General features: G+C 38.2%; 1 protein-coding gene across 2 annotated transcripts; it reads left to right on the top strand.

Moving 5' to 3' along the window:
- The first annotated feature begins 14,425 nt into the window (after positions 1–14,425).
- On the top strand, positions 14,426–88,465 carry SLC27A6 (solute carrier family 27 member 6). 2 transcript variants are annotated; one of them, XM_028514258.1, is made up of 10 exons: positions 14,426–15,817; positions 27,034–27,237; positions 32,168–32,326; positions 43,263–43,387; positions 71,831–72,025; positions 78,246–78,336; positions 81,224–81,422; positions 82,367–82,464; positions 85,294–85,424; positions 87,901–88,459. In XM_028514258.1, exons 1-10 carry the CDS (start codon positions 15,337–15,339, stop codon positions 88,075–88,077), a joined length of 1,860 nt encoding a protein of 619 aa, XP_028370059.1. In that variant the 5' UTR covers positions 14,426–15,336; the 3' UTR covers positions 88,078–88,459. The 2 variants fall into 2 exon arrangements, with proteins under 2 accessions (XP_028370059.1, XP_035876612.1); XM_036020719.1 differs by lacking the exon at positions 32,168–32,326 and having other exon boundaries at positions 14,609–15,817; positions 87,901–88,465.
- Positions 88,466–111,704: the final 23,239 nt, after the last annotated feature.

Consider the following 111,704-nt stretch of genomic DNA (forward strand, 5'->3'; position numbering starts at 1 on the left):
ATAAAACCCAGTTCATAGGGGTTTCTTGATCATTAATTAGTAAAGCACATAAGAGTGAGTGTTGGAGAGAAACATGCTATCATGTTCAAGAATGACTTGTTGAGTGTCAGTTGGGTATTGAGCTCTGTATGTCAACGTGATAGTATATCATGGGATTGTTTTTCCCCCACAAAAAGGAAAAACAGACTGGCTCTCAATATCTTCAAGTTAAAGATAACTCAGTTTTAGGAAGACCTGAAAATGAGTGATGACAAAGTATGACAATATTAAGAATGTCTAATATTAATGAAATTTGCGCAAGTGCCAAATTAAACTATCAGCTTTTAGAAATTTTTTTGTAGTATGAAAAAAATGACAAAGCAATTTCTACACAGCTTCTATTGCCTGTTCATCTGTTTATACTGAAAGATACTTCCTCTATTGTCCACATGACAGCCCCCACCTCTTAGAACTATTGGAGGATATTACCAAATCATTAGAAAGCTGTGTTAGTTCTTTAGCAATTAAACATATTTCTTATAGAAATAATGTTATACATATAGCCTCTCTAACTCATGATGTGCCTAAATATAGCAGTAATAATACTGTTGACTCCAGCACTGTACTCCAAGCTCTCTCATAATCAGAAATTCATAACAGATTCTAACTTAGGGTGTCAGGAACCATGCCACAATGCTGTAACCTTTCCCGACATGCTCTCCTCAATCACTGGTGACAATTACTGGGAACTGGTAAAGAGTTTCAGCCATCTGTGGCTTGGGTAAAGGACAATAAGTAGAAAGCAAGGAAGGAGTCCTTGGAAGTCCTTGATTTTGCATCAGCTACTAATTAACATTTCTTATAAGACCCTGAGAGCAGTCCACAAATTTCCAGTTCTGTTACTTTGACATGTCCCTTCTGTCCACAGTTTGTCTCTTCTTCTAGGCCATTGCCATGAAAGACCAAAGTTATTCTCTAGTTTCTAGCCTTTTGGAGCAGTGATTTTCAAAATTTTTAAAACTGTGACCCACAGTAATTAAAGCATTTTATGTCATAATTAAATAAACACACACCTGCATTTATACATAACTGAAACAAAAGTTTTATGAAAAAACTCATATTATGTGATAATGCACATTGATAATTTTTATTTCATTCTCTTAAAAAATGTTAGACACAGCTTACTAACTTGATTTCACATTTGATTTACAGGTTGTAGTCCACTGTTTGAAGAACTGTTATTAAGAGGTTTAATTTTTTTAATATTGAATATCCTCATGATGTTAAGATAGGCAAAGATTCCTTTTTCAAAAAAATGTTATTTATCTATTTTTAGAGAGAGGAGGAGGGAAAAAGAGAAGGGAGGAAACATTGATATGTGAGAGATATATCAATCGGTTGCCTCTCACACACCCCCAACAGGGGACCTGGCCAACAACCCAGGCATGTGCCCTGGGTGGGAATTGAACCCATGATCTTTCAGTTCACAGTCTGGCACTTAATCCACTGAGCCACACCAGCTGGGGTTTAAATTTTTTTAATAAGTAAAAACAAAAAACAACTTGAAACTAACAAATTAGAGAAAATTCACAAAATTTCAAGTCCTCTCAAAAATGTCACCATACTGAACATTTAGTTTACTTTGGCTATTTAGGTATTGAAGCTCCTTCCTATGTTTGGAAAATTCCCCTCCTCATGATAACTTGGGCAGGCAGGATTCAACTCCTACTACACAGTCTCCACTGTCCAAACACACTCTTTCTCCAGCCCATCTGTACTCCAGATGAGTACAACTTTTCCAGACCTTGGCCTGGAACAAGACTTCATCTGGCAGCATAAATCACTACTGGCTAAAATCACCACAGTGCAACAGTCAGTGTACACTGTTTTGTGCCAAGTGGACAGAGCTGCCAGATGCAGCACCCAATAGCAGTGTCTGCATCCACATGGTGTTTGGTGGTGCAGTTTAGTCTCAGTCATTGCACCCAGCCTCCTTGGATTCTTGGCTTGACTGGGTCTTGTTCTCTAGCCTTTCTGGCAATTCCCTTTTTGTTTCAATCTACATAGTGTAAACTAGTTTCTCTTGTTTGCAGTCAGTTGCAATCAATTTCCCTATGGTTCAATTAAGCATTAGGGATTTTATCTCTGCTTTATGCAAAAGAAGACTATCCTGGCAATTTCTTGCCAAAAAAAAAAAATGCATTAGAATTCCAGTGAAGAGAAAGATGGGGAACTCTGAGAGATGAAAGTTTGGGTGGGAGGTGGAGAATGTGGCTTGCTCATGAGACAGTAAGTAGAGGAAGAACCTATCTTGGAGTTTTCCACTTTCCTTTGTCAATGAACTTCCTCATAATTTCCCTCTGGCAGTCTAAAACTCTGGGATGGGGGTGGGGTGGGGCTACCAAAACCAAGATTCTGTGGGGAGAAGAGGGAGGCAGCCATCAGCAATGAAAAGGAAGGGAGCTCAGGCTACAGCATTGGGAAATAAAAAGCAAGCCATTATTGTCACTCCCGGAGATAGCCTTGTTAACAAAAGAACCTCCAGCCTAAGAAAAAGTCTTATGATAGTGTATTTGAACCAAACTGATGACAAGCCAGGAAGCAAAATCTCAATGGACTGAGAAAATTCTCTGGAGAATGGCATTTTTTGCAGTTTATTTTATATATTAGAATCAAAGGAACAGACATAAGGAGGATTACATTAAACCCATTGGTAGCAAATTAAGGGCGTGGCAGAAAGCAAAGCTAGGAAAAATCTCTGGGATTGGATAAAAAGTAAAATGGAGAGATACATACTTCTTTTACATCAGTGGGTAGAGGATCCTTAATAGTTAACATTCACAGCACTCAGAGAAAACAAGGTAACCTTGAAGGGTTCTGTGCTCTGGAGTGATGGATGTGCCCTTCAAACGTGTGTCATCTTAGATGCAAAGAGACAGTAGATGGGCTTACGTAATGTAGAAATTGACCTTTGTCAAGGAAGCTACAGGTCTAGGACCTGAGTATCCACCATAACTCACTTTTAATTATGAAGTTTTATGTTCAGACCTTCCTTTGTGGTCACTTTTGGTCTCTGAGTTTGCAAGCCCTGCCCTGCAGGCCTCCCCTGACCTTGTCATGTTTAGTGTGTGGCCCCTTTTTTGTCGACACTTTTCACATGCAGGAAACCAGTCCTGGATATAAATGAGTAGAGGACATGAAATTGTACATTTTAAACATGCACTGTTATTATATATTATATTAATTATATTATTCCTTGATAAAGTTGTTCAAAAGTAAGATATTCACAAAAACCCACTTAGTCACATAAAGAACACTTAAATTTGACTAATAATAATCTCTTATTATTAGATACCAGAGAGTGAAAGAACATGCATACACATGTGTGTACATATATACATGAGCTAATTCTGACTTATTTACCTTATTGTTGTTATAGAAGAATGAACTTTCCTCTATCTCACAGTTTTTCTCACTGGTCTAATAATTAGATAGACATGAGACAGATTAACAAGAGAAATAACCAAATTTAATAGATACATATGTATGGGAACCCCATACACATGAGAGAGTCAGAGACCCCGCGTGCAGGAGAGGTTCGGAGATAGAGAGGAAGCATGAGCAGATAAGACATCCCGAGCTAGGGAAGAGGTGAGATGCCTTGGAGGCTTCAGGGTGTCATCACATGATGATAAGAAGAGCAGACTTTAGTAAATAGAAGTTCACCCTGCCCTATAGGTAGGTTAAAAGAAGTTCTCTCTGATAATCTCTTATAGAAAAGGCCTCTAATTTAAATTCTTCTAGGTGGTTCAGGGAGGGAAAGGTGAGGCAGAAGATTTTCTTGAGCCAGTGAATAAAGTTAACTTTAGCTTAAAACTATCAGCATATCTCAGAGGCACATCTTGGGGTGACTCATTCTAGATGCCACATTGTAAAGTTTAAACAAAAAGAGCCCAGATACTACTATGAATGCCTCAGTAGTAAATGTTTCTGTATATGCTGTTGTTTAATCTCTATTTTTTATCCAGTGAACAAATATGCTTTTTTATTTCAAAACCAAGCCATGCATTCCAAAACAGAAGCCAAACGGTTCATGAAAGCACATTAGAAAACAATCTAAAAGCAGAAGAGGAGCTGCTGAAGCAAGTGGTACAGTAAATGAGTGGGCTAGCTTTAGCCTGGGGCTTTAAATAAATCATAATTCCTAGCAATAAATCTAAAGAAGTAGTTTATATGTTCTGATTCTTTTATTCAATCTTCTATAACCCTCAAATTCATTTTCAGATAATTAAGAGGCTTTAAGGAAAAAAAAATCCTCGTTAAGATTTGTCAGTCCCTTTCTCATTCCAGCTCCTAATGAATCTCCAGTAACTTGTAGCTTTACTCTTCCTTTCTCCTCATGCAGTGGGAGGAAATATAGCAAACTTTGTACCTAGTTCAAACTTTGTTGAGCTATTTGGAAAGTTCCCATTTTCCTAAATGAGGTAACCGCCTCCTCCTGAAACCAGAAAAGTTGGTGTTCGTGCTGCCTGTCACTACCAGGACCAGTAAATAGAGACAAGGATTCATTCTTTATGGGAGCTTTATTCAGATGCCAGCGATCTGAGAAGATGACAGGTAATGTACCCTCAAAAACCATCTAACGTTTGATCTCAAGCCGCTATTTTCATAAGGAGAAGAAAGTAGGTAAAGAATTTGGGGAAAAACGGTTAATTGGATAAGAGTCACAGTCAGAGGCAATTTTCCTAGTACTTTGTTATGTGTTGACCAACAGTTCTTTGTCTGCATTCCCTCCCCTGAACACAATGGCTCAGATACCATCTCCATTGCTTGCAGACACCCTAGGGCACAAATGTTGAATTGTTTGTCAGCCTCCTGGAGCATTGTTAGTCATGCATTCCAGTTCACTTTCCGCAAGCATTAATCACTTAAGCCTATCAGCTATAGTTAAAGCTCACATCTTTAACTCTTGAGTTCCCCTATCACTCCCACATCTTCTCTTGCTCTGCCATCTACACTTGACTCTGTGCTGACCTTCCTGTTTTATATTCAAAAGTGAAATGAAAGGATTCTCAGCCCACATGCAAGAGAAATGTCACTGCTGGAATTGAGGCTTTATAGATTGAAACTTCAATTCCCAGCAGCTCAGTGTTGCCCTGCTCCTGCAGTTGGGTCTGTACCTTCCCTGCCTCTAGTGACAACAATGCCAAATTGATTGTTTTATACATATTCCAGTATTTGTCTGATGACCTCTGGAAGGTACAAGGGCAAGCCTGAGGCATTGATACCAATAGAATAAGATGAAGAACAAACAAACAAACAAATAAAATCCCTAAAATGTTAAAGAAATTCTCAAATAGTTCAGCAAATTATCTTTTTGTGAATTAACTTTTGGCGAATTTGTCACTCATCAAATTGATTTTTGGCACGCTGGTGATGTCAGGATCAATCAAGCATGCAAATCAGTGGGGGGTGGCCAGCTGCAAAAGGTGAAAGACCGGGATAAGCCAGCCTGCACCTTTCTAGTAGGGAAACACAAGAGTGGGTCCCAGCAGTGATACTTCTCTCCCTTGTGGCCTGAGAGCCCTTCAAATATCAGGTAACATTGTTCATTCATCTTCTAATAGGTGATTTTTGCTAAAAAGGGGCAAGCTGGGTCCCTTGATGTTCTGCTGACCAAACAGAGCTAAGAAGTATCCTTGAAGTGGGTGAGCCTACAACCCTCCCATTCTGCCTGATTCTGCAACTGACCATTGAGGTGATGTGAGTACATGGTTATTATGCCATATAACCCAATCTTTTACTCATGGTACTCAGGCCGGTGAAGAGAGAGTTGCAACAAGGCAGCATCCTATGGGCTAATAATTGGAGGAAATGGTGGAAGCCAGGGTTTCAATCTTAAAAGAAGGGAAAAGAACCCTCAGGCATTTTCCTGGGGTATTATCTTGGTCCCTGAGCATCAGTCAAGGAAACTGTCTTTTATTGGAAGATCCAAGAAGAATGATTTGGAGAGGTGAGAACTACAGCTTACTTACACTTACCAAGGCTGCCTAGTATGTATGGGCTTGGAGGATCTAGGCTCTATTGGCTACGGTTTTCCATCGGATTTACCTACCTTGAACCCTTTTATTTGCCATGCAGCTTCTCTGAGTTCGGACCTGTTATTGGAATAGCCACAATGACAGTGAGTGAGAGGGATAAAGCTGTTATAGTGAAGAATATGCACTAATTCAATGCCTGGAGAGAACTAAAGTATGCCAATTTTGTCCCAAAGAAATGAGTGCTACACTAGGTGATGCAGCAGTGCAGGGACCCTCAGCTTACAGTTTTCTCTGCATTGGCTATTGGCATGGGAGTGGGTATTGAATAGAAGTATATAAGCACCTGGAATTGTTTAAAAGGGCCCTAGAATTCTAATTCTAGGAATTAGAATTCTTTAGTCTTACATCATGTGATCTTGGAAGCCAGAGGACATGAAGACTGAGTGTAGAGATTTGAGAGTGATTTCTATAAAGGGGTTGAATTGGACAATTTTGGCTAATAGTGCAAAGACCAATATGCAGATCCACTGAGGCCATACCCCAGGGTGCTTGGGCATCAAAAGCAGGTACAGAAATCTCTTTGGCTCATATGATAGATAAATATATTCTTTACACTGTGGATCGTTTGTCAGGTGAGCATCACCAGATGACCCTGAAGCCCAGATTCTGGATGTTTAAGACTGCCGGTGATCCACTAAGCCAAGGCACAGGTAGAGTGAGAGACATGAGCTTCTCCAGTGAGCAACAACTTAATTAATTAACATTCCCTTTAGAGCAGCAGTCCCCAACCTTTTTGGCACCAGGGACTCATTTCGTGAAAGATGATTTTCCCACTATCCAGGGTGGGAGTGAGGGGAGACAGGAGGTACAGCCCAGATGGTAAAGGGAGCTATGTCCTCAGACAGGGAAGAGAGGGGTGGGGGATGCCTGCTTCAGAGCCTAGTTAAGGATAGTCCTGAGGTGCATAGAGTACCCCTTTGCTTAGGCTTCGATCGATTATCGATTATGTGGGCAGTCAGATCTAACTGCTTCTTCCCTACCCTTGGTAAGTCCCTCTAGCCCACAGTTCTTGCAGCATGTTATTGCTCGAAGTTATGCCCCTTCTACTCTGATCTTGAAAGAAGGATATCACATACCATGTGTGTTCTGGTTCTCAATTTGTTGGAACAGAGCCACAGAATCTGGCATTGATCCTGGAAACCCATAGTTGTGACAGAGTAGCAGGTTTTCTCCATTTGTTTTAGGTCTCTTTTGGTGGCAAAAGGATGTATTTTCAAATTTCTAGTCCTAGTAGTGAAATTTCCACACTGAAAATGGTCCATATTAGGCCTTCTGGAATCCCTCCCTGGGTTCAAATGCCAATTGTAAAGAGTTGACAAGTTGTTCCTATTGGCATGTATCAGAAATTCCTTTCCTGTAAACTTTTGGTTTCCATTCTATATTATATTACGCAGTTCACGTGTATCATTAATTAGATGAGCCAGAAATGTATGTGCCTCCCATAGGAAATCAGAGCACACGTTCACGTAATAATTTGGAGAACAATATCTTTTTGAAGTTTGCAGTCTGCATTTTGAGGTCACTTTGCTCCCATATTTCTCATCTCTGAAAAGATCTGTTAATTTAGTTTAGCTTTTGCTTTAAATATGTTTTTCTAATTTACTATATAATACAGGCTGAAATTTAGTACTGCACAATCATAAAGCAGATGTGGATTTTTAATTATATAGTTTCATATAAAATTTTTAAAAATGTGCATTTAATAGGCATAAAACACTTTAATAATGGCATTAAAACAGAACCAAAAGCTTTACAAAATATAACACAAATTAATGTGTACATATCTGTGGGGACATTATATGTAGTCCCTTGTATGTCCAATGTGGTGAAAATACTCTTATTAGAGGCTTCTTTTGCATTTCCCAAATACGGTCATACAGGGAAGGTAGGCATGCCAATGAGCCAATGATACAACTGCTATGGAGGGGAAATTGACAATATCTAGAAGTATCACAATTATATTTACCTTGTAACTCAGCAATCCCATTTCTAGGAAGTTATCCTAAAGTTACACTGGCAAGTGTATATGCCGTGTACACAAACTCACTAATTGTAATACTATTTCTAATGGCAAAAGATTGAAAACAAGCCCATCAGTAGACATGAGTTAAGTTATATCATACAATGAAATATATGCAACCTCTAAAAAATGAGGACCTTTGCATAATGATAGACTGTGATCACTAAGACATATTAGGTAAAAAAAGCAAGGTGCAGATCAGTGTACACAGCAAGCCACATTTCATCACCAATAGTGATGATTAGTGATCAATAGTGAAATTAGTTGTCTAATGCACAACAAACAGATATTATGTTTATCTTGTGTGATATAACCTAAAGTAGGTAAAGTATATAAAGTATTCTTACCAAAAACGTTTAGCCTGAGCCTCACCAAGTCTTCAGGTCTAACTACCCATTTTATATGAAATGCAGGGGGAAAATGAACATGTGCATGGTGTTAAAAAGCAGAATTCAGCCAAGTAAATTTGAAGATCTCATTGGCTTTATTAAGCAGTTCATGAATGGGGCAGCATCCTAGCTAGCAACTAGAAGGACACTTTGGTGAATTGTACAAAATGAAAAGTTTTTATAGACAGAAAGAATGTGGAACTAAGAAGTTAAACGAGCGCAGTATCTCAGGCAAGGACAGCTCCCATTAGGGGAAGGCAGAGAGTCATATCAGGCAGATTACTTGACTAGTGTTGATCAGAAAATTCCAGATTGGTTAGCTTAAAATTCCACTCCTGGGAGAGACTGTAACTGCAATTAGGCTAGTTATTAAATTTTGATTTGGTGAAATAGCTTAGCAAAAGTGACTCCATTTTTGCCTGCTGTTTCTTTTTTAATAAAGGAGAGCATAGGGGAGCAATCAGACCAGTGCAGAAGGTGGGACATTTTGCAAGACTGCTGGCCTGTGATCTTTAACAAGGAAATGTCTTGGGAAAAAATAAAGAGGTTGTAATAAAGATTAGTCTATAGTAAAAGGTAACTTGAACTTTGGAGGTTGAATTGATTCTGGTTTTAGACCAGCCAACTCCACAAGACATTTTGGGAGGAATTAAATATGGACTAAGTATAGCCCTGGCTGGCATAGCTCAGTGGATTGAGCGCGGGCTGCGAACCAAAGTGTCACAGGTTCGATTCCCAGTCAGGGTACATACCTGGGTTGCAGGCCATGACCTCCAGCAACCGCACATTGATGTTTCTCTCTCTCTCTCCCTCCCTTCCCTCTCTAAAAATAAATCAATAAAATCTTAAAAAAAAAATAAATATGGACTAAGTATCAGATGGTGTTAAAGAATTACTGTTAATTTTACCAGATGCTATCATGATGTGGTGATTAGGTAGGAAAATGTCCTTTTTTCAGATATGTAGGTAAAGATATTTAAGATAGAAATGCCATATTGTCTGTAATTAAAATACTTCAGGAAAAAAATAGTTGAAACAAATTGGGCAGAATGTTAGTCATGAAATTTGGGTGATGAGGGGAGGGTGTCACTTTTATTATTTATAACTTTATGTATGTCTGAAACTTTTCAGTTAATGAAAACTAAACCACAAAACTTAAACAAAGAAATACCAATGGTCTTGACCTTCCTGGGTCCTCTTTCCCCCTCCTGTGTGGGGGAAAAGCTAAAGCAGCTGCCTTAACTCTGTGAGAGGAAGCCACAGGTTTCAAGTCACAGGTTCATGTTAGCAGAGTCAGGTCAGCCCTGCACCTACCAGCACTGGACTATCTGCCCACCAAGAGAGACGTAATTATCATAATAAAGCCATTGGGGGGAAAATTTTAAGTGTTGTAAATTTGCACGATGTGTCAAGAAATGAGATATACACTCTGAACCTCAGAAGCCCCACTCTCCCCTCTCAAACCTTTGAGATTAAATGTTAGACCTCGTGGGACACCACAAGCAGGGGCCCATGGAACAATTCACTGTGATATTCGAAATATTGTTAATGCCTAATACAATTTGCCAGTGTCTTTGATTTATGTCACTGATGATCAAATGGCCTATTTCCATGTAGGTGGCTTATAAAATAGAAGTGAAGCTGTCCTGGAAACTCAGAGCCACTGATAAAACTTTACATAAATATCTTTTCCAAATAGTACATTTCACCAACAATAGGGAAGGGAAACTTCCATAAACAGAAGTATCTGAAGATAAGAAAACTGTTTGTAAAACCATGAATAAAATATAGGTGTAAAATGTCTTCTTGTCAGGATCCTGTTTGTCATAAATTTCTGGACATAGTTTGTCGTCTGTGGCAAAAAAAATGATAGTTAAATATTTAATTTGTTTGAGAATTATTCCCAAGACTATTATTATAGGTTCACTTATTTGGTGCTATAAAGTTTTTATATTTCGAGAAGCGTTTGATGTGTATAAGACATGTAGTAATGTTAATGCCCCCCAGCCCTCTAACAGCAGCCTTCAACTTTAATGTTGAGTTTGTTTCATGAGTCCTTGTGAGGAATGATATTCTGGGCAATGATTGTTCATTAATACAGATTATAGGAAGAGTAAGCTTCCCATCAAAATCCAAGCTATAATCAGAGACTAAAATAGTGATTAAAACCTGAACATGACTCTGTTCCTGGATGGAATTGGAAAGTAGATGTGTCTTATATTCAGCATCTGCCCCTCATGTTTAGAGCTACACACTCCCTCACAGAACCACCCACCCCTATCCTCTTCCCCACGTGCCAGCTGCCATCCGGGTACTCGGAGCTTCTTGGCCCATTGCACACACCTGTCATCATGTTTTGGTACCAACATAGCATCATTTGGGTCCTTTCTCAACCAAACTTCCTTCTCACCCAAAGTGTGTTTGTACAAAGTCAGAATTCTCAAGTTACAATGGTAAAACCCTGTGAGCACAAGATGAGTCAGCATCCATCATATGATGCTGTTTGCTCAGTCTCACTTTGATCCGCCCACTAAACAATTCATCTTCAACAGAACTTGGGGTGCAGAAGGCATTGGGAGTCTGTTAGAGAGAAAACTCTACTCACAAATGGAAAAAGCGTAGATGAGAACATATTTAGATAAAAAATAAAAATTTTCTTTTTGCATTGTCACAATATTTATTTTCAAATAGTATTAAAGAAAAACATAAAATTTCTATATTTCTAAAGGGGAAACTAAGAAATACTCTATTGTCCCTGATCAAACATAATGTTAACAAATGTCTAGACCATTTGCATGTCTTTACTTCTCTTTACTTTAAATGATAAATTTACTCATTTGCAACTAGCTTAGTCTTTCCCCCATTTAGCAGTAATTAAAATTATAATTAATAATTGTATCTATTTACTCAGCTGTCTTTGGCACAATTTGAAAATAAAACAAAATTTCTGGAAAAAATAAAAAGAGTCACATGGATCGATAGGAATGCACAAAATCCCAAGATTTTCATTGATTCCTTCTTTCATTGTAAGATTTCAGGCACAAAATTGGTATTGGTCAATATAAATTTTGGCAAAATATTCTTGTAGTTCTCCCAAAAAGTCAAATTGTCTCATGTTTATGGTGTCAAATGTATTCTCACCTCACATCAGTAGTTGCTGAAAATTTAGTTCCAAACTTTAAGGTGGTGTTAGCAAGTCCATGATAAGAAAAGTAAGTGCAACACAATGTGTTTTTCATGCAGTTTATTTTATTTTATTTAAAGATTTTATTTATTTGCTTTTAGAGACAGAAGAAGGGAAGGAGAAAGAGAGGGAGAGAAACATCAGTGTGTGAGAAATACACCAATCAGTTGCATCTCACATTCCCCCAACCAGGGACCTGGCCCACAACCCCACCATGTGCCCTGACTGGGAATCAAACCAGTGACCTTTCAGTTCACAGGCTGGTGCTCAATGCACTGAGCCACACCAGCCAGGGTGAAGTAATTTTATTTATTTTGAAATATATTCCTTTATTATAATGGTATTCCCTTTCTTCTTTTTAATGTTGAAATACATCTGCCCTTTATGAAACAATGGTGACAGTAGATGGTAATTGTTTTAATGTTTGCATAATGTTTTTAACTTAACAAAATTAAAAGATGGAAATCTTGTCTCTTTACTCATTTTATTCAACTAAAGGAGGACAGATTTTTCTTCTATTGTAAAGCCAAAAGTCTAAGAACAGCTGTTCCATATTCTGTCCTCTGCTTCGTATGTGTTCTAGGAGAGGACTGAATCCGACTGTTGGTGGCGAAAACAGCACCAAGGGTCAGATGGGTGGGGTCAAACCAGACCTTGGTTCAGCAACCTTAGTACTTGAGATCTGGTTAGGAAAGAATTCAGAACCAAGACTCAAACGACAGAGCAAGTTTATTCAGAAAGTCACAGAGGTAGAAGAAGTGGGCCACAGAAGAAATGGATTCAGGAATCAAGTTACAAAGGCAAAAGAAGGGTCCCTGGAGCTCAGGAGAGAAGGTAAAGGTAACACTGGGGGTGGGGGGGAAGAAGAGGAAGGGGAAGGCTCAGGCATGCTCCCCGGGAGGGAGAGGCACTAGGTCCTCCATCCCAAGGGCTTTTAAGAATGGGGATTTCAGGGGCAGTCCTAGGGAGGATATCAATAGAATATGCATTAGTTTTACACGTGTGTCATTTCAGGATTTTGGTCTCCACGGATTGGTCAGCACTAAGGGAGGGGGCCGTTAGTCAATACAGCTGGTCCTGAGGTCATCAGGGCTTCATGTGTCTGGTTTTGCTCCTTTTCTGGGTCTGGAGCTGAAGCATAACTGAGGCCTAGGTGTATCTGATGTGGGTCAAAACCTCATTGTCTTGGGACTTAATGCTTAAGGGCTATTAGCTGGCTTCCATGTTCATTCATGGCATAGTCATGATAGACTAGTGATATGCCAGGGGAGGAAAGGTCAGAGGAGGGCCCAAACCCCATGACCAGCAATATGCTAGAGGAGGAAAGGTGACCCTGAGGGTGAGGTCCTTGTTTTCCCGCATTGCTAGGCCCCCAGGGGCTTTCCAACCTGGTGTCTTTCTGTACCTGGTCAATCACGCTTGCTCTGCTCCTGTCTAACTGCCTACCACAAGACTAGAGCTAGGAGTAAGAAGGAGAGAAATTCAAAGATGCTTTTCAAGTTATAAACTGGTTTTCTCAGTTGTGAAATATTTGATACTGATACTTTTATTTTAACTGAAAAGATGTTTCTGAATTGAAAAGACCAGAGCCCCTGAGTAAATTTAGAAAGTGTTTCCTTCATCTACACAAAAGGATTTTAAGAGCCTGTCTTACTTCTGGACTCTTCACTGTGACTACAAGTAATCATTTCAGACGTCTGTCTTCAGAGTTATCAGTTTTTTCTTTAATAGAAAAACTGAGGTTAGCTAGAACCCAGTTGCAAAACATAGAAAAGCAATTCTAACCACAGAAATGGAGGGCACATGGAGGGTTAGCAGCAGGGGGGTGGGAGGAGGAGAGAGGAGGAAAAGGTATAGAGAATAAGTAGCATAGAATGTAGGCTGAAAATAGAGGGAGGGCAAGAATAGTATGGGAAATGTAGAAACTAAAGAACTCATAAGTATGACACATGGACATGAACTAAAGTGGGAAAATGTGGGTGAGAGGGGGGTACAGGGGGGAGGGGAGAGAAGGGGGGAAATGGGACAACTGTAATAGCATAATCAATAAAATATATTTTAAAAAAAGAAAAGCAATTCTTAATCACTTCAATATGTACAATTAATTTTTTATACTCACTTCTTAAAAACAGAGAGCTGAGATGAGTGTCTGCAAGGAAAAGAAAATATGTAATTAAATGCCCTTCAGTTTTTTTATCTTCAGTAAAATTTCATCATTGCATAAAATTTTATTGTTATTCTTTGCAATTACCTCTTCCCTCTCCACTTCCTTCTTTCTCATTTAGAATCGTTAGTTTGATGTGTGAGAATTTTTTATATGACCAAACTGTTAAAAAATTATTTTTAAGGACAAAGAATAGTCAATATTTTATACTTTTAAAAAAATATGGATGTAGATAATGGACTTAAGCTCCCACATTAATCAATTATTTTTGGAAATTTTGTGAAAAGCACTGTTTGGGCACTCTAAGCATTGAATTGCAGTATAAATGTCCACAACAACCTATTAATATATGCTTTCAAAATACTTTTTGCAGAACAAGCCAATTTTATGGTATTTTATGGACAAAGAATTCAAGAATCCAAACATTCTTTGCCTGCCCAATTCATCTCTCTCCCTCCCTCTCTCCGCAGTTTTGTTTGTCCCCCTCTCCTCTCCAGACTCTAGTTTTAATTCCCTTAATTCTCTATTGATTTAATTAAATGAACAACCGCGACCCAATTCCAGCCACCTGGTTCTCTTGGACCCTTTGCCACGTCCTCCGGCTTCCCCACCAGAGGCCCTTCTGAGCCTGAAGGCAGGGCGAGCGCCGAAGGAGGAGCCGGCGAGGGGCAGCCCGAGCCGTTCAGCGACAGTGGGAGCTGGGGGTGGCCGGAACCAGGAGGCGGGAGGTAGGCGGAGGACTACCCCACCGCAGTCGATAAACCAGCCCCAAGGTCACTGGGAGCGGAGCTGCGGCGGGATTGGAGGCTACTCTTTCCAGCAGGGGCTGCGGTCACCAGGGAGTTGGTCGCCTGCACCGGGTGCCTCGGAGAGGGGCGCAGCGAGCGCGTCTCTCCGGCGCCGGCGTCCCTCGGGCTTTGGGGACAACAGCCGGCGGCGGCGTGGCCCCGAAACCCACCTCGGATTCTGGCGCATTAAGGCATTTGAAGGCTCTGGTTTCTCAGCCATTGCCACCGAGTTTCTATCGGTTCCAATTCAGCCTCCAAGTCGCAGCCGCTGCAAAACCTACGCTGACCCTGGACTGACTTTTCCTGAGGCGGTGGGTCTCGCGTAGGGCCGCCGAGGCGCCGGGAACTGACCCGAACTGACCCTACCCGCCCGAGGACGGGGCTGGACAGCGCAGCGGGACCGCCGTCGGGCGAAGGCGCTGCGCCACGGCCCCTGGAGGCTGCCAGTGTGATTTCTCCAGAATCCTGCTCGCTCTTCTCTGCCACCAGGTGTCTCAAGTCTTATTCCTGCCATCCTCTCCTTTGTTGCAAACTTTCTTTGAAAACTCCTAATTCTGTTTCGCAAGTTCTCTCCCCAGCTGCCCTAACTCCACCCCCAAAGGCTGGTATAAACTGCAGGCGCCAGTCCTGAGCCCTGAGAACCGGCCTGGAAGAGAAGGACACTCACTCGGCGGGCTGGGATCAGAGGGGCATTCTGGCCCCGCGGCCCCCATGCCGCTGTTTTGGATATCAGGTCTTGGGGCCGGAATAGTCTTACTGCACTTCGTGCAGAAACTCCTGTTCCCTTACTTCTGGAACGACTTCTGGTACCTGCTGAAGGTGGTTTGCTGTGGAATTCGGCTGCAGCTGTACAGTCGGAAAGGGCAGCTCGTCACTGTCCTGGATAAATTTCTGAGCCAAGCCAAGAAGCAGCCCCAGAAACCTTTCATCATCTACGAAGGGGACATCTACACCTATGAGGATGTGGACAAAAGGAGCAACAAAGTGGCCTGTGTCTTCCTGAACCATTCCACGCTGAAAGGGGGGGACACTGTGGCTCTGCTGATGAGCAATGAGCCCGACTTTGTCCACGTGTGGTTCGGCCTAGCCAAGCTGGGCTGTGTGGTGGCCTTCCTCAACTCCAACATTCGCTCCAACTCCCTCCTGCACTGCATCCGCAGCTGTGAGCCTAGGGCCCTCGTGGTGGGCACAGGTAGAGTATGGGGTGTCCTCTGCTGCAGAATGTCAGCCCTGACCGTTCTCCAACCCCTCCGTTTTTGTTTTTGTTTTTGTTTTTTGTTTTTCTGTTAGAACAAGGCACATCTAATACTTTGGGTGTGTGATGAAATTGGCATGCTACAAAATAATTTTACAATTCTACTACTGGCGGTTTAATACCCCCTCTCCCACTTTGATCACGTACTCTGTTGTGGATTTGTAAATATCAAGACAGTTTCAGAAAACTTATGAAATTCCTGCTTCTAGCTATTTGGGAAGAAGGACCGTTGTACTGCTATTTATTATTGCTTCATTGAATGCAATAACACACAAACTTAGAACTCAGTTCTAGATTTTATCAGATCTGGCAAGATTAATTGATGAGTAGGAAAGTTATCTTGATTTCATTGTAGAATACCACCTACCTGCCTCTAATAGTAACACTATCAAAGCTGACTACATTCTCACAACAAACATGTTTCACCAGAAGTGCCTGAATTCTTATCTTCATATCTATTGTTATTTTGTACTCGCAAGTCAGGATTTGCCTGGCCTGGCTGGGCGCCCACCTTGCAGCCAGTGGTGTTTCTTGGTAGATTCTGGGCCTCTTTCGCACTCTTCCCTGCCCACTTCTGTACATCATTACTTATTTTCTTTTTCTTCTTCTCTTTTTAGACAAATGGCAAGCACAGTTTTTATTGTTTTGATTCATTTTAATGGAATTTATTGAGGTGACATTGGTTAATAAATTACATAGGTTTCCAGTATACAATTCTATAATACATCATCTGCGTATTGTCTTGTATGTTCACCACCCAAAGTCAAGTCTCCTTCCATCACCATTTATCCCCCTTTAGCCTCTTCTACCTCCCTTGCCCTCTGGTAGTCAGCATACTGTTTTCTGTGTCTATGAGGATCGTTTTATTTATTTAATTTTTTTGCTAAATCCCTCACTCTTTTTCACCCAACCCTGCAAAAACCCTCCCTTCTGACAGTTTGTTCTCTGTCTATGAGTTTGTTTCTATTTTGTTTATTAGTTACAGTGTTCATTAGATTAAACATATGAGTGAAATGTTATGTACTTGTCTTTTCTCTGACTGGCTGATTTCACTGAGTATAATGCTCTCCAGGTCCATCCATGCTGTCGCAAAGGGTAAAATTTCCTTCTTTCTTATGACTGAGCATTCCATTGTGTAAATATACCACACACAGCTTCCTGTCATTCAGTAAGTTTTAACCTTCTTTTCCCTCCCCTTGGAGTTAGGCTTTGGATACGCATGTGGAGCCTGAGCTAAGAAGAAAAGTCTTTGGTTTAGTGCCTAATTATTAACAAAGAACCTAGGAAGATGGGTTGCATTACAAAGTATTGTAAACTAGAAATATGAAAAAAATGATACTTATTCTCTGAACTGTGGCAATAAGAAGGATAAATAAGTCACAATTTTAATAACGGTGAAACAATGTTTACCATTTGTGCAGGCTGCAGTTTCTAGAGCAAATCTAAACCTCAATTTGTGTTACAAATTGATAAGCCATAAATTCCCTTTAGAAAAGCAAACTAAAAGGGCCACAGTGTCCTTGAAACTTCAGTTTCTGGAGCCAGGATGTTAAGACCTACCAACCTGAGAAATAGCCAGTCTCCTGACGGCCTCTTAACATGAATAGGCCTGGTTACTCTCAAAATAGAGTATGCAAACTTTGCTGTTGACTGAGTTGTTGCTTGATTAGGACCAATTAACTTTGCAGTTTTACTTGTGCCTGCTTTTCCTTTGATCACAGTAACTAATTTCATTATTTCTTTGTTTTTGTTTTGAATACTAACAGTCATTTTTTTACATATGAAAGCCACTCTGGGATGCCAGAGTTTGTTTTTTAAATCTTCACCTGGGGATATGTTTGCTGATTTGAGAGAGAGAGAGAGAGGGGAACATCAATGTGAGAAACATGGATTGGTTGCCTCCAGTGTGAGCCCCAACTGGAGATGGAACCCACAATGTAGGCATGTGCCCTGACTGGTTATCAAACCCACAACCCTCTCAGTTTATAGGATGATGCTCCAAGCAACTGAGCCACTGCCGGGGGCAGATGCTGGAGTTTTAAGCTAGAACCATTTAGTTGCTCTGCTTAGTAACTAGGTAGCTGAAGAAACCAACCTTAAATCTTAATAGTGGTTCTTTTTTAGCATACCTCCAAAATACATAAATTGTATAGGTTTTAAAAGATGGGACAATTCTATTTTGATTAATTATTAGATTTTTTAAGACATAGCTTAGGTAACTTTTCTGTATTTGAAGCTCTTACCCTGAAATACTGTGTTCTTGGCATTTTGAGTCTAATCAGTGAACAATATATGCATATAGTTTTTAGAATAAATTTCAGAGGCATTAGATTCTCACTGGATATTTCAGAGAGAGATGTACAGTTAAATCATTATATCCCCAGGGAAAGTAAGTATATGGAGATGGAAAGACCAGTCAATTTCTGATTTAGACAGAAATTAGTCAGACAGCCTTGGGTTTCATTTATGGCCTGCCATTTCTTAGCTGTGTGATAGAAGATAAAATCAGCCAAATGCCCTGGGCTCACTTTGCTTAGTTGTAAGATGGTGATAATACCATCTACTTCATAGTGTAATTCTGAAAATTAAATGACATAGCTTTTGGAAAGTGGCTAGCTGAGTGCCTGGTATGCACTGACTACATCCTGAGTGAATTGAAATAATTGCTATTATTATTACAGAGTCACCTGAGGCTTTTGATTGGCATCTCACTAGGATTTTGCCTCTATAACCTTATTGGGTGTTAGCTATGAGAAAAAAATAGCAAAATTTTATTTTTCAGAAGTATTATAGAACCAATTTCAAAAAGGTTTTACAGACAGGCCAGGGAGTGTCCATCCATGGTGACAGGTAAACTTTCAGTCGTGGCAGGTGTCTAATGACTTCTGTCTCCAGGAGCAAGCCGAAGGAAAAGCTAAGCCATGGGGCTAATGTTATTTTTACTGTCACTGTCCTTAACAAAAATATCAGCAGTTGGCATTTACTCAAGGCTGATTGTGCAAAAGACACTCCGAGTGATTCTGAGAGGCAGATGCAGAGCTCTGTTTTGGAGACTGGGAGGGAAAGAAATTCACCTAGGTGACTAAGATGACACAACTCAGTAGGTTCCCGAGCAAAGACTCTGGTCTCTGATGTCAGGCCCTGCTGTGCTGTACAGCCCGGTTGTTTCTGGGGCTGTCAGTCCCCTTAGGATATAACTATGGAAAGTACACGCATTCCAGTTATGCAAAGATAGCAAAGTACAAGTTGCAAATATTAAGACATCGGGTTTTTAATACACAGATAACTAGAAAAAATTAAAATGTTTATAACATTAGTATTCTTTTCTCTCGTGATGCTTGCAAAGAAGTTTTATGTCTGTGTAATTTGGTGCAGAAGATGTGTCAGGTAGTGTTTTAAATTTCCCTGGGCAACTTCAGGGTTTGTTGAAAATTAAATATGCTTAGATTAAACCTATTCCTTTCCCCCCATTTTTCAACTCTGATTATTGTCGCCTTCTGTCAAGGTTGTCATCTACCTCTATAATCTTTTCTCTTTACTGAGAGCAAACAGGAAATGTTGCAGTGACTGTATGTCATTTGAAAAAGTATGTACAATTACACCCTCGACATATTTATAGCAATAATAATATCTTCCATTTTAAAGTACTTTATAACTTTCAGTGTTTTCTGCATATTGTCTTATGTGATCCTCACCACAGCCACAGCCTCGTTTTAAAGGTGAAAGCATAGCGTGGACACGAAGTTTCCTGTAGCTCATGCCTTTAGGAGAGGCAGTGTGGGGATGGAGTCCAGACTTTCTGATGCTAAATCATAAAAGCGTATTGGGTGCATGTTTGTCTTGGTCTGCCCTTCTGCTCCTTTTTATTCCCTTATCTCCATCATTTCCCATCCACTCCTCTTTCCTCACCATCCCCCTCATGCCATTTCTTTTCCTTCCCTCTATCCATCTACTGGCTCTCAGCACCTTTCACACCCCAGGTGTGCTATGATTCACAGTGATGCAATGGAGTGATAAAGTTTTATAGCTAGTTCACAAACCGATATTCGTGTGGCTTTGGGAATAACCAAGAACTCAGATGTAAGCTCCTTGAGGTGAGGAAGTTTGTTTTGTTTACTGAAGCATTCTAAGAATTTAGCACAAAGGAGATGCTCAGTAAATATTCATTGCCCAGATGATTGAATGACCTAACAAAAAACTATGAGGTACACATGGGCATTCAGTAACTTTATTTACTCACAAATTATTGCTAATAAATTGACCCTCTGCTGTCCATTTGGTAACTGGTTTTGAGAGTAGGTATATCAATGGAATTTCTTTGTTGTGTTAGTGTATATCAGTGTTGCCAAGTGCTAGAATCATGATACCCCACAAGTGTAGTGTTTTGGACACACTAAGCATCCACAAAATTTCAGATTCTGTCAGCATACCACATATTAAATCATTATAATTATAAATATATAGCTAAAATTGTGTTCTGGTTACCTTGAAGGCTTTAGATTCAGTAGTATTTTGCGTCTCAACATGTTTAGGAGGGTTTTGGATTTCTGTTCACAAAAAGTAAACATCTGTGTCTGTTCGAGGAGCTTAAAATAATGCATGCAGCCTCACCCTGTCAGTTTTCATGAACTGTTGCATTCAGAACTTGCAGGGCAAACGTTCCAGTTAACAAAGGAGCTGTTATAATTCTCCAAATGACTTTCAACCATAAAGGCATCTGCTTCTTAAAGACCAAAACAAAGAGAGAAAATATAAAGACCCTTTAAGTTTTATAATAAGTAATAGGTATTCAGAGAGATAAAATAGCTTATGTGAACTTTTATTATTTTATCCATGTACTATGATATTCTGACATAAATCTATTTTAATTTTCAGGGCATTTATTTCTTTTACTTGTATTTAGTAGAATGCCTTTTTTCCCCCATTTTAGACTCAGCTAGGTCAAGAATTACCTCTGTTCCAAAAGAACACAACTGATTTTAGTAGAAGTTTAAGCGGCTTCATGTCTAGAGAGCCTTCCTTATACATTTACTTTTCTAACTTTCACTGCTTTGTCGTAGAAAAATAAAAATAGTAAACCAGACGCATCATGCCATTGTGGTCGCATTTGAGTATGATTGTTAATTGGCAATAGATATGCTGGAAATAGTATTGAATGAAGTGGACTTTTTGTTTTCTTGTACACTTTTGACTATCTGTTCCCCAGAAGATGTGAGGACAGCTGAAAGGGAAAAGACATAAACCCACTTGCAAACTTGTGTGCATATATTCAGGGCAGTGAGTAAAAGTGCTTCAGGGAAGAATATGTAATCACAATAGAAAGACGTGCTTCTGCACACTTCCTAGGGTTATGATGATTGTTAATAAACTAATATTTGTAAAAACAGCTGACACATTGTTTATGATGAAATTAATTTCTGGACTGATGAGAAATGTTAGTATCTACATCGTGATACGAATTGCTTTAGGACATGGCTTACCTATGTGCTAGTGTTCTCAGAAACCATAGCCTGCCCGTGCGTGCATTCTGTGAACAGCCTATGGAGTTGCTCTGGGTAGGAGGATGGTAGTTCTAAGCATGTGATGAGATCTGTAATTTCCATTGGATTCTGCCTTGCAATAATGGAAAACTAAAGTTGACCATTTATAGTTGAACATCATATTAGTCCTATTAATGCATAAAAGTTTAAAGTTGAAATGTTTGCCAATGTATTAAGAGCTACAAGAGTTTTTAATAAAGTATGAACAACTCGTTGAATTTATAGCCTCAGAAATTTGAATAAGATACATCATAATGATGTAGAAACAAGAAATTAATTTGTACAAAAAGTGCTAAAGGGTTATAAGGAGAGACCTGTTTTTATGCTTGCAACCCCTCCTAACACAGTGCCTTACAATATAAGAAACAGTTCAGATTTTCTGGAAGACCCTATTGCTTTGAAAAGAGAGATTGAACCTTCTCCTGTAATGTAGACTTTGTTAAAGGTCATAGTATATTCAGCTATCTCATTTTTTATGGTAGTTTACTTTTAAAACCAGCACGCGCGATGGATCCCAAGGGCAGAGCTCAATTCTGTGACCAGGTATCTCTCCATCCCTCACAGTGAGTGTGCCAGGCGTAGTGAGCCAAGGATGACTCAAGGAAGACACACGTCATCCTTTGGAGGCGCTTACATTACGGTTCTACAGATTTCGATGGCAAGACACTTCAGTGAAGAGTAAACCTTCATGAAACACACCCAAGTTTCCTTAAAGTATTTGAACAAATGCCATTTGGGCAGGTGGGTGGGGGGAGGTTAGGACGTAACGTTCAGAATTTACTTTCCAAATAACATTGAAACTTTTCCTCTTGTTACAAAATATTGACAGTGATAAGTAAACAATGATTCTTTATCCCCTATATGATGTTCAGTTTTTTAATTTCAATTTTCATTATTCTTACCCACATTTCCTTCCACTGTTACAGAAATGTTTCGTTAGATAAAATTCTACTTTAAAATTCTATAAGGCTCAGCTAAGTCAATTTACTTTTAATGCATGAAGGAAATTAAGTGGTATCTCCTTTGATTCTTAGTAATCTGCTCATTTCCTTTTTCCTGTAAAATTTTCCCATCACTTTGTAAATGCTGACTGTCTCTTTAGACTCTACAATTCCAACAAAGATTTTGGGCCACAATTGAATCATATTTTAACTCAATTTATGCTAACTTTGACAGTTTAGGTACACATATCATATAAGAGCATATAAAACTATATGGTACTAATTTACAATTCCAGATGAAAGATTTGAAATTAAGGTAATGAAATGAATTGGTTCAGAGACTTGTACTTACACATGCAAAGTACCACAGAGAGCGATTAAACAAAAATTACTGCTAAAAGTCAAAAGAGGAAGTCTAGATTATTTGCTTGTCTTGCTTTGTCATTTGTTTATGACTTGTTCTTCCCCTAACATTCCTCATAATATTTTTCACTTCTCCCTCTTACCAAAGCAATCTATATACACTAGCTGGCTGCGTATGCTCAGCAGAACTGTAGTAGATACTTTCTCTGGACTGGAGCAGTTTGCTGTATTTGGATTTGTTATAGATATAAAAATTAATGTAAAAAATTTCAAGTCCCAATCCACCTACCACCTATGAAATAAAAACTTTATCATTCTCTGTGTTCCCTTTGTTTTCTTGCAGGTTTTATTTGTGAACTGCCTTGTCCCATTTGACATACTTCTCTTGCTGCCTCTTTGTGATCAGTCTGGATTATAGATTTTGAGGAAGGAAATCATGAGTTTTTCTCCAATGTTTTGTATTATAGTAGAATAAGCAGTGGCTGACATATGGCTTTTTATTTTTAATTATATTTTATTTGATTATGCTATCACAGTTGTCCCAATTGTTCCCGCTATGCCCCCTCCACCCAGCACCCCCACTCCCTCAGTCAGTCCTCCCACCATTGTTCATGTCCATGGGTCATGTATATAAGTCCTTCCGCTACTCTATTTCCTGTACTCTACTTTACATCCCCATGGCTATTCTGGAACTACCTGTTTGTACTGCTTAATCCCCTCACTCCTTCACCCATTCCTCCACATCCCTCTCCCATCTGACAACTGTCAAAATGCTCTCTGTATCCATGATTCTGTCTCTGTTCTTGTTTGCTAAGTTTGTTTTCTTAGATTCAGTTGTTGAGAGACTTGTATGCATTGCCATTTTGTTATTCACACTTTTGATCTTTTTCTTTAAAAAGTCCATTTAACATTTCATATAATAATGGTTTGGTGATGATGGACTCCTTTAGATTTTCCTTATCTGGGAAGCTCTTTACCTTCCCTTTGAGTCTAAATGATATCTTGCTGGGTAGAGCAATCTTGGCTGTAGGTCTGTACTTTTCATGACTTTGAATACTTCTTGCCAATCCCTTCTAGCCTACAAAGTTTCTTTTGAGAAATCAGCTGACAGTCTTATGGGAACTCCCCTGCAGGTAATAACTTGTTTTCTCATGCTGCTTTTAAGATGGTCTCTTTATCTTTAACCTTTGGCATTTTAATTATGAAGTGTCTTGGAGTGAGCCTCTTTGCATCCATCTTGTTTGGGATTCTTTTTTTTTTTTTTTTTTTTTAAAGATTTTATTTATTTATTTTTAGAGAGGGAAGGGAGGGAGGGAGAGAGAGAGAGAGGGAGAGAAACATCAATGTGCGGTTGCTGGGGGTTCGGCCTGCAACCCAGGAATGTACCCTGGCTGGGAATCGAACCTGGGACACTTTGGTTCCCAGCCCGTGCTCAATCCACTGAGCTACACCAGCCTGGGTTTGGGATTCTTTATGCTGGACTTGCATGTCTATTTCTTTCACCAAATTAGAGAAATTTTCTTTCATTATTTTTTCAAATAGATGTCCAATTTCTTACTGTTTCTTTTCTCCTTCTTGCATCCCTGTCATGCTGGACCTCTTGAAGCTGTCCCAGAGGCTACTTACACTATCCTCATTTTCTTGGGTTCTTTTTTTCGTCTTGTTCTGATTGGTTGTTTTCATTTCCTTATGTTCCAAATCATTGATTTGATTCTCAGCTTTATCCACTCTACTGTCATTTCCCTGTAAATTGTTCTTTATTTCAATTAGTGTATCCTTCATTTCTGACTAGATCTTTTTTATGTTGCTGAGGTCCTCCCTAAGTTCCTTGAGCATCCTTATAACCAGTGTTTTGAACTCTGTATCTGATAGGTTGCTTATCTCCATCTTGTTTAGTTACTTTTCTGGAGTGTTGATCTGTTCTTTCATTTGAGCCATGTTTCTTTGTCTCCTAATTTTGGCAGCCTCCTTGTGTTTGTTTCTATGTATTAGGTAGAGCTGCTGTGACTCCCTGTCTTGGTAGTGTGGCCTAATGAAGTAGGTGTCCCATAGGGTCCAGTGGCACAGCCTCACCTAAACTGAGTACTTGAGGTGTGCCCTTCCTGTGGGATGAGTACACTCTCCTGTTGTGGTTGAGCCTTGATTACTGTTGGCAGGTCAATGGGAGGGATTTACCCAGACCAGTCAGCTACAAGGACTGGTTGTGTCCATTGACCACCCACCTCCACCCTCCATGGAGGCACAGCTGTGAGGGTGCAGGGTGGTGGTATTCCAAAGTGGCCTGTAGCTTTCTACTGGGTACACAGACTCTGCAGTTTTCCAAGAAAGGTCAACACCCACCTTTGTTTTGCTGAGGGCCACCCTGCCTGAACTGTAAAGCAATGTATGTTGGCTGCTACTTCCTTGTGCTGGGCTTGGAGGTTCCTAGGGAAAGCCAAGCTATGAATCTAGGCTGGTTGTCACTAGTGCTGGGCCTGGGGCCACTTAGCAAGAGGTACAGCTGCTGGGGGCTCACTGAAGCTGGCTGTTGCTTATTTGAGAGGATTTAGAAAATTGTGAAGCAAGACCCAAGATCAGTCATTCATATGGAAAAGCAGCTTGGTTTGGCCTATAAATTGGGTGGGGCAGAGTCTCTAGGGATCTCTAGGGTGGGGCAAACAGTGTTAGCCAGGGTGATAGAGTCTCAGAAATGGCACCAGCATCCAGCTCTGTGGCTCTGTGGTGGGAGGGTTCAGAAAAAGGACCATGGCCTCTGTCAGACAATTCAGTTTCTCCCTGTATGCCACTGGTGCTTTTCAAGCTGCTACCCTGGTGCTGGAGGTCAGAGGGAATGAGTCTGTTGTAATTGGTGTGGGTTCTTTAATAGGAACTGCTTGGGACTCTGAAAGTTTCTTCCAGTGAGTCAATCCCTGTTAGGTCTTGCTGCCAGAAGTTGTAGGAACTTATCTTCCTGGCACTGAAACCCTGGGCTGGGCGGTGTGGTGTGGGGCTGGAACTTTTTACTCCTGACATAACCCTCCTGAGTTGTTACCTACCACACGTGGATGGGGGACCAGCCCGTTCCCTATCTGTGGCCCTCTTATCTGTCTTTATGGACGTGTTTTCTTTAATTCTGTAGTTGTCAGATTCAGCTCAATTTCTGACAATTCTGAGTAATAGTTGTTCTACATTTTTGCTGTAATTTAGATGTGGTTGTGCACAGAGGTGAGCCATGTTTATCTATGCTGCCATCCTGACTGGAAGTCTCCAGATGGCTCTTTGAGATAACTGGATAGTGATTGACATTTCCAGAAAATTTTTTAATGCAGCACCCTGGACTCAGCTTCAAAGCAGAATATATCTTGTGATGATTTTTAAACTTTTGTTAAAAATTGAGAATAAAATAATTGCTTAGATGGAAAGGTCCATATGTACATGTTCTTGAACATTCTGACCAAGGTATATTTTATATTTAATAACATTATTTTTTATCATTGGTTTCTTTTATGAGGTCATGTATAAATTTTAGAGTTACACTTGGGTTATAATAACATCAATTTTACTGTCCACCAACTTGTGACCTTGGTGAGTTAGTTTCCTGGGGCTGCCGTAGTCAAGCGCCACAACTGGGTAGCTTAAAACAACAGAAATGTGTTTCCTCACAGTTCTGGGGTTAGGAGTCCAAAATGAAGGTGTCTGCAAGGCAGTGCTCCCCTCAAGGATCTAAGAAAGAATCTTTCCTTGTCTCTTCCTAGCTGCTGGTGGTTGCTGGTAATTGGGCATTTTTTGAGTAACTCTAAAGGGCCAGTGGCATCTCTAAATCTCATTTACCTCTTGGCTCTGCAGTGGTCTCTAGGTCATAGTGGTCTTGTAATTCCAGAATGGTCAGGGGGTTCTCCCAAGTGTATGACATTATTGTGGAACTAAACAGTGACAGACATGCTTTTTGGCACGATGAGCTACTGAGTTGTATAATATTTCAAGGACAACATTAGTGCAGTGTCCTCAACTTAGATTTAAAGCAGAGTCTAAAAGTTAGTTTTATTTGAGAATTGGAAAAAGAAATAGCCATTCGGATAATGGCTTCTCCAAAATCCAATTTGAATTGGTCTATTTGCATTAATTAAATTAGGTGATGACTAGATTTCCCTTTCAGTTGGTCCTGTTGAAACAGAATCATAACGTGACTTAGATATTTATTACCCAACACGAAAGTTAAATCAGCATTGTGCTTAAGTTTTATATCTGTTCCAACACGCCAGAGAAAGCACGAAGTGAATGGTTTGAGATTTATGTTTTGTTTACTGATTGCCAATCCTTTGGTTTTTAGATTTGCTTGAAGCCATAGAAGAGATCCTCCCCAACCTCCCAGAAGATATCAGTGTTTGGGCAGTGAGAGACTCTGTCCCCCAAGGTGTAAGTTCACTCACAGAAAAACTGACAACAGCATCTGACAAGCCAGTGCCAAGCAGCCACCGTGTTGTCTCAAACCTCAAGTCTCCTTATCTTTATATTTTCACCTCTGGAACAACAGGTATGATTTCTTTTTTCTTAAAATCTAAAAAGAAGGCAACAATCTTGGACAAATGTCTGCCAAGAGTGGTGGCATTAAATTTAACTTGGTCGACCTTTAATTTGGCAAGCCCCCATGTCCACTTACTATTTGGCTATTGTCTTTGAGTTCAGCAGCACCAAGGGCGAGGGACCATCGAAGCCTTGACCAGCTTCTTTGGCAAGATCTTTGCTAGCTTCTCTGTTCCTTAGATTCCTGATATATGAAATGAAGAGATTAGTTTAAATAGTTTCTAATTATCCTGCTGGGTAATCCATTGGTCTACTTTAAAACAGCTTTTTATATTCTTGTGGAAAATGTTAAATCCTAAACAGATTCCAACTATAGCTCTATTTTAAGCTCCTGTGGCTGGCCCTGCTGATTTTCCTCAGGGTGATTGCAACATGTGACAAACAGGAAGTCTTGAAGGCATTTCAGATTTGGGAGAAAATACAAGATAGAATTAAGAAACCACACCTTCCCTTTTTCAGATAAATAATAATAATAATACACACACACACACACACACACACACACAAAATAATGAAACTGCCCAAGAATTCAAAAAAAATGTTAAACTTTATTGATTCTTAAGAAAAACTGAATGGTATTTTGTAGGCTAAAGCTTTTGTGATTAGTTTGGAGATGACTGGAGGTGTGAATTAGACATATTAAAAATATTCTGTCACTAATTTCTTGTGCACAGGTAGTATTACTAGCCAAAGCTACTATTGCATAAGTTAAGTTTCTATTTTTCTTTTCCTTCCCTCCCTCAGTCTCACCCACCCTTCCTTCCTTCCTTCCCCCCTTCCTTCCTTCTTTCCTTCCTTCCTTCCTTTTCTTTTCCTTTCTTTTCTTCTCTTTTCTTTTCTTTTCTTTTCTTTCTTTTCTTTGGAGCCCAATAATGATCTCTTCTAGACTAGAGAGCAGACTATATTTTTGACTATGTTTACAACAGCTTTGATAAACGAAGTGGAAAATGCTATTATAATATGTATCAGGTCAGCATAAATTCAGTCTGATTTTAGACTTTGAAAGAGACAATGAAATTGTAGAAATGATAAACTTTGAAAAATTCCAACAGAAGGTACTTAACTGGTATATCTTTATGACTGTTGTGAAAAGTAGAAAGTGACCCTGGTCTTCAAAACAGTCCCCACCATCCCCCTTCTCTGCAGCCTCCTCCCCAGCCCAGAGAGAATGGGCTGGAGCGTTCCATTACCAGCCTTTGTTCTTCAAGATTAAAACCAAAGTGTTTTATACATGTGCACAACAGACTGCAAACAAAAGCATTACTATTTTTTTCTTGATATTTACTTGTATGGAAGTTATATAGCACAGAGGTAAAAAATTCTAATAATTTTAGAAGTTTAAGGGGAAAGCACCCCGCTTACCCCCTTATGTCTCCTACCCCAAACCAACCACATTTAGTACTTCTGCATCTTTCCTACTATAATTACCTCCGTATGTCTAAATAGAATCAGTATCTAACTGGACACTTAATAGATACATTCTAAAAAGTGTCTACTGATTTTCCAGGAGGATGAGGATTTTGTCTTCGTTTCTCACTACTCTCTCCCTCCACTCATTTCTCTTGTGCAGGCACTTGCTCTCCCCATCATCACATTGATACCGTTTCATCATAAATTTTGACTTGATTGGTATCAGTATTATTGTATCAGTATTATATTGTAACCCGGGAAACACTATCTCTAGCTTAGGTCTATGGTATAATAAAAGTATACTTATTTTCTTTCACATAAAATTCCCTCCAACCTAGAATTAATCACTGTTTTTTTCTTGTTTGCTTGCTTAGTTTCCTATACACCTAAAACTGGTTCCTACTCACCCCTTCCTGAAAAAGGTTTGATATTAGAAAGACAGTCTGTATTGTATCAAGCCCATGTTTTCATACAACTCTTCCCCAGAACCTTCCTCCTCTGTTTCAGCCTCGACCAGTTACTCTCTTACAGCCCTGGGTTCATTCTTCACCAGCTTCCTGGGAATTCCCTTCAACTGTTCTCTTTTTTCTGATCCCCTAATTCCTAGACCCTAAGTTTGTCTCCTGATTTACTTTTTATTTTATCATTGTCCTGCTATCAGATAAAGAGTGTTTAGAAGGTAAGTTTGAGTCCTCATATAAAATTCTAAGTTAGAAAAGATTTTTTTTGCAGAAATTTGAAGACATGCTCTAATACCTTCTGACTTTCAGCATACATATTGAGTATTCTTTTTCTTTCTGATTTCTTATCCTGTATATGCAAACTGGTATTCTTTTTTTTTTCTTTGGGCATTTTTAGAATCTTTTATGCGTTTTTATTAGTCTATAACATCATAATGACTTGTACTAGGACTGCTCTAAATTGTTCTTTTGCTGGGAAATTTGTAGGCCTTTTTAGTCTAGAAACTCAGATCTTACAATTCTAGTTACTTGAAAAAAAATTTTTAATTCTATTGTACGTTCTCTTCTCTTTCCTTTTTTATTTCTGTTCTTTCTCCCCATTGTTTGTTTATTCTTTCTCCCTCAGTTGTTTGTTTATTCGTTTATCTTTGGAACTCTAACTTTTTGAAGATTGGCCCTCCTGGATGGAGTTATTTATTTTGTATTTTTTTTGTATCCCATTTTTCTTTTTGTATCTTTCAATTTACTTTTTGAGAGGTTTATCTTCTAACTCTTGTGCTTCCAGAATATTCCTCTCTTTGTTATCTTTGTATTATTGACATTCTATAGTCTCATCTCTCTTGGAATATTAATTATAATAATTTTTTGATTCTATCTTGTTTTTATTTTCCTCAACATCCTTTTGTTTTGGGTTTGTATTGGTCTCTAACCTTTACCCTAGAGAATTACCTCAAATATCTATTGATTTTGGGCTGACAGCTAATATTTAAAGTACAGACACCAGAACACAAACACACAAACCATGCAATATCCTGACTAGATGAGCTCAGTGTGCCTATGTGGGCCTGGTGGATTGACTGGTGTCATTGTCCAGGACACTTTGTTGGGGGGCTCATGACTGTCAGTGCCTTTTAGTTTTTACTATTCTGAGCTATGTGGAGTCCTCAGATGAGAATCTGGAAGGGTAAACCTAGTCAAGGGTTAAAAAGGAGCTGGAGGAGTGTGCAGACTTTCTCTTATTCCCCATCTGGCCAGTCTTTCTTCTTCCTGCTATTTCCAGAGTCACCTTTTGCAGAGAATAATTCTGAGATCTACCGGGGAGAAGAAGCAATCCTGGGCTGTAGTTTATTTTTATTTTTATTATTTTGCATTTTAAAACAAATATCAAAAGTATATGTTGAGCCCTGGCTGGTATGGCTCAGTGAATTGAGTGCTGGCCTGAGAACCAAAGGGCCACCTGTTCAATTCCCAGTTATGAATGGGAAGCAACATGCCTGGGTTGCAGGCCAGGTCCCCAGCAGGGGATGTGCAAGAAGCAACCACACATTGATGTATCTCTTCTTCTCTTTCTCCCTCCCTTCCCCTCTCTCTAAAAATAAATAAATAAAATCTTTATTTAAAAGTATATATTGATATTCTTGCAAAATTAGTTTGTGAATGATTTTATTATACAGGAAAGAAATACGAATATCTTCTCATAGCCTAAAGTCCTGAGCACTATGAGATCTTGTTCAGAGCAGCACAGAGCAACATACAGAATTAGGCACACAGACAATGTCATGCTTTATGGATGTAAAGCTATCAAAGAGTGTAACAAAATCACATTGAGTTCAGTAAGGATTTAATTGACATTTTAATAAAACACATTTCTCTCTTTCTCTCTCTCTCTCTCTCTAACATAAACTGATATTTTGCAACTCAAAACCCAGAGCTAAATTAAGTGATTATAATGGTAAAAATATGAGAATTTATAATATTATGCCACCTAATATCATAAAATCACTTGATTTTCACCACCAACAACATTGCATTGATAATGAAGGAGGTATTGGTGCAAGTTAGGAAGTGAGGCTTTGAAAAGTTACACAGTGGGAGTAGAGTCTGCTCATAGGCCCCTTCGGCAGGTTGTAAGGGAACTCTTTGGATGATGTTGAATATTACCTAGCAACCCTTACTACTGCCAAGTCCTGTTTGCCCAAGATCACGAAAAGATTATATTCCAGGACCCAGGAACAAATTCAGAGTGTCTCTGAATAAGAAAAGAATTGAGGTCAGTTTTCATACCATTTATATCTTTTTGACTTGGGAGGTTATGTAATAACTTTATGAACAAGGGTTAAGAGTTACATAGACTCCCTTTTCTATGTCCTTGATGTAATTGCTTCATAAACAGAACTTTTGAAACTCCCTGTTTATAGTTCCATAACTATCTTTTACTCTATGAGGTACCTGGTAGACAACTTTCTGAGCCTCTGTGGGATTTTCTGGGGGAAATCACCTTTCTTCAAGGCTTCACCTCAGTTTTCAGCTCCTTGAATGGGTGGTGTCAGTTGTCCATCTGCTTTGCTAAATTTTGTTGCTGTCATCTCTAATTCCATTCTTTTTGTTTTGAGGGTCCATGTGTGTATTCAGCCTGCCAACTTCTAGTTCTGTAATTGCCATTGGCCTTGGTTAGGTGGCCTCAAGCATGTCTAGTAATCCTAACACTTTTATATCTTTATTTTCATATTGCACAGTAATTTTACTTTAAATTATTCAATAGGCTATTTTCTTTATTTCAAATGCATCTGAAATTGCATGTTGGTTGTAATTATTGAACTGTCTGTGCACTGTATGTAACAAGCATTTTTAAGCTATTGTATATAAGTGGAAAGGGTTTTAGAAGTGTAACTGTGCTATTATTTCAATAAAGACCTCTTGATACCTAAAAAAAAAAAAGAGGAATGTCTAGGAAAGGCTAGACTTGATTTCTGTTACATATTACATATGTATTTTTTTCTTTACTTCTAGGTCTACCAAAAGCAGCTGTGATTACTCAGCTACAAGCTTTAAAGGGTTCAGCTGGATTGTGGGCTTTTGGTTGTACTACTGACGATATCATTTATATAACCCTTCCTCTGTATCATAGTTCAGGATCTCTCCTGGGAATTGGTGGATGTATTGAGTTAGGTAAGTTTTTATTTTGTTTATAACAAGTTTTGAAAATGCCTAATAATTAGAACTCATGTTTTTAAAGTTTTAAACTATACCAGTAGAATTCAGAATGATTGTGTGTGTGTTATGTAATCATACCATTTAATTAATTGTACAATTTGTTAAAACTGCATAATTTCATTACATATTCAGGATATTCCTTTTTTCTAATTTTGATAAATTTATTTTATTTTATTTTTATTGTATTTTTCCATTACCATTTAGTCTCCTTACACCTCTCTTCCTTCCACAATCACCACAGTGTCATCCATGTCCATGAGTCCTTTTTGCTCAATCGCTCCACCCCCTCACCTCACCCCTGCCTTAGCTGTCATCCTGTTCTCTATGAGTCTGTCTCTGTTTTGCTTATTAGTTCAGTTTGTTCATTAGATTCCACATATGAATAAAATCATATGGTATTTGTCTTTCTCTGACTGGCCTAGCATAATATTCTCCAGGTCCATCCATGCTATCACAAAAGGTAAAACTTTCTTTTTTTATGGCCAAGTAGTATTCCACTGTGTAAATGCCCCATAGTTGTTTTATCCGCTCATCTACTGATGGACATTTGGGCTGCCTCCATGTCGTGGTGATTGTAAATAATGCTGGAACAAACATAAGAGTGTTTTTGTTCTTTCAAATGAGTGTTTGGATTCCTTCGGATACATTCCCAGAGATGGGAATGCTGGGTCAAAAGGCAGATCCATTTTTAATTTCTTTAGGTATCTCCATACTGCTTTCCCCAGTGGCGGCACCAGTCTGCATTCCCATCAACAGTGCAAAAGAGTTCCCATTTCTCCACATCCTCACCAGAAACTGTTGTTGGTTGATTTACTGATGATAGTCATTCTGACAGGTGTGAGATGATTGGTAATATTGAGCATCTTTTCGTATGTCTATTGGCCATCTGTAAGTCCTCTTCAGAGACATATTTCTTCAGGTCCTTTGCCCATTTTTTGATTGGGTTTTTTTTTGGTGATGAGTTTTGTAAGTTCTTTATAAACTTTGAATATTAACCCCTTATGAGATATATCAGCAAATATGTTCTCAAATTCTGTGGGTTACCTTTTTAGTTTGTTGATGTCTTCCTTTGCTATGCAAAACTTTTTTAGTTTGATGTGGTCCCATTTGTTTAATTTTTCTTTTGTTTCCCTTGCCTGGGGAAATATATCATAAAATATTGCTACAAACAATGTCTGAAGATTTTGCTGCCAATGTTTTCTTCTAGGATCTTTATAGTTTTAGATATAACATTTAAGACTAGTCCATTTTGAATTTATTTTTGTGTGTGGTGTAAGAAGGTGGTCTAGTTTCATTTTCCTGCACATATCTTCCAATTTTCCCAGCACCATTTATTGAATAAACTATCATTAGCTGATTGCATGTGTTTACTTTCTCTGTTGAATGTTAATTGGCTATAAAGTGGTGGGTTTATTTCTGGACTCTCTAGTCTGTTCCATTGATCTGTGTGTCTGTGTTCATGCCAGTACCATGCTATTTTGATTATTTTGACCTTATAGTATAGTTTGATATTAGGTAGCATGATTCCCCCAACTTTGTTCTTCTTTCTCAGGATCACTGTTGCTATGTGGGGCCTTTTGTGGTTCCATATAAATTTTTGAAATATTTGTTCTATTTCTGTGATATGCATCATTGGTATCTTGATAGGAATGTGTTGAATCTATAGATTGCTTTGGGTAGTATGGACATTTTAATAATGTAAATTCTTCCTATCCATGAACACGGTACGTGCTTCCACTTATTTGTATGTTCTTCAGTTTCTTTCTTCAGTGTCTTATAATTTTCCAAGCATAGTCTTTTACATCCTTGGTTAGGTTTATTTCTAGATATTGAATTCTTTTTGAAGCGATTGTAAATGGGATTGTTTTCTTAATTTCTCTTCCTGTTAGTTCATCATTGGTATATAAAAATGCAACTGATTTCTGGATATTAATTTTGTATCCTGCTACTTTGCTGAATTCATTTCTTAGTTTTAGTAGTTTCTTGGTGGGATCTTTGGGATTTTCTTTTTTTATATATATATTTTTTCCAGAGATTTATTGTTCTTATTTTTTTTCTTTTTTTCTATTTTATTGATTATGCTATTACAGTTGTCCCATTTCCCCCCTTCACTCCCCTCCACCCTGTACACCCTCTCCCACCCACTTCCCCCACTTTAGTTCATGTCCATGTGTCATACTTATAAGTTCTTTAGCTTCTACATTTCCCATACTATTCTTACCCTCCCCCTATCTATTTTCAACCTACAATCTATGCTACTTATTCTCTGTACCTCTTCCCCCTCTCTCCTCCTCCCACTCCCCTGTTGATACCCCTCCATGTGACCTCCATTTCTGTGGTTCTGTTCCTATTTTAGTTGTTTGCTTAGTTTGTTTTTGTTTTTGTTTTAGGTGTGGTTGTTCATAATTGTGAGTTTACTGTCATTTTACTGTACATGTTTTTTTATCTTCTTTTTCTTAGATAAGTCCCTTTAATATTTTATATAATAAGGGCTTGGTGATGATGAACTCCTTTAACTTGACCTTATCTGAGAAGCACTTTATCTGCCCTTCCATTCTAAATGAGAGCTTTGCTGGATAGAGTAATCTGGGATATAGGTCCTTGTCTTTCATGACTTGGAATACTTCTTTCCAGCCCCTTCTTGCCTATAAGGTCTCTTTTGAGAAATCAGCTGACAGACTTATGGGAACTACTTTGTAGGTAACTGTCTCCTTATCTCTTGCTGCTTCTAGGATTCTCTCCTTAATTTTAATCTTGGGTAATGTAATTATGATGTGCCTTGGTGTGTTCCTTCTTGGATCCAACTTCTTTGGGACTCTCTGAGCTTCCTGGACTTCCTGGAAGTCTATTTCCTTTGCCAGAATGGGGAAGTTCTCCTTTATTATTTGTTCAAATACATTTTCAATCTGTTGCTCTACTTCCTCCCCTTCTGGTACCCCTATAATTCGGATGTTGGAACGTTTAAAGATGTCCTGGAGGTTCCTAAGCTTCTCCTCATTTTTTTGAATTCTTATTTCTCTATTCTTCCCTGATTGTTTTTTTCTTCCTTCTGGTCCACTCTATTTTTTTGAGTTCCAGTTTCCTTCCCATCACTATTGGTTCTCTGTGCATTTTCCTTCATCTCTTTTATGGTAACCTGCATTTTTTCATCTAATTTGCGCCCAAAATCAATCAATTCTGTGAGCTTCCTGATCACCAGTGTTTTGAACTGTGCATCTGATAGATTAGCTATCTCTTAGTCGCTCAAAAGGATGAGTTCTGGGACACTGATTTGTTCTTCTGTTTGAGCCATCTCTCTCTCTCTCTCTTTTTTTTTTTTTTGGTCTGTTCGCTCCTGTTACGGTGAGGGGCGGAGACTTAGGTGTTTACCAGGGCTGGGCACCCCAGTCTCTAGATTGTGATGTTGTATGTGGGGGCGGGGTCAACAGGGAACAATGGTGGTAGCTCTGTTCTTCACGGGACCTCAGTCCCTTCCCTGGGATCCTGGGTTGCACGCTCTGCCCTGCTCCCCAACTGCCGCCTCACTGGGTCTGCCAGCTGCCGATTGCGTACTCAGGGTCCACCCGCTGCGATCTTGCATGGCCCTGATGCCTTAAATGCCCCAGTTGCTTTATGCGCCCAATTCTCTCTGTTCTCCCTGCCGCAAGCCGCGCCGGGCTGCTCGTCTCTGCCCCTCCTACCGGTCTGGATGAACGGGTCTACTTCAATTTCTTGGCTGTCCAACTTCCATTCAGATAAATTTTCTATCAGTTCTGAGTGTTATTCTGCCTCTAAATTGTTGTTGTTCCAATCTTGGTTGTGCGTGGAGGTACGGTGCATCCACCTATGCCTCCATCTTGGCCAGAAGTCCGGGATTTTCTTTGTACAGTATCATGTAATCTGCAAATATTGATGGTTTAACTTTCTCCCTTCCATTTGGATGTCTTTAATTTCTTCCTCTTGTCTCATTGCTGTCGCTAGGACTTCCAGTACGATGTTGAATAAGAGAGGTGAAAGTGGACATACCTGTCTTCTTCCCAATCCTAAGGGAAACACTTGTAGTTTTTCCCATTGAGTATGATGCTGTCAGTGGGTTTGTCATATACGGCCTTTATTATGTTTAGGTATATTTCCTCTATCCTCACTTTGCTGTGAGTGTTTATTACAAATGGTGCTGGATTTTATCAAAAGCTTTTTCTTCATCCATTGATATGTTCATGTGGTTTTTATATTTTATTTTGTTTATGTGATGAGTCACATTTATTGATTTGTGAATGTACCAACCTTGCATTCCCAGTATAAATCCCAATTGATCATGGTGTATGATGTTTCTGATGCATTGCTGTATTTGCTTTGCTAATATTTTGTTGAGGTTTTTAGCATCTATGTTCATCAAGGATATTGACCTATAATTTTCTTTTTTTTGTAGTGTCTTTATCTGGCATTGGAATTAGGATAATGCTGGCCCTCAGAAAATGAGCTTATAGGCCTTACTTCTTGAATTTTTTAAAATAGAGAAGAAGAGGCATTAGTTCTTTTCAGAATGTTTGGTAAAATTCATGTGTAAAGCCATCTGGTTCAAAGCTTTTGTTTGTTGGGAGTTTTTTTATTACTGTTTCAATTTCACTAGATGTAATCTGTCTATTAAGGTTCTCTGATTCTTCCTGATTTAGTTTTGGAAGACTGTGTGTTTCTAGGAGTTTATTCATTTCATCCAGGTTGTCTAGTGTGTTGGCATACAGTTGTTCATAATACTTTCTTACAATCCTTTCTATTTATTTGGTGTCAATTACTATTTCTCCTCTTTCAGTTCTGATTTTATTTATTTGGGTCGTCTCTCTTTTTTTCATGATGAGTCTGGTTAAAGGTTTGTCAATTTTGTTTATCTTTGCAAAGAACCAGCTCTTGGATACATTGATCTTTTTTATCTTTTTTTAGACTCTATTTCATTTATATCAGCTCTGATATTTATTACTTCCTTCCTTCTACTCACTTTGGGCTTTGTTTATTGTTCTTTTTCAGGCTCCTTTAAGTGCTAAGTTAGATTGTTTATTTGAGCTTTTTCTTATTTTGAGATAGGCTTGTAATGCTATGAATTTCCCTCTTAGTATTGCTGTCCCAGTGTCCCACAGATTTTGAATTGTTGAGCCATTGTTTTCACTGGTTTCAAGGTATCTTTTGTTTTCTTTCTTGATCTTGTTGACTCACTCATTTTTTAACACTATCTAGCCCTGGCTGGCGTAGCTCAGTGGATTGAGCATGGGCTGCGAACCAAAGTGTCACAGGTTTGATTCCCAGTCAGGGTACGTGTCTGGGTTGCAGGCCATGACCCCCAGCAACCGCACATTGATGTTTCTCTCTCTCTCTTTCTCCATTCCCTCTCTAAAAATAAATAAATAAATAAAATATTTTTTTAAAAAAACAATATCTTATTTAGCTTCCATGTATTTGGGTGTTTTTCAGTTATCTGCTTGTGATTGATTTCTAGTGTTATAGCATTATGGTCAGAGAAGATGCTTGGTATGATTTCTATCTTTTAAAATTTATTAAGACTTCCTTTGTATCCTAACTGTGGTCTATCTTAGAAAATGTTCCATGTGCACTTAAAAAGTACATATATTCTGCTGCTTTAGGGTGAAATGCCCTGAAGATAACAATTAAATCCATTTAATCTAGTGTGTTGTTCAAGGCTGCTATCTCCATGTTGATTTTCTTCTTGAAAATCTACCCATTTAAGTCAACGGGGTGTTAAAATCCCGCACTATGACTGTGTTTCTGTCAATCTCTCCCTTTATGTCCATCAAAATTTGCTTCACGTATTCAGGTGCTCCTATGTTGGGTGTGTAAATGTTTATTAGGGTTATAGCCTCTTGTTGAATTGTTCCCTTCGTCATTATATAGTGTCTTTCTTTGTCTCTTACTATAGTCATGCTTTTAAAGTCTGTTTTGTCAGAAATAAGTATTGCTACCCCAGCCATTTTTTTCCTTTCTATTTTCATAAAATATCTTTTTATATCCTTTTACTTTTGGTCTGTGTGTATCTTTTGATCTGAGGTGGGGTCTTAGAGGCAGCATATACATGAGTGTTATTTTGTTAATCCATTCAGCTACCCTCTGACTTTTGGTTGGAGCATTTAAGCCATTTACATTTAAGGTGATGATTGATAGATACATATTTAGTGCCATTAATTGTTAGAGTATTTTCTTGGGTTTTTTCCTTTCTCCTTTTTTCTTCTTCTTGTTAGAGCAAGCCCTGTAACATTTGTTCATTCTGGTTTTGTGTTAACAAACTCCTTTACTTTTTCTTGTCTGGGAAGCTCCTTTTTCTCCTTCAGTTTTAAATGATAGCGTTGTTTGTAGGTCCCTGCTTTTCATCTCCATGAATATTTCATGCCATTCCTGTCCAGCCTGAAATGTTTCTATTGAGAAATTAGAGGACAGTCTAATTGTTGACCTGCTTTTCTCTTGTAGCTTTTAAGGATTCTCTCCTTGTCTTTAAGCCTTGTCATTTTAAGTATGCTATGTCTCGGTATGGGCTTCTTTGGGTCCAACTTGTTTGGGACTCTCTGAGCTTTCTGGACTTGTATGTCTTTACTTCACCAGATTAGGGACGTTTTCAGTCATTATTTCTTCAGATAAGTTCTCGATCTCTTGCTCACTCTTTTCTCTTTCTGGTATTCCCATGATGTGGGTGTTGTTACACTTCATGTTGTCTGAAATGTTTCTTAAGCTTTCCTTATTTTTTAAAATTCTTTTTTCATTTCTTTTTTTAAAATTTTCTTGCAAGAAGTAAATTTCTTATCTTTTTAATAATATATTTTATTGATTATGCTATTCCAGTTGTCCCAATTTTTCCCCCTTGGACCCATCACCCAGTACCTCCATTCTCTCCATCATCCCCTCCCTTAGTTTATGTTCATGAATCATGCATATAAGTTCTTTGACCACTATATTTCCTACACTGTTCTTACCATCCCCCTATTTTGTACCTACCAATTTGTACTTTTTAATCCCTGCACCTCTTCCCTTATTTTTTCTTTCCCCCTCCTAGCTGATAACCCTCCAAATGATCTCCATATCTATGGTTCTATTTCCATTCTGTTTGTCTGCTTAGTTTGTGTTTTAGATTTAGTTGTTGATAGTTGTTAATTTGTTGCCATTTTATCATTCATAGTTTTGATCTTCTTTTTCTTAAATAAGTCTCTTTAACATTTCATGTAATAATGGCTCGGTGATAATAAACTCCTTTAACTTTACCTTATCTGGGAAGCACTTTATCTGCCCTTCAATTCTAAATTATAGCTTTGCTGGATAGAGTAATGGAGGTTGTAGATCCTGGCTTTTCATCACTTTGAATACTTCTTGCCAGTCCCTTCTTGCCTGTAAGATTTCTTTTGAGACATCAGCTTACAGTCTTATGGCAGCTCCTTTGTAGGTAATAGTCTGCCTTTTTTTCTTGCTGCATTTAACATTCTCTATTCATCTTTAGCCTTCCCATTTTAATTATGATGTGTCTCAGTGTGTTCATCTTTGGGTCCAACTTGTTTGGGTCTCTCTGTGCTTCCCGGAGTTGTATGCCTATTTCCTTCACCAATTTAGGGAAGTTTTCTTTCATTATTTGTTTAAATAAGTTTTCAATTTTTTTGCTCTTTCTCTTATTCTTCTAGCACCCCTATGATTTGGATATTGGTACATTTGGAGATGTCCCAGAGGCCCCTTATTCTCTCCTTGTTTTTTTGAAATCTTTTTTTGCTGTTCTAATTGAATGCATTTTTCTTCTTTATGTTCCCTGGTTTGATTCTTGACTTCATTCCCTCCACTTTTGGTTCCCTGTAGGTTTTTCTTAATTTCACTTAATGCCAACTTCATTTCTACATGATTCTTTCTTGGCTATTGCAGTACCCAGTGATTTATTTCAGCATCCTGATAACCAGTGTTTTGAACTCTGCATCAAATAGGTTGCATATCTCCATTTCATTTAGTTCTTTCTTTGGAGTTTTATTCTGTTCTTTCATGTAATAATTTGGGCCATATTTCTTTGTCTCCTGATTTTTGCAGCCTCCCTGTGTTGTGTGTGTGTGTGTGTGTGTGTGTGTGTGTGTATTAGACCAAGGTGCTTTGACTGTCTGCTTTAGTAGTGTGACCTATTGTAGCAAAGGCACATGTAAATTGTTTTGTGGCCTTAGGTAATCACCAAGGTGAGACAACCCATTTCACTACTTTGTGGCTCTCTATGGGGGAGGGCTGAGAGAGGGGACAAGGATGATGCCTGGCCTGTAGTGATTACCTGGGAGAAAGCTGTCTTCTCGAATTTGCCCTGTTGCCAGTCAATTTACTTTCTCCCCTTCTCTCCATCTGCCACTTGTGCCCTTCCAGCTGTTTCCCTGGCGCTGAATCCTAGAGGGGTAGGTTCTACATAAATCCTGAGACCTTTGTGGGTTCTTTAAGAGGACTCTCCTGAGAAACCTTCTGTTTCTGCCACCACCCCAAACCCCAGAGGTTTTACAGCCAGAAGTTATGGGGACTTTTCTTCCTGGCACTGGAACCCTGGGCTTGATGGTCCATTCTTGGACTGGGATCACTTGCTCCCAATGTATCCCTCCCCATTTTTATCCACCGTACAAGAATGTGGGACCGCTTGTCCCACCATCTCTCTGTGACACTCTGCATCTCCACCTCTCTGCGTTCCCACCTCTTCTACCCGTTTGGATGGATGTAGCTTCTTTAAATCCTTGGTCGTCAGACTTCTATATAGCTTGATTTTCTGACAATTCTGGGTGATATTTGTTTTGTCATCTAGCTGTAGTGTTGGCAGTAGTTGTGCTCAGAGGCTAAGTGTGTTTACCTACCCCTGTATCTTGACCAGAAGTCTTTAATTCTTTTTTTCCTTTTTTGCTGTGCTTGGGTGTTGTTTTCTACATTGTCTTCCAAGACACTGATTAGATCCTCTGCTTCTTCTAACCTACTGTTTATTCCTTCCAGTTTATTTCAGATATTGCACTCTTTACTTTTGACTGATCCTTTTTTATGGTTTCTATGGGTTTTTTCATGCTGTTGAGTATAATCCTTACTCTAAACTCTCTGTATGAATAAATTGCGTGCCTCCATTTCATCTAATTCTTCTTCTGAAGAATTATCTTATTTTTTCATTTGGGGCCAGTTTCTTTGTTTTCCCATTTTGGCTGTTTCTTTATATTTGTTTCTATGTATTGGGTTGATCTGTAAAGATTCTGGTGCAGACCTTGTCAGATGCTGCTTGTTACTGGCCCTGTGCAATCTGTTTGGGGCTGTCAGTGATCTGCAGAGTGTGGCTCCCTCTGCTGGGCCTAATAGTCTGAGCCAGAGGTTTTTCAGCAGTTAGGGCAGTGGCTGAAAGGATGCCACTGCCCGAATTCTATGGCCTGAAAATTTAGCTTTGTATTACACTGGTTTTGTTTTGACTTTTTTGGAATTTTCTCTTGGTTGCTCAGCGGTGGAACATTGCGCATACACTCAGTGTATTCCTGAAGTTGAAAGAGTACTGCCCCAGTAATTTGGCCATGCAGATGGTGCTGGCTGTTAACTGGGCTTTCCTCCCCATGGGGTCACTCCACCTTTGATAATCTACCCCCACCTCTTTAAACAGTAAGGAACCTTCCAAGAGAGTGAATGTGGAAACTACATAGCTCTTAAGGCTTATCTGTGGAAGTGACTTAAATCACTTTGTCTACATTCTGTTGATCAAAGCAAGTGACAAGCCAATCCAGTTTCAGTATTTGAAGGGTTGGGAAGTAAACATCATTTCTTGAAGGGAGGAGAAGCAAATTCACATTGCAAAGGTAAATGCATAATAAGCATTGCTGAGGCTATCTTCACAAGCAGTATACCCCAAATACCCAATAAGTCAGTTGGTAGTGCTTGTAACATAGTGAATTCCATTTATAAACATGCTAAGATTATGGGTCCATTACCAGCTGGTCCCAAAATAATATATGAAGAGAGATCATTTACTGTGTTTGGTAGGGGAGGTGGGGGTCAAAAAACTGAATTTATTTATAAAAATTTGTGTGTTTACTTACATGTTTGAACTTCAGTCACCTTCAAAGTACTCTCTATTTGATACAATAGAGCCATTTTTCCACTGTTCAAAACAGTTTTCAACTCACTGATTTTGATGCCTTTTAGTGCTTCTGCTGTTTTTTGTTTCACCTCTTCCACATCAGCAAAACATTTTCCTTTGAGGACTTTTTCCCTGGGGACAAAAAGAATGTCGCTTGGAGTGAGATTTGGGTGAATAGTGAGAGTTGGGGACAGGGGTCATGCTGATTTTGACCAAAAACTGCTGAACACTCAGTGCAATGTGGACAGGTGCCCTCATAAATCACCCATCATGAAATGAGCAAATGCACTGAATGAGTTTTCAAAAAAAATCACCAAAACCAAATGCAACCTCTCATAACAACACCAGCTGGCACACTGATACAGATGGGTTCCTAAAATACTCACCTCATGGAGGAATCCTGTACTACAAGGGGTCCACCCTCCAGAAAATAATTCTGGTTTTTTTGAGCTCCCCTTCATATGTCTAAAATACTATCGAGTATTTTATAGAATAGCATATTTAGAATGTGATTAACTTTCACAATAAGTAAAGGTAAAAGTCAGTATGTTTTTTTCTTTCAGTCATATTCATATGACTTACATTGTTGCTAAAGTTAGGTTCTACAGTCATCAGTGAACTAACTGCCTTACTCTCAACCTCAAGATATGAACTGTAACATTAAAGTTTTCAAATGAACTTGATATAAGTGGCCACTGATGGATTATAAAAGCCTTGAAGGTGATAAAGTGACAGAGCAACATCATGTGTGTTTTATCTTAATTCTGCCCTTGAATTTTCTTACCTAGTGTTTCTTTTTGCCTTTCCTCATAGGAGCTACTTGTGTGTTAAAGAAGAAATTCTCAGCAAGCCAATTTTGGAATGACTGCAAAAAGTATAATGTGACTGTGTTTCAATATATTGGAGAAATCTGTCGCTACCTTTGCAAACAACCTAAGGTAAGAGTAATCATTCTCACAGAGAAAAAGTCATTCCAGAAAGAAAAAGTATTGAGAGAAAAAGTGATTTTGTTTCCTTATCCTCCATCTTCTTCCACAACATAGTTTACCTGACTTACACAGATAAAATGACTTACCCCAAGATAAAATGAGTATAAAACAAGTCAGAGAAAATAGGAGAGCTATCCAGGAATGTACTAATACTGTGCTTTATAATGTGGCAGGAAGACAGACCCACAATCCAGCTCACTTCGTGTTTGGACTAATTAAACTTTCTGCATACACAGCATACATCTGATGATGAAGTTAGATACATGCTCTGTTTACAGAAACCAATTATTCCAAGGTTGAATTAAATAATATTTTAAATGAAAACTAACACTGGTTGTGCTTGTTTTTCTATTTTTTCTTTGAATAAGTGATTATATTAGAATATCTTTTTGTTTGGGTTTGCTTTGATTTACACTTGTCTTCCCCCCTAAAGCACTCATTTCCACATAGTTTTATAAATTACCCTCTTTCAAAAGTAAACAGACAAAGAGAGGTGCCTGAAGTTTGTCTTTATTAGTCTGTTTGCTTTTTGCCCTCAGATGTTACTTTTCTTTCCCTGGTATCATTTGTATTTTCCAGATGCCTATTTTTTAAATGTCTGATTTCTAAATGTTTTTGAGGCTACAAAGAAGTGATTCAGTAATCAGATTAACACCAGCCCCTTGAAGAATGGTAATAGAAAATGCTTCCCTGTGTGGGCCTTGGCAGCAGAATCTGCTGGCCTACCGTTGGCCTCTGAGAAACACCTTTCCTAGACTAGGACATCTCTCCCTCATCACCTCTGCCATCATCACACCAGCTTAAGGCATGAGAGGGGCCTGGGATATCTTCTCTGGTTGGCTACAATAAGGAATCCTTTTACCCACAGTGCAGCTGAGACAAGAGTAGAGGCATTTAAATAAAACTTTATTAAAGATATAGGGTTACACAGAGGAAATAAACACAGAAAAGAATGTGAAGCTGGATCATCCTACTTAGAAATGCTTTTATTCATTTTAAGCCTGGAATTTAGCAGGGAGACGCCTCTTGTCTTGCTCCTGACTGACTTTGTGGCAGAAGCAACCCTTCTTCTTCCCATTTGGTCAGGAGTGCTTCAGATGGTGACGGATTTCCTAGACCCACACCCAAGACAGAGAGTCCCAGAGAAATGTTTTAGGTTATTTTTACCTTTATTCTCTTCAGAAAGACTTTACCAATATCAGGGTTGTGATCTCACCTGAAAAGTCCCAATGGAAGAGTTTTCTCTTCTAGTTTTCATTGTATTTTTTGGTGATATGATATCTGGACTAAATTAATTTAAAGAATTAATGTCCTCCAGTAAGATGAAAGCCACCTTCAGTAAAGGACACAGTGGGCACTATCTAATGAACTTCTTCATGACCTTTCTAAACTGTGCCCCAGCCATTCCTACTTCCTCTCATCCTTTAATAGAAACATTAGCTTTTGCAAGGTTATTTACTCAGTAACTATTTATTGAATGGTTGAATACATGCATTTATTTTCTTCCTAAACTTTCACCATCTTAAATAATGCTGCAATTACTATCTTCATGCGCTATGGCCAGTATGTGGGTCACAGAAGTGAAGGTCGTCAATGGACATGGGTATCTGGGTGGTTTCTATGGAATATTTCTAGATTGCTTTTCAAAGTGGTTGACGTGATTTAGTGTGTCAACAAAGTGGAAATAGGCCTAGTGTACCATCTTTCATTAGTACTGGCTGGCATTAAAAATAGGTCTTCCAATTGTGCTAGAGAACTAGATGCTCCCTCAAGCTCCCTCAAAGTCCTTGAGGGAAGAACAGGGAAAATAGGCCAGTCATCGTGGCTCACCCTTTCAAATAGGGTGGATGAAACCCAGTTTCCCTGGGCTTCTTAATAGTATTTTGTTTTAACAAGGACTGCCATGGGTTTTTTTGTAAAGAATGGGGAAAAGATTATTTAACTTTATTTTTAATTTTATAGAATGCAATAAGCATATTTTAAATTTCTTTATTGAGATTACTGGCTAGGTGGGATAGTGTTCTAGTTATATTTGCCATTTAAAATCTCTTCTGAGTTTTTTACTCATTTAACTCTGACACATAATGTTTTATCTCATCCATTCGGGCAATTATTTCATAGAAGAAAGATGTTAATAGTTTGTCATGTTTCCTACAAATCTTTTTCCAAAGTGTTTTCCTTTCACTTTTTTATGAAATGAAATATCCTTTTCACCTCTTTGAATTTGTAATGCACAAATTTTGGAGCAATTAGATAATTTGAAAGAACTGAGAATTGAAAAAGTTCCTGATTGCTTTGAGTTAATTAAATATTTTAATTCTTAGCTACAGTTCTTTGAAGGCAAGACAGTATTTGTGAAATAACCTCTAAGACAAATTGAGGAAGAGTGAAAGAAATATAGCTTGGCCCAAAGGAAAGCTGAATCATTTTTCTGAGCAGAGATGCATTGTGTTACCTAATCCCCTTTGGTGATCTCACACAGAGCGAGGACAAGCAGTTCTTGGCATTAAAGATTGGGAAAAGGAGAGTCATTCTGTTATGACATCTTCTCCCCTCAAGATCTTACTTTTTGCTGTCCAATATTCATTCCTTTCAATGAACTTCTGCAGGGAAGGAGTGGTGTCTGCTGTGCAACCGGAACAGCAGTGGATTCAGGTAGGGCCCGGGAGTGAGCAAGTGACATAGTCCACACCTTCAAAGAATGAAAATTGAATGTCACAGCTGTGGCTTGAAGCTCCATAAACATTCACTTAAAATAAATACTTAAGTTAAAGAAAGCAAAAGAAACCCCACATATTTTCTAAATATATCCAGATCTGTTGTCAATCTCAGGGTAAGAAATGTATTCCTAAGGAGATTTATCTGCAAGCATACTCACAGTCTGAATTGAGCATTCTTATGTAGTTGCATAAAAATGCTCCAGGATTGCCTTTCTTTGGTGGAAAGTGTTTATCCATCCCCAGCCGAATCCTGACCTTTTTTCTCATTTTCAAAGCTCCAGTTGCAAAAGTTCCTTTGGCATAAACATTGGATGTGCCTCAAACTGCTGGCAGCAGCACTATCCTTTTAAAAAAGCCAAGGTACTGGCTTTTTTTAGTCACAGGGCAACGGGTAATTGTTCTCTTTCCCTGAGACTAGGAGAGTAGCTCTCCCCAAGTTCTCAATCTTCCAAGTTTTCTACATTACTGAATCAATACCATACAATTCTGTTTGGATCTAGTTTTACATTTTCTTAATATTAATGCTGCTTTTAATATTGATAGATGAGGAATATGGTGGAATTCTAGACAGCAGTGATCACCTGGAGGAACTCCTGCTGCACAGCATATACTGTATTTAACTGTGCCCAAGGCAGTCACCAGGGAGCCATACCTAAGGATGTATCTAGAGGTAGGATCATATATGTCATTCATTCCTTCATTCAAGTAATGTTGTAGGTTTGAGTATATGGGGAGTGCACAAGACAAGATCCCTTTTCTCATGGAATTGACACTCTCATTTGAGAGAAAGAAAACAAACCAGCAAAAACATGAAGACAAGCAATTACAGACAATGACAAGCATTGTGAGAAATAAAAAAAGTTGAGGTGATAGAGAATGATAAGTGTTGGGAGTGGTACATTGCTAATTCTATTGAGTGATCAGAGAAGATATGAGTGAAATGGTGACTTGTGAGATGAGGTACTGATAAGACAAGTGGGAACCAGACATGGAAAAGATGGGGAGATTGTACTTGCAACAGAACAGGCTGAAAATTAAGAAGCCACACAGCAAGGAGAGTGTGGCTGACCCATCCATGGACCAGATCTTACAGTAGATCTTACAGATCTACAGCTCAGTAGACCATAGAGAGAAATTTTTACTTGACTTCCATCAGAGCATTTGTGAAAAGATAAAAGCACATTGGAAAAATCTATACCAATTTGAGATCTATTTTGAAGGAAAGATAACAAAAGGACATGTTAGTTCAGGGATGGGAAGTGAAGAAATGGATAGAATCAAGAATTGATCCCAGAATTTTTGTTCAAACATCTAGGTAGATTTTGAACCATTTGAAGAGATAAGGAAAGCTGAGATCTGAGGAATTAAATTAAACTTCTTTAGGACCCGTTAAGTTTGGTATGTTAATTTGGCACCCAAGTGAAGAAGTTAAATAGGCAGTTGGGTGTACAAATCTGGAGCCCAAAGAGTACAGAGGACACTGTCTAATTAACAAAATGATGCATAGGTGTGATGCCTACTTTTAAAGTTAATATCATACTTTATCACTTAGCCTATATATTTTGTCCATACCTTTTCATGTGGAACACCTACATTTTGGCATTCTAAACATATGGCCCATACTTTTTAATATGTGTATTTTAATATATATCTTTTCTGTAAATTATATCCCTTTCCTTTATTCTGTTTTCTTAAAAGCTAAGAAATTCACTGGGAGCCAGAAAGTATCCTTCTGACTCTGTATACTTTCATTAAGGTGTATTAAAACTTTGACAAAATGGATTATAATCAACTCCCTTTATGAAAAGAGAGATATTTTAAAGCACCTGGATATTTGATAAGTGTTTACTAAATACTGTTTGTTAAAAACCATACAAATTGTACAGTATTTTCATTGGTAAAGTTTAGACGGTCTTGCAGTGAACTCCTAAGTGTTTGCTGGGTTTCACGGCATTATGAGATTTTTCATAAGACTTCATTTTGAAAGGACAGCTTTGCTTTACTTTTTCTAATAAAAGCCCACCATTTCTTTCAAGATTTGAGTTTTTCTTGTCATATTTAGATAAGATGTGAGAATGAGGAAGATGTTAAAAGTACCAGAGAATAAAATTTCAATAATGTTGACTTGACCTACCTCTCTTGACCTTGTTTCTTTGTTTTACCAGTCATATTTTAATTTTTCATATTTGTTCCTTTTTATTTAATTTATTGGGGTGACACTGGTTAACCAAATTATACAGGTTTCAGGTGCACAGTTCCACAACACATCATCTGTACATTGTATTGTGTGTTCACCATCCTGAGTCAAGTCTCCTTCCATCACCATTTACCCCCCTATAGTCTCCCCCACCTCCTTCCACCCACCTCCCCATGGCAACCAGCACACAGTTGTGCCCATCCATGAATTTCTTCTCTTTTTTTTCATTTTTGTTCTATCCCTCCACCCCTCAGCCTCCCAGCCTCCCCTGGCCAGCTGTCAGCCTGCTCCATATGAGTCTGTCTCATTTTTTCTTTATTTCATTTTGCTCATTAGATTCCATATATGAGTGAAGTCATATGGTATTTGTCTTTCTTCAACTGGCTTATTTAATTTAGCATAATCCTTTCCTGATCCATCCATGCTACCTCAAAGGGTAAGATTTCCTTCTTTTTTATGGTGGAATAGTATTCCATTGTGTAAACGTACCACAGCATTTTTGTCCACTCACTTATTAATAGACACTTGGGCTGCTTCCAATTCTTGGCTATTGTAAACAATGCTCCAATACACATGGGGTGCATATATTCTTTTGAATTAGTGTTTTGGGTTTCTTTGGATAAATTCCCAGAAGTAGAATCTCTAGGTCATAAGATAGTTCCATTTTTAACTTTTTGAGGTAACTTCATACTGCTTTCACAGCAGCTGCACCAATCTGCATTTTCCCAACAGTGCATGAAGGTTTCCTTTTCTCCACATCCTTGCCAACACTTGTTTGTTGACTTACTGATGATAGCCATTCTGACAGGTGTGAGGTGATGGCAGATTAAGGTTTTAATTTGCATTTCTCTGATGATTAGTGACATTGAGCAACTTTTCATAGGTCTGTTGGCTATCTGTATGTCCTCTTTGGAGAAGTGTCTATTCAGATCCTTTGCCCATTTTTCAATTGGATTGGTTTCATTGTGTGTGTGTGTGTGTGTGTGTGTGTGTTGAGTTTTATAATTTCTTTATAAATTTTGGATATTAACCCCTTATCAGATAAATGATTGGTAAATATGTTATCCCATTCAGTAGATTGTCTTAATTTTGATGATGGTTTCTTTTGCTTTGCAAAAGATTTTAGTTTGATATAGTTCAATTAGTTTATTTTTTTCTTTTGTTTCCTTGCCCAGGGAAATATATCAGGAAAAAAAATATTGTACAAAAATGTCTGAGATTTTACTGCCTAGTTTTTCTTCTAGGATTTTTATGCTTTCAAATCTAACATTTAAGTCTTTAATCTATTTTGTGTTTATTCTGTGTACAGCCTAAGAAGGTGGTCTAATTTCATATTTCTGTATGTGTCCATCCAATTTTCCCAACACCATTTATTGAATTAATTTTCCTTACCTCATTGTATGTTCTTGCCTCCTTTGTCAAATTAATTGACTATAAAGGCATGGGTATATTTCTGGGCTCTCTATTCTATTCCATTGATCGCTATGTCTGTTTTTTGGTTTGTTTGTTTGTTTTGCCAGAATCAAGCTGTTTTGATTACTACGGCCTTGTACTATAGTTTGATATTGGATGGCATGATTCCTTCAATTTAGTTTTTCATTGTTATTCAGGGTCTTTTATGGTTCCATATAAATTTTTGGGATAATTGTCCTAGTTCTGTGAAATGCACCATCGGTATCTTGACAGGAACTGCATTGAATCTATAGATTCCTTTGGGTGTATAGGCATTTTAATGATGTTAATTCTTCCTATCCATAAACATGGTATATGCTTTCACTTATTTGTATCTTCTTCAGTTTCTTCCTTCAGTGTCCTACAATCGTCTGAGTGCAGGTCTTTTATACACTTAGTTCAATTTATTCCTAGGTATTTTATTCTTTTGGAAGCAATTGTAAATGGAATTGTGTTCTTAGTTTCTTTTTCTGATAGTTCATTATTGATGTATAAAAATGCAACTGATATCTGGATATTTATTTTGTATCCTGCTACTTTACTGAATTCATTTATTAATTCTACTAGTTTTTTGGTGAAGTCTTTAGGGTTCTCTAAATACAGTATCATGTCATCTGCAAATAATAACAGTTTTTCTTCTTCCTTTCCAATTTGGTAGCCTTTTATTTCTTCTTGTTGTCTGATTGCTATAGCTAGGACTGCCAGTACTATGTTGAATAAGAGTGGTGAAAGCAGACAGCCCTATCTTATTCCTAATTTTAAGGGTAACACTTGTAATTTTGCCCATTGAGTATGATGTTAGCTGTGGGTTTGTCATATATGGCCTTTATTGTGTTGTCATATGTTCCTTTTATTACCACTTTGCTGACAGTTTTTATCATAAATGAGTGCTGGATTTTGTCAAATGCTTTTTCAGCATCTGTTGTATGATCATGTGATTTTTATCTTTCAGTTGGTTTATGTGATGTATTACATTTATTGATTTGCAAATATTATACCATCCTTGCATATCTGGGATAAACCCTACTTGATTGTGGTGTATGATCTCTTTAATGTATTGCTGGGTCTGGATTGCCATATTTTGTTGAAGATTTTAATATCTGTGTTCATCAGAGATGTTGGCCTGTAATTCTTTTTCTTTGTTGTGTCTTTACTTGGTTTAGGGATTAGGGTAATGCTGGCCTCATAAAAAGCATTAGGGAGTCTTCTCTCTTCTTGAATTTTTTGGAATAGTTTCAGAAGGATAGGTGTTAGTTTTTTGAATGTTTGGTAAACTTTGCCTGTGAGGCCACCTGGCCCAGGGCTTTTGTGTGCTAGGAGTTTTTTTATTACTGTTTCAATTTCACTGTTTGTTATCAGTCTGTCCAGGCTCTATGCTTCTTCTTGATTCAGTTTTGGGAGTTTGTATGTTTTCAGAAATTTGTCCACTTTACCCAAGTTTCTTGGCATATTTTCATTGTAATTTCTTACAATCCTTGGTATTTCTGTGGTATTAGTTGTTACTTCTCCCTTTCATTTCTGATTTTATTTATTTGGGTCTTCTCTCTTTTTTCCTTAGTGAGTCTGGTTAAAGGTTTGTCAGTTATGTTTATCTTTGAAAGAACTAGCTCCTGGAGTCATTGATTTTTTTTGCATTTTTAAAATTTTTTTTAGTCTATGTCATTTAATTCTGTTCTCATTTTGATTATTTCCTTTCTTCTACTGGCTCTGGGCTTTGTTTGGTGTTCTCTAGTTCTTTTAGATGTAGGGTTAGATTTTTTTATTTGAAATTTTCTTCTTTCAGTAGGCCTGTATTGCTGTGAACTTACCTCTCAAGGCTGTCTTCATTGTGTCCCATAGGTTTTGGGTTGTTGTATGTTCACTTCATTTGTACCCAGATACTTTTTGATTTCTTTCTTCATTTCATCATTGACCCATTCACTATTTAATAACATGTTATTCAGTCTCCATGTATGTCAATGTTTTTGAGTTTTTTCCTTGAGGTTGGTTTGTAGGTTCAAGCCACTGTGATCTGAGAAGATGCTTGATAGGATTTTAATTTTCCTGAGTTTGTTAAGGCTTGTTTTGTGTCCTACCATGTGTTCTATCTTTTAAAATGATCCATGTGAATTTGAAAAGAATGTATACTTTGCTTCTTTGGGGAAAAATGTTCTGTCAATATCAATTAAGCCATTTGATTTAGAGTGTTGTTCTATACTCCAATATTCTTATTGATTCTTTGGAAGATCTATCCGTTGTTGACAGTGAAGTATTAACATTCCCTATGACTGTACTGCTATCAATCTCCTTCTTTAAGTCCTCCAAGATTTTCCTTTTGTATGTATTTGTTCCTATGTTGGGTACATATATATTTATAAGGGATATACCCTTTTGTTTTACCACTCCCTTAGGTATTATGCAGTGATCTTCTTTGTCTCTTATTGTGGCCCTTGTTTTGAGTCTGTTTTGTCTGATATGAGTATTGCCACCCAGCTTTTCTTTCATGTCCATTTGCTTGGAATATTTCATCCATCCCCTCACTTTCAGCCTGTGTGGATCTTTTGTTCTGAGGTGGGTTTCTTGTATACAGCATATATGCAAATCAAGTTTCCTTATCCACTCAGCTTCCCTATGCCTTTTTTTGAAGCATTTAATCCATTTACACTTAAGGCTATTATTGATAGGTACTTGTTCATTGCCACTTTTTCCCTTTGTACCTGTGTCCACCCCCCCCCCACCCTCTTTCTCTGCCTCTCCTCCTTAAAGCATTCCCTTTAACATATCTGGCAGTGCAGGCTTGGCAGAAATGCACATGTTTAGCTTTCTTTTGTCTGAGAATCTCTTTATTTCACCTTCCATTTTAAATGAGACCATTGCTGGAGAGAGTAGTCTTGGTTGCAAATATTTACTTTTCATTACTTGGAATATTGAATGCCAGTTCCTTCTTGCTTGTAGTGTTTCTGTTGAGAAATCAGCTGATAGCCTTATCAGGCTTCCTTGTATGTTGATAGCTGTTTCTCACTTGCTGTCTTTAAGATTCTGTCTTGGTATTTAAATTTTGCCATTTTAATTACGATGTGTCTTGGAGTGGGCCTCTTTGGATCCATCTCATAAAAATCCTAGTGGAAAACATAGTAAAATTTCAGACATACTGTGTAGCAGTATTTTGCCAATATATCTCCTAGGGCAAGGGAAATAAAGGAAAAAATAAACAAATTGGACTACATCAAATTTAAAAGCTTCTGCATGGCTAAAGAAACCATCAAAATAAAAAGGGAACCCACTAAATGGGAGAACATATTTGACAATGATACATCAGACAAGGGTTTAATCTCCAAAATATATAAAGAACTCATATGATGGCTCAACACCAGGAAGACAAAGAATCCAGTCAAAAAATGGACAAAGGACCTGAATAGATACTTCTCCAAGGAAGAAACACAATGGCTCATTGTGACATAGACATATGAAAAAATACTCAGCATCACTAGTCATCATAGAGATGCAGATTAAAACCACAATGAGTTATCACCTTACACATCAGAATAGCTATCATTAATAAATCAACAAACAAGAAGTGCTGGTAAGGATGTGGACAAAAGGAAACCCTAGTGCACTATTGGTGGGAATGCCGACTGGTGTAGCCACTGTGGAAGACAGTATGGAATTTCCTCAAAAAATTAAAAATGGAACTGCCATACAACCCAGCAATTCTACTGCTTGGAATAAACACTAAGAATCCTAAAACAGAAATACAAAAGATCTTATACACTCTATGTTTATAGCAGCACTATTTATAATAGCTAAGTTTTTGAAACTGCCCAAGTGCCCATCAGTAAATGAGTGGATTAAAAAACTATGGTACATTTACACAGTGGAATACTATGCAACAAACAGAAAGAAGTCTGACCTTTTGGGACAGCATGGATAGGACTAGAGACTCTTATGCTAAGTGAAATAAGCCAGTCAGTGAAAGGCAAATACCATATGACCTCACTTATACCTGGAATATAATGAACAAAATAAACTAATGAGAAAAATAGAACCAAAGACCTGGAAACGTGGAACAGACTGATAGTTGTAGGAGGGAAGGAGGGAGCGGGGGAATGGTGGAAAAAAGGGGAAGGTACTAGTCAAAGAATATGTATGAATGACTCATGGACATGAACAACAGAGAGGGGATTGACTATGAGAAAGAGGGGTAGGCTGGGCAGAGGGGGACAAAAGGAAAAATGGAAATTGGGACAACTAAGATAGATAGATAGATAGATAGATAGATAGATAGATAGATAGATAGACAGACAGAACTACAAATGGAAAGAAAATAAAGTCTATTTTTTCAGATACAGTATTGCTACCCTAGCTTTTTTTTATCATTTCTAGTTGCATGAAATATCGTTTTTTATCCCTTTACTTTTAGTCTGTATGTATCTTTTGTTCTGAGGTGGGTCTCTTGTAAACAGCATATATATGGATTTGGTTTCTTATCCATTCAGCTACCCTGTGTCTTATGACAAGTACTTAAGCCCTTTACATTTAAATTTGAATATTGATAGGTATGTGTTTTTTGAGAGTTTATTCTTTTAACTAAGTTCCTCTGTTGTCCTCCTCCTTTTTCTCCTTCCCCTCCTCCTTCTTTTTCTCCTCCTCTTCCTCCTTCTCCTTCTGCAGAAAGTCCTGTAACCATTCTTATAATACTGGTTTAGTGGTAGCAAACTCTTTTAGCTTTTTCTTGTCTGGAAAGCTCTCTATTTCTCTTTCAATTTTAAATGATAGCCTTGCTGGTTGAAGTAGTCTTGATTATAGGTCATTGCTTTTCATCACTTTAAATATTTCATATCAGTCCCTTCTGGCCTGAAATGTTTCTGTTGAGAAATCAGCTGACAGTCTTATGGGAGCTCCCTCGTAGGTAACTAGTGGTCTTTCTTTTGTAGCTTTTAAGATTATCTTTTTGTAAGGAACTAGTATAAAGGACACATGGACAATAACAAGGGGGGTGGAGACAGGAGGTGGGGAGGGTTGGGATGGGGGTAAAGGGCAGAAAACTGTACTTGAACAACAATTAAAATAAAAAAGAAAAGAAAAGATTATCTCTTTGTCTTTAACCTTTATCATTTTAATTATGATGTGTCTTGGTGTGGGCCTCTTTGGGTCATCTTATTTAGGACATCTTTTCTTCCTGGGTTTGCATGTCTTTTCCTTCACCAGGTCAGGGAAGTGTTCAGTCATTATTTCTTCACATAGGTTCTTGATCCCTTGCTTTCTCTCTTCTTTTTACAGTACCCCTATGATGCAGATGTTGTTACACTCAGTGTTGTCCCAAAGGTCCCTTCAACTATCCTAATTCTTTAAAATTATTTTTTTCTTTTTGCTGCTTTGATTGGGTGTTTTTTCTACTTTGTCTTCCAAATCACTGATCCGATCCTCTGCTTTATCCAACCTGTTTATTCCTTCCAGTGTATTCTTCAATTTACATATAGTAGTCTTCATTTCTGACTCATCCTTTTTTATCATTTATATGTATTTTTTTATGCTGTTGAACATCCTTATATCCATTACTTTGAACTTCCTATCTGATAAATTGCTTTCCTTCATTTTATTTAGCTCTTTTTCTGGAGACTTCTCCTGTTTTTTCATCTGGGGTCTGATTCTTTGCCTCTCCATTTTGGCTGCCCTTTGTGTTTGTTTCTAGATACTAAATAGATCGGACTGCTCAGACTCCCAGTCTGTGTGGTGGCCTTATGTCGCAGGTGTCCTGTGTAGTCCAGTGGTATAGACTCCTTGATCACCTGAGCCAGATGCTCCTGGAATGTCTCTTGTGTGGGTTATGTGGGGCCCCCTTTGTAAGTGAGTCTTGATTGCTATGTCCCTTTTGTGTGTGGGCCCCCCACCCCCCCACTTAGGCTGACTTACTGTCAGGCTCAATCCCAACCTTAGTGTGCAAGCTGCTGTGCAGGTGCCAACCACACAAAGCGGAATTTGTCTCAGTAGTATTTGGTACCTGCCGAGATCTGTCTTTGGACATGCTGCTGTGAAGCTTATTGGATCCTGCTCTGATGTTTTCTGAAGCTGGTCTTAGGGTGTGTTGATTCTGGGCATTTTGAGAGGGGCTCTGGTGCAGCCCAATATAAGATGCTTCCTGTGACTGGCCCTCAGCAACCTTTTTGGAACTACAAGCAATTCACAGTTTGTGGCTGCCTCTGCTGGGCTTAGGAATGTGTGGGAAGGACCAAACTGTGCACCATGGCCTACTCTTATCATACCAGGCCCAGGGGCAGGCTTGCAAAAATCCTAAGGCACTCCAAAATCTTCCTCCACCTGCCTTTACCTATTGGCTGCCTCAGAGGCTGAGTCACTGAAAGAGCCTCTAGTTGTATTCCATTTGCATGCAGTAGGTTCACAGCAAGTCACCAGGTGGGGATAAGTAGTGTTCACCAGGTCCGTACAGGTTCATACTTGTTGCCAGTGCTGGGTCTGAGGTCACTCATCAAATTTTTGTGGGTATGTCAAGTCTAGCTCCCACCTGCTAGGTGCTTGCACACTTCTGTTGGGGTGGGATCTCAGGGAATTGTCAGGGTGAGGCCAACAGAGTTTATTAGGCCCAAACGGACTAAGATTTGGCCATGTGAAGAGAGGGCTCTGCTCCAGTCAGGCATGCAAGGGAAAAATGGCCTGTTTTCTAGAGCCTCACAGCTCAGTATGTCCCAGGTATTGCTGTGAGGAGATGGAGCTTGGGAGAGTGGGGCTGCCAGGAGTCAGAAGGATGGGGTTAGTGGATCTCCCATGAATGGGAGGTGCCAGTCAGGCTTTGTGGAATGCAGAGATGTGGCCCTTGCCCCAGAGCCACACCACTCAATCTGTCCCAGATTTTGCCATCACCCAGCAGGGTGGAGCCACTAGGAGTCAGGTGGGCCTCTGGAGCCAGAGCCTGGAGGGTGGGTCTAACTAAAGCCCAGAGGGTGGTTCTAGTGCATCTCATATGAGGGGGAAGTGCCAGTCATGGGAAAATGGGCGAATGGCCCCCATCTCAAAGTCACACAACCCAGTCACTGACACCCCCTGAATCTGCCCAGACTTCTACACTCCAGCCAAGGCAGCTGACTCCTCAGCAAGCCATAGCTTTGCCGAGTACTGTGAGAGGGAATCCAAAGGATGGGGCTCTTGCTTTCCCCGAAGCTTGTGCAGCACAGAGGGGAGTGCTCCACCCAAGAAACATGGCGTATGCAGTGTGGGAGAAAGACTCAGCATAGGGATTCTGGCAGTTGTCCCTTCATGTCTCTCCCCAAAGCCACAAATCCCAGACTTTCCTTACACAACACTAGTCTACTCTGCTCTTCCTCCACCAGAGCCTAGGTGAGTGGCTGCAAATGAAACTTTGTATATTGACCCTTTAAGAGGGTCCCCGTGCCTCCAGCAGACTCCTGTCTCTCCATGTAGGACAGAAACCCCACTGCTTCTCACAACCAGATGTTATATGGGTACATCTTCCCAGCTCTGGTGCTCTGTGCAGGGGAGCTTAGCTTGGGGCTTAGACCCCATACTTATCAGGGGCAACCCCTCCCTGCAGCTGAGATATCCCTCCAGGACCTCAGCAGCTGCCCATGAAAGTAGGGTCAGACCCTTTTACATCTTCACCCTCCCTACCAGTCTCCATGTGGCTTCTTCTGCAAATCCTTGGTTACAAGGCTTCTCTTCATCTAGTCTTCAGTTGGTTATTCAGGATGACTGTTCTATAATTTAGTTGTAATTCCAGTTTGGTCCTGGGAGGAGGTGAACGTACCTTCCACCTACTCTGCCACCATCTTGAATCTCGCTTACCAGTTATGTTTGAGATGAATCTAAAGATAGTTACAGGCTAAATGCATTGGCATTACCTTGTCCCTTGTTTAGTGCATTACCATTTATTCTTTTTTTCCTGTTGAAAATGGATATATCAAAAACATTTGTTCTTTTTTGTCTTCATTTTCTTAGTTTTTATATAACTTCAGGTGTTTTGTAATCATGTTTTTCCCCATTCCACATCTTGTAAAAGATGTAGCTACCAAAGCATTAATCTTTGAAAACTTCTCTCATTGCTTAGTAACCTCTAATGAGTGCCATTTTTAAATTAATATAAATGTTGTTATTTATTAAGATGTGCTCCTGGCTGATGTAGCTCAGGATTGAGCATGGGCCTGTGAATCAAATAGTCACTGGTTTGATTCCCAGTCAGGGCACATGCCTGAGTTGCAGGCCAGGTTCCCAGTGTGGGGTACGTGAGAGGCAACCACACATTGATATTTCTCTCTCCTTTCCTTTCCCTCTCTCTAAAAATAAATAAATAAAATATTTTTAAAAAGATGTGCTGATTTAGTTTCATTAACATTTTCTTTGCAATGCTCAAAACAATTGATTCATCTCCAAGACCTAGTTGTTTTAAGACATATATACATTTTTATTCTTTTCCCCAAATACTTGAAACATTGTTATATGGTTGAGAAAAATCACCTCTTTTAAATCTCAGTATTCCTCAAATAAATCAAAGACGTGCTTAATATTTTCATACTAGATATGAAAGCATTTAGAAAAGTTGGCAAAGTACCACCTTTTTTATTCTGCTCACAAGCTACAAATTTAGAAATATAAGAGACTTAGAAAAGAAATAGCTATTTCTTTAGCAATCTAAATGCTAATAGAATTAGAAGAGAGTTAATCAATATTTTGGGAGATTTTAGAACTGTGTACATATTAAAGACTTTTAGTAAGTGCTAATTTTAATACATAATGATTCATAGTTCATGGTTAAGTTACTTATAAAATAGACATGTCTTTTATATCAACCTGCTGATACAATTCATGCTGTCATTCCCACTGAGAATACACATATGCCTTATTTATTAAATTTCCCAATAAATGTAGCTTTATATAATCTTTATGTAGAAAGTCATCAGATAGTACGTTGGCTGTGGAATCAAAAGACACAGGCTCAATTTCAAACTCTTTGTTGTCTGCCTTTCTGTTCATCATTTTTCCCTTTGAGCTGTGGTTCTTGCCTTTATATAAAATAGGTAACAATATGTACTTCTCCTAATTTGGCCCTTGATTCTCCCAATCCAGTCACAAGATACCTGTGGAAAAAAAATGTAAACTAGAATGTCCAATAGAAATGGAAGGGTTTTATTTTTAAATAGAATGTAGTAGTGTTTTCCATGGATGTCATTATAAATTAGAATAATTTTTATGAGTGTTGAAAAATAATTGGTCTTGACTACTAAAATAATCATACAACATTGATTGCAAAAGTCAATTTAAATAGGTCATGATAATTTTAAAATAAAACTTTAATAATATTAAAATATTAACAATTTAGTGATATATTTGTCACAAATGAAAACACTAGAAATGAGAATATAAAATCAGAAACCCTGAAACTGTCATGCCAGTTTCCTCTTGGATTATTTACTTTTGTTACTATAAATGTGGTATGTTAGGTTTTCCTATATTCCAAATGTATTTAACATTTTAAAATTTACAGTCAAGATTATTTATATTATTATTCATTTGCTATGTTTTACATTGCCTACTCCTTTAGTAGTTTGTACTTCTTCTTGCTATGGATATACAAAATCAAGGTCAGAAATGATCACTATTTGCTCTGCAGTGAGGACTTACCAGCAAATACAATTGTCTTCAGCAAATGATTAATGACTATAATTTTCCAATAGACCATTTTGTTCCCAATGGAAAAAAATATGCAGCAATTAATTTAGATTTAAAAAGATCAAGAATCTAATTCCAGCTTTTCCATTAATTCACCAGTTGACATCAGGCAAGTCATTTATTTCTTGGTCCTTGGAATTGGAGAGCTTGAAATTCAAGCCTAAATTCTATGTCTTTCAAGCTCTGTGATCTTGAGCAGATTATCTTGCTTTTCTGAGCAACCTGATCTCAGTTTTTTCATCTATAAAATGAGTATAATAACAATTGCATCCAGAGTTGATATAAGGATTAATGAGCTGACATGATGAGCTGAAATTCACATGGAAACAGGCAGACCACAGCGGTGCAGGCTTTCTGCAAAAGGAGACAGCCTTCTCCCAAGAGGCCTCACAAGATGGTTTTCATCTTAGTGAATGCGTGAAAATTGAAGATATCGTCTTCATCCCGACAGGTTCACAACCCCATTGAATCAGTACACGTCTTTAGCTTAAACTTATGCACACCAGGCTCCAAAATGTCAGTTTATAGCTTTAAATGATCACCATTACTGGATCTTCCTCAATATTCCTGGTCTCTAAATGTGAGAGTGCCTAGGACTCACAATCAAACTTTTTCTTTTTTCCCCTCTTCCTTCCTTCCCTGAGCATGTTCCTGGCTGCAAGTACCATCTACAACTGAAGTCTCAAATTTATATTTCCAGCCCTGTCTTCTCCCTTGATTTTAAGTTTTATATGTCTAGATTCCTAGTTGATATTTTCACTTAGAAATCTAATTGACATCTTATGTCAAAAATGGACAAAGCCTAACTTTTTACCACCTCCTTCATCAACATGCACCACTCCTTGCCATCTTGGCCTTTGCAGTTAATGACAACTCCATCCTTCCAGGTGTTCAGTCACAAAAACTCTGGAGTCTACCTTGAAATTTCTTTTTCTCACGCCTCCTGTCTAATCCTTGAGTAAATCTTGCAGATTGTACTTTCAAATATGTCCACAGTCAAACCTCAGTTTACCGCGTACCTGCTGCTCTCAGATACTTAAGTCAGCACTACTTCCTGCCTCAAATGTTAGCAATAGCCTCTTCTTAACCCCACTTTTGCCCTCTTAAATTCTACTCTGGAATAGCAGTTAATATGATTCTAATAAAGTATAAGTCAGATTATGTTACTTTACTACTTAGATCCCTCTGATGATGGAAGAAAATCCAAATTCCCTTAGTATGGACCCCAAAGCTCTAAGGGATCTGCTACCCTGCTGGGGCCTCCCGTGACCCTGCCTCCCCTGCCCCACACCCACTCCACTCCTTGTTCACCACACTGCAGCCTCCCCAGCCTCCACGGTTTTCCTTCTGTGCACCAGGGCTTTCAGTTTCTCCCCATTCAATCTTCCCCCAGATATTTTGATGGCTCACTCCCTAATCCAGTCACATAGCCCCCTAGGAAGGGCCTTTTTGGTCACAATCCCTACTGATGTCTTGTATGGTCACCTTACCAACTCAGACAGACCCCGTACCAAATTTGGTTATGTTGATGCCACACGTGCACCAAAAGAATATGAACAAGTTTATTACTCACATAATGGGGCTTTCTGGGGTAAGCAGGGCAGGGTCCTAAGCATGTTGAAACATGGCTTGAAAAAGCAGCGAAAGAGACTGGTTCTGGTTTTATTTTGATAGGCAGGCAGCGCTGAGATAAGGAGTCTGCACACAGAACTGCTTGTGAGCTTTGAACTTCCTGTAGGTGCCAAAGGAAGGAGCACTGGGCTTCCTCATTGGCTTGCCAGACATGGGGCAGAAGAGGAAAGGGCACTTGGTGGGCTTGAAAGTCATCAGTAGTTAGACATCAAGAATGGAGTCCAGCTCTTTATTACAATGTTTATCTCCTTCTCTTCTCTCACTGCTTTGTTTTTCTTCATCTAACTTATTAGCGCATTACATACTACCCTTTCATTACCCCACGTATACTACAAGTTTCAGGAGAGTGAGGAGTTAATGTTTTTTATCTATAGCTGTATCCTCAGTACCTACAATGGTGTCTGACACACAGTAGGTGCTCGATGGAAATTTGTAGAATTACTTCTTTAAAAATCAAGTAATAAATATAACAAGCCCAATTGCTGAGAACTTATGTGCTCATGTCAGCCCAATTTCCCCTAATCCTCGGCATGGAAGGGAAGCTCAGTTGTAATCAGAAAGTCAGAGTCCCTGGGAATGACATTGCCCAAAGTGGGAGTTTAGGTAACTCAAAGATTTGCATCATTGCACGGAGGGTGTCAGGCCATTGCTGCATCCAGCTCACAGCGGAAATGATCTTGCTAATGGCCACCTGCACTTTTTAGAACATTTCATTAATGAATCATGGTAGTTGCAGCTCCGGTGACCCTTTACCTGTGTTTTCAAGTAATGGCAACCTCCGTTTGTATCTATACAGCCTTTTTTAGGTTAGAGGTAAGTGTTGCAGACTGTGGGAGCTTGTCTTTCTGTCCAAGGCAACTTTGAAATGTCTCTGGCCTGAAGCACTGTTTCCTTCTACTTTCAGTTCTCCCAAGTGCTGCCAGGATAGAAAACACCTATTCAGAGTAGCTGCTCTGCAACCCCTATTGCTGTAATATCTAGAAAATGAGTTAGAAATAAACCCACAATGCTTTTTTTTCTGTAACAGTTGAGATCACAGATCATAGATTCCAAACTATTACTTATGCCTTAAAATGGTTTGTAAACTGATGGCTGGCATCTCTGAAACCATGGCCTGCCCAGACCCAGGCTGAAAGGCACCATGACAGAGACTTTTAGGGGACAGCTGGAGCCCCCACCGTCCTAGCCTAGCAGGCTTTGCATTTTATGGGCTCTCTCATCCTCTCTCAAAAGAGGCCCCCACTCTCTCCCACCACCATTCCTTTCCTGCCGCAGTATAAGGAAGTCTGCTATTTTATGCCTGGGTTTATTTATTTGTTTGTTTGTTTGTCCTGAGATTATCTGCTGTCCTGTTTGTACTGAGCGTTATTCTGTACCTGTTCTGTAATACCTGCTTGGCTTGCTGCCATATGCTTTCAGTGCATGTCAGTGTCTGTGAGGGAAGCACGCTGTTGGAGTGTGTAGTCATTGTGAGGGGTGGGGCGGTGTGGCGCACGTGTGGTTATCAGTGAGTGTGAAGAACTATATGGAGTCACAGTGGAAGAATTACAATCCCTAACATGTGTTATTATGTATTTTAGATGACCCTTTAGAAATGAGAGCATACTTTTGTTTGGGGACATTAAGCAGCTAGTTTTCCAGGACTGAATGAAGAAATGATGCCCCTTTGTTTGCACTATGAATTTATGCTTCTTTTCTGTCTCTCTGTCTATTAACAAACAGTAAATTCTTTGTTGACTAAGAAATCAAGGTTGATACAGAATTACCTGTATTTAAATAGAACTTCCAATTTCACTTTCATAAGCATATAAAGAGGCCATTCAGCCTGGTTGTGTTATAGATTCTCTGAGTGAGATTAAGCACATGTTCTGGAAGAAAGAGACTTTGTTAGAGGCCTGCTATCTCCTGCAACTGAGTAAATAAATCTGTGACCCCGTAGGAGGGAACTATAGTTCAATCACTGCCTCACAGAATAGCGGGCCAACAGGCAGCACTGCTGGAGACACAGGCCCCAAAGAAGGTTCTGAGGAAACAAGAGCCTTGGTTGAAGTCAATGTGACTCTTTCACGGGTACGGTCTCATCAGTTTGATGCATGGTACTGAAAGCCAAAAGGAAACTGGTGTGCTGAAAACCCAAGATCTGGGGCAATTTTAAAAGCTCTTACCCATTCAGTAAATTCTCTTTTAAATTCCAAATGGGATTTTAAATGGCTGAAGATAAAATGAGTACTTTCTGCATACCATAAAATGGCTTGTTCTATATGTACATGGGAGTGTGTCAACATTTAAACACTAACTACTGAATTAGAAACTTAAGTTCTGATTGCTTCCCATTAATAAAATCATAGAAAAAGGCTTGGAAAAATAGAGTATGGGCTTTTAAGAGTTTTTTTAAAGCTGGTTTTTCTCACTATTCCCCTCTTTTCTTTCCCTCCTTTCTTCTTTCTTTCCCTCCTTTCCTCTTTCTTTCCCTCCCATTTCCCTCCCTTCCTTTCTTGAACCTGCCTTCCCTTCCTTTCTTTCTTCCTTTTACAAATGGGTTGTGAGGATCTTTTGTGCACCAGGCAGTGTCCTAAGCAATTAGTACAGCAGGTAGAACAGGCAACATTCCCTGCCCACATAGCACTTACATTTTAATGTGTTCAAATTCTGTCTCTGTTTATTTGGTATGTGACCTTGGACCTAAACTTCATTATCTCAATGTGCAAAATGAGGATAATGCATCTTATTTTATAGAGTATTGTGGTGATTAAAATGAAATAATACCTGGACATGGAATTTAAACATATTCACTCCCTTTGCTTCTCCTGATTTGGCTGCAAACATGTTTCTTGTTCCTGTTCTGCACTCTGGATTTCTGTACTCACTCTTTCTTGGCCCCTCTCTCTCTTTGTCAGTTCTGTTTGTACATCTTTCTGTTGTGTTTGTATGTGTATCTCTCTGTGTGTCTCAATAACTATGTCTCTGTGTGCAACTGTGTCTATATATTAGAGTGCCTCTATGTGTGCGGCTCTCTCTCTTTCTTCCAGCATGTCTCTCTGTGTCCAGGCTTGTTTGGGTTTTCTTAGGCTTTTCTGTGTGAGAGAGTGTGTGTGTGTGCACGAGCCCATGCATGAAAGAGAAAGAAAGCATCTCTGAGTGCCTGTGGATCTCACTCCCAGTGTGCAAGTCTCTCTCTGTCTCTGCATATTGTCACTCTGTGGCTGTGTTTCTATGTAGCATCTCTGTTTTACTCTTTGTTTTGTTTATATTCTCTCTCGCTCCTCTTGCTCTTTATGTCTCTGTATTTTGCTTTCTCTCTCTGCGAGTCTTTTTTCACTTTCTTTAGCTTTCACTCTGTCTTTCCTGTTTTTAATCTCTCTCTGTCTGATTACACTCTCTCTGACTCTGTCCATCTCTTTGTCTTGTCTCTCTGCCACACTTGTCTTTCTCTTGTGTGTATATACATGCAGATGTTACATATTTGTTCATTTAATTAATTGTATTCACATTTATGCATGCATGCTCTCCTCATTCTATTCCCAGCATAGTTTAGATGTCCAGTGATATTTAGGTGGTGACCTCATGGCTCAGGAGGGATTAAAAGGAATAGGAATTTGTTCTAAAGGAGGCTTGAGGGAACTGATGAACAAAGAAGGGGATTTTTAAAACTACAGGTAGGTGTTATGAAGATTTGGTTCTGTTTTACATGAAGCACTGCTAGTTTTACAGCAATTTCAAAATGGACACATGTAAACCCTAAAATAATTAACAAACCTCAGACCATCCTCTCAATTTCTATGTTTTCCAGGATCACTTTTTAAGGCTCTTTTTACCAATTCTCATTATTTTTTCCTGCCTCACCTCTGTCATTCTGCTGACTCTCCTTTTCCATTTTCCTGACCATAATCTGGGTTCTTCCCTTTATCATCTTTTATCTGGACCACTATCCTTGACCCTGCCATCCTCCCAGTCCATCGTGCCAGGTGGAACCAAGCTAATGTCACTTTTACATCAGGCTCTGCTGATGCCCTCCCTTGGCTTCCAGTCACCTTCCAGGGTCACAAGATTCACAACATCACATCACATCACTAGGTGGGTAGTTGTGGGGTTTTTTGTTAATATTTTATTTCTTTTTAGAGAGAGAGGAAGAGATAGAGAAAGAGAGGGAGAGAAACATCAATGTGTGGTTGCCTCTCATATGCCCCCTACTAGGGAGCCGGCCTGCAACCCAGGCATTTGTCCTGACTGGGAATTGAACCTGTGACCCTTTGGTTCACAGGCTGGTGCTCAATCTACTGAGCTACACCAGCCAGGGTGGTGGGTAGTTGTTTTTTAAAGACTTATCTGACCAAAATCTTGCCCACCTACCAATATGCTCAATGTACCTAAGAATCTCTTCACCTCTTTTACAGATAAAACCAGTACCCAGTTATTTCCAATGAGATAAAACCCATTTTGAGAAACAAAATGAACATACCTGGAAATCTGGATGAGAAAGCTTAATGAACCAATATTTGCAGCACCAGTGCATGGTACAATGAACCAAATGGTGTTTGACTTGTGTCAGTAAAGAACTTGTTGCTTTTTTACTTTATTTATAATTTAGACAGGAACCAGCAAGTTTTTTCTGTAAAGCATCAAATTAGTAAATATTTTGGGTTTTATGGGTCATTCTGTCTCTGTCACAACTACTTACATCTGCCTCTGTGTTACAAAAGCAGAAATAGACAATCATATAAATTGGTACAACTATGTTCAAATAAGACTTTATTTATAAAAATAGGACATAGTCTGGATTTGGCCCCTTTAGGCTGCAGTTTGCTAACCCTTTATTTAGACTTTATGATAACATCATATTGTATATAACTTTCAGGTAAAATTTCCATTCCTGTGTAAACTTGTTTTTTAAAAACTTCTGGGGTTTTTTCCTTTCTCTCTCTCCATGTGTGTATATACAGATGAGTGAGTGAGAGTTTGTGTGTGTGTGTGTTTGCCAAAAATAACGGTATCTTTTGGGCTTGCTATAGGGCTTCACATAATTTTTATATTATTGTTATTTATATGTTATTTTTATTTATATATATTACCTGGATATAATTTGAATCAAGGAAACAAAAATCTGAATTATGTCAATGACAACTTTAGAAAATTATCTCAATAAACTGTAAAATAATTTATATCACATGTCAGTTATGTCCTTATATTTTACTCCTTCAGTAGTGCTTATATTTAGGTTCTCAGTTATCTTTTAAAGGAAGATTTAAGAGAATTGTTTAAAAGTATTTTGTTTATAAGATGCTTACTGAATCAGCTGAAAGATGTTTGTAAAATTTTAGACATTTATTCATTGAAGAATTTTTATTTGCAAGTCTTTGTATAAGTATAGTTGAATGAATTTAAAATTAAACTTTTATGAAGTCTGAATTGGAAATAAATTAGATAAATCACTATACAAAATTTAAAATGTTATACTTTTCTCACAAGTTTAATTCTAGATGAATATAATGGTTAAATGTAAAATCTACTGATTTTTTTTGGCTATGGGTTGACAAAGGAAATTTTTAATCATAAATTAAGAAATTGGAACAGGAGCAGAGAATAATATATTTAATTATAAGAATGAACACACCAAATAAAAATATTAAAGGTAAAATTAAAAGGAAATGAATAATGCCATTAAAATAAAATATTAATCTCAGTTATTATATGACATTCAACTTATCTAAAATCAAAGAAAAACAAATTGAATCTAAAAATGAATTCACCACATTTTCTTATCAAATCAACAATGTATTTTTTTTATTGTTGTTCAAGTACAATTGTCTCCATTTCCCCCCCCCACCCTTCCCCCCGCCCCAGCCATCCCCACCTCCCACCTTCAGTCCTATGGAAGTCTTTAGTTCTAGTGCATTGAGGAGGCATTATGTAAATAGGGTGTTCTTTTTACACAACAATTTCATAATCACAGCAAAGTCATAAAAATATTTACGACTATTAGCTTCTTCCAGGAATCTGTCTATCCTAATGAGATGCCAAGATTTATAAACAAGACACTCACTCAGTATTATTTATAAGGGTACACATTTATAAACAGTGTGGCTATACAAAAATAGGTGATGGTAAATAAATTGTGATATCATTACATGAAAATCATATAATCATGTTTTAAAAGATAAGAGCTGATAATTTAGAACAATGTTCAGAATGTAATATATATTAATAAAGTAGAATAGTATTTAGCTGTAATATAGTATGTGGTTATAATTTTTTAACTGGATATATAAAAATAATGTTGGTGTGGTAGAATTACAGCCTACTTTTATTTCTTTTTTTTTTACTTTCCAACTTTTCTATCATATGCATACTTTTTGATATAAGAGTAGATATAAATTCTCTTTTTCCACAACACTAACTAATGGATCAGTCAATCTTTTCTCATACAACTTAAAGCATGATCTTCCAGATTTCCTTTGAAAGGAGAGCAAAATAGAATAAAAATAACTGGAGAATTAAATAAATGAATTTCATATTTCTTGGCAAAAAGCCTTATATTAGTTTTGATAATTTGATTTTCTATACCAATTAAATTATTTTCGGTGAATGTTTATTCTTAGTAAGCTTGTGTAGTTATAGCCCACATAGGTTAAAGTCTGTGGAATGTGATTCATAAACCACCATTTTTCCCCTCAGAAACTATGCTATTCTTATTGAAACTGCATTAAAATTGGATATTTGGGGAAGTTTTTTTACCTTTTTTTTTCTTTTTGTTATTTGTGTTTATTCTATTACAGTTGTCCCCATTTTTTCCCCTTTGCCCTCCTCCATCCTGCCCCATCCCCCACTCCCACAGGCCATCCCCATACCATTGTCCATATCCATGGGTCATTCATACATGGTCTTTACTAGTCCCTTCCTCTCTTTTGGCCATTCTCCCCTCCCCCTTTCCTCTGGAAGCTGTCAGTCTGTTCCCTGTTTCCATGTCTCTGGTTCTGTTTTGTTCATTAGTTTGCTCATTAGATTCCTTTTTACTGGTTTTCAGAGTATGCCAACATATTTTATAGATAATAATATTTGCTACAACTTATCTCTGACCTGAAAAGCATCCAAGAGTTATGCCGTATTAAAGAGTGTTCGGTGTTCGAAAAGAATGAATCCTAAGATTTGCCAACACTAGTGTTTTATATAGGAAAATAGCAGTGGAAGGTCCAAGAACTAGTTCCTGCCAGGTAGGCAATATTTGACATGCCCAAAGCTCAGAGTTATATTTAGTACTTGAAAAGAATCCTCTGACTTGGACGGAGCTGCTCTTATATGAGTGAGTTTTTTTCTCTGTCTGTAAAATATTTATCTTAACCCCCTTGTGTGGGCCTAAGCCTAAAACAAGTCAGAATGTTGTTTCCACTGTACCCATAGTCTAGCTGTCTCCTATTTTATTTTTTAATTTAATTTTTATTTTTTAGCAAATTAGTTTTTAATAGTTTAAAAAAGTCTAATAATACTCTCAAGGTAAATGGTACCCTCCTGCTGTCAACACATTGTCTCTGCAGTGAACACAGAGGTGCATTGCCTTTTCAAATTAGTGCTTTCATTATCTCAGACAAATAACCAGAAGTATATTTTGGAGATTAAACCCTTGTCTGAGGTATCAATGGCAAGTATATTTTCCCATACAGTTGGTTCACTTTTCATTTTGCCGATGTTTTCTTTAGCCATGCAGAAGCTTTTTATTTTGATGAAGTCCCATTTGTTTATTCTTTCCTTTATGTACCTTAATCTAGGGGACATAGTGGTGAAAATATTGCTGCGTGGAATATCTGAGATTTTCCTGCCTATGTTCTGCTCTAGGACTATTATGGTATCACAACTTATATTTAAGTCCTTTGAGTTTATTTTTGTGTATGGTGTAAGCTGGTGATTGAGTTTCATTTTTTTGCATGTAGCTGTCCAGGTCTCCCAGCACCATTTGTTGAAGAGGCTATTTTTTCCTCCATTTTATGGTTCTGTCCCCTTTTCAAATATTAATTGACCATAGAGACTTGGTCTCTCTCTTCTGTTCCATTGGTCTATGTGTCAGTTCTTGTGCCAGTACCAGGCTGTTTTGATTACAGTGGCCTTAGAATAGTTTGATATCAGGTATTGTGATCCCTCCTACTTTGTTCTTCTTTCTCAAAATTGCTGTGGCTATTCAGGGTCATATATGATTCTATATAACTGTTTTAAATGTTTGTTGTAAATCTGTGAAATATGTCATTGGTATTTTCATAGGGATTGTGTTGAATCTATAAATTGCTTTGGGTAATATGGACATTTTGATGATGTTAATTCTTCCAAACCATGAACATGGTATATGCTTTCATTTATTTGTTTCTTCCTTAATTTCTTTCTTTCTTTAGTGTTGTGTAGTTTCTGAGTACAGGTCTTTTACCTCCTTGGTTAGGTTTGTTCCTAGGTATTTTATTTTCTTGTTGCTGTAGCAAATGGGATTTTTTCCTGATTTCTGTTTCTGATATTTCATTGTTGGTGTACAAAAATACCTTCGGTTTCTGAATATTGACTTTGTATCCTGCTGTTTTGCCAAATTCACTTATTAGGTCAAGCAGCTTTTTGGTGGAGTCTATAGGGTATACTATCATGTCAACTGCAAACAATGACAGTTTTACTTCCTCCTTTCCAATTTGGATGCCTTGTACTTTTCTTTCTTGTCTGATCACTCTGACTAGGACTTCCAGTACTATATTGAATAGAAGTGGTGAAAGAGGACACCCTTGTCTTGTTCCTGATCTTAGGGGGAAAGCTTTTAGTTATTGCCCATTGAGTATGATGTTGGCTGTAGTATTCTCATATATGGCCTCTATTATGTTGAGGTATGCTCCCTCTACTCCCACTTTGCTGAGTGTTTCTCTCCGAAGTATATAAAGAACTCACATGACTCCACTCCAGGAAGACAAACAATCCAATTAAAAAATGGGCAAAGGATCTGAACAGACACTTCTCCAAAGAGGACATACAGAGGACCCAGAGACATATGAAAGGATGCTCAGCATCACTAGCCATCAGAGAGATGCACACCAGTCAGAATGGCCATCATAAACAAATCAACAAACAACAAGTGATGGTGAGGTTGTAGAGAAAAGGAAACCCTAGTGCACTGTTGGTGGGAATGTAGACTGGTACAACTACTGTGGGAAACAGCATGGAATTTCCTCAGGAAGACGAAAATGGAACTGGCTTTTGACCTGGCCTTTTCAGTGCTGGGATTATATCCTAAGAATCCTGAAACACCAATTCCAAAGAACCTATGCACCAGAATGTTCATAGCAGCACACTTTACAATAGCCAAGTACTGGAAGCAACCCAAGTGCCCATAAGTAAATGAATGGATCAAAAAACTGTGGTACCTTTCAACAATGGAATTCTATGCAGCAGAAAGAAAGAACTCCCACCCTTTGAGACAGCATGGATAGAACCGAAGAGCATTATGCTAAGTGAAGTAAGCCAGGCAGTGAAAGACAAATACTGTATGATCTCAGCTATAAGAGGAACCTAATCAACAAAGCAAACAAGCAAGCAAAATATAACTGGAGACATGAAATAAAGAACAAACTGACAGTAACCAAAGGGTAGGTGGCAGGAGGTAAAGGGGAGAAGTAAGGGGAAGAGTCCTCAAAGAACATGTATAAAGGACCCATGGACAAACCATAGTAGGGCAGGAATAAGGTTGGGAGGTGAGGGTCTTTGGGGTGGGGGAGAGCAGTCAGGAGAAAACTGAGAAAACTATACTTGAACAACAATAAAAAAAAAAGTGGAATAAAAGTAACCAGAAGTAAAATCTCAGGATCATTTGCTAGTTATATATTTAATTTTTTGACAAAACTCCACACTGTTTTCCATAGTGATTGCAATTCACTATGGAAATTCTACCAGCAGTGCACAAGGGTGCCATTTTCTCCACATCCTAAAGAAGGTAACACTTGTTATTTCTTGTCATTTTGGTGATAGTCATTCTAACAAGTGTGAGGTTATGATTTTTTATCATTGTATAATTCATATTAATTAACATAGTGCTTATTGAATCCAGAATAAAATATAGATCTAGCTTTTCTTTTAATTCCAAATATGATCTAGAAGTAAAATTAATAGAACATTGCACATTGAAAGATATAATAGTTACAATAACCGTAATATTCACAAGCAAAATGTTACAGTGTTTAAATGACCTCATTTTATTGTTTACTATATGTTAGGCACTGAGCTTAATTGTATACTTTGGTATATAAAGGAGATAGATATTATTAGTAGTTTTTACAGAACAATAAACTGAGAATTGGAATATTATTCAACCTCTTATTCAAACTTACATAGATAATGATAAAGCTAATAATACGAACTCAAGTATATTTTATAATATTTTTAAAGTAATGTGTTTTTTTTTCCTGAAGTGTACTTTCTTCCTTTCCTTATCTCTACCAAAATAATGTTTCAATAAGCTGGAGTTTGGGAAGAGCTTTTCCCACATACGGGAAAATAAAAGCTGTATCACTCTGGGCCCCTTTAGTTTCATTAGCTAGTGGACACAGTTCTGTAAGAGTTACATGATTTTCTTTTTTTACTTTCTTTTCATTATTACACTTAGGTAACTTCTAGATAGTTACCATTTAAGTAATAGTAATGAAAGAAAGAATTGGGAACTAGAATTTAATAAATTACAAGTAAAATCTTTTCTTTTGACAGAGAGAAGGAGAAAAGGACCATCAGGTGCGTTTGGCAATTGGAAATGGTGTGCGGAGTGATGTATGGAGAGAATTTGTAGACAGATTCGGAAATATCAAGATGTGTGAGCTTTATGGAGCAACTGAAGGAAACATTTGTTTAATGAATCACACTGGGAAAATTGGAGCAGTCGGGAGAACAAATTTCTTTTACAAAGTAAGTACCATTTTCTTCTTTACAAAAGAAGAAAATATTTTGAGACCTGCCAGCCTGTCTTCTAGCTGTGTCCTTATACCTTATGGTAAATATCATCACGTGTTTTTTTTTTTAAATTGAGAACTTCTAAATAAAGTAGAGGCCTCTAGGTGAACTGTATTCTATAGGTTATGAAAACCTCAACCTCCCATGTTTTCCTTCTATCATATGGGGATAATAATACCTAATTCTTTTGTTTAGTTTTTAAATTTAATGATATACATATGAAAAGCAAGCATAGGTCCTAATATATATTAATTTGAGTATTTTTAATCCATTATTCTATTTACTTTTCATTTTTATATCATTCAAAAATTATGTTTAAGCTTCTAATACATGGTTTATTTAAAAACTATATCAAGATACCACTAAAATCTTAAAAGCAGCCAAAAAATCACCTTCTTAAGAAAGACTTATAGATGCATTCTCAATAGCAACCATGGAAGACAAAAGATAGTAGACAGCTATCTTCAATGGACTTGGAGAAAATAATTGTCAAATAGAATAAGTACTTAACAATATTTTTTAAAGAATAAAATTAAAAATAAAGAAGATGTCTCAGAATTTATATAACCTTAAGGGAAAATAAAATCAGAATTATGGTAGTGTTACTACCAGTGGACGGTTATTCAGAGCAGGGGTGGGGGTGTCTCCTCCCGCCCCCAGCCAAGGTGGCAGCAGAGTGAGGTTCTTACACTGAGGGTGCATAAAGCCCTTCTCCCCTGTCTCTCCAAGACCAGGGGAAGACAGGAATATGCACCATAGAAGTCAAAATGGTGGCAGGGGAGGCTCTGGACCCAAGAGGCCTGTCAGTCTAACCTGGGGAAGGAAGGAATTGGTTGAGAGGTGGACCTATCTGAAGCACATGGAAGTGTGTGAAGTTGGTTAGTCATTTTTGAGAAAGCCCTGGGTCTGTTCCACACCCAAGCTAATATAGTCCCTGGGGAACAAAGAAACTCTCTCCTGTTCGTGGCTCACTACTTGGATGGTGCACTTGCCTGTTCTTTCCATGGCCATATGGCCTTAGCAACTGCATGGCCCATGGCCTCCAGGAGGTAGAATCAGCATGTCTGTCTGTCTGTCTGTCTATCTATCTATCTATCCCTTGTAAACCTGGTGATGCATTTGCTGGTACAGGAATGCATGACTTTGTGGCCCTAGCAGCCTCATGGCCCACGGATTCCAGGATGGAGCCTGAAATGGGCAGCAGCCAGGAACAAGTTAAGCTACCTAGGTGTCCACGTAGCAACCACCTGCAGGCTCCAAAGGACTTTGAAATGGAGCAGAAACTCTGGACACTGGCTTTTGTTCTGATCTTGCTGAGGACAGTTGGACTTTGTCTTGGTCTTGCAGAGGAGATGGACTTTGAGACAGAGAGTCCACCATTCTCCCAGGTCATGTTCCATCTGAATAAAACCTTTTTCCTGTTTTACCAGATACTGCCACATGAGTTTGGCTTCTGTGGCAGCAGGCAGACAAAACCATCTTTTTTGTTTGGTAACAGAAAGATATATATACATTTCTTTCAATATTTGATAGAACAAAGAAAAACTTAAATATATAGGATATTGGAATAGTATTATAAACAAACTACTTGAATTAATGGACATAAGTAGGATACCACGTCTGAAAGCTACAGAATATTCATTCTTTTCACAAAGATTACTGGGCTACTTAGGGAATTGCAGGAAATTTCAAAAGATGGAATTTATATGGATTGTGTTCTCTGAAAACAGTTTAATTAAGGTAAAATAAATTTTTTGAATGACAGGTAGATCATCTCCTATATATAATTGCAAATAAAACATCTCTAAATTTTCATGAGTCAACAAAAAAACAGAATTTAGAAAACAATTTGAGCTGAATTATAATGAAAATGTTACATTTCAAAATGTGTAAACTCAGATAAGAGCAGCTGAAAATTAGTGGGCTAATATCAATTTCTATAATAAGTTAATTTAAAAAACTCAAAGAACCCTAGCTGGTGTGGCTCAGTGGATTGAGTGCCAGCCTGCAGACCAAAGGGCCACTGGCTCAATTCCCAGTCAGGGCACATGCCTGGGTTGCAGGCCAGGTCCCTAGTAAGGGGCGTGCAGAAGGCAAACCACACATTGATGTTTCTCTCCTTCTCTTCTCCTCTCTAAAAATAAATAAATAAAATCTTTTTTAAAAAACTCAAAGAAATAAAATGAAGGAAATAATAAAAAGCAAAAATGTTTTAAATAGTAAGGAAACATTTAATGTCAAAAAAAGGTAAAAATATGCTGTAAACTGAAACTAATTCAAAATAATATTGAGTTTACACTGTAATTTAGAAATAAAAAGAGATCTAAAATGTAACTTTTAAAAAGTAAAAAAGTAAATTCGAAGCTGGCGTAAATTGCCCTAATGATTTGCATTCTGAACAAAAGTAATTTGGGGAAAGTAAGTGATTATATTATTGAGTTTTACATTCCTTACAGTTAATTTTCTCAATTCATTGAACTGATTCCATTAAAAACTGGTATTTATATTAAAAGCTCTTTTAGTGGCCCTGGCTGGCGTAGCTCAGTGGATTGAGCACGGGCTGCGAACCAGGCATCGCAGGTTCGATTCCCAGTCAGGGCACATGCCTAGGTTGCAGGCCATGACCCCCAGCAACCACACATTGATGTCTGTCTGTCTGTCTCTCTCTCTCTCTCTCTCTTGCCCCTTCCCTTCCCTCTCCAAAAATAAATAAATAAAATCTTTAAAGAAAAAACCTCCTTTAGTGAAGCTGCGTCATTCCAAAGTAATCATCCCAAAGGGGTATAATGAAGAATATTTGTATTTTTATTAGTCTTGACTTTACTATAGTTTTCTGATGTCTTAAATTCCCTGTTAGATTATAATGACAATAATGTAGGGACGCCTGATGTCTCCTATTTATTTAGAAAATTTCTGATTTTCAAATTATCTTAGTTTTTTTTTTAATTTGGAAATGAAAAAATACCTAATATCACAAGTTTTGTCTTTTATCTTTTCATTCACATATTGTTTTTGTTCCATAGCAGGTGATCAGAAAAAAATTGGGCCAATAACTGTTCCATAATTGTATGGGGAGATGTGATAAGTATGTCTCTCAAGAATTTAAACCTAACAGAGGTTTACACTTACTGTCTCAGAAAGGAATCAGGCTCTAAACAGAGACAGGATTTAGTAAGTGAAGGAAAAAGATAAGGCAGCAACAGAGCTCCTATGACCCAAATGTCCTTCTTGTGTGCTGTACTCGCTATTTAAATGCATGAGACTGTAAGGCTCTGTGTCCTTTATATGCTCCCAAAGCAAGCAGTATAAAAAGTTTGATGACAACTCATTTGAGAAATAAATTCAAGTAAAAGTTATGGACTTGCCTTCTTTTCTATACCTGGAGGTAGTATTTGAGAAGGAGCAAACGTGAAATCCCCAGGGAAAATAAAACTTGCAAAGTATGTGGAGGGTAAGTCTAAATAAAAAGTGACTGAAAAAAATATGGATGCACATCAAAATAGTAAGTTCTCCAACATGGCAAGGAAATACTTAGAAAAACAATTTCCCATAGGTTAAAAAATTGCAATAATATGTTCTTTAAAAATAAGAGCTCAAAGAAGACAAAAGTGCAAGGAAAACCTAAATCAATAAAAGGAGTTGGAATGTATGCCTGCTCAGCTCTGAAAAATAAATTCATAAAAGGAAAACATGGAAATATTACAGAGATGATCACCACTAAAGGACTTAAACAGGACTGTTAACATCATTAGGGAGCATGACAGATGGGACTAAGGGGTCACACAAACAAGAGAATATGCATATAATATAAAACTAAATTCAAAGATAAAATTGGAAAACAAACACAGTGTTCTGACATATGCTTAATTGGTGTTTTTGCAGGAGGAAAAAACAACAAATCAGAGAGATTTTAAAAAGCATTTGAAACCTAACAGGAGAAGACTTCCTTAAAATAAAGATTTAAATAATTAGCAAAAGAGCACATTGTATTCCAGAGTGGGAGGGTAGGGTGACATACGATACAGAATGATCATCAGAAAAATATATCCTGGTGAAATTATTGAACGTAAAGAACCATAAGAAGATGCTGAGGCAGAAAAAACAAAGGATGTACACGGTGTAGGCTGAAGATGTGCCTGTGCGTGTACATCGAGGGCATATTAACGTGTGGCACCTAGTTTTTTGTGTGTGTTACAACAGCCATTTTTTATAATCTTGTGGAACTTCTTGAAGGCAGGAAAAAATACAGAAAGCACTCTGGCTGAGACTTAATGCTCTGATCCTGGTTACTTCTAGAAGATGCTGTGATATATTGAAATTTCATTTGTATTATAAAATTACCCAATTTCTGACCATCGGGTCACCTGTATCTGATAACAGGCACACTGAACAGTGATTTATTGTGGAAAGGATATCACCCACGCATGTGGCTGCCAAATTAATTGCAAAGAAATAACACTAAAGCTGATAACACCAGTTGGTGGGCAAATTTCTCAAAATATAAGGCATGTTAAAACAGCAGAGAAAAGATTGAATAATGAACTGGGCTCTCTTCTTGTTTGGCCAAAATGATAAATGCAGTTCCGGAACTTCTGGAATCTTTCTTTTTACCAGTCGTTAGGCAAGTGGCCAATATCCTGTTATCCCAATTACAGACAAAGACCAACAAGATGCAGGCTTGCATTTTAATAACGATTTTTTATGTCTAGAATAACAATATATTTTGCTTTGCAACCTCTTTCCTTGGACCTCATCTTAAAATAGAATAATACTAATTTCTACCTCATAGAGCACCTTGACAATTAAACACTGTTCTTAAACTCTTAGCACAGTGGCATACTCTAAGTGCCCAATCAATATTAGTTGTTCCCTTTTATATTTTAATTCAAATAATGAATTGTGGTTCTAGCTGTATGCTGATTTTACTGAGATCAAAAACCAGAGATATTTGTGTTTAGTTTTTTATAATAAATAATACTATTGCATTTATCTCATTAATCTTGTTCATCTTTTCCCACTTATTTGTTCTATATTTGTTTATTTCTCATGTCCTCTTGGCCCTTCTCCTATTTCTCTCTATGTGTCCTTTCTTACTATTTTTTCTCACTTTATTTTATTACCTCCATTTTAGTTTACTATTTTCTAATTTAGCTTAATAAGATTGCTTACTGAATTGATCAGGAAAAGCTCAATTTTCTTATCTATAAAATAAGGGGGTTGGATTGAATCAATCCGTCTTCTTTCCCAGAGTCAGATGTCAGTGACTCTGTGAATCTGCATGACAGGGCAATAATGGATAGTTCAGGAACAGGGCAGCTGGCAATATTTGGCAGCAAAGAGAGATGTCCAACAAGCTTGGTACCCAGCATGATAAGGCTGTTCCAACAAACCTGCCATCTCCCACCACAATAGTGCACAGAAGTACCAAGTGTTAGATTAGGGACATTAAGTGAAAGGCCTGTGGGAAAGGTCACAGTGTCAGATAACAAGTACTTTTTAGGTATCTGATCCCTTTTCAAGAGATTGTAAATTTAAAATAGGCAATAGCCCTGGCTGGTGTAGCTCAGTGGATTGAGCATGGGCTGAGAACCAAAGGGTCGCCAGTTTGATTCCCAGTCAGGGCACATGCCTGGGTTGTAGGCCAGGTCCCTAGTGGGGGCCACATGAGAGGCAACCACACATTGACGTTTCTCTCTGTCTTTCTCCCTCCCTCCCCTTCTCTCTAAAAATAAATAAATAACTCTTTTAAAAAATAAAATAGCCAATAAAATTCTTGCATTCACATAGTTTATATTTTAGTTCTATCAAAACTTTCCACTTCAAGGTATGTTTTGAATGAATGCAAAAAGGAGAAGGCAAGAAGTGGTCCTCTTCCCTATAGTTAATAGAAAATGTAGTCAAGCTCAAGGATGGCTTGTGTTCACTCATTCGGCATTAAAATTAGTAATGTTTTGCTAAGGAATGTGCAACATAAAAGAAAGTAAATGCCAGTACATGAGTGCTGTTAACTAATACCTTCAATTTTGATGTCACAATATTTAGTTTTTCCATCAGTAAAGGATCCTTCTTTAAATAAATTCACATTCTAATTCATTTGAATTGAGCATAAAATCTACCAGTAGATGTCACTGCACAAATAACTAAATCGTGTTTTCATTTGATTTTGTTTTTGCAGGTTTTTTTCAATTTCGACTTGATAAAATATGATTTTCAGAAAGATGAACCCATTAGAAATGAACAGGGCTGGTGCAGCCGCGTGCAAAAAGGTAATACTGTGTGAAGATGCCACCTCAGGCACGGTTTCTGAATTTCCTTTTAAGTTACTACTAAATTTAGAAAAGAAAGTGGATATTTCTAATATGTAATGTGACTTACTTGGAATTTCAATGTAGGCAGAATGATTTAATTACTAGATGTTAGGGTACTCCAAGTCTCTCAGATCATAAATTATTAAAATTTAAAAGTAATTACTGTTGGGCTCTTATTTTTCTTAATCCACCACTTCTGGTCTGTGACAGTGGCATATGTGCAATGTCCTATATCAACAAAACACAACATAAAAACAAACGACTTAATTTAACATTCTAGGTGTAGTGGGAAGTCGGGCAGACTTGAATTTAAATCTGGGCTGGCACACTTAGAAACTGTACTGCTGTGGGAAAGTCACCCAAGCTGTCCGAGTCTCATTTTCTTCATAGGTAGAGTGGAAGTGACATACTTATTTCATGAGATTATTGTTGACAATTACATGAGATGATGCAGAGGTGTCCACCCTGTGGCCTGTGGGCCGCATGTGGCCCAGGAAGGCTATGAATGCAGCCCAACACAAAATGGTAAATTTACTTAAAACCTTTGTTTTGCTCATCAGCTTTCATGGGTGTTTGTGTATTTATGTGTGGCCCAGCGATGCCAAAAGGTTGGACACTCCTGGTAGGCAAAGCCCTGCAGGAGGCCTTGCGTATGGCTTGTCCCCCATCACCCCTTCTCCCTGCCCTGTCACTCCCCCTCCTCCCCTAAGGTAGACTTTCTTATAACTTTTGGTCAGAAATTTTAATGAAAGCAAGTGCTCCAACTAACTTGCCACTGCATATAATTATTCTAGAAAACTAAGTGTATAGATGTGTACTTAGAATTGTTTAGCACTCCAGTCTAAATAAATCTGGCCAAAATTATTTTCTCGTGCCTCAGAATGTTTAAACTACATTTCATAGATGGTATCCTTTTAATCTTTACTTCAGCTGTGGAGATAAAGGTTGCAAACCTGGTTTTTGTTATGTTTTGTTTTTCCTGACAGCTGAAACACTGGACAAAATATAAACCTTACCTATCAAAAAACAGATTTCCCAGTCTTCTGAATCTCAAGCCTAAGGGCATTTATCAAATATCTTTCCTTAATTGAACTTTATGGGTAGTACTCAAGAGAAAAGCCTTTTCTAAAGGGATTACAAAGAATTTCATTTAAACACACTTTGCTAGTATTTTTTTTTACAATTACAATAATATCTGATCTTGGAACTTGAATCCCAGAACTGCTTCTTCCTACCTTGCTGTTCTCATTATGGACTACTAAATATTTTATTTTTCCATTAAAGCATTGTGTCTTGCATAAATTATGCCTATAAAGAATAGATAAGAAAATACTCTGACCTTTTAAGCATTTGCAATAATTGATTTCTCAGGAAGAAACTGTCACTTGTGTCCTGAAAAAGAAAAACAACATAAAATTTAAAGGAAATGTGAGGCTTGGAAATTCTGAGTGATAGTGTGTGTAGACTGATGGAACATGCAATGGAGGGGACGCTTTGGAGTCAGGTGGACCTGGTTAAAGAAAAATTCCATCCCCAGCAATTAGCTGCTGTATGCCACAGGGAAAATACGTTTCTTTTATTCCCTTAGTTTTTTTATCTGTAAAATAAAGATTATATAAGGGCCCTGTCTTACAGGTTTGGGATAAGAATCAGATGGGATACATATGTTAGTGCTCAGAATAGTGACTGGTACCCAAAAAGTGCTCAATAGGTATAATGAAGATGATGATGACGGGGATGTTGACAATGACCGTGAGGATGAGCGGCCTCTGCTGCAGCAGCCCAGGCTTGTTTTGACCTCTACTCCATTGTGTGCCCTTGGAGCCAGAAAGTCCAGGAGTGGAAGTAATTGCGAGTTGAATAGAGAGTTTTAAAAAAACAAACCAACTGGAATTCAATCCATTTAACTCATCAAGAGGATGATGACTCTCTTCACAAGGGGAGAAGCAAATCAACAATGGCCTTGAAATTGTCTGGAGCCGTGATTGCTGCTCTCTCCCTTGTCTTCTACCCTTCTCTTAGAATAGTTGTTCACCTTGCAGATTGCTGTCTAAAATCTTGATTCATTTGAAGAAATGTGATTGAAAATTATTTTTGATAATGTGTCTATAAGTAAAACTAATAAATTTCATGTTTCATCTCTTGCCCATTGAGGATTTCCAGGCTAACATCCCAGAGGAATAAAACATTTTCCTAAACTTCCAATAACATATTAATTAGACCAGAGATAGTATTATACAAAAACCTTTTCCAAAATCATTGAGACTTGAATTTAAGTACAACGTGCATTCCTTTATATCTGTTGGATTTTGGTAAATGACTTTACTGTTTTGGGCCCTTGTTCCTTCCCTGTGAAACAGGGATTTTAATTATCAATTTCAAAGGATTTCTGTGAAGAATAAACAAGATGGCAGTCACAAAGGGCGTAAGGGGCTTGCTACCTAGTAAGTGCCCAGTGAATAAGACTACTATCATAACCTTATTAAAATTATTGCCATGGTGTTATTTATATCATGGCCATTATTATCAGTGGTAAAATCTACATAATCCAAAAGAAAAGTATTCATTGTTCTATCCACCCAGGATGTATGTACCTTTTTTCATATTCAGTTTCCTTTTTGTTAGTTTTTCCAAAGTTACTTGCATTTTTGGCAATCTACAAAAGGATGTGCTTGTTTGCTCTAAGCACCCAGAGCAAATGATGTCAAATATAATAAAAATAAGTTCAGAGGAAAGGAAGATAGGCAACACTGGTTGTGTCGGTCAGATATAAATTAGGTACATGCATGGTGTGTATAATAATAGTTTTTTAATCAGATCACTGAAGAATGCCTTTCTCTCACAGGAGAACCTGGACTTCTCGTTTCTCAAGTGAATAAAAAGAATCCCTTCTTTGGTTATGCTGGGAGTAAGAAGCACACAGAAAAGAAATTGCTCCGTAATGTTTTTAAGAAGGGAGATGTTTACTTTAACACAGGAGATTTGATGGTCCAAGATCAGGAAGATTTCCTTTATTTTTGGGACCGTATTGGAGACACTTTCAGGTACGAGACACCCTCAGTCACACTGCCTTTTCAGTGATTGGGAACCCTGCTCACAGCAGGGCTCTATGGGAACATTTTGGGCCACATGCTCTTTACCTTCAGGGCAGACACAGCCGTTTATCTCAATCATGTGTCCCCATTTAAAAAACCATTGGCTGTCTGTCTCTAGGTTGAAACATAACCTAAATTTTGATGTCAATTTTTATAATTATTTTAATGACTCCATTTGGTTCAAATTAGTAAGCTTCTGTTTTGGTTTGTTTTTTTTTTTAGATATCAAACAAGTAGACAGACATGGAGTCTTAATGGTAGGGTTAAAGCAAAACCAGACTGGTGTGGCTCAGCAGATTGAGTGCCAGCCTGTGAACCAAAGGATTTCAGTTCACTTCCCAGTCAGGGCACATGCCTTAGTTGCAGGCCAGGTCCCCAGCAGGGGCTGTGCAAAAGGCAACCACACATTGATGTTTCTCTCCCTCTCTTTCCCCTTCCCTTTTCCTCTCTCTAAAATGAATAAATAAATGCTAAAAAAAAAAAGAAGAAAGTAATTTCAACTAAAAAAAAATTGATTTTGTTGATTTTGTTGACTTATCAACAAAGTGCATCTTTAAACAGTGCCTTTTGGCCCTGGCTGGTGTGGCTTGGTTGGGTGCTGTCCTGCAAAGCAAAAGGTTGCCAGTTCCTGGTCAGGTACTGGGGCAGGTACTAGAGGCAACCAATCAATGTTTATCTCTGACATCACTGTTTCCCTCCTTCTTTCTCCCTCTCTCTCCCTCTCCCTAAAATAAATAATAAAAAATAAATTTAAAAAATAATAGCATAATAAATCATTTATCTAAAAATGCCTTTTGTTTTGAAAACTGCCATTATTTCTGGTTACTTGGTGCTTGCCCAGAGCCAAATTCTCTGAATATAGGTGTGCTAAATGGAACTTCTTTTTTATTTAGATGGAAAGGGGAAAACATTGCAACCACGGAGGTTGCTGATGTTATTGGAATGTTGGATTTCATAGAAGAATCAAATGTCTATGGTGTGGCTGTGCCAGGTATGAATATATTTCAGGTTTTGGAAGAATTCTCAGAAAGAACTTGCCAACTTTTCTTTAGTTTGCAATCATCTCACTAATTCAACATTTTGGTTTTTATATATCCGGTAGTTATCTTTGTCTTGTCATGACAAATAATGCCCTACAAGGGAAAAGTACCCATTGAATTTTTTAATGATTTTTGTCTTTTTATTTTAGTGAGGGTTGACTTTTTTCCCCATTGAAATTTAATGTGTGTGTGTATCTTTAAGCAAAGTTTAAAAACTCTGGTCAGTGACTCACTGTTTGACCATAGTTACAGCTTTTCAATAGTCTATTATTTTTCTCTTTTTTTCTGCATTAAAAATTTACTGTCATGGAGAGACTTACACAGTGAAAGGAGCTTATCCTGAACAAGGCCAAGCAAAGAAATCACATTAATAGGGGTGAAGATGCAGTTGCTTATCTTATCTGCTCCCTTTTTTAACCATATTTTATTGATTATGCTATTAACAGTTTTCCCAATTTTTCCCCCTTTATCCTCCCTCCGCCCTTCATCTCCCAACCCTCCAGCATTCCCCCTCTTAGTTCATATTCATGGGTTGTACATATAAGTTCTTTAACTTCTGTTTCCTATACCATTCTTAACCTCTCCCCATCTATTTTATGCCTACCAATTATGCTTCTTATTCCCTGTACTTTTCCCCCTGCCATTCTTCCTCTTCCCCTCCCCCTCCCCACTGAAAACCCTCCATGTGATGTCCATTTCTCTGATTCTGTTCCTGTTCCAGTTGTTTGTTTAGAATTTGTTTTTGTTGTTTTGGGGTTTTTTTAAGGTTCAGTTGATAGTTGTGAGTTTGTTGTCATTTTACTGTTCATAGTTTTTGATCTTCTTCAATTTCTTAGATAAGTTCCTTTAACATTTCATATAATAATGGCTTGGTGATGATGAACTCCTTTAACTTGACCTTATCTGGGAAACACTTTATCTGCCTTTCCATTCTAAATGATAGCTTTGCTGGATAGGGTAATCTTGGATATAGGTCCTTGCCTTTCATGACTTGGAATACTTCTTTCCAGCCCCTTCTTGCCTGCAAGGTTTCTTCTGAGAAATCAGCTGATAGTCTTATGGGCACTCCTTTTTAGGTAACTATCTCCTTTCCTCTTACTGCTTTTAAGATTCTCTCTTTATCTTTAATCTTGGGTGACTAAATGATGATGTGCCTTGGTGTGTTCCTCTTTGGGTCCAACTTCTTTGGGACTCTCTGAGCTTCCTGAGCTTCCTAGAAATATATTTCCTTTGCCACATTGGGGAAGTTTCCCTTCATTATTTGTTCAAATAAGTTTTCAATTTCTTGCTCTTATTCTTCTTCTGGCACCCCTATGATTCAGATATTGGAATGCTGAAAGTTGTCCCAGAAGTTCCTAAGCCTCTCTTCATTTTTTTGAATTCCTGTTTCTTTATTCTTCTCTGGTGGAATGTTTATTTCTTCCTTTTGTTCCAAATTGTTGACTTGAGTCCTGGTTTCCTTCCTGTCACTGTTGGTTCCCTGAATATTTTGCTTTATTTCACTTTGCATAGACTTCATTTGTTCTTTCACTTTGCAACCAAGCTCGGCTATCTCCTTATTGCTTAACTCTCTTTCTGGAGTTTTGCTGTTCTTTCATTTGGGCCATGTCTCTTTGTCTCCAAGAACCTGTTACATTATAAGGGGGCAGGACCTTAGGTATTCACCAGGGCAGGGCAACCCTCTTTGCTGCATTTTATCACTATCAGTCTGGTTGGTCTGGTTGACTGTTTCTTTAATCCCTTGGTTCTTGGAGTTCCATGCAGTTTGATTTCCTGGCACTTCTGGTTATTTATTGATTTTAGATTGGTTGTTATCCTCCTTTTGGTTGTGCAAGGAAGTGAAGGGTTTCTATCTACACCTCCATCTTGGCCAGAACTTTCTCTGCTCCCTTCACAACGCCCATTTTTGTTTGAGTGATATTATTTTTCTCTTTGTGACTAGAGTTTACATATCCCACTAAACAGAAACATGTTCTAGTTTAAAAGTTTAATAACACTAATTTGTAGTTAAGTTGAATCTTTTAAAAATTACTTATTTAAAAGTTACTTTAAAATTTTTTGGCCTCATTTATCTTTATGCATATGCAGGGTTATATCATGATGGTACAAATGGCAAATAAAAGTGACTGACATGAAATCACAAGATTCCTCTCCACTGTTTTTTTTTTTACTAATGAAAATATTTTCCAGCTAATGTTTGTAGGTGCTTGAGGACATGGGGGTGGGGATGAGAGGGTGCATGGGGGAGCAGAAGGAGGGGGTGTTTCCTCTGACAGCCAGCCGCAGGGTGCTGGAGAAATGCTGCGGGAGGTTGCAGTCCCTGGGAAGGCCCATAGGTGGTATAATAAGCAGCGAGTGATCTGTGGAAAAGACAGGTCTCTGGTTTCTGACCTTAAAACTATATCCTTTATTTTTTTAAGGATTTTTTAATGGATGCTTATTATAGACATTTCTCTGGAATATATTTGTCTTTAAATAATTTTTTCCTCTTCATATTTTATATTAATGGTGGTAAGATGCAAATCATGGGTCATTTATGGTGTTTTCCATTCCAGCTGTTTTATTTTTGTAGTGTGGGCAGTTAGGGACAGACTCCGCCCCTCCCCATTCCCAGATTATTTCTACAGAGTTAATTATACGCTCAGGTGAGGACCCACTCTTACCCTACCATTGCATTGTCTTTACTGCAGGAGTTTAATGTCTCCCTTTTTAGACAGGATCATTTTAAAAATTCACCTGGTACTTGTAAAATAAACTCTGTTTCAAACTTTTTTTTTCAGATTATGAAGGGAAAGCAGGAATGGCCTCTATTATTTTAAAACCAAATAAATCTTTAGACTTGGAAAAAGTTTACGAACAAGTTGTAACATTTCTACCAGCTTATGCCTACCCACGGTTTTTAAGAATTCAGGTAATTTTACTGTCTGAATTTTAAGAATTAAGGTAATTTTACTTACCCATAAAATTTAAAACCAAGAATCCTTTGGAGATGGATTAATTAAAAAATAATATTTTATCCTTTTGCTAATGTGTGCATTTTATTTATATTAGAGAATTTATATTTATATTAGAGAATTTCAAAAACAATGAAAAGTCTGGGGATGCTAATTTATGCCATATTTGAAACCTATAGAAGGTAGAGCATGATGAAATGCTAAGAGGTCTTTGTCCTAATTCCCACAAATGAGTGAAATCGTATGGTATTTTTCTTTCTCTAACTGGCCTATTTCACTTAGCATAATATTCTCCAGGTCCACCCATGCTGTTGCAAAGGGTTAAATTCTCTTCTTTTTCATGGCCAAATAGTATTCCATTGTGTAAATATACCATCACAGTATCATTTATAGTAGCAAAAATTCTTATGTTCTAAATTCAATAATAAGAGGGAGGTTACTTAAAATATTATAATTAGATGACATGACACCATTAAAAAGTGCTGTTTTGATGAAAATTAGCTAACCTGGGGAGATTTACCTGGCATACTATTTTTTAAGGCAGAACATCAAATTGTATAAATATAGTGAGCTTCTACTTTTCTTAAAAAAAAGAGAGAGAGAGAGAGAAAGAATATGTGTTTCATTTAGCAAATGCCTTCTAGGTCCATCCACATTGTTGCAAATGGTAAGATTTCATTCATTTTTATGACTAATATTCCATTGTATGTATGTACCACCACTTTTTTATCCACTTGTCTATTTATGGGCAGTTGAATTGCTTCCATTTCTTGGCTGTTGTAAATAGCACTGCAGTGAACATCAGAGAAACAAGTCAGACAGAGAAAGACAAATACCACGTGATTTCACTTATATGTGGACTTTAAAGAGCAAAATAAGCAAGCGAACAGTAAAAACAGACTCATAGATACAGAGATCAGACTGATGGTTGCAAGCTGGGTGGGGTGTTAGGAAGCATGCTGAAAAAGGTGAAGGGATAAAGAAGTACAAATTGGTAATTACAAAATAGCCACAGGGAAGTAAAGTACTGTATAGGGAATATAATCAATAATACTGATAACTATATATGATGTTAGGTGGCTACTTGAAATATTGGGGGTCCAGCTTTGTAAAGTATATGATTGTATAACCACTGTACTGTACCCCTGAAACTAATGCAAAATAATATTGAATGCAAACTGTAATTGAGAAATAAAAATAAAATTAAAAAAATATGTGTTTCTACACAGTCACCTCTAATTCTGTGATGACATTGTTGGGTAGGAGATGGGTGAGAATGGATGGGATCAGGGAAGGAGTTTCAAAAAGAAATTGACTCTAGGATTAATCTAAAAGGATAAATCAAATGACCAAGTTACTCATAGAATTTTACATGGACCGATACATGTCATCTGTTTTAAAACAAGGTTGATTCTCCATGCTTGAAACTGCCACAGAGTGTCCACTCTTACCTCCTTTAAATCCCTTAAAGCAGAGACTCTTCAACTTTCTAGATTTGTGGTGTCTTTAGTGTCTCAGTAATCACTTTATGATACTCTTGGGCCAAAACAAATACCTGAACATTCATTTATTCAGTGGTTAGTTCAAAACAAATTAGTAAGAACAAGCCTAACAAAGTACTTGCCATTTGAAAGAATAATGCATATAAACTGAAAGAAACATGCTTTTATTTCATTTTCAAGTAACCACTGTGCTAAAGATGTGTACGTTGAGTATTACACAACTCTTCAAGCCTTGGAATCGGACTGACTGAACAGGGCCAGCCTAACTCCATGTTCATATTGATTTGGGGCTGGATTTGCTTTTTATTGTAGCTCCCCTGAAACTGTTTCACAAAAATATGGCATCGTTGATAAGAATGTAACACAAAGTAACACTAAGCTAGTAGTTTGCAAGTGGTGACTGACAGATGTCACTGGGTTTATTTTGGAAATTTAAAATATTCCCTGAAGAACCTGGAAATTCACCAAGGTTCCACAATGCACCTCAATGCATAGCTTGGAAACTCAAGCTTTAGATCTGTCTCTCCTCCTTCCGGTTCATAAAGTGTTCTTCCTGATGGAATCGGCTGCTGTCTTTTACATTTTTTATATTGTTGGTGTCAAAAGGCATTCTTTGTACATCATTTTGTATTGACATTGAATTGAAAAGTTAATGTTTCTTAGACATATTTGTAATCAGTAGTGATCAGTTGTTGACTATGTTCATAATTTTTATATGTTGACTCAAGTTCACAGGTAAATCAAGCTAAAGATTTAAATATTCCAGACTGCATATTTTATTCCTGGTGTTAAATTACTAGTAGTGCATAGAGACAGCCCCTAGCGATTAAAATGTTATAACTCAGTATTACAGTCTGTGTTGTCAAATGCATTAACTTACATATTATAATAATATTAAATCATTCCACTAATCTCTGTAATTGCTTTGTAGGAGAAGATGCAAGTGACAGGGACATTCAAACCAAAGAAGTTTCCGTTGGTTCAAGAAGGATTTAGTCCATTGAAAATTTCTGATCCACTTTACTTCATGGACAACTTGAAAAAAGCTTATGTTCCACTGACCAAAGAACTTTATGATCAAATCATGCTAGGTGAGATCAGACTTTAAGGTTCATTTAGTCTGCAGCATCTCCACATGCTTCCTCAGGCGAGGTGAGAGGAGGGCACGAGGCTCTCGGCGCGAGATGAGGAAAGGAACTGACGTTCACTCAGCATGTGCAACCGCTTTTCTTTAATTAAGACCTTTAATTTGTTTGAATAACAAACTTAAGTTAATTATCCTTTTTACCTATTTGGGGATTCAGCGCATAACTAAAAATTTGCCTTAATCACAAAACTTTTAAATAATAAGTAAGTGGGTAATGTGTAGATACTTAATAAGAATGTACTTTTTAATACTTAAAGTTTCTAGTTTTGAATACATGGTTAAATCTTACTTGAATGTTTCATTTTTATGTGCCCTGTCCTGTTATTCAATAAAATCATCTTCAATTAATGAATACGTGTTTTGAGGTTCTGTCGTGGTATTTTTAATTGTAAATGTCCAGTCAAAGGAAACTGACTGACTAAAGGCATGCACCCCTGTCTCCCTTATCTTAATAAACACACATTAAAATGGTAGAAGAAATATAAAACCATGAAACTGCATAGGAGGAAAACTGATAAGCCCAAAGGATTCAGGAATTTTTTAAGACGTATAAATGGGATCTAACTCACAATAAAATCCAGTAGAACTGTAAAAACCATTAATAATACATGGAAAGAAGAGACTAGGATATAACAGAATTTAACACCAAGATCAGAGGCAGAAAGGGCTTCGAGTGGGACAGGGCTGTGAGTGGCTAACTGGGAATATGGCACAAGGGCCTGTAATGAGCACATTGTGCTAATCTCAGTCTAGAAGCACCAGCCTCCTGGGTTTGCTTCAAGTGGGAGGCACACAAATGACTCTCTTAACAAAGTAAGCTCTCCTTCATGGGAGGGGATGAATTATTATTTATTCATTAGCAAATATGTATCACACACCTGAGAAGTAGGTGCAGAGGCCCAAGTATAGGAAAGAATTTGGAGTGTTGGATGAACAGAACAGAGGCTCGTGCTCCCAGTGCCTTGAGCACAGCAAATGCAAAGGGAAAACTTTGCTAGAAGATGCTCCTGTAGGTAGTGTTTGGATTTGATTTCAAATGCAGCGAGAAGCAATGGAAATAGTTTAATCATGGAAGAGACACTATTAGAAAGATGACACCAACTGTTATGTGGGAATCAGATTGGGAAATGAGGCAAATAAACTAGTTAGAACTACATGTTTTTGTGAGTTTTATGCTTTGGGGTCAACTTTGGAAGGCTGTGGTGTGCAGTTGTTTGGGCAAGCACTGGTGTAGGTGTGAATGTATTTCATATATGTGATTAATTTTACAATCAGTTAATATTAAGAGATGTGGGTGGGCCTCATCCAATCAGGTAAAGACCTTAAGAGCAAACACATGTTTCCTAGAGAAAGAATTCTGCCTCAAGACTGTAAGGCAGAAATCCTGCTTCAGTTTCCAGCCTGCCGACCGCCCTGGAGATTTCTCACTTGCCAGCCCTATGATCATTTCCTTTAAAGTGAGTCAATTCCTTTAAAGATAGATACATGATATATACCTAGATATAAATTCATATCCAATTGATTCTGTTTCTTTGGAGAACCCTGACTTATACACTATAATGTGGTGCAGGCAAGAGATAAAATTAGAGTGGTGATAAAAGTAAAGTGTACAGATTCATGATACAGTCTCTGTGTGTAATCGACTAGATTTAATGATAGATTGAATAAAGAGTTAAGGGAAAGAGAGGGAGTGAATTACCTCCTAGGTTTCTGTTTAAACAACTAGGTGAATAGTGATTTTATTTACTGGAATGAAGGTAACTGGGAAACAATAGGTACTTGGATGGTGAGAATAGCGGGAATTAGCTCCATTTTGTCCAGTTTAACATTGAAATATCCACAGATGGTCAAGTAGACACGTGAAGTTATAAATATGTGATTCAGTGGGTGGTTTGAGTTAGAGTTAAAATTTTGGTATTGCCACATAAATATGATACTTAGCATTAAGAAGTTTGAGGAGGCCTCCTAGTAGCAAAATGAAAGATGACCCATGTCCAGCCCAGAGAGCCTAGGATCAATGTGTGAGGAAAGCTGCAGTTGGAGTTCGGGCAGAAGTGGAAACGTGAAGAGATCGGGGAAGTAGGAGGTAAATGAGCACTACAGTGTCACAGACCTATCAAGGGAACAGCCACTGGTGTAAAATGATATACCCAGTGATCTACAAATGTAGATCATTTGTAGAAAATTATCTACAAAGACAAGGCTAGACAGAGTTACATGGGTTTGTCAATATGGACGTCAGCAAGAGTGGTGTTTGACTGGTGGGAGGCAGCAAGAGAGATTCGGGTATGTTGAAAAGTGAAAGAGAGAGGTGAGGAAGTGGGGGTAAGTCTCTTATGAAATGTTGCATTAAACAGGAACAGAGAAACAAAGACCTTGAGGGGTATGTGGAGTCAAGAGAGAATGTGAATATTTTATTTATATTTTAAGTAAACCATCTTGATTGAAATAAAGCAATATTTAAATGAGACAAGATGAGAAGATCCATTGATGAGGCTTGGTTGCATCCTGTCGCCCACCCTTGATAAACTCTTTTTATTTTATTCATTTCTTACAAAAACTTTCACTGTTTCTTTATGAAGATATAGTAAATACTAATACACATGCTTATTTCTGTGCCCATTTTAAGCATATAAAATGCTATTCTGTACCTGAAGTTTTCCATTTAATAATGAATATGGAAGAGCTTTCCACATTAGCGTATGGAGAGCTTTCTCATTTTTTATAGTAGTTTTTGATGTATACATCACACTTTACGCAGCCAACTATTAAAAAACTCTTGGATTGTTTCCAAAGTTGTGCTACTACAGATAGTGCCCACATCAATGGCCTTGTAAACATTCCTTCCGTAAATGTCCAGGTGCATCTGTTGAGTAAGTACCTGGAAATGAGTTGGCTGGCCCATGTTTTTATAATGTAGATAGGTATTGCTCAACTGACTTTTGTGGGGTTATAAACTTTTACATTCCTACCAGTGATATATGAGGGCCTGTTTCCCTATTCCCTTGCCAACTGTTGTGAAACTTTTGAATTTTGCCAATCTGATAAGTGAAAAATAGAAGTTAAGTATACTTTCAGTATGTGCTTCTCTTATTAGGAATAAACTTGAACATTTTTATACACTTGAATTATTTCCTCTGAACTGTTTGTGCTTGTTACCGTTGTCTATTTTTTCTGTTACCTACCTTTTCTAAGAGATCTTTAAGAGAGTATCCCTTATCTGTGGTGTGAGTAGTAGATATCCTCTCCCCCGCTTTTTTGTTTCTTCGTAGCTTTTTTCTCAAGCAGAATTTTTTCTTTTCTCTTACCTCTCCCCCTTCTTCTCTCCATCTCCTTTCTGTCTCTTCCTTCCTTCTTTTTTCTTTTCTTTTCTTTTTTCTTTCCTTTCTTTCCTTCCCTCCTTTATGTAGTCAAATAGTTTTATCTTCCCTCTTTGGTTTATGAATTTTGAGTTAAGCTGGAAAGGCTTTAGCCTCTTTGGTATCATAAAGAAATTTGGTTTATATTTTCTTTCAGTACTTTTATGGGGGTTTTACATTAAAATATTTCATGTATCTAGAGGTTATTCCCACATGTAGTGTGTGGTATTAATTTAACTGTCTTTTCTGGGTGGTAATCTTGTTATCTGAAGACCATTTATTTAAAATTTTATCTTTGTCCTATTGATGTCACTTTTGTTGTATCCTAAATTTTTACCTTTGTTTTAACCTCCTGATCATTTTCCATTTGTGCCTCTGTCTACTTACGAACCAGTAACACTGCTTTAATTGCTGAGGGTTTATGGTATGTTTTAACCTCATGGCTCTTCCTTTTTCAAAGTTATCTTAGACATTTTCTGCCTGTTTATTTTTCCACACAAATTTTAAAATCACCACACCTAGTTCTAGGAAAGGGAAGTGTTTTTAAGTATGGAAAATAACAAAGCATATTTACATGCTAAGGAAAATAATCTAATAAAGAGGAGAGGTTACATGCAAAAGAGAAAAGAGAATAACTGGGAACGATTCCTAAGACAGGGAGAGAACGTGAGTTCCAGACATAGACGATAAGAGTGGCTTTTGATCGTTAATGGGGCATTCATCCCATGGCAAGAAAAATGAAGGTAGTTGGCATATACACCTGCTTGGTTTGAGTGCTATGAAAATGATGGAGTTCCCACCTGATGACTTGCTTATTCTCAGGTAAGTATGAGGAGAGCCAGCAGCTGAAAGTAGTGGGGTGGGTGAAGAATGGAAGATTAGAAAGGCATGGAAAAGTTATGATGTAGTGGAGAAAAACAAATCAGCTGCAGATTGGTATTGATAGATGACATGAACTGGAAAGAGAAGAAAGTTGTAAGCCCCCTGTAGTCTTCAGAGGTTGAGGCAGAGGCACCAAGACATGAGGATGTTAAATCAAGATCACAGGACGACAAAGCATAATAGAGAAGGGACCGTGAGGTACAGGAGCACAACCTCTTCACCACTGTATAAACCACTTGGGGTATATGAGAGTTTATGGCCTCCACTTCAGTGGGCCAAAGAGCAAATGTTTCCCTCTAGGGAGAGCCAGGTCTCCAATGGGGGCAAATACTGGAAGGACGGGTTTAATAAGACATTGAGGGTTTATAAGGAATTTGGTATTCACATATCTGGGTTCCAAGAGGGCCCAGAGGAAAGAGTCTGGGCAGCAGAATGAGAATAAAAAACCCAAATACAATACACAGCCAGAGTTCAGAATCCTGGGAGAGTTGTTAAAAATGCAAGTTCCCAGGTCTTACATTCAGAGTTTCTGACTCAGTAGGCTGAGTAGCACCTGAGAATCTGAATATTAAAAACTTCACAAATGATTGTTATGCACCCTGGCCTAGAGAACCATTTGTCTATAGTTAGAGGCTGGGGACTAAGGTAATAACGACTTCCTACAGTAATTTGATGGGGAGAAAGAGCCATTCACACCTTCAACCCTTTCATCTCACTGTTGAAATGTGACAGAGTACACAGACGGTAATCATACAGCTATGCTTCTATCTCTGGAAGGATTTGAGTCAAATAGTGTACATAGATTAAATGTCAATTAGGGACTTCTAGCCAAGGAACCAGTGTAGGCAGGCATGGCTTGCCTCTTCGCATAACCACATCAAAATTATAACTAAAATATAGAACAACCATCACTAAGAACCGTCAGAAATCTAGTTGAATGGAAGTCTGACAACTACAGAATTAAAGAAACCACATCCATCCAAACTGGTAGGAGAGGCACAGACACAGAATGGGCTGGTCCCACACCCACATGTAGAGGATAAAAATTGGAGAGGGATATCTCAGGAGTGAGGAGTCCCAGCTCCACACAAGGCCTTCCAACCCAGGGTTCCAGTGCCAGGAAGGTAAGACCCCACAACTTCTGCTGCAAAAACCAGCAGGGATTGAGTCAGTGGAAGAAACTTCTAGAGCCCCAAGCAGCTCCTCTTAAAGAACACACACATGGACTCACCTACTCAGACTCACTCCCTCTGAGTTCCAGCACCAGGGTAGCACCTTGAAGGGTACCGGTGGTGGGCAAGGGGAGGCTGAAGTGTCTGGCGTCAGAGCGAGCAGAGGCCATTGTCCCTTTTCTGAGCTCTTCCTCCACAGATCCATGGAGCCAGAAGGCCGGTGCCATTCCTGAGACTTCATCAATCTGGCTAACATTATTTGACCTGCCATAGAATCCCTAGACTCCGCCCTACCGAACTTACAGACCTATCTGAGCTGTGTTTCCATATGAATGGCTGGTCTTAGCTCATGGCAACTTCCTGAATCCTCTCAACTAAGCAGCAGCTGGCCTCAGTGAGCCCCAGGCCTGGCACTAGTAGCAGCCAGCCCAGATTCACAGCTTGGCGTTGCCTGGGAATCTCCAAGCCCAGTACCAGTAGCAGCCTTCTCAGCTTGCTTTATAGCTCAGGCAGGGTGTTCCGGGCAAAACACAGGTTGGGGCTGATCTTGGCCTGCACCATTTGGGAAACCCCAGGGCCAGCACACCCAGTAAACAGCTACAAACCACAGTGGAGCACCACCACCCTGCCCCTACACAGCTGATCCTCCACAGAGGGTGGAGGTTTGAGGTAAGTGGTCACAGCCAATCCTAGCAACTGACTGGCCTAGGTAAATGCCTCCCATGGACCTGCCAACAGCAACCAAGATTCAATTACAAGAGAAGGGTATACTCAGTCCTCATGGCTGATAGAATAGGCTGTGCCACTGACCCTACAGGACACCTACTACTTAGACACAGAGTGAAAGCAGCCCTACCTAAAACATAGAAATGAACACAGGGAGGCTGCCAAAACAAGGAAACATAGAAACATGTTCCATATGAAAGGACAAATCAAACTCCAGGAAAAGAACCAAACAAAATGGAGAAAAGCAATCTATCAGATGTGAAATTCAAAGCACTGATTATAAGGATGCTCAAGGAACTTAGTGAGGACTTCAATGGCATAAAAAAGATCCATTCAGAAATGAAGGATACACTCATTGAAATAAGAAACAATTTACAGAGAAACAACAGTAGAGTGGATGAAGCCAAGAGTCAAATCAATGATTTGGAACAGAGAAAAAGCAAAAAAACAACCAATCAGAGCAAAAGAATCCAAAAAAACAAGGATAGTATAAGTAGCCTGTGGGACAACTTTTAGCAATCCAACATCTGCGTAATAGGGATACTAGAAGGAGAAGAGAAAGAGAAAGAAACTGGAAATCTATCTGAAAAAAATAATGAAAGAAAATTCCCTAATTTGGTGAAGGAAATAGACAAGCAAGTTCAGGAAGCACAGGGAATCCCAAACAAGATGGATGCAATGAGCCCCACTCCAAGACATGTCATAATTAAAATGCCCAAGATTAGAGGTAAGAGGTGTGGGGGTGTGGGGGTGTTGCCGCTATTCAAGGCCAGGCAGGTCCATGGTATTTGTGCAGATGGAAAATATTCATGAAGCTGTTGGAATGCCTGGCATGCCTTTATTCACGGGTGGGCTGCAAGCTGTGTGTCTATCTGCATGTCTCATGTCATGGCCCCTGCAGCCCTGTGTGGCACCCATCGTGGCACCTGTCCCCTCATGTGTCTCTCACCATCATTGCCCCCAGCAGGGAGTCCCTACCTGTCTAAGTGCTAGAGGGGAACAAAGCCAGAAAACTGCCAGAACATTAGATAACATAACATAATTCTGCGCATGCAAACTCACTTCATGTTATGGGAACAGTTTATCAGACTTAGTCTCAGGGCTATGAGAACAGTGGTTATCAGGATCCTCCAAGGCTACGGGAACACTGCTCCCCTTTGTTACCCAAACACCTGGGGGAGGAAGCCAGACTGCCTCCACTTACCCTACAGTGGGGAATGGGTGAAGAGGCAAGGGGATTAAGAAATACAAATAGGCAGTTACAGAATAGCCATGGGAATGTAAAATACAGTATAGGAAATGGAGTAGCCAAAGAACTTACACATATGACCCATGGACATGAACAATGGTGGCAGGATTGCCTGAGGGAGTGGGGGGTGTGGGTGGGGGGACCAAAGGGGGTAAAATTAGGACAACTGTAATAACATAATCAATAAAATATAATTTTTAAAGGTCTATGGTCCATTATTTATGATCTACATTAAAATAATTTCCAACCCTATTTAAATACAAAAAGAGGACATATTTTAATATATTATGACCTAATTGTGTGCTATATGGAAACATGAAAAGACATTTAGATTAAATGGAGTTTTGTAATAAAAATAATTTACTAGCAAAAACACAAGTATTACTTTAGTAACAATATGAAAATACCAACTTAAAAAAGAGAGAGAGAAAAAACTCCCACTCATACTCTTTGGCAGCTTCTGATGTTTACAACTGAAACTCTTCGATAAAAAGGGGAGAGGGTGATGAGGACAAGTTTTCTGTGTTGCTTGTTTGTTTTACTTTTCTCCCCGAACTAAATGTTGCAAGCACCACATGACTGGAAGAGAACAAGCTGTAAAAATGTGAGTGAATTATTTTCTTCCCCAGCACATTTCATTCCTCATGGCATTTTTAAAAATCTAGAAGTTAACTTATATCAAGAAAATTACAATAAATAAAAGTGCACATCCTTTTCAAAACTGGCTAATTAACTAACAGTTGTTTTGTCTTTCACCTGAGTTTCTATTCTAGCTTGAATTTAACTCTTTAATGCTCTTCCCTCTCAAGTAGAGCCATTTTTACCCCACAACTCATCCAATTTCAAGAATTCTGCATAATTAAGAGCTTCCCCTCCAAATATCTATTTTCATAGTTGTTCTTTTCCTCATCCCTATGAATCTGAGACTAATACTCTGCATTGTATCTACCTCCTAGTTATCCCAGTAACCTTTCACCCCTCTGCTTTCCCCTGTCACCACCCTCTCAACTAGCTAGGGCAAGAGGCATTCATGATCTCAAAGTTGGCCTGCTAGTCACAACAGAACACAGAACAAAGAAGTCAGTACTTAGTTTCTGGGCCTCAGAAATGTATGTTGCTAAGTCAGTCAAAACCACTGTTTATTCTTTCTGAAAATAATATTCAAGTTTTTCAGAGTGGACAGAGGGTGAGGGGCAGATACAAAAGGGTTAGTGTTGGTATAATTCCCAGGCTAATAGTGTCTGAGACCAAATACCAGAAAGAGAACAATAGAAATCTGATGGGGGGGTCTGAACACCAGTTCAAGTAAGTCCAGGTGAACAGCAAGACCTAAAGGACCCCTTTAGCCACATTGTGTGTGGGTAGGAATTTCCTGTTGCATGTCTAGGCAAAAGGGTCTGAGATAGCCTGAGAGAGTGCTCCTCGATCCATTAGTGCTTGGGAGCACAGCCAAGTATTTCCCCAAGCCTTTTGGAGGGTTGCTGTAATAATGAAACAACTGGTCCAAAAATCTTTGGCATTGGAGAGGCCAGAGATTCAGCTGCACTGGTGTGCCACTGGTCTGGTCTGCAGACCAGATGGGCTAATGGGATGATGGACAAGTCAGCAGGTGCCAGCATGAAGTGACGAAAGACTGAGGCTCAGTGTCATTTCTGTGCACCTGAGTTGTGACCTGACGCATTCACCAGCCACCACTCATATTTGCCCACCTTCTGTAGTGTTTTCTTTGCTGTGGAAGAGAGATGAATTACTCTTTTGTCATAAAACTTTTAACACAAACAGCATCTACCTACATATGTATCAATTCAGGATTTTAATAACATGCATGTATGTGAAATATACTAATGAAGTAGGGATTTGAGTCTGTGGAGAAAGTTGAGATAATTTAGAGTATTATCTACATAACTTGTTTAAAAATGTTTTATAGTACCTCCTTCATTACTCTTGTTGCAATTTAGAATTGTAATATATTAAAAGTTTAGTTAAAAATAATAATAGAATGCAAATTCTATAAATTCTTAAAATTCATGAGACATATTTGGAAGGAATATAAGCAAAATTAAAAGAAAAAAAATACGCAATTTTCACATGTTGTGGATGGTGGTGTTTGAAAGAAGCTTGTTTAAAACCTTAATATACATGACCGAGACCTAGAAGATAATAAACAATTTAAGTGAGTTTTTTGCTAATAAATCTGTGTGATCAGATACAATAATTCATAAAAAACTGCTGTACAAAGATTTTATTGATTTTAATGGTTAGGCCTTTTTCTATAACCACAATCATTTTTTTATCCAGGTTATATAAACTTTGTTCTAAATGAAGACATAGTAAGAGTACAAAGTGAAAAGTATCTCCATTATCTAGCACAGTACCTGGCACATAGATGTTTTAAAAACAATCTCTTTTGAAATAAATGAATGTTATTTTCTAAATATTATACTATATTAATTCAGCTTAAAATTGCATTATCTTAAAAATTCATATTGAACATGGAATCAACTAATCATAGCACTTTACTTTTGACAATATTTCTGTGAAATCATGGCTTTCTATTGCTTTTAAGGCAAACTAATTTGTTCTTTTTCTATCTTTTTTTCAGTTGGTTCCAAATTATAGGATCATTTGACCATGTTTCCATAGCGTGGAATTTTTATGTTAGAGGACTGGAAGCAGCATTATTATCATGTGGGTATAAATATCTAATTTTAGAAGTTTTTTACAATTCATGGAGTAACTACTAGAGTCCTACCAAATATTACCAGTAAGTTTAAGGTGCTTAACTGACAGCCACAGTTATTATTAATTTTATTTGACTGATGTCAAATTTAATGATAATCAACCAAAAGCTAGTGTCAAGTGTTAGAGAGATAATAATAATAATAATGGGTGTGGTGGTAGACGGATTAATGTCTCTCATGCACACCCTGTCTGTGTCCTAATTCCCAGAACCTGTGACTATGTTCCCTTAGATACAGTAGGGAATTTACCAATATATTACCACTATGTAAGTTAAAGGTACTGAGATGAGAAGGTCATCCTAGATTACCTGGGTGGGCCCAAAGAAAGAACAGGAGCCCTCATAATGAGAGAGGAAAGCAGGAGACTCAGATCAAAAGCCAGAGTCAAGAAGAGGGAAACAGAGAGATGTGAAGAAGTTAATCTGCTGGCTTTGAGGACCAAGGCAGGTGCCACCAGCCAAAGAAGGCAGAGGCCTCTAGACACTGGAAAAGGCAAGAAAACAGATCCTCTCCTGAGCCTCCAAGAGGAATGCAGCTCTGCTGACACTCTGATTTTAGGATTTCTGCCCCAGAGCTATGAGAGATTGTGGTCCTTTGTCACAACAGCTAAACTAACATAGATGCCAAGTTCTGGGACAAAAATTGAGGTAAAGACAGAGGCTATATCAGGTCAATAGGAACCCACCCCGTCCTGATTCTGAAACCCCCTGAGAAGTAACCCTCCAGGTGGCAACACAGTGAACTGCTCTCTCATCAGGAAGGGAACAACCAGAAGCACTCAGCCAAGAGACTGAATTTGGAGAATGTAGATCCCTTGGGAGATCTCTAACTGCTCCCCCAACAAATTACATGCATTTTCCTGGGAAAAGTGTCCATAGCTTTCCTCAATTTTTCAAAGTAAGTCCAGGACCTAAAAAATTTAAGAACTACTAAGAATGATGGTTTATTGTTTAGGGGATTGTATTAAGTAATCTGTAAAATTGCTAATTGCTGTTAAAATCATAGTTGTATGAGGATATGAAAGACATGATGCTTCAGTGACTGCAGATGAGCTCTTTCTGGATTGCTCAGAGGTCCAAGTTGGTCACACGTCACAAATTGGGGAAGCTGTCACGTAGGCTGGTTCATCAGGCTCCTACAGGCATTGTGCTGGTAACCAGTGGACTTTTGGGTTTTCTGTCAGGGATTTTGGTAGCCGTGTGACTTAGTATGTTCTCACTTACTTCTCAAAAGAACCCCCTGGGGGTCAGAAAGAGTCTCTTGAAGCACACGAGTAATCAGGAGTAATCTGGGATTTCAATTCAGGCCTGACTTTGCATTGATTCTGGGAAACACTGTGGTGGGGTGAGAAGGAATCAGGGCTTCTCTGTCACCATGCAAGCAAGAGGGTGTTTTGAGCAACTATCTGTAGCAAGGCAGTGGTTCTCTGGTGTGGTTCTGGACCAGCAGCTTCAGCATCACCTGCGAACTTGAGAGAAGTGCCATTCATCAACTCCACTCCAGACCTGATGAAACAAACTCTGGGGGCAATTTGTGTTTGAACAAGCCCTCCGGGAGTTTCTAATACCAAAGTTGGGGACTCATTGAGCTAAAGTATAAAACCCAATCTGCCAACAGAGAATTTGGAGTTGATTTTTGTATTCGAGAAACAGTATTCAAAATACAAGTTAGTTTTCCAGGATAAGGAGGGAGATAGGGAGAAAAAAAAAAAGAAAAGAAAAGAAAATTAACAGGAAAAAGAGAAATTAATTTGACTTTTTTTGTGTTTTCCTTTGCTCTCTCTTTCAAAAAAATGCTAATAGAATCTTTCCTGATCACATGTGGCTGCAAATAACTCCTTTCTAGGCCACTGGTTCTTCGAGGAGCCCCTAGGAAATGGTGAGAATGTTTCCAGGGGTTTAGGAGCCTCACAGGCATTTTTCCTGTGATTAGATTTTTATCATCAGGCCAAGAGTTCAGCCTTAGCTAATTTCCTGTAGTCTGAATAGCTAAGCTTATAATATCAAGCATATCAAGGTAAATTAGATTAAAACAAAATGCATTGGCTGCAAGTGGCCCAGGCAAACACCAGTGGACACGGCAATCCGATTTAAAATTATTTTTAGCTATCCTAACTTGACACAAGCATGCAACTCCAGCAGGACCTTTCTTAGTTTTAGTGTTCAACCAGATGTGCCTAAATCGAGGATCACCCTGTGACAAACACTAAACAGGAAATGAAGCTGTGACAGTAGGTATAAACCAGGCAAATGAGGATGTGTGATTGCTATTTAAATCCGAAATATAAATAGACAAGATTACCAGGTACAATGAGTTGTAGCGAATGCTTCAAAACTCTTTCCTCAGCTGTTATTTTGCATCATATTTTTAGTTAGATCTTACTCTTTGTCTTCTGCCATCTCAAATATTCACCTTATCCTGACCACAGGCATGTCTTTGAAGTCTAAGGGTAGGCTTACTGATGAGAATATAGCCTTTGTGGAATCAGCGACTCCTTTCCAATCCACAATCGTCATTCAAACTTAGTCTAGCATACGAGATTCTTTTAAAATCTTCTTGTTGGATTTGTTTGCAATACAGTTTCTTATTTAAGTCTTCATTATGTGGGTGACTATTACAAATCATCTTATTTTTCTTAATTATAACATTTGTATTAAAATCAACTTCCACTGAGTTTTTAGAGTACGACTGATCAATATATCTTGCAGAGCTCAGGTCTGACCATAAATCATCTGTACAGCTAACCTTCCACAAACATCTGCACATCTATATCTTCATTAAGCAACTTCGCCTACCCTCAGGTGTTAAAAATGCCCTGTTTTATGGCCAACCACCTCCTATTATTTTCCATCAAAACTTGCCTTTCTCATTTGGTATTTTCTCCATCAATTATACAATTTTTCTCCTGTATTTATCCTACCAGTCCTCCGGGCCTTCCTTGGCCTCTAAGTTTACTACTTCTGGAGGCAAAGAAAAAACAGAAAAACAAAAACAAAAAAAACCTTCCTTCAACCTTTCATCCTTTCATAGCCACTGCTCCATCTTACAACAGCCCAGATTCTTGGAAGTCTGCTACATCCTTGTTATTTCCACTTCCTTTGCATCTTAACTCAGTTAAATCTTATTTTTGATGCCAACATAATGTCAAAATTGCTCTCTAAAAGTCCTTAATGATCAACATATTATTAAATACAATGGCTTTTCAGTATTTCCTGTTCAGATTCTAAGGCTTTATTTGACATCTTTGAGAATTTATTTCTTCTTTAAACTCTCAGATCTCTTGACTTGTAGGGTATTATTTTCTCTGGGTTCTCTTCTATTTACCTCAGAGAACTTTGCCCCTCTTTTTCAACTCATTTATTAAATGTTGATGTATCTCAGGATTTCAACCTACTGCATTTCTTCTGATCATGGTGAACCACACTACTACCCATTCACACAGTTACTCAGGTCAGAAACTTTTGCCTGATTAGAGGCAGAAATTACTCCTTAGCTTCTCACATGGTAAGATTTTAAAATATATTTCTTAAATATCTCCCTGCATTGATTACCCTTCCCCATGCCCTTCTCTATCTTGCTAATTCATATTCATTATTCAACAGTCACCAGAGACTTGGTCTTTACCAGGAAATTTTTTCTTACTCCATAAGCACTTTCTGAACACAGCTGCATTAAGCAAAGCTTGAAGTATTAAAATAAAGTAACTGAATCCATCTCTTTCAGATTGTCTACACATTTCCCATTCACGTAAAGAAAAGCAACCAAAAGCCTTTGAGTTATTTAAGACCAACTCCCGTTAAGTTTTGGTAGCTGTCTCTTGCAGCCTGTTAGCTGGCCATACCATCTGGCCTGGTTTTCATGATTAAGAGTAGCCAAGCATAGAGCTATGAGACTGAGATGAGAGAACTCATCACACGAGCCCCCAACTCAGCGTGATTTCCATGCCAGGAGAGCTATCAGCTATTCTGGGACAGCTTCAGAGAGCGATAGTAGATCCTAGAAAAACTGAGAAGTGAAATTTGTCCTCTGTGTGTGTCTCTCTTTATTTCTGCCTGCCTTTCAGTGTCACGGTCCTTCTATTTCTCCATGTCTTCCATGTTATAGATATGTGGAATCCACCTGCTCCTTATCCCTAAGATCATATTTATCATTACCATATTTTTCTTTAGAGTCAGCTAAGCTAAAGGAAGTTGAAGTTAAACACACTTGCATAAAATTTATGCTCATTTGAATATTGATAGAACTGGGCACTGGGGCAATGTATACAATAAATCCATTAAATCCTTGTCTATAAATAATAAATATAATATTAATGATTAACTTCAGAGATTCTCTGACTTTTAATGTGATTTGTATGCAGTTTTTATTAAAATCCTTGTTTAATAAATTTAAAAAGCAAAGAAACCATTTTAACTAGGTTAAAAGTTAAAATGATAGCCTTTATGCATGTAAAAAATAATAATAGAAGAATTACTAGTTATTGAGACCCCTCTTCCCACTGAGAATAACTAGAAAACCTGAATAAAATGTTATAGATCAACAAACAACAAGTGCTGGTGAGGATGTGGAGAAAGGGAACCCTTTGCACTGTTCGTAGGAACACAGATTGGTGCAGGTGCAGCCACTGTGGAAGCAGTATGGAAATATCTCAAAAAATTAAAAATGGATCTGTCTTTTGACCCAGCAATCCCAGAATATATCCAGAAAAACCTGAAACACTAATTCAAAAGAACATAAGCATGACTATGTTCATTGCAGCATTATTTACAATCACCAAGATATGGAAGCAGCTCAAGTGTCCCTTGGTAGATGAGTAGTTAAAACAACTATGGGGCATTTACACAATGGAATACTACTTGGCCATAAAAAAGAAGAAATTTTTACCCTTTACAGCAGCACAGATGGACCTGGAAAACATGCTAAGCGAAATAAGCCAGTCAGAGAAAGTCAAATACCATATGATTTCACTCATATGTGGAATCTAATCCACAAACTGAACTAACAAGAAAAATATGAAACAGGTTCATAGATAGAGAGATGACAGCTGTGGGGGGGAGGGGAGGGGTTAGAGGAATGGAGCAAAAAGGAAAAAGGACTCATGGACATGGACAACAGAGCGGTGATTACAAAAAGGAGAGAAGTATAAGGGAGCTACATGGTAATGGAAAAAATACAATTTAAAAAATAATTAATTAATTAAATTTACCCCATCTTATTTAGAATGTAGAAGAGTCAGTCCATAATCATAAAATCACATAAACATTAAAAATATATGGTTATAGGCCCTGGCTGGTATAGCTCAGTGGATTGAGCACAGGCTGCGAACCAAATGGTTGCCGTTTTGATCCCCAGTGCTTGGGTTGCGGGCCTGGTCCCCACTTGGGGCTGCACAAGAGGCAACCACAGATTGATATTTCTCTTCCTCTCTTTCTCTTCCCCTTCCCCTCTTTCTAAATAAATAAATAAATAAAATCTTAAAAATGATAAATAAAATGTTTAAAAACTATATGATTATAAATTATAAAAAAAAGATATTAACTACAAGATGACAATTTCATTAATTAATTTAACATTCCAGAAGAACATGACATAAAACCCATACCATTCCAGCTGGAACTTGATTCTTCTTTGAAACTCATCATGGTATACTAATGTAATTAACCTTAATAAAAATATTTAGCCTCAATTGTATTAGATATAATAATTAGATATAAAGATCAGGGGAACTAGATTCCATATTCTGCCATTTAGTAGGTTTGTGACCTTGGATACACCTAACTTCTCTGTGACAAAATATCCTCTATTATATAAATACACTTATGTAACAAAGGTTACACTTTTTATTTCTATTACATTTTAGATATTTGTATGCATGATTTATGTATGTATACATGCATAGGAATGTGTACATACATAAATGATAAGACATTCCTCTGTTATTTTTTCAAATTTTACATTTACTGTTTGTCATCCACATAAACTTTATCTCAGCAATAATACTTCATGCAGCAAAAGAAAGGTCTCTAGTGTAGAAGGGGTAGTTTGATTTTAATAATAAATGGTCACTGACAATGAATTAGTTGTCAGACACTTCTAGGTGCTGCTTTCTTAATGCAAGAACATATGAACAATTATATTTTTCTATTTTTTTATTAATTTGAGAGAGAGAGATTTGTTGTTTCACTCATTCATGCACTCACTGGTTGATTCTTGTATGTGCCCAGACTAGGGATGAAACCCTCAACCTTGGCATATTGGAACAATGCTCTAACCAACTGAGCACCCAGCCAGGGCTACATATTTCTATTTTTAAATGACTTCACATAATTACCATCTAGATGAGTGCCAACATTAACACTCACATGAATCACAGATGATGTGGTTAAAAAGCAGACTCGGATTCTGTAAGGTTCAGGACCCAAGATTCCACATGTCTAACCAGTTCCCAAGCAACAGATACCCCTGCCCGCTGGTGCACAGACCACGCCTTGACCGGAACGGAGAGTCTCCTGGACTGACTTCTGTTTAAAAGCTCCCCAGGCTTCTTTCTTTTCAATTGCTTATTCCCTTTGGTGTTTGGCATTCTGTACTTCTTCCCAGGTTATTTCACTATGCCTTGGTGTTTTTCTTCTTGAAGTAGAATCTACATATTAAAAGATACCCCTATATGCTTTCATTTATCGTTTATTTTTCAGCCAATTGTGCTGTCAGTCACTGATAACAGTTGTGATAAGAAAGTCTTCCATTTTTATAAAAAAATTTCCCCTTTCTTTTTATAGATTTATCCTCTGTAAGGGGAAGACTCACTTGGGACCAAACAAAGTAGATGCCAGAAGCACGGATGCTGGACCTCAGTCCAAATGAGCTCAGGGGCTGCAGACAACACTGGCAGGAAGAAAATGAGGTGGGAATAGAAGAGCAATGCACTTACTAAAGGAGTCCTGGAGTTTAAATTTAGCCAGTTCACAGGGGAATTTTATTTGGCAGGTCTAGAAACGGACAGAAATGCCTGAAATAAAAGTAAACTGTATCATATTCTAGTGCCCATCTATCTTTATATATGCTACATAGGGGGTTAACGTCATCATATTAATTTGGCATTTGGCAGAGTACTGAGTAGTGGGAGCTCCTTGGGTCTATCTTTTCCAGGCATCACCTAGGCACAGTTCAGGGTGAATGAAATGGCAGGCAGCCTCCTTACCAGCCTGCTCGTTGGTAAGATTCACCGAACAATCACTGCACTCACAGTTTTCATACATTCTTCCCTTCCTGAATGAACCTTCTACTATTTCCAGCATTATCACAGTTACTGTTTCTATTACACTAATGTATGATGCAAGCATGTGTGTGTGTTGGCTGTTGTTAACTTGGCTTTTTAGTTGATAGGTCTCCATTAAAAAAAATAGCCACATCCAGCTTTGATGTACGGACTGATGAATACAATGCAGAGGTCTAGAATACTGAGCTTGGTGCCATGACCGAGTGGAACTCTTGGGTTGCCTTCTTCAGAGTAGGGGTATATGTATTCTGTTTGTGGAGTAGAGAGTGAAACAATTGACCCAACATTGGAAAACCAGAATGGGTGGCCTTTGGTAGTCACTGTGTTGTTTGCCACATACTTCCGCTTTGCTCCTTTCCAGGCATACCACAGAAGGTTACATCAGTTCCTGTAAAGTTACAGGTGCCCATGGGTTTGCTGTGGACAACCAGGTGTGATCAGAAATGATGCATATCAGTTTGGGAAGAAGCTCTGATGATCACAGAAGCCTCTACCTCCTGAGTAACTACAGCAAGCAGAGCCCTCTCTGACCCATGCTTAACATATACTGTAAGCAGGAAAAAAATTGTATTAGGTTAAGCCGTTATCATTAGGGTTCATTTGTTATATAGCATAACCTAGCATGTATTCTGACTAATGTAGACTTTAATTTGTGCAATCTCTGTCCTCCTAGTCTTTTCTGACTCTTTCCTTCTTTTCTTCTCATCTCTCCCCTATCTTGTGCAGGCTCTCTCTAGCGCTTGCTTCAGTCTGTACCACCTAATTAGCAATGGTCGGGTAGTCTTTCTCAGAGTCCCTCAATGCTTAACACATAAGTAGCCACCAATGCCTGCTGTTGAGGTCAACCCTGGCAGATGTCATACTACTCAAATAGAATTCATACTAACAATATAAGTTATCTCTATATCATCTGGAAATAGCTCACATTGGCTAATGGCTGGCCTTCCAACTACTGGCCATATGTTTTGTTGTAAATACTATTAACTGATGGACTGCAGCCATTATCTAAATTAGCAGACATTTAAGCCTGGATGAGCAGCATGAAAATCCTTGACAGTTGGCAGCACATTTAGATTCAGTTGTCTTCCACTGCAGGGGAGGGGGACCGTAAGAGGTTCAGTGACTTGTCTTTCTTCGATTTGGGTAGCATTTACCTTTGTGCCCAGAAATTCCTTTAGTGAACCAAATGCATTAATCACAATAAAAACAACTTGAAAATAATTATAATTTCCCACCAGAGTTACTAAATATTAATTTGATTTTTAAGTTTCTTTGTTAAACAATATATCAGACCACAAAATATGCAATGACATTTGGGATGCTGATATCTTAAAATGAATTTAGTTTTGAGAATGTACATGTAGAACCCTGCAAATTAATAAGTAAAAGATAAACACAAATGGCAAAGAATTAAAATAATAATTCCATGTTAAGATGAAATCCAAATGTCCCACAAAAATCTGAAAACTATTTAACCCCCTAATTAATCCATGAGAGGAAAATTAAAATCACAGAGAGATATCAATAAACACTGTAAGATTGGCAAAAAGAGAAAGTCTGTGGAAAAAATGGTCAAAAAGGGATAGAAAATCAAACCACATATATTTCTAGTAGAACATAAACTAAATAAGAGAACAAGCTGGCAATATTTAATAAACCTCAGTTTAATTTTCCTTCTGATAATATACTCTAGGCATTGCCTGCTCAGGAGTTGGAAAAGTTTGATGTCATAGATGTTCCATCTGGAAAGCCCTTTCCTGGGACCTAGGGGTTGCAGAAGAAACGTACACTAGGCTGGGGTATTGGTGATACACTCCAGCAAGCTGGTCTAGGACGGTTTGTCTTAAAAATTAAGAAATAAGGTGAATCTAGCTTTTTCACTGCCTATTGCCAATTCAACATGGTGTTCCTCTGATGGATTGGTTTAAAGTCCATTCATTCAGCAAATACCTAAACTGCATACCATTTATACAGCACACTTTTCTCAAATTACTCTAAAAGCCCTCACTTAAAGGGACTGTGTATGTATGAGATGGTAAAGGACGCGATGGAACAAGGAGTCCTGCCAAAGATGAGAAAGTGGGGAAATTCCATAATCTGGGAGCACTGCCTCCAAATGAAACCTCTTTTCATTCGACTTCTGTCTTGGCACATTTGGTCTGGGAAACTCTTCTATATGATCTCTTTTTTTTTTTTGCATTTACTTACAATGGCAGCTAGTTTTTTTCCTTTTCTGGGGTTTTTTTATTTTATTTTAATCATTGTTCAAGTACAGTTTTTTGTCTTCGACTCCCATTCCAGCCCACCCACCCATCCCTCCCCATCTCCCTCCCATTTACACCACCCCTCCTTGTTTTTATCCATCTGTCCTTTATATTTGTTCCTGTAAACCCTTCCCATTCTCCCTTGAGATTCCCTCCCCTCTGCCGTCTGGTCACTGTCAGCCAGTCCTCTATTTCAGTGTCTTTGACTATAATTTGCTTGTTTCTTTGTTTTGTTGTTTAGGTTCCTGAGAACCTAAGGGTGAGAAAATAGCAGCTAGTTTTTAAGGTCACAAACTTCCTGAGTTCAAATTCAGACACTGCCACTTAAAGATTATATGATTTTGTATAAGCTGTGTAACCTCTCTGCCTCAGTTTTTTCATTAGTAAATGGGGATAATAACAATATTTATCTTCATAGTTGTGTGATTTAGTTACCTGTGTAAAATACTGGAATAGGCCAAATCAAGGCTTCCAAAGATACTGGTCTTAATCCCCACAATGTGTGACTGTCACCTTATATGACAAAACGTGTCTTTGCTAATGTAATTAAGTTAAAGGTCTTGAGATGGGGAAATTATCCAGGTGGACCCTAAATGCAATTATATGCATTCACATGAGAGTGAGCCAGAGGGAGATTTGACCACAGACAGACACAGAAGAAGGTGGTATGTAGATGGAGGCGGAGGTTGGAATGATGTGACCATAAGCCAAGGAATGCCAACAGCCACTAGACACTGGAAGATGCACGGAATAGAGTCTCCTCTAGAGTCTCCAGAGGGAGCACGTCCCTACTGACATGCTAATTTCAGCCCAATGACAGTGATTTCACATTTCTGGTTACTGGAACTATGAGAGAGTAAGCTTCTATTGTTTTAAGTCACCCAGTTTGTGGTAATTTGATACACAGGCACAGGAAAGCAACACACACACTCAGACCCATGCCTGTAAAATACTAAGCGTTATAAAAGTGTTTTTTTATTAGTATTCTAAGGAAATGACCAGAAGTTCACACTCTGAAATATTGAGAACTGAAGAGCTCAAGAACTATTAATTGTGTATTTTCAGGGCAGTTGATTGTGTCTGCATACAGAAGGAGGTTCCAGATAGAAGCTTATTCCAATGAGGGACATGAACAGAACACGCCCCGTAGCAGTCCACCTTCCCTCAGCGGACCTTTCAATCAAATGCAACAAGGGAGAAGGGACCCCTGTAGCAGCGGCCATGCTCCAAAGCCTTCCCCTTTTGCTTAATTAAGAGTATGTCCTATTCCTATTCCAGCCAGCAAAGTCTCCTGGAAGGGTATGTGAGGTATTTGTCAAAGCTTTGAAAATGGTGGCACTGAACAGTATATGGAGCTAAAATCTGCTTCCCAGAGAATGATAAAAAGCTCATGCAAGAGAACGTGGTCGACTGCAGTGATTAAAAGCCTGTGGAGTCAGATAAACTGACCCCCTACTGAGTCCCTGCTCTACAGTGACAAGTTACACGACCCCAAGCAGCCATATTTCACCTCTCTGGGCCCCAGCCTTCTTGGTCCACTTGGGGGAGGAGGGCAGGTGTGGGAGGGGAGGGAGAAAACCTTGCCTTCCTGGAACTTGGTAGAATCAAATTAAATAAAACATGTGAAGTGCTTAGCCTGGGACCTGATGAAAAGTAAATATTCAATAAACAGTATCTAAAAAAGGTGAGACTAAAGCGCTAATTTATTCAGAGACATGAAGGATTAAGTAGACAATTTATTTAAATAAAGCTAAGGGCAAGAAAAAAGTTTGTGCACAGAAGTCCCACTAGGTTTTTTATTTCTTTTGGCCCCAAATATTGTTTTCTTTACTCTATAAAGCTTAAAAATCCAGTAGCACAATGTCTGGGGGTATCATATTTGGAGGCTTTCCTGAAAAGAAAAGTAAGTTTTTAATCAACATAAATTGGAGAGAAATGCTGCCTGTGAACATCGAGGTTGGCATCAAAGCAACATAAATTATAGAAATCCTGTTTTTGCCAAGTTTCAGCTCCAGGAAGGAAGTTATGAGAAATCACTTAAACTCTTCATCACTAGATTTTAAAATTTAATGGAGATGAAAGAATTGACAACATAAAGTGGCCACAGAGGCCTTGCAGAAAAGCCGGGCGTATCACCTGAATGGAGTCAGCGCAAGGCCTCCCCACCTGCTCCAGTCACGAGGCTCTTTGGTTGACACACACCCCAAGGTGGGGAGGAGAGCAATGGGCCGGAAACGGGCAACTGCCCTCTGCTGCCTTCGCCAAGCAAAGCCAAGATGGAAGGCTGTTTGGCTACCCTTGTGATGGTGTATAGCCCTCATTCTTTGTGGGCCACCACGCGTCATCACCTCCTCCTTCCTTAGGACCAAAATAGTACCTACTTTGAAGTAGATGGGTGGGCATGTGACCCACTTCTGGACAATGAGGTGCCAGGAGGCTTCCTCAGGGCAGTTGTGAAAAGATATTTTTTGCTTTAACGATGGCAAGGAAGCAGAGAAAATACCTCTCCCCTGTGATGTCCTTGCTCCCAGCTGCTGAGTACAGTTGTGTAATGCTTGGAATTACAGGGCCTATCTCAGGGTCATGAGGGAACTAGAAAGACACCAACCTTAACCTATGACACTGTCGAGTTCTTGTCCCCACTGCAGCTACTACCCTCTCCTGGACTTCTGGTTACAAGCAAATGTAAACTATTTGTCAGGCATTCTGTTTCTTGCAAATGGAAGTATCAGTAATTGACACAGTATATACAAATAAATTCTGATTGTCAATAATTTAGCTTCAGGGACCTTGAGCACACTATAGTTGTAACTATAGTTGGCTCTCCGTATCCATGGGTTCCATATTTATTAATTCAAAGGACTGTGAATCAAAAATATTTGAAAAACTGCTATTTGTTGCTTATTTGTACTAGATAGTTAGGCCTACACTGGTAGTTGCATGTGTACTAAACTATTTTTCCTTGTCAATATTCCCTAAACAATACAGAATAACAACAATTTACATAACATCTACATTGTATATAGTACTATAAGTAATCTAGAGATGATTTGAAGTATACAAGAAGATAGGCGTAGGTTATATGCAAATACTGTGCATTTTGTATATGGGACTTGAGTTTCCATGTAGTGTGGTATTTGCCGGGGTCCTGACACCAACCCCCGTGGATACTGATGGCTGACTCTGTGCCACAACGTCTATAAGGAGGGAGATGGCTTCAGATCACTCCCCCAGAGAGTGAAAAAGAAATGTTAAGGAGACAGATAAACCAAATTTAGTTATTCACTGATTTGTTCAAGTATTTTTTGAGTTTATATTATTTGACAGGCACTGTGCCCTGCGGAATACTTTGAGGTAGACAAAGCCTCCGCTTTCATGTACTTCATAAATAAACTTATGAAAAAGATGAATACTGAATGGCAAGATAAATTTTGGGGACAAAGACAGTTCTGGGTTTGGGGAATAGTTTACAACTTTGCTCTTTCCTTTCAACTCCAGCAGTCCCTTTACTGAAAAATGAAACAGATCCAGCATTGGACAGAAACTTCCTGATGAGATACATGGAAACTCTGAAATACAAAAATATAATAAATTATAAACACCTTTCATCTACAAAAGATGGTCATGGCAAGGTGAATGTACTAGAATAGAAATGTGGTTCTGACAGTATGTTTTTGGAAAAGAAAATAATTAAAGACAGGAATACCACACTAGACCAAAATTATCACTGCCTTTTATATAGTAATATGTAACATATATAATATATAGCAAGAATTAAAGAATTATACCATTAAGGATGGTATACAGTTATATAAATACAATATAACAAGAAAATAAAATTACCCAACTCCCTCATTTTCTTATTCTAAAGTTATTAATCTGCCTGTATGTTTATCCATACCTTTCATTCTCAGCA

This window comes from Phyllostomus discolor, chromosome 3 (assembly GCF_004126475.2).
Source record: "Phyllostomus discolor isolate MPI-MPIP mPhyDis1 chromosome 3, mPhyDis1.pri.v3, whole genome shotgun sequence".
NCBI classification, from domain to species: Eukaryota; Metazoa; Chordata; class Mammalia; order Chiroptera; family Phyllostomidae; genus Phyllostomus; species Phyllostomus discolor.

Excerpts from the sequence above, each read along its gene's own strand:
- SLC27A6 (XM_028514258.1), top strand. The coding sequence starts at position 15,337 with ATGCCGCTGTTTTGGATATCAGGTCTTGGGGCCGGAATAGTCTTACTG. Across the intron at positions 82,465-85,293 it reads CTATGGTGTGGCTGTGCCAG|ATTATGAAGGGAAAGCAGGA; the intron begins GTATGAATATAT and ends TTTTTTTTTCAG. Across the intron at positions 85,425-87,900 it reads CACGGTTTTTAAGAATTCAG|GAGAAGATGCAAGTGACAGG; the intron begins GTAATTTTACTG and ends ATTGCTTTGTAG.